The following is a 106,206-nucleotide window of genomic DNA, read 5'->3' on the forward strand; positions in this document are numbered from 1 at the left end:
ATTTCCCACACAGCACCAGAAGCACACAGGGGACAAGCCCAGAGTAGATAAGGCTGTGGGGGGAGCATGACTGTCCAAGCAGATTAGCAGGGGGGCAAGCACCAGGCACGGGAGCAGCTGCGGTGGCCAGGACCAGGCAGCTGGAGTGGGTCAGGGTCCCGACAATAAAACCGAGCCAGGCACCCCGAGGGCCCGGCAGCCAGTGCAGAGGCACCGAAAACTCCAGCCAGCATCCACTGCCTCGTCTGGCCACAGGCTGCGGGGGGGTATCTTTCCAGGCAACACTACACAGTACTGCTCACCTATTGCATTCCCGGGGTCTGTATTTAATTGTTCAACTATAAAGTCTCCTATGATAACTTTTTCCTCTGACTTCACTTTGTGAAGTGAAAAAAAAAAATTTTGAAAAAAATTTTTGAAAAAAATATTTCACACCCATTCATCGTTCTCCTAAACGAAGCCCTGGCTGCTGCTACATGAAAACCCACATACAAGACATTGCACTGCCTCAGAGTCAAAAAACCAAGACAGCTGAACTTCATGTGGTTAAAAGGGATTTGCTGAGCTCGGTCCCAACTCGTTGGGCAGCATTGTGCAGGGCTTTTCTTGGTATCACGGGTGATGGAAACAGTAAGCCTCTTTGTCATTCTTCTGGAAAAAAAAATAAACACAAGCAAAACCAAACAGAAAAACCAGATCTACAGAACAAAGAAGTTATCCCTGCTACAGTGCACCTGGCCATGGGCCACTGGTTCATGATGTCCAAGATGACACAAAATCCCACTACAGCGAGTCTTTTCTGCCTCTGTAACAGGTTTCCAGCCAGAAAGCAGCAGCCTTGTTTGCCCAGGTAGGAAACAGCCCCATCTGCCAAAGCAAAGTGCCTTATGGCAGTGTCCCACATCTGCCAAGTTACACAAACAAATGAGCCCACTGCAGGTTTGTTGTTTTGTTTTGGGTTTTTTGGTTGTTTGTTTGTTTTTTTTTTTATCCCCCACTTGGCTTGTTTGGTTTTGGTATATCATAAACCTTAGGACTGCTCTGCTCCAGGCTGAAACAGGAACCCATAGCAAGGCTGGGGGGCACGGGGTGCTCACCATCATCTTTGCTTCATCCCCCGTTACAGCAGTTTCCATCAAGGAAGGCAAAGTGCAGTGAGAGCTTGGCTCGAGGAGCTGGGCACAAGCAGAATACAAGAGGGGTGAGAAAATATATCCCCTATGTAGACCCAGCCTTCTATTTGCCTCTGGTCGCTGACAAAGATGCCAGTTAATAATTTTATTCAGACCTCTATTTCAGAAGTTCACCAGACCTCTGCAGCATAAAGCCCTCAGTGGAATTTTGTACCAGACCTTAAGTCCAAAAAGACAAAAAAGCCTGAAAAAATAATCTCAGCACCTCCACTACCTTAGTCTTTCAGCTTGTGTTTTTCCAGAGTGAATTTTCCAAAGTTGATATTGTCCACCCCAAGTCCTTTCTTTTCACCTGAAGCATGTAACTGTGGGAGGCCAGACACACCCCAACTCCTCCAGCTGCTACACAAGCTGTACCAATGCTCCCCCTGGGTATCATACGGTCCTTTCCATCTCCCGTGCTTTGTTGCAAACAAGCAATCTGGATCTTCAGCATCCTCATTTTAAGCTTCCCAAACCTGTTTTGGCTGTGTGCATTGCATCAGCAAAAAATGGCAGCTGACAACACACAAAGAAAAAACCTTCAGAGAGTAGCTGGAGGATGGTTGACACCAGCTACACTGGAATTTGCTGGTCAATATTCAACTGGAAATATAAAACATCATTATTCTTTACACCAGTAACCTCAAACACTTGGAACAGTAATCAGGATGAGAGATTATATCCCAAATAATGATATTTTTTCCATTCTCCCATGAGACAAAGACCAAGTGCAAAAAAATTTTCTCTTGACCTACAGTGTCTCATTCCAGATGTATAAGCCAGATGGACCTCACATCTGCTGCTTTAGTTAATACTTTCCTGCCACTCCAAAAACTGACTGCTTTAAGAAATTGCCCAAAGCAGAAGACTATGCTTCCCCAGGAAAAGTATAAACACAATCAGACAGACAGCTTGCTTCAGTGGACACTCATGACTGAGCTACTAAAAAGCACAAGAAATTGCTTGATCTTTAAAGCCATATTTCCTACAAGGGAACTGCCTTTCTGCGCACCTTGACAAAGGCAGGAATTAACATCAAATGTGCAAGTAATGACAGCAGAGCTCAGAAACCCCCTATGAATCCAGCTAAACCCAAATCCCAGTGCCTGGTCTAGAATTTATTTTTATTACAAATAAGAGGCACTTCACTAACTATTAGAATCTGCCTGGGGACTTTTTAAAGAAACACAAGTGCATACATGTCACAACAAGGCACAAATAATTGCGTTCCATCTGGGAAGGACTGATGGAGCCTAAATGGAGCATTTCAAATTCTGACTTATTTATTTGCTGAAAGCTTGCAAGCATCTCCTCCTAATTGCATCATCCACCAAGAAAGCCATTTGGGTAGTACGACAGGAATGGAAACACTGGGAAAGGAGACCACAGGGAAAGAGGAAGCCCTGCTTCCTTCCTTAGAACTTCTGATTAGTTTCCATCAGAAGTCTCTGGTGTGTCTGAAGGTGTTTCCCAAGGACCAGGCTTTATCTGCATAGACTCAAACACTGTAACTGAAGGCACGACTCCACCTTAGGAGCTAGCTCCAGGCCATGCTGGGCCTGCTGATGGGAGCAGCTTAAAAAGCATGTGGCAGTGATGTCGGATGACTACTTGTCCTCCACAGCTCATCACCTGAAGAGGTTCTGCTTCTGCCAGCAGAGCTACTGGAGCAAAAACACATTCCTGGCTTCACTTAAAGCTAGTAGGTCTTTCACCCCTAAATCATTTCATCCCAAGGAAACAGGCCTGGCAAGCTCACCAATAGCTCCAGCAGCACTTTCAGAGGAACAGGGATGACACCAGGAGTGCATGGCAGCGGGCAGGCTGCCGATAACCTCTCCCACCTGCACTTATCTCCACTGATGTCAGAGAGCAAACAGAGACCTTCACTACTCCAGCTCATTTACCATGAAGTGAGTTGCCACATTGCTCATCCAGGAACAGCCTCATCCAGCAGATGAGTGGGACAACCTGCTGGGAGCAGAAGCTTGTCCTGTGGTCACAGCTAGCTACAGAGAGGACATTTATTCATGGCCTTACTTAAGCCAATTAAGAAGAAGGTAAACCAGAACAGGGTACATGGACCCAGTTCAGAAGATGTGGGGGGCTTTGCGCTGAATAACAGCAGAAGGTTCAGATGCCTGGCCAAAACAAGATGACCCCCTCACTGCAAAGCCACGGCTGAGTTCAGACACAAGGAGTCCACCAGCAGCTCCAGGGCAGGCTAATGAAGTGTGGAAGTTTTCATTCATTCCTAAATTAAAGTTTCTGAAAAAACACAGAAACTAGTATTCAGGCAAAGGCGAATTAAAGCCTGAATTAATCTGAATTAACTATATGCAACAAACTCATACTCAAGATACTGAGATTCAATAACAAAATTAAGAATCTTCATTGCAGTCAGAACATAAAGCAGGTGAATCCTTTGTATTTTGTATTAATGAAATTAAAATGGCCAGCCAGACCAGCAGGTTTCCCCACAGAACAAGTGCACTCAGTACCATCCCCAGTCCTTCTACCCACTCATTTAACAGTACTTCAGCAATCACCAGTACTTCTGATGCAGGCTGGAAGATCTCCCTCTGCTCATGTCCCAAAGCTGTTTAATTCAAACAGCCAAAAGCATGCTGCTAAAATGGCAAGTCCAAACTGAAAAGCTTTCTTCTCCATATATAAAATGGCAACAAAGCTGTATTCTTACTAATGCATTTACCTATGAAGAAATAGAAGTATGATACATCCATTTGTGACTTCAAAGAAAGGGTTCATGAATATGAGTATTTATTAAACCTCATGAGGTTGGGAGCCTCATGAGGTTCAACAAGGCCAAGTGCAGGGTCCTGCACCTGGGTCGGGGCCACGCCTGGTATCAGTACAGGCTGGGGGACGAAGGGATGGAGAGCAGAAGGACTTGGGGTACTGGTGGATGAAAAGCTGGACATGAGCTGGCAATGTGCGCTCACAGCCCAGAAGGCCAAACGTCTCCTGGGTTGCCCCCAAAGCCGCGTGGCCAGCAGGGCGAGGGAGGGGATTCTGTCCCTCTGCCCCGCTTTGGTGACACCCCCCTGCAGGGCTGCGTCCAGCTCTGGAGCCCTTGGCACAGAAGAGACATGGACCTGTTGGAGTGGGGCCAGAGGAGGCCACAAACATGCTCAGAGGGCTGGAACAGCTCTGCTGCGAGAACAGGCTGAGAGAGTTGGGGTGGTTCAGCTTGGAGAAGAAAAGGCTCCAGGGAGACCTTACTGCGGCTGGCCAGGACTTAAAGGGGGCTTAGAAGAAAGATGGGGAGAGACTTTTTAGCAGGGCCTGTAGCAGGAGGACACGGGGTAATGGTTTTAAACCAACAGGGCGTGGATTGAGACGAGATACCAAGAAGAAATTTTTCACAATGAGGGTAGTGAACCGCTAGCACAGGTTGCCCAGAGAGATAGTAGATGCTCCATCCCTGGAAACATTCCAGGTCAGCTTGGACAGGGCTCTGAGCAACCTCCTCTAGCTGAAGATGTCCCTGCTCACTGCAGGGGGCTTGGACTAGATGACCTTTACAGGTCCCTTCATTCTATGATTCTAAATTGCACTGCCAGGGGAAAAAAAACCACAATAAAAACAAAACAAACAAACAAACCCCACCCTCATGGGCCAAAAAGCCAGAATCCTACAACAGTTTATGCTTCGTTATCTTTAATTACAGAAGTCATTCCATTAAAGCTGATTGGAATCTTACAGTCCTTCCCACAGACCCTCAGTGATGCTAACAGTTCTTTCTCCATGGCTCTGTGGGAAAAAAACCTGGTCCCTGGTTTACAAAACTTTACCTGGTTGCCAGCAGGCAGGTGCCCCAATCCTATGAAGCCAATCCCAAAACAACAGCAGTATAGATTTAAAAAAAGCCTCAAAGCTCAGACAGAAATATACTGAAATCTGCAGGGTTTTCTTACCCATTAGGCAGTTCACTGCAGGAGTCTCAGTCTCTCCTCCTTTCATCTTTGCACCATGGCACATTACATTTTTCTACAGATCAAGTAAATCACTTGAATGGGAGGCATTTGCCCTTTGTGCCCCGATTCAGTGAACTAGATTCTGCATGTCTTGTTGGCACATTAAACGTGCAAGTCTCTCATGAGATTTTTAGATGCAGATCCAGTAACAGTCAGGCTGAAAGCAGCCTTCTGCATCACAAGGATGACCATAAAATTCTCTTGGTTACAAAACGCACCAGGCCAGTATACTTAGATCTCCCTGTAGCTTATGTGCTCCCAGATACCAAGACATCTGTTTCAGCTAAGGAAACCTGTTGTGAATACAGAAGGCATGTGAACTATCCAACCAAAAACCTGGCTTCAAAGTCTGCATTCCTGTGATCAGCTGTGATCTCAGCATCACTCTAAATAGCCTCCATCCAACTGACAGGAAAGAGCTGTCTCATCAACCCGGCAAACACTGAACTCAAAAGGCACCAAAGAGACAGTCAGTGGGAATACACTGGAAAAATTATGCTGATATCCAGCGCAAGAAGCCCTGTACTTCTCTGCATTGGCTAGCGGAACGATAGCCCCAAATCTATGTGGCTTTGTCAGGTTTTCCCATTTATCCCCTCAAGTGAGCAACCTGCAACCTCACTCCCTGAGCGCCGAGTGCCCTTGGCTGTCACAAGCAGGGAGGAAGAAGCAGCTGCTATGAGCTGCTGCTGCTGCTGGCAGACCAAAAGCATGCTGCTGTGCCAATCATTTTGCTCTGGATGAACTCTACACCCGCTCTCAAATGGATTTGCTATCCCTTCCCAAGACGCTCCTTCTTATGCACCAACTCAAACTGCATTTATGTTGGCGAAGCCAGAAGAAAAAAACAACAACTTCAAATGCAAGAGAAAAAAATTATTCCAAACACCTTGCACTGCCACCGAGGTATGGGCAAAACGCCAGCACAGCCTTCCCTCCTCTGCCCCAGACAAAGAGAATGTGAGAAGCCAGCTGAAATCTGGTGTCCCTGGGGAACGCCAAGCTCACAGGAATGTTAAATCGTTCTGAAAATAATGCTGGCAAAACAGCACTACAGCAACTGGCATCAGCTGCGAGGAGGACAGTGCTTCTGCCAGGCTCTGTACCTTCCTCCCAGCAGAGCCAAACTTCATTCAACCACTTCTGGCCCATGAGCCGAGGCACAGAGCGACCAGGAGGAATCCTCCCTGAATGGAGTTATTCAGAGGAGCCATAAAACCTGTCCGCATTTGTCGGAAGCAGGATGCAGCCTGGGAAACTGGCCTCGCTACCTGGCCCTCCATTTTCACTGCCAACAGGTGATCCTGGCTCCCTACCTGCTCCCAGGTGAGAGCTGAACCCTCTCCTGGTCACCCCTCTCCAGCATTGCCCAGTGCAACAGCCATTCCTGTGCTTGACCGGGAAAACACAATCATTTTGTTAATTGCATTTGTTTTTTTAAGCGAGGGAGAGCAACCTACATGTGCAACCTCCCCCGGAGCCCGCGAGCCTGACCCGGGATGGGCGCAGGCCCGGAAGGTGCCCCTGATCAACCGCTCGGCTTCAGCGACGCGAGGGCACCCGGCAGAGCCCGGCGCGGTTTCCTGGGAGGCCGACGCGGCCAACTGCGCTCCGCCGGACCCCCAAGGCCCAGGCGGCCCGGAAGCTACGGGTCAGGGTCCGGCCCGCTCAGCTCAGTGAAACTCGGGGCCGTCCGCCTCACTCAGAGGCTGCGAACAGCCCGGTCCTGGCTGCGGCCGGCGCGCCCAGCGGGAGCTGGACCTTGCGGGGAGTCGAGCGAGTGCGGGGGTCTCCGCCCGCACACAGGCCAGCACGGGCGGGAGGGCGGCGGCCCCGGGAGCGGCTGCTGGAGAGCAGCTCCTCGCACAAGTCGGCCGCTCGGCTTGGCCTGGCTCTGCCGCCGCCACAGGGCCCGTCCCGGCGCCGGAGGCCCCTCACCCGCCCGGCGGGGCCCGCGGCGCGTCCGGCCCCGCTCCCGCCCCCGGGCAGAGGATACCTCCCGGCCCCAGCCCGCTCCCCGCGCCGGCCCGGCAGGCCCCGAGGGGGCGGCGGTGCCCCCCACCCGCCTCAACAGGTGCGCGGCGGCCGCACTCACCTCTCCGCCATGGCCCGCTCGGCTGCTCTGCCCGCGAGCGGGGCAGGATGTGAAACCCGATCCCGGCTCCGCCCGGGGGCGGTGCGGCCCGGTTGGGACCCCCGGCCGCTCCCCGGGTCCCTCTGCTGGGGGCCGCCGCGCCGAGACGGGACGGGCGGGGCGGGGCGGGGCGGGGCGGGGCGGGGTGGGCAGCGGCACCCGGGGCCGGCGGTACCGACGGGGCCCGCGGGCCGAGGGCAGCCCCTGGCGGCGGTTGCGGCCACTCCGAGGCCCTCCCGAGCCCGCCGAGCCCCTGGCGCCGCGGAGCCCCTGGCCCTGGCTGCCCCGCCCGGCCCGAGGGGTGGAAACGAGGAGGCGAGAGGCGAAGCCGGGACCTCAGTTTTGGAGAAGCTGAAGCATTCCTTGAGCGTCAATGGCCACGGCCAGCTGTCGTGACCAGGTTTGTGAGGAAAATCGTGGTTAGCAACAGAAGCTGTACCATCCACGGGTGGTGTGGGTCTCTTGGGAGGGCAGGCAGGTCGCACACCTGCCTCCTCGTTTTAGGGGCATAAGACCCCGTGGAGACTGTGGTTGGTGCAGGTCCCAGATGTAGCCTGTCCTTGCTCCTGGAACACAGCTGCCCTGGTAAATCGTTTGTCCCTGTGACGTGTGTCCCCGACACTGCATCCCGCTGCACCCGGAGCTGGCAGGGGGTGTCCAAACAGGCAGCTGCCCCCCGCGGCGCACGGTGCTTTAAAGGCTTGGCTCTGCTCTTTATTGTACCTGGCATCCTCCAAGCGCAGGGAAAGCAGGACTTAGGCAAGCGGGACTTGAACCAGCCTGGAGCATCAAGAGAGGAAAATGTCTTCGTCTATGCTGGATGCTGGGCTGTCCCTGCGAGGTCACACAGTGGGATGGCGAGCCTTGGGTCAGCCTGTTTTGTACGGCTGCCACACATCTGGGTTTGCCCAGATGTGGCCTCTTTTTTGCCCTGGCAATTTTGTCTGGGCAGATTTTGGGGACTTCCTGTGTTTGTCTGTGTCCTGAGCACATAGTAGTGTGGTCAAGGCTGCATAGGAAGACCAGGTACGTCCCCCACGCATGAGACCTCAGGAAAAGGTAGAGCCCTGCTCCTCAACCAGCATGAGTAGTCTGAATAAAGCTGTGCACTAAAGGTCAGCCCCGCTAAATCAGCTTCTGTCAGCCACCAGTTTGGAGTATGTCGCTTGGCATGGTGGCACAGCAGAGCCCCTGTTAACTCAGTGACTGCTGCAACGTGGCACTGCTCCCAACAAATTTCATATGGGTCCTGTTATTCCAGAATAGGAACAAACCCATGCGGAGGCAAATCCTGGGGTTTGAGCTGCCTGGATGCCTCAGACCCCTCTAACTGGGGGTGCAAGACTTGGCAGCTGCTCAGTGGATTTTGCCACTAACAGAGGGATTTTTGGCCCGTATCACACCATGCAGCAAATTTCTGCTACAGTCAGAAAGCAGTCTGAATAAGTTCAGCTTATTAATCACCCTGGGCGAGCCAGCGGACAGGGTCCCTGCACAGCAGTGCACTCACGGTGCTCTTTTGCAGACGGCATTTTGGCACTACTGAAGAACTTCATAGTAACTTAATCTGAAGACATTCACATGGAAGTCCCACTGCACTTTTAAATAAGAAATAGAGAGACAGTGAGATCATGACCGCTCCGCTAGCTGGCTGGACGTGCAGCTGCATTGTGCTTACTGGGGGGTCTGTGCAGTGGGAACTGGCGGAGAGCAGAGCCCCCACGGGGACTGCGAAGCTGCTGGAGGTGCCCATGGTGCTGCAGGAGAGTGGGCAGGTGAGGCTGACTTTTGTGGGGCTGCAATGCTTGGGGACTGAGGGATAGGCTAGTGGGGAGGAAAGAAAAGGAAGAGTTAAACCAGGTCTACGTTGAAAACAAAAGTTTGCTGGTGTAGCTCTAATGTGGTTAAATTGGCAGCTTTCCTTGTGGAGATGCAGATATTATTTGCCTTTCCCCATGAAGACTATACCTGTCCTCTGAGGAAAACAGTGATGCTGGGAAAATGCTTATAGCAGCCTGACAGTCTCTGTTCAAGGGCTCTTGTAGATACAGATTTGGTATATAAAAACCTTAACAGCCTGATTCACATTGCTGTGCTAGCAAGAGCCTTTGGACAGACTGAAGATAGAAGCTGGGGAGATGGGAGGTTGCAAGAACCCTAGGTTCAGAGGCCCCCAAAATGAGTGACCCGAGACAGTACACTGGAAGTTGGCTGTGGGAAGGACCAGACAAGCATTCATTTTTTCTGTGATGTTCACATTTTATTGTGCATATTTCAGGGCTTGATAACGTGTAGGCTGTTTTCAACCTCCGCTTCTGGCAGGCTTGCTGGACAACCTGTAACTTCATTGCTTAGCTGCTGTGGCTAAAACTCTTGTGACATGATTCCACGCATAGTTTGCTAAGAGATCCACTCTCTCCTGAGGCGAAAGCAGGCAAGCTGGAGGCACTCAAGGATGCAGAGGACACACTGAGATGACATCTCAGATCAGTCCTACTCATGGGCTAGCAGCCCTGTGCTGTCTTGCACAGTCATGCAGCAGGAGGGCATCAAAATGAAGAGCAAGGAAACCACCATGAAGGCAGAACCTCCCCACCAGAGGATGGCCACATACCTGCTGGCATCAAGGACTCTCTTGGGAGCAGAGATCCATACTGCAGGAAGGGGAAAGCTGGGTGAAAGGAGGTTCAATTAGCAGGCATGATTGATAGATTTCTGTGAGGCTGTGACTTGCACAGAGGTGCAAAGCTGCCAGACCAGGGTCCACCTCTTCGGAGGAGCCAGGGAGTGCTGGTGAACATGAGCTGTGTTGACACCAGTTACTTAAGGGGGAGAGAGAAATCCCAGAGGAGAAAAATTAAGCAGCTAAGGGAAAAGCTTCTTTGTGGGACTTCTGCAGTAACTTTTTCAGAGGCTTTCAGAGCTCAGGCAGTCATGGGCTGAGGAGAACTTTTACTAGTGGTACACAAGGAGGTCCTCGTCCAGAGATACAGGTGGGTCACTGTGTGACACATATATGGGAGATCAAGCCCACCAGTCATGATGCCTGCCATCCGTACACCAAAGATGGCAGCAGGAGGTGTATATGAAGTGTCTGAACAGTCTTTGAGAGCATGGCAAAGACATCACAGTGTCTCTGAGAACAGAGGGTTATAAACCCTGGCTCTTTTGCTAATAACAAAACCACACCATCTACAAGAAGAAACAGCCTTCATGAATGGTGAGGCTGTGAACACTAGATTGCTGTAAGATGAATTATGAGATGGATGATGAGGCCAAAGTATCCCCTTGCTGCCTGTTCTTGGCTGAAGGATATTTCCTACAACTGTCACTGAAGAACTGCAAAAGGAGCCAGCTCCCTGAGATCATGCTCGAATCGTTTCTTCAGATGCTGCTCCCAGATGGAAGAAACTGTCTGGAGCCATACACTCACCCCCCTTTCACGAGGTTGCTCAGCTGGTGGACATTCATACTTGTGCACACACTCCATGTCAGGTAATGGCAGGTGGGGGACCTTGCATCAGAGGCCTTCCTCATCTGTGGGTGTGGAAGAACTGGTGACGCTAAAAGTAAAGAAACCTCAGTACTGCACTGCTGCTGCCCTGCCCGCATGTACTGGGCGGGGGAGATGGGGCAATGCCCAGGCAGATGTGCTACAGCTGTGAGTGCAGCCAGCACAGTGCCCTGGAGGTTTGGGCCCGTGGGCCCTGCCCTTGCTCTGCCTCTGTTAGCAAACTGGACTGCACAGCCTGGAACCAGCCCAGCCCAGTACCAGCCCCATAGTGTCTCCATATTACAACAAGGGGGGAGTAACAGCTACAGTCAGGTGTGAACAAACCCTGTGTTGAGGAGAGAGTGATGATACTGGGAGTAGATGCCTAAAATGCTTAGCAAGGTTTGGGTATCTGGATTTATCGCCAGCACTGACCTGGTGCTGCTGCAACATTGGATCAGCCTTCCAGGGCACCAGCAATGGTGGGAGGATGAGCTGGGAGGTGCTTCATCAGTGGCTCCCTGCTCTGCTTAGGAGCTGCATTTAAGCTCAAGTCCTCACCGTCAGCCCCGACTGACCTATGTCCCAGTGAAGCTTGTGCCAGGCCTGGCACCTTGCTGACCCCAACCCACCAGCTGGGTCAGCAGTCATTCAACCATGGCTGACCCTGGTTATCGTCACCGAACCTGCTCTTCTCTTCTTGCATGGTGGGTATGGCACTGCCATGCTGTCACCTTGTCTCCAGCTCACCTGTCACCTCCTAGTCCCCCTGGCACCATGAGTTCCCATGGCTGGGAGGAGGAGCAGGAGCAGCTCTGGGCACTCTTGTGCTGAAGGAGCTAATAATACCAGAAAACGTTAGGTATTGTGAAAGCCGTATGTTAAATACGTCAAACTACTACCAAGCTAGTACTGTAAGTGCCTACATGTGAGCAAGATTTCTCACCGTGGACAGCTCTTTGTTGCAACAGGAAACAAGATAAGGTGCTATGTTGACCAGGGTGTACAGTTGACCCACATAGGTGATGGGATCTCTGTCCTTTGAGATTTTCAAGATTTGGCTATGCAAAGCCATGGTTGACCAGATCTAGTGTTGTGAGGGTCTTGCTTCAAGCAAAAGTTGGGGCTAATGCCCTCCGAAGGTCCCTTCTGATGAAATCTGTAATTTTATGTCAAGGGACTTGAGGTTTGAGCTGGCCAGGCAGATGTGGTGAATTCTCCATTATTTCAGAGCACAGACATCTTGTATCAAATGTCTCAGATAATTATCGAATGGGACCAGGCTGACCTGGATGCAGGAGATGCTGGCTGAGGTTCTCTGTATTGTCCACTGTAAGAGTCCTCTCCAACAAATGGTGTTAACATGTATGAGGCAAAGAAAAATCATCCCTGTTCTTAATTAACCCTGTCTGTGTTTTGAAGCTGACTGAAGATATCAACTAGCCCAGGACTGTCCTTTGGAAAGAGCTAACTGGAGATATTTGGCCATTTGTAAAAATAACATGTTTTTCAGCAGCAATCAGCAGGTTTTTTATAGTGGGCATGATGTAAATTTATATAACAAGCCAGATGTTCTGCAATGGGGCTTTTTAAAAATCATCCTGTCCCAATTTTTTCCATCTTACCATCTTTAGCTCCCTTGCAAAGTAAGTAGTCATGCTATCACATTACCAATTGGCAATCACAGCAGCTGGCTGTAACCCAACCTTAGCAGCATGGGACATGGAAACAGATGGAGCAGCAAATGCTTTTTGTTTCCTCTCCTGCTTTCTAAAACAGATTGTGACTAAAAACATACATGAGAGGTTTCTGCCATCTTCCCTACTACCATGGTGCTCTGGCTACTGACAAAGCTATGGAATGAGCTCTAGCAGGGGCTGCTGCTCCCCACAGCAAAGAAGAGCTCTGCCTTTTTAGAGGGGAGCTGCAAAGAGGGGAACAGCATCAAATACAGCGATTGCAAGCCCTTAGAGGGGAAAGAAGGGTGCAGTGAGTGAGATGGCTGAACTGAGCCGAGGGCTTCCCATGCATCAAGACCTGATCCTCCTGCTCTCTGAGTCTTGGTTCTGGTGTTCACCTCAGCCTGGGTGAACCATGTCAGTTCATTAAACTGGCACAAAACAGAAGTGAGTGGTGTTTTGCCAGGCCAGTAACCCGAACTGGCTCGATGGATGATCAGGCAAGCACTGGGATGAGGATGAGGAGCAGAGCCACACGCCCTTCTTTCTGGGAGGAGAGAAGAACAGGGGAAGCAGGTGGAGGTGGGAATGTCCCTTGTGAACTAGCAGATGAACTTTGCTGTCCTGGGTAGTCCTTGTCCCAAAGCTAGGCAGACACAGGAAGGGAAGTCCATGCTCCCAGGTCATTTTCTATGAGCCAAACTCTGACTCTGTAGCCAGCCAAGCTGCTGGCTTGTAGGTCAGGAAAATGTCCACAGCAGAGGGTTTGCCTGTCTTGCTTCAAAATTCCTGTGGGATAAAAACTCTCCAAAATAAGGTGCATATGTCCCTGCCACCACATCAGTTACAGCTTCCCAAGGGACTTCTACTCTACCACAGACTCTCGCACCTCTTCGTGTCTGATAAGAACTCTGCTGCTTTCAATCTACATCCTCTAAGGATTCACTGATTGGTCCAAATGCACAAGCAGGAGATGTTGTACACTGGAAAACATGAAACTGTGTGTGGGTCGGCTACACGAGTCCCACCATCAGCTGCCTTGAGCTGGGAGACAGCTGCCCAGAGCAGAGGACACTTGCCGAGAGGCCAATGACACAAGACTGAGCTGGCACTGCCACGTGCACCCAAACAGCAACGGGAGCGGTGGTGACGCAGCTGCCCCATCCCACTGTAACTCCCTGCTCCCTCTCCCACCGGGCTGTACGAGCTGCCTGACCCGTCTGGCTTTGCTGTGGGCTGATGTTTGTGCCAGACAATGTAATATTGTTGTAGGTACTTGCCAAGAATTGAGTTTATTTTTTGGCCACAGACAGAACCTGCAATTCCTCAAGCTAATCCTGCAGTCTGATGTTTTTTTCTTACAAGCCTTAACAAATTAATTGAATCCCCATTTCTGTGAGAAACCTGGAAGGAAAGTCCCACAGTCAGAACTCCAGAGTTAAAGAAAGACAGGGATTCGGGAGGTCACCTACACCATTTCTCACCAGTACAGAGGCTCTTCTGGGGATATTTCTTACTGGCCTTGTTGTCTCCTCGGGCAATCATTCAGACATCTATCTGAGATCCTCTCAGGATATTTTGCTTTATAATCTGCCTAAATTTTCTCAGCTTTAACTCATTATTTCTGTTCTTAACTATCACAAAAAAACATTGCTCCATTTTGTTGTTTATAGATGTCCCCAACTGAAATATCTGCAGGTTGTTATTTCTCACCATACCCTTTCAGTGAAATAATAGAGATTTGATTTTTTAAAACTTCAACTTTTGCCCTCAGATTGTGTCTTGAGTTCTGCTTGTGCACCACCTGCTTACTAATACATACTGATAACAAAAAATCTTATAATGAGTGCAAGAAGTGGTTTATTTACCTTTATCTTTTATCCTTTCTCATACAGCCAAGGGTTTGAGGACTAGCCATGCTCCTCCTGAGATCAGTGGCAATGGCCACAAGTTCTTTGCTCTACCACCTAACTGCAGGGAGAAGTTAAGTTTCTGAACCTGTGGTTGCCAGCGTTGCAACGCCAAATGTCCCTCTTTGCATTTGCTGCACTGACTTTGTCAGGCAACCTCAGTTCCTCTCAGCATCCAGGTATTCAGCTTTAGTGAGACCACTTTGAAAGCTGGTCCTTGCTGGTTTGTGAAACATCATGGATAACTACTAAGCAGATCAACTCAATTAACAGGTCATTGTATTTTAATTTGAGTGCTATGCACGCAGGCTGGGTGCTGAAAACCTGAACGCATGCATCCCGGTCCAAGTACCTCCATGGCTGCTCCTTGTGAACAGCTGTTGTTAGAGGAGAGAGGAACGTGTGGGCTTACACCTGAGCAGCATCTCAGAGGATGACCTGATGCACACCCTGGGTAATCCCCCATGACATCACATCTGTAGGGTGCCATGGTCAGCCCCACCATGCTGGGGTAGTCCTGTGGGGCAGCCTGGAGCCCAGACTGTCGAGCAGCTCGTGGGGTTGAGGCAGATTTGAGGTCAGCCTGGGAAGTCAGTCTGCAAGCAGGGGTCAGGACGGTGACCAGTGACGGCGACCAGTGACGGCCAGTGACATTGACCGGGGTCAGACACAGCCCAGTGATGGCTGTGCAGGTCTGTAGTGACAAGACAGAGCAGAGGCCAGGCAAGGCAATCAGTCTACAGGTCAGGATCAGAGAGACCCAGGACCTGGCACGGCCATGGGCACAGGCATGGGTGCGTCGGTGAGAGCACTGGAGACAAGCACATGTCCAACAAGCTCAGGTTGGAGTGAGGGCCCAGGGCTGATCTGAACTGGGGCTCCTGGGCAGGGCTGGGGTGCAAGCCCCAGATGAGGCTGGCAAGAGCTATAAGGGCTTGTTAGCACCCTTGGGGCCCCGAGGACAGCTTCACGGGCAGGTATGATAACAACATGAGCATGGTCAGTCTAAATGAACCCAAAGGTCTGCCTCCCCCAGCGTCTTGATCTCCAGGAGTGGTCAATAAAGGGAGACCTTCCCCCTTCCCTCATATTTCTGGGCAAGCAGGGGTGGAGGGGTGTAGGTGCTGGCACTGCTGCTACTTCTATTGACACCTCCCCAGAGCTTCTGGAAGGAGAAGGAGTATCATCCCATGCTGAGACTAGAAGAGAAGCTGAGGACAGGCAGGTGGATGCATGGGAGAAGCTCAAATCTTGCCACCAGTGGTGTGAAGCCCCTGGGGAGCAGATTGCCCCTCATGTCACGGAGATGGACTACAATCATCTCTTGCCAAAAAAGCAGGGACCTCTGACTGGCAGCCAGTCCCTCCCCACGTCCTTAGCACTGACCACAGCAACTTTGCACAGGCCAGTGGGCTGCAGCTGGGATCCACATGAGGAAATGGGATCTGCTCAGACCTACCTTATGCAGTTACTGTCAAATCCATTTGACACCTTGGAACCTATTCAGGATCTTCTCTGCTGGCATACAGACATGGTCCGGCTTCACATTTTGAAGGATATTTTATTTTTAATTTAGTATTTCAATAGTTTTCTTTACTGTGCTTTGTAGCCATACCAGTCTATTTTTAGTCGTTTTCCTCCTGGTGGTATAAACTGTTTTGAGACATTTTAGTAATCTTCATGCTTTTTACAAGCATGTTATCCTTTTGGTTTATTCATTTTTTAATAAGCTCTTTTGGGAGGAATTTCTTTGTTGCTGTTGTTCTTTTAATGATACCAAATCAAATACATTATACTCACTCTTATACGTAGCTTTTTTGATAGCATCGTTCTGAATGAGACCCTCACACATCTCAGCACTAAACCCAGTCACTTCTTTTATGTTCTCCAGCCAGCTACTCCAAAAATCAAGCCTTTGTGGTATCTAAAATGTAGCAACTACATCATACGCTCATGTGACATTTACTCACTCAGTGTGGGGGTAATTGGAGACTTTTCATTATGAGGATGTTTTGTACCTCAGCAGCCTCTCTGATGTACTCAATGTATCACTGTCACCACCACTGGTTTTGAAGACCGTTCACTACAGTAGCCCTAATACTCCCCTTTGCCTATTTAGGTGTGAATTTTCTGACTATAGGGGTTCAGTGTTACAGGTTGGAAGATTAAAATCCTTTAAGCAGATTGACTCCGAGGTTTCTGTGGCATCCAGCATCACTCCTCCACAAGCACAATTTAGTTGTTTCTTCCTGTATAATCACACTGCAATGTCCCACTGGTTATCTGCCTTGCACCAATTTCTGATAAGGTTGCTCTCAGTCAAAACTGGGTAGTGGTTGTTCCACCTTATTTCTTGGTTGCTAGAATTTGTACAGAAGCACATTTGTGGCTGTTTCCCAGTTTCTGTGTGTTTTTAGGGCCGGACTTCATTTGTTCATCCTCCCATTTGCCATTTCCGTCTTCTCCAGTTTTGTCAACTCCATCGCCATCTTTCAACTAGGAGAATTTCAGTGACTTAGGGAAGGATGACCCCAAATTTTGTGGGGTTTTGCACACCAGTCTTCCACTTAGTGCAGAAACTCCCTTGTCCCTCGATGAAGTGTGTGCAGCCCGACGTCTTCGCGGGCAGCCCGTGTCCATACTCCCGCGGCCAGCTGCGGGCCTTCTGCCCGGTCGGGCGCTCGCTGCGGGGTCCTCCTGGCCGCCCCGGGCCCGGCGTTAGCTCCGCCGCTCGGGCACGTCTGCGCTGGGAAAAGCGTCCGGGCGCGCGCGGCGCAGCCCCGGGCGCGGCGGCCCGGACCCTGCCGGCGGTGGGGGGCGAGGCCGCGCGGTCGCCCTCCGCGCGCGCCCCCTTGCCGTACCCTCCGCTCCTGCGCCGCGACGGGACAGCGCGAGCAGGCGCGCAGGCAGCAGACGGCGCGGTAAAAACACCAACCATGCGGTCCCACATGGTCTAGCGGTTAGGATTCCTGGTTTTCACCCAGGCGGCCCGGGTTCGACTCCCGGTGTGGGAAAGCATGAACTTTTTTTCCTTCCCTCCCCTCGCCTTTTTATTTGTAAATTCTGCGAGATCCCTTCGGCCATCCGGTGCCCTGGGTAACACGAACGACCCCCACCCCAGACCCTCTACATCACCCCAGGGACATCTGTCAAGTGAACATCCTGGTGCTCGCAGCAGAGTCGTCGATGATGAAGAAATCCCAGTGATGGCTGGCGTTGCCCCCACAGCGCTGTAGGGAGAGCCAGTCTTTCCTCCAGATCAAGCCATCTCATAACTGGGAAAACTTTTGCTAGGAATGTGCTGCTGAGAGCTTCCCCCAGCCTCCCTGTCAGCTCTGGAGGTGAATCCAGCCAAGCGTATAGCGAGCAGCCAGGGCGGCACTACCACACACCAGGGCCAGCACTGGGGCTGGACACAGAGCTTGTGCAGCTGGTTGCCAGCCAAGGTCCCCTGCTAGCCACCCCCACCCAGTCTGTAAGTACCCAGCCCTACGTGTATTGGATTCATCCTTCCTCCCACACCAGCCAAGGATGAGGGGTGTGTTAGTGGAGCAGGCAAAAAAAGACATGCCTGTGGCCTCCTTCCAGAGCCTGGCTCCACAGACACACGATGGGAGGGAAAACTCCACAGGAAATCTGCCAACATGAGGCTAAGCTTGAGTTGAACTGAGGAAACAAGGAGCATGGAGCTGGCTAGGCCTGGCCTTTGGGTGGCTGGCTGGGAGCAGCGCTAAGAACCAGCGAGTGATGGCAGGGGCTGAGGGACAGGCAGCCAGGGTGGTGCTACGGGAACAACCACAAAAAACTAATTTCGACTATGAGAAAATTATTAATTATGATTGCAACCAACCTATACAAAAATCGTTAGGTTGGAATAGACCTATTATAGTCATGCTTTTTTTTGTTATTTTTAACAGCTTGTTTTCCCTAAATGTCCCCAACTCAATTAAGTTGGCCAGTCCAGCTTAGAAAGGCTTGGAAACTATGTGCAAGAGCTTCAGGATCTTTTTAGGCTATTAACATTTCAGGAACTTTGTTAGAAATGACATTAAGTGATGCAGTAGCCTGGAAGTTTCGTGAAAACAGGTTTTCATTTGGAAATCTATGGGTCTGAGTTCTTACATCTTAAGTGGTTGAAGTATTTCTGAATGCAATAGCAAAACTATAATTTCAGGAGGCAAAGTTTGTTTAGAACGTCTCTTTACATTGTTTCAGATTCGTAGGACAAAAAAGAAATGACCTAAACACCTCCAGCCATTATTGCTTATCTTGTGCTGACTTCAGCAGGAAACCCACTCAATGTTATCTGCACTATGTTGAACAATTGGCCAAAACTTACCATTTTGTGTGCTCCTAGGGGAAACAAAACACTGTTAATGAACCCTGTTGAGCCCTCAGCCAAAGGGAGGAAGGTCAGAGCACAGACACTGTTAAATCGTCATGTCAGAAGAACCAATTGTGAAGGAACACAACCAATTTCACCCCCCTGCCCAATCTACAACCTAATCTGCTCTATCTGTTGTACAACAAATAACAACCTTGAAACAGCAAATCTTTAATGCTACCCCAGACCATCATCCATTTGGCCCAAGATAAGAGTATTTCAAGAAGGTAAGCACATACGATGCTTCCTCCTGTGCTCTCAAGCTCCAGCGTCAGCAGCTCAGGGACCTTCTGACCTGGACATGACTTACACTCATTGTGTGTTTGTCACAACAGTTCAGTTCTTTCCACCTGTCGAAAAGGCAACCAGCTTTCCTCCGCTGGCACAAGATTCTCACTTGGCACTGCCACCCAAGAGGTCATGCTTACACTGGAAACATGAGCACAAAGGTCAACTGGGATCTCAAGGAAGTTGTTAGTTTTCTTTTACAGCAAGCGTAAAGTTATTTCATCTAACAGATGTGGGTAGAAATCTGGGCACTGATGTTAAATGGCCTGTCTACACAGAATACACTCTTGTCATTCCAGTAACTGTATAGTGCAATAAACATTTAAAGAGCCAACACAGCTTTTGGAGCGAAGAGACTATAAAAACACTTATGGTTACATGGTGCTCAAGAAGGGGAAAAAAGTAACACATTCTATAGCAAATACACCTAACCTGGACAAAACACCTGTGTATGGCCAGGACAGAGGCTGGGGCATACAACAGAATAAAACCTGGAAAGAGGAGTAGTTGCAACAAGTTTGCTAGAAGGCAAGAGACCGTGACAAGGCTCCCCGCATGTGGGGCTCGGTGCTACAGCTCTAGTCCCCAGGAACACCCCGAAGGATCCAGGTGGTGGCAGTGCCCAAGCCAAAAACAGGAGCGCAAAGCCTACAGGCTTGCCTTACAAGGCCCGCAGGTGCGCTCCTGAACAACCACGCAGGACCGCGCTGCGCTCTCGGGCACAAGACGCGCCCGCTGTCGCACTCCAGCTGTAGGATGGCGCCCGGGTCCCCGCACAGCTCCGCGGAGGCGCCTGGGGGCGGGGGGCCCGGGCGGGGCGGTGGCCGCGGCACTCCAACCCTACCAGGGAATGGGGTCGGAGGCCCGGGGGCGGCGCAGGGTGCCGGCCCCAACAGAGGAGTGGGTAGCTCTGCCCTCAGCGACGGTGGGAGCCGCGAGGCGAAGGTCGAGGTTAGCGCTCACGGGTCACCTTTGACCTTTCCGCCGCGCCCTAGGCGAGCGCGTGCACTCTCGCGAGAGCACGGAGGCGCGTGACGGCCCCGCCCGTCTGCCCAAGTCTCGCGAGCGGTCGAGCCGCCGTTTCCGGGCGTGATGTCTCGCGAGAGGTGGCGGTCGAGGGCGCGCGGGGCCTTGTTTGGCCTTGCCTCTCGCGAGAGCCCCTGCGCCGGGTGCTGGGCGCCCCCGTGCTGTGCGCGGAGCCTGCGAGCAGCAAGACGCGGTGGGCGCCATTTCGGGGAGCAGCCGCCGGTGCCAGAGTCGAAGCCCAGCCCGGGTCCGGGGACCGCCTGCCACGGTCGCGCTGCCCCTCGCCGCCTGCAGCCCTGGAGCTGGCCAAGCGGCGCCGTCCATCTGAGGTTTAGGCGCCTGCAGAGGGCTCCTGAGCCCTCGGGCCCATCCCCCACCGTCAGCGCAGCCAGCGCCGGAGCGAACCGGGAGCCGCCGCCGCTGCCGCCGCTGGACCTCGGGCGCCCGAACGAGGACAGCACCCGCCCGCGGCGCAGGTAACTGCCGGGCGGGGGGCCGGACCCCGCCGCTGGGTGAGCCGCGGCCTGGCCCCCGGAGCGCTGTGGCCCTGGCCTGCGGGTGGCCCGGGAGGCCTGCGCCCCGCCCGCCGCCATGGTCGCCTTTATCCGGCTGGGCGGCTCTATCGCTCGCTCTCGGGGGCCAGGCGGGCCGCCTTCGCCGCCGGGTGTCTGCCTTGCGCCCTTATGGGACCGGAGCGCCCGGCGGGTTGCCCCCGCCCCGAGGCCGCGGCCTGCCCGTGCGGGGCTTGGCTGTTCTGTGGCCACGTAGCGGGCGTATCCGGCTGTCCCCGCCGCGGCGTTGTCCCTCCCCGACTCCCCCCACGATGGCGCTGTGCGGGGCTGCGGCCTTACTGCCACTGTCGCGGCCGGGGCTGGCAGGGCCCGGGCGGAGCGGTGGGGAGCGGCTGCGGGGCTGTTGGCGTTAGGAGACAGAGCGGGGGAGCGCCAGGCCGCCACGGCGGGCAGCTCTCGGAGCTCGGCAGCTGGCGGGGCGGGCGGCGCTTCGCATGGGGCGCGCAGGCACTGAAGGCCTGTGGAGGGCGCGGGTAAGGTGCGGTGCTCGGAGCAAGTCGGGAGCCCCGGCAGAATCGAGCGGGTTGGTTATAGCTCGACGGTGTGTTTGGGAAGCCGAACTCGTTCGATCGCATAGGGAGTATGTGGAGCACTGCGGGTGGGCAGGAACCCGCTGAACAGAGGTGCGTGTACTGCCGAGGGCTGAGCTTCCCTCTCGAAGGAATTCAGTTCTCCTTGAACTTCCCTGATGCTTTTCCAGGAGACTCCTTGCAGAGCAAGAGTGGAGTTGTCATTTCTGGGAATTTCTAAAGGAAGGAATTTTGAGGAGAGGACCATTTAAAACTCCTTTTATGTAATATAACACAGCAAAAAGAGATGGAATCTGCCTTCAAAATGCTGGCTAGATCAGTAGGAGTAAATTTCATGTCCTTTTAGGTTTTGTGTAGACCCACAAAGTATCATATAGTTAATTTCTTACTTATTTTGGTATTTTGAGTTTGTGGTGATGGTGTGGGTTTTTTTTTTTCTCTACAAAGATCGGGCATATGCAGCTTTTTTGAGCAAGCTGAAAGGCATTTATGAGAAATATTTTGAGCTTTTTCAGTGTTTAATGAAAGATACTTGAAAATCTGTCATGATTTTCTACTCGTTTGAAATTAATAATGTGATTTGTTTTTAAAGAATAACTTAGATATAGCATCGTTATAACCATTACATGAATTGCAAAGTCGGTAGTAGGCCTGTGTTTTGTGAACAGAAGATACTCTTATAAAAACATGGTGTTAAACCAATGAAAGTGTTTTGTACAGAGTACAAAGGGCACAAATTGCACGGGGGTGAGACCAAAAGTCCATGTAGCTTGGGGTCTTGTCTATGATAGTGGCCAACAGTAAATGCCTAAGAAAGAAAAGAAACACAGGACAATCATACAGTGGTACATCTCTCTGTGTGCTCTTAGTTGTCAGCTACTTGTGATTCAGGGTCACAAGGCATGTCTTTGTTTAATTAAAAGCTTTTTCTGTAAACTTTTGTGCTTTTTTGTTTTGGGTTTTTTGAACACTGCATGTGTGTTTTTCTTTGTTAGCATCCACAGCGCTCTGTAACAGTGAATTCCATGGCTTAAATGCTGTGTGAATCAGGACCTTTGTTTTGAACCCACTGGATGATAGTTCATTCAACTCTTATTATTTGGGTGAATGCAGTAATGGTCATTCTCTATTCACTTTTCCATGCCACTCATGATTTGGCGGTCCCTATTATGGCCCCTATCCTCCTCTTTGGCCACCCCTCTTCAGGATGAAGAATCCCACCCCAGGTATAGCTGGATATGCTAGCTCAATTACATATATGAAAATATAATTGTGGATGGGAATTTTCTTGTGGAATCCTGGCTTTGGCCTGGTGCTTTTTCATGGTCCTTAATCATACTGATATACTTGTTCATACCAAATACTGGTAGAGCAGTGGTGGATTAAATCATTTGCATGTATGTAGATGACTTGAAAAGCTGAATGTAAATACTCTAGTGAAAAGTAAAGTTAAGCTGTTACACACAAACTATGGATGATTATATTTGTAAATGATAGCACTATAGCCCAAGATTTAATAACTTGAAAATGAGGTTAGTGTGCCGTGTTTAAGTAACTGAGTATGAACTTCCAGTGCGCTGATACTGCTAAAGGATTATGTTTTATTCTTGATTGTTTTAATGGGTGGTAGAGTGACTTGATTCTTACATGTGGTGCAGCGCTGGTGTAATGTTCTCAGTTATGAGTGAACAACTTAAAGGATCTTGAAAAGTTGGAGTGATTTCATTATGCTGGCCAAGTCTCTGGACAGCACAGTTCCTGCAGCAATGCCTATAACCAAGGTGCAAGAATTAACCTGTATGACTAAAAAAATATTTTATGGAACACATGCAGTAATACTTTTACTCATGGGCTGTCTGACTTGGATTTAGAGGCCTGGCCATTTTTGAGCTTAAGAAAGGAAAAGGAGAGAAACTGTTTTATTAAGAGATTTGAGGAACTTGAGTCCCTATACTTTAATGCAGAGAATCTTGAGAGGTTCTTAGTAGCATACGTGCATAGGGAAAGGAAATCAAATGTCAAAGGGACTCAGAATATAATAAACACATAATTATATTATGGGGTTGAAGTTGAAAAATAAGAGGAACAATTGAAAATAAAAAGTTTGTGGTGACTCGTGTTACACGGCATGGTGGATCTTTTTTGTCTGGAATGTGAAGTTCCAGACTGGATGGATCTTGTGTATGCTTTAGTAGCTCTTAATGCTTCAATCATAACTGTTTCTTCTGGGGCCCCCATTATGCAGGAGGCCATATTTCTTAAAGAATTGTAGTGTTTGCTTTAAGTCTTCAGATTAGTAGATTTGAATTAGCAAATACTAGGAAGCTGTGAACGGGTTTGCTTGAATGTTTGTTCTGTGTTCTTTACATGTGTCTCTTGGGTCCTTTGTGCAAGCTTTAGGACTTCTGAAGATGGCCACCAGACCTGTCTTCCTATATCATAAATGATCTGTGCTCTTTGTTTTGAAAGAAATAGGTGGAATGCCTCTGGGGCTTCCACTGCCTAATTGTGTTCAATAGCATTTTGTTGTTCGCAGCTATAATTGGTTTATCTTTATCTCGCTGGGGAAAGCTTGATTCCAGTTCTTGTTGGAAATGTCTTCTGAGACACTGCTCTTTGAATTTGAGCCAATGCAGTGATGGCCTCTTAGGGAAAAGTGTTTTCCCTCTCATGTGGATTTTGCTTCTTTTTTCAGGTGTCCTGAAAAATGGCTGATGATATTGATATTGAAGCAATGCTTGAAGCTCCTTACAAGAAGGTGAGAAAAAATGTGCCAGTGAGGTCCTGTTTACCTTAATTTAGCATTATTCATGAAACTACTGCTGAACTGTAAACTAACATCCCTGGAGCCCTCATGATTTATCTTATTGGAGATGCATTACATGTAACTTACAAGTAAATATATACTGTTAATGTAATTATATTGTGCAGTAGTTTCACTTCAGCGTGATGAATAAATGCCCATCTATCTCTCTTTGTAGACTTGCCTAACGATATCTCACCTCTACTCCCATGAATTCACCTTTGATTCCAGTGTGAACTGTCAATCATAAGGTAGTAATTGAGTGACGTATCGCTGTACCGTGGTCCCCTAGGTTTAAAAAACAAAAACAAACCAACCACCCAAAAACAAACAAACAAAAAATCCAAAACAAAACAAAAAAACAAACCCAAAAACCCAAGAAACCAAAAACCTCTCCTAAAATTGCCAGGTCCAGTTTGGTATAGCAACAAGGTGAATGCAGTGGTTTGGGAAAACAGCAGGGTTCCAAGAATAACCTTTTCACCAGTCCCATGGCAAGTAAATATTTGAACAGTCTGCTCAGTGCAAGAAGAGTGAGACTTGCTTTTAATGCAGAAGACTGGTGGCGGTTAATCTTTTAACAGGGCAGATGGAAATCAATTGCTGAGTGAACGAATTTACAGAAATTCTTGGATCCCTGAATAGAATGTTCTTAGCAAGTAAAAGACAGTATCACAGTCTGCGGTGTCATTCTAAAATAAGCTCTTGTATTCTTCTGTCCTAGTTGTTTAATTAGGAAATGTCAATTTTTATGCAAATTTTTTATCAATTAGCATAGTGATGTCTTTTACCTAAACCAGCAGCAAACGAATACTGTCTTTTTTTGTTTTTCACCAAATGGTGGTGAAGTGTTAACATTATGCATGCTTTAGCACTGGTTTTGCAAGAAATGTATATTAAGTTTAAGTCGCTTAGGAATTGTACTTTTGATGTAACTGATGTGATTAAACTGTAAAACAAGTATATAAATTATACAGCAGCTATTGTTAGTCTATTCTGCAGTGTTTATTACAACCATGTAATGAATTTTGGATGAGCATTTGTAAGTTTTAAATGGTATATTTAGTTTATGTAATATTTAACAGTTACGTTAAAATCTTGAAGAGAAATTTGTAAATTATGTTAAAATTCTTGTGTCCTGGTTTAACATGGATATTTTCCATGTAAACAGGTATGGAAATAGGGAATGTTTAGGCTGGACTGGTGGATTATTGATGACTTTCTTGGGAGTCGACGTTACTAAAGCAGTGTGAATCCCTGTTTGCTTCAGGGCGAGATGTGTGACAGAGGTGACATCAAGCTCTTACAACCCTTCAACGAAAATGAGTGAAGATCTCGGGAATGGCATCGGTCACAGGAAATCCATAGTGGCTGGCTGCTAGCGTAGCCACTGGGGCTTAGGCAGAGATATAGCCTTGGTACTGATCAGAGGGGCACACAAACACAAACCTGAAAATTCCGCTTATTTTATAGAAATAACATTTAACCACTTGAGTGCTGAATTCTACAGGATAACTTGCTCTCTAAACCATGTAAGGAAGTATGTACAATTTAATATACACTTTTAAATGATGTAAGTCTTGTATTTTGTAATTGTATGACTTAAATTTAAGCAGCAAAGTGGTTAAACATGCCTACCTAAATTTTCTAAACCTTTCCACATTAAACTGTAAACAAGTAATTTAGTATTAAAATTTTTGTTTTTTATTTTCTTATTCCTATTCCCATTACCCTTTGACCACTTGAAATATTTCCGCTTCGTCCTCACGATGTTCTTCTATCAACCCTGCTTAGGATGAGAACAAATTGAGCAGTGCCAATGGCCATGAAGAACGCAGCAAGAAGTAAGCATATTCTCAATTTTCTATGTTTGGGGGCAGGCTGCTGATTTTTGAAAACTTGTGAATGCATGTCACTCGTGCTTAGGGAAATAAAATGGAAAAGCTTGCAACTGCAAACAATTATGAAATTGCAACTGCAGCAATTATGAAATTTTCTTTTGTTTACAAATGTAGTAACACCCTTGTCACTGATATCATAAAAGTTGTGAAAATATTTAATGTTAGTATCAGATAAAAATACAGACTGTTGTCAACTTCTGAAATCATGCATGTGAAATGCTGAAGGCATCCAAAGATTTCTTCCCAGGTGTATAAATACTTGCAAAATGAGAGGTCAAGTTCCAACACCAGACTTAGGTCTGGAATGTAATAATCTAAAATAATGTAATAATCTAAAATTCATTATATCTGCATTCTAAACAACACTGTCAACATAATTCTCATGTAAAATACTGAGACACCTAAGACCCCATCAAAAGCAGCTGCTCCCATTATTTTAAGTTCTGAATTTTTATTGCTTTAAAAAATATACATATATATATATATACATGGCATCTAAAACCTTGCTTTTGTTTGGATGGCTAGTCTGAAAATATAAACTGGGATCTGAAAGAAAAGCAGTGGTTTTTAAATTTTAGAATTGGTTCTGATGTGTGTTCATGGTAGGGTCATGAGAGTACTGGAACATATTTTAGCTCATCTCCTCAGTTGCTGTAACCTCTATAAATGACATTTGTTACCTTCCCGCCCATGGCTCTGTTTTCAGGTTGGACCTGTATGCTTTGAGTTTGTGTTTTTAATTTAGAAAAATAGTAAATTTAAGTTTAGAAAAAAATTACATTATTGTAAAATGGAAGGAAGTCAAGGTGTTGTGCTACTGTTACTTGCAATGTTATTTTACTGTGTGGAGTTTCACCTCTTTTTCTGCTTTCCTCATTGTACTCTCGTGTCTGTTCAGACGTCTTGCTTCTGTGATATCTCCCCATTTCAGTTTTCGAGTTAGCAATTGCTAGAAGGTTATTCTTGTACTGCAGTTCTCTGATAGTATGAAGCTTTTTGTCTCAGAATTTTGTTTTGATACAGCTGTTGTTCCCCTAAATCTTTAAAGAACGATCCACACCATTTTGTATGTGACTTGTGACAGTGTACTCTGTTGCTGAAGACTAAGGTGTTTATAGGCTTTACAAGACTTCTTGCTTTGCTTATCAATTAAATTGTTTGAAGTGTCAGTATCTAGAGGATATTCGTTATCTCCTTCAGTTGGACTATACTGAAAAGAAGACTCAACCTGTCAGGGAAACCAAACATCAACTGAAAAATAACATTAGATTCAATGTGCAGCTTTCAATAATTGTCAAATGGTACTAAATTTCTGTTTTAGACATTAGAAGGATTAAGAATCTGTAATTTTACAGTACAGTCTGTACTGTAGTCCAGTTTAGTTACGTTGGAAGGCAGAACATGGATCTTGACTGTTAGGAGTCTTTGCATGCAAAGAGGGTTCAGCTCACAGTTGGGTAGTGAATAGTTGCTATCTTTACTAATGACTAGCTACGGTTATTAGTGACTGGTACTGGCCAGTATATTGAGCTACAAGTAGTATTTTTCAGAGCCATTGTGATAGTGTGCGAGGATTTTAGTTTAGGGAGATACTGGTAAGTGATTGATCCTAGGGGAGAAAGACTATGCATGCCTAATTATCAAAAACTGCATTACAGTAGGAAGTGTGGTTAAATAATGTTGATGCAGACGAATCTGGATTTCTGGGTGGTGTCATCTTATCAGAATTGCCCTCAGACTTGCCTCTTCCTTTCTGTTTTTGTTGTGTTTTGTTTTACTTTGCTATAAAAATATAATTTGCTCTTAGCATCTTGATGGTGTATTTAAAGTATGTTTGAAAGACACATGAAGTACTGATTTAGTATGTACTAGATCTAGTGCAGGAAATATTTTTTCAGTCATTGTACTCTTCCTGGAAGCATTCTTTAGTGATGACAAAAGTTAAAGTAACAAATGTTCATGTTGCTTGTGATGAATTTTAAAAGATTGCTGACTTGCTTAACCACCCATTTAACAAACTAAATTTGTGTAAATACTGATGGATAGAAGCTTCTTCCTGTCAATGTCTGTGACATCAGGTTAGAGGAACTGTGGAATGTGAAGTAAATAATAACACTGAGCTACATGTGTAACCAAATTTGTATTTTTCTTTCTCAGGAGAAAAAAGAGCAAGAGCCGTAGTCGAAGCCATGACAGGAAGAGGAGCAGAAGTAAGGAACGCAAACGGAGCCGAGATCGGGAAAGGAAAAAGAGCAGAAGCCGGGAAAGGAAACGGAGCAGAAGCAAAGAACGCAGACGCAGCCGTTCTAGAAGTAGAGATCGCAGATTCAGAGGCCGCTATAGAAGTCCCTAGTAGGTTATTTATGTACAGTTGCATGTGTGCTGCTTCAGTGTATGATGTGAAAGCTTAAAGTTTCACACTCTGCTTTCTAAATTGGTCACTAATCATCTCAAAAAAAGAAGGTGAGAGGTTAAGGTTGAACAGTTAAAAAGAGGAAGACAATAACATATCCAGCTCCTCCTGCTAGTTTTCGTTCTTTTCTGAACACAGAAAGATGCAAAAGCAAGTGAAAGAATGTGTACAACTGACTGGAAAACAAAGTGTGTCACAAAATTGAAATAATGAGCAAGTTCTCTACATGTCCCAACTATCTGCAGTATATGAGCCTGATTGTTTTAACTGTCAAAAAAATGAATAGTGGTCTATCACTTTTTGGTTACAGGCTCATAAAAACCTTTTGCTTGTTTTTTATTGGGTTGCTGCTCTTAAGTACGGACTGCATGAACACATCCTGTGTTTGTGCATCCCAACTGGAAGCGTCTTGTCTTAGTAATGCCCATGTGTTGCGTATTTGCTCTGCTTTTTCTCAAACTTACTTAGAGGCTGTGGAAGATTCTTCAGTTCCTGTCAGATCTTTGGCTTGATAGAACTTCTGCTATAGGTAGTTCCTGACAGCTGTAAATCATTTCTCAAAAAACAACTTTTTTCATCGGTATTTATTCTGTATTTCTGCTGTTTTGTATTCCTGCTCTCCCCTCTGCTCCCTATCACCTCTTTTTGCCTTCAAAGCAGCAGAAAAGCAGTGCCAACTGGGATGTATGCTTGGCTTTCATTGATTACCTGAGGCTGCTGTTTGTGTCTACTTTTGTCTGGGTCTCATCTCAACTGTTGTCAAATCTCAGAGGCAAGCATTTGAAAAGGATGTGTTTTTTTTTAATCATGGCATATAGTGTCATCCATGATGGAGAAATCTCTCTCACGATGTTTGAGAAGACAATGTCCTTCTCATAAATGGCAGGCTTGTAGAATTTTGTGCACATGAATGTTTTTCTAGGTGGCTGGGTGCCAATCCAGGGAATGCATTCCTTTTGGTACTCGTGGAATGCAAACAAAAAATGCCTGAGGTATTGGGGTTTCATTTTGCACTTAAGTCACCTGCATGTTGGTATTTTCATAATGAAAACATACTGCAACTCCTGTCTCTGCTGAGATGCAGTGACATCGTGTGCTTCTATCAGCCCTGTGTACTTGGGGATTGTAGAGCGTATCAGCCCTGCTTTTACTTTGTCTCAAGTATCGGGCCTGTCAGAGCCTCTGTGAAGCTGCTCTGGGCTTCAGCTCTGAGGATTTCAGCTGTGCACAGTTGACATGTTTTCTAACAGCTCTTTGGCACCTGTGAAGATTATAGTAGCTAGCCGGGTATTGCCCATGCCACCATTGTGGCTCCAGGCTGCCTCATAAACAGAAGACCTTGATCTGCATCACTATCCTTCTGTATGTGCAGCCTGCCAGTTTTCTCACCTCCAGTGTGGTGGTGTGTGGAGAGGATGTCCTTCATCTCATCATTTGGTTGGGAGTTGCTGCGTTCTCCTAGGTGTGTCAGAGGGTGAGAGGGTGTTTTTCCTGTTGTCACTGGGTGAGAAGGTTCTTCACTTGGAGAAATTTAGGAGTTTCATTGTTCTGGTCTTACAAAATAATTTACTCAAGTAAAGGTTGAAAGTATGGGCATTACTACAATAACCCATTCCTGTTTTAACGTATCAAAATATGTTGCACCAGGAAGGTAAATGATTGCAAGGGGTCTTTTTTTGTTGTTCTGATACTCCTCCATAGCTGTTCTGGGCAATTTTTTTCTGGTACTGAGAGACGGTGAAGAAAAAGGTGAGATAATCTAGTATCCCCTGAGGATATGCAGTTGTGTTTATTGGTTTGGCAGTGTTGTGTTCTCTGCTTCAGTTGCTGAATTGTTGCTTTCATTTAAGTAAGTAGAATTTTAGCGTTTAAAATAGTTTAGTGGAAGACTGGTACAAGGCAACCACACGCATCCCAGAGGCATTGGTACTGACTGTTGCATAAGCAGCTGTTGGCTGTCATTCACTTGTAGGTCATGGATGATGCTGTTGAAGTGATATGCATGCTAACATGATTTCAAAGTTCTAGTTTTGGCTCAGAAGGTGTGAAAGAGAAGGATGTCAGAAGATATGAGGGAGGCCCCTCATATCCCATGTTCATTTCCTGTTCAGGACTCTTCAACGCAGAGACTCACTTTTAAAAGCTGTACAACAGGTGCTGACTTTCAGAGAGACACAGGTTCTACAGATGAAGCCTCCTGCATCACCAGCCTCCTTTGGATCTACCAAAAATGGTGCTTCCATATGAAGAAACAGTCTCTATAGCAGTGTTTCAAAAGTAACTACCAGAATGCTCTCACTGGCTGGAGAAACTGAATCTGAAATCTCACCTTGTGGGGCTGTTCAGACAGTTCTGAGATGGTGTTACTGCAGGCAATGTTGTAGCTGACTGCAACATCTAGTTCAAAATGCTTTGTGGCTGTGTTTGGTGGGTTTTTATTTCATTTTTTACTCCTTTTCCTCCTTGTTACCTTTCTTATTTGCATTTTGTAAAGGCCCCTTTTCAAGATGTGTCTGTCTCTAAACTGAGATTTTGCTGCTGGGGGTGATGTGGAAACATATGTGCAGTAGTGAGAAGAGAAAGTCTAGTATAGGTAATTCTGAAGGAAAAGACTGTGCAACAGAGGACCTGCAGATTTTGAATTTGTCATCTTTGAAGCATGAGATAGTGACTAAATGTTTGAATTCTTTTAAATTGGGTGACTGGCTTATATTGCTTAGTGTTCATACAGTTTTTTAATGTTACTCTCCTTGCATATATTGCTCCTTAAATGTTTTACAGTTACATTATTATGTCTCTTTGAGAAAGAACTTGACCAAGTAGTCTTGCTTAGACATCTGTTTGACAAATCCCAGCTATGGCTGACATACAGTAGAAGTCTTAAACTGTCCTGTTGCTATTATGGAACTAAGAATTTGGGCAAACCTGCTGGGAAAACAGGGTTATTGCATGAGGACTGAAAGTTCATCATGATTCTCCTGGATTTTGTTAGCCAAAGCTTGCCTTGTTGGAGTCTTGGATATGACTGAACAGGTGAAAGCTGATATTTTACTATCTTCTGACCTGCTTGTTGTTCTTGGGCCATGTGGCATCATGTAGGTTTAGGAAAATATGTACCTAGCCGTGCTTTGGCTATACGTGGGACTTAGTGTGTTTGGTAACCCCTGGCATACATTGCTTGTGACTCGGTGCTTCCATACATGATACCAGGAACTGGGCAACAATTGTAAAGAGTTCTTGGGCAGTAGGAGGAAAGATTCCCCTGAGATCTACAGCTTTACAAGCAAGTCTCCTTAGAAAAACTGAAAGAAATGCATCCCACAGAATACTGTTGAAAAAGGATCTTCAGAAGTCAGCTTGGGCTATCATGTTGCCCCAGGCAGCTTTCTGCTCAGTCTGTTCCTGTGGTCTGTTATGGCTTTAGTTTGCTGGAGTTTTTAATGGTTCTCCCATGTAGGCATGTAAATAAGATACTACTAATTTGTCAAGAGTGAAAATGGAAGAGAGATTTTTGAAGTTGTGGGGATTTTTTTGGTGTGTGTGTTGTTTTTCTCTTGGAAGTTGTGCATGTATTTGAAAACTGTTGCTGTGTATCTTCTCAGGTTGTTTTATTGTCAGGTTTAGACAAACACTTAAACATTTGTTTCCTTAAAAACTTAGTCTTGATTATTGACCATCATTTAGTTGGTCTGCATGTTAATGTTCTGGGATTACTCTAATTGGTTTGTCTTGCTGCATTTGAATTGAAATGTCCTACATCAGGAGGTGTGAAGACGCACAGTAATCCTTTCTCTGATAAGAAGCCAGCCTCTGGAATTAGTACCAACATCTCCAGATGCAGTGTGCATCTTAGACATTGGAGAACCTGGATGGATGCTCTCAGCAGTCATTTGTCTGAACTTGAGTAGGCAATGCAATAATGTATCCTAGGCAAAAAAAAGTCTGTGTTTGATCAATAGTGATCTCATCCTACTATGTGCCTGCTTTTATGTCTTTTTTTCTTTTACTAAGTAGATATTTTCTCTTGATAAGTAGTTTCTAAACGGTCTTTTTTCTTTTTTTTTTTCCCCCAGTGTTATACAGGGCCATATTTCCCTTGCTTTAACCTGGCCAGCATGGTTTTGGATCTTGGCCCACTACTTCCACCTGTGTCATGACATGTTTAAAAATGGGCATCCTCCTTGTTGTTGTGGATGCTGAGTTTTAACTATAAGCATTACTGCTCCACTGAGTAGCAAGATGATGTTTGTCAGACAAATTGGTTGGCTAAATGGATTTAGTGAAAGACTACTTAATGTCTTCAGACTGCCATGTCTTTCAGGGTATTTTCAAATCAATTTATAGCAACAGCAGAAATAATCAGTTCTGTGCAGATGGAAAGACATACCCCCTAGCATTCAGTCTGTGCAGCAGTGCCTCTGCCGTTTGGTGGATATACAGGAAGAACGTTAACAGGTGGTGTTCTTTGCCTTGTATCTACAAAGAGATCAAGTTCAGGGAGGAGATGATAGGATGAATCTTACTATTCATGTCACAGTTTGTTGCCCTGTGCCACAATAACTAGCAAGAGGTCTGTCCTTAATATGGAAGCAATGGGCAGATTGCCATTTGTTTTAACAGCCTCTGTGAAGCCTGGAAAACTAAAATTAGATTCGGCCAAGAGATTGGATTCCTCCTGTGGTGACATGTCTATATAAGGTTAACTGCTGGCTTAAATGATTCTGTGTTTTGATGTCCATTAAGAACTTTACTTAAAGGAAGCTGCATTTATGTATTCCTAGCACTTCAATGGCTAGAGCTGAGACAACATCAGTGAATCTGTCCCTTGCAGATATCACAGGGGAGCTACTTTGGTTTCCATTTGCACCTTAAATTTAATGAAACTTTCAGTTTTAAAATGTTACACTTGAGCAAATAGTCATGCCAGCACCACTTTGCTCAAAACTCTGAGGCTGAGTTCCAGGCCGTTAATGTACTGCTTTGCAGTCCTCAGTAGGTAGAATATGCATGTGGACAAAAAACACACGTAAAGAGGATTACAACAGTAACTGTAGCTCAGAATATTTTGCACGTACAAGTGTGCCATGTCTGGCTGGCTCATGATTCAGTTCTTCCTTAGAGTTCTGCATACTCTGGGATTTTGCGATGCAGATGAAACTGAGCAGGGAGCATATTTTATGCCTTATGGTTTGGAGTGCTGCATGTAGCTTATGCATTCTATGTGTGTGCTAATGGAAAATGTTTAAGAGTTCAGGTGCAAGGGTGGGTGAGCACTTACAATGTAATGTGAGTACAGACGGGAAATTTTGAATTCAGGTACTCTGCTGAGTAATGTCTGTCTTTGCTTTTGCCGTAGTTCTGGTCCGAAATTCAACAGTGCCATCAGAGGGAAGATTGGTCTGCCTCACAGCATCAAATTAAGGTTTCTGAGTTTTCTCTACTTCTTATTGCATCATTAATAGGTTTTCTTTAAAATCAGACTAGTATATTTGAAGGTGTTCTTAAAATGTTGTTGATCTCTCTTTATAGCAGACGACGCTCCAGAAGCAAAAGTCCCTTCAGAAAAGACAAGAGCCCTGTTAGGTAGGAATTCTTATACACATTTTGGGGTTTGAGGGTTTTTTTTGTCCAATTGAAGCTGGAAAGATAATGGGAGAAGAATGCGTGACTACTTGCTGTCCAGCTTATACTCACAAGTAATGCTGGAATTCATTCAGAAAGCCAATGAGAGGAAAGCATTGAAAATATGTTGCTTTCTCCCCATATCATAAACTTGTCTTCCCCCCGCCCCAATAACAGTTTGGAAAACATGTCTTGCTTTGCTTTTTGTTTTCCTGTATTCTAAATCTTTTTTCGTGTTAATTGTGATTTAAATTAGCTAGCTTTTCTGTTAAATCTTAATAAACTTAAGTACAGAGTAGAGGAGTACTGTACAGATGCTTCTTTTTCTTATTCGGTATGTATTGATGTTAATTGTAGAGAAGCTGGGTACCCTTTGGAATCCAGGGTGTCCTTATCCATTCTTACGCTTCTCATTGAAGGGAATTGGGTTTAGATAGCTGCTAATGAGGTTATTCTCTAAATTAGTGTAGTTAAATTTAACCAATCTTGCTTTGTGTTTTTAATTATTAGCAAACTTTTACTGAGATAATTTAAACTTTTCTTCTGTATTCTCAGTGATTGTTTTGAATCTTTATAAAAATGTAAATATGTATTCCGTGACTGGAAACTCAGTCCAGGATCCAGCATACTAATTCTGTCCTGTACTTAAGTACAAGTCAGATTTTTTTTTTTTAGATTTGAAGCTTTTAACACCTTAAAAGTGACGTATCTAATTTCAGCTAGCGATCAGTACCAAAATAAAAATGATCTAGTGTTTCTGGTCTCAAGTATGAGAGTAATTATTCACTATTCATATATTTTTTTTTTTATGGGTTAACAAGCTGAAACTATGAAATGAGGACTGGAAATTCTGTTTGTACAGATGTCAATATTGTTTATGCAGTGGCTGTAGTGACTCTGAAGTGACTGTGTAGATGTAAGATTTTAGTTTGCAAAGCCACGAAAAAAGTTCGTCCTACTTGTCGGAGAGTTCAGACAGCTAGTCTGTGCTAATTAATCCTGCTTTCCTGTCCTTTCATCTCATCTTTTTGACTGCAAGCTCCCTAGTGGTATTGCTACGTGCTCTGGACGGTAGCAAAATGGCACCTCTGTTTAATTGGAGCTTCTGTACTTCAAATACAATTTTACAGTCATATTTAATGCTTACACTTGAAACAGGATGTTTAGTCATGTTAATACAATAATAATATATGTACTTCTTTAATACTAGGTATTCCCTTCAGTTCTTGACCCTGCTTGTTTTAATACGGCAGGTGTTTTTTTCCTATCAGATTTTGAAGTACTGATTATTTAAAGTTTCATGCATGGTCCAGAGATGAGTTACCTTAATTCAGATTATTTTTTAACTGAACTTACCTTTTTCCAGAGAACCTATTGATAATCTTACACCTGAAGAGAGGGATGCTAGAACAGTATTCTGCATGCAGCTGGCTGCAAGAATTCGACCGAGAGACTTGGAAGAATTTTTCTCTACTGTAGGGAAGGTAATTAATAGGGCGGTTAAAATGATTCTGAATACTTCCTCAAACTGTCCTAGTACAGGATTGATATTCTGCAGAATTGTAAGCAAGCAGCTTTCTGTAGCTTTCTCTGCAGGGGAAAACAGGGATGAATGACCAATAATTCTTAGAGGCTCTGAACATGAAAACGTAATTTATCAGTTCGTTGTTCAGCATGTGATATGAAGCAAAACATGACAATGCAGTTCCGATTCAAGCAGCTTCATTTTTCAGAATTTTCAGTCTTTTGCAGATAGGTCTGCCAGCTATAGTGTAATTTAAAAATTAGTTTATCTTTTCATTTTGAAAAACTGTTTGTTCCATCAGCTATAAGGTTCTGTCTTAAAGCATTACAGTACTGCAAGTATTCTATTGCTTGTGTTCCTGTAGCATTCTACATTTGACTTTGGCAGCTGCTAATACTAGCTTCCCTCTGGGATATGTTTCTTAAGATAACTTCATGCTACTCTAGATTTACAGCATAATTAAAAACCGTTGGCTTGGCAAATAATTGTCTGGTTATTAATGTCTTTCTGAGAAATGGACTGCATTAGTTTTTTTCCTTTATCTCTGACAGCATTTCTATACTTGCCTTTCAGGTTCGTGATGTGCGAATGATTTCAGATAGAAATTCCAGGCGTTCAAAGGGAATTGCTTATGTAGAATTTGTTGATGTTAGTTCAGTGCCTCTGGCCATAGGACTAACTGGACAGAGAGTATTGGGTGTACCGATCATAGTACAAGCATCACAGGTAAGGAGTTGTAAACCTCATTTTTGTTCATGTTGAGTGGTGCCTCTTCTATCTGGTGGGAAAACTTACTGTTTGGAAATTAGGTTACCATTGAACACCTGGAAGAGCTTAACAAGAACAAGAATGATTATTTAAGCTAATTATAAGTGGACCTTTGCTTCCCATAGTTGACAGGCAAATTAAAGAGTTCAAAGTAATATAAATGCATTTTGAAAATACATATGTTAAAGTAGTAATAATGAAACTATAATAGTGTTACTGAATTGTAGTATATGTTATGTATGCTTTGCAGCATATGTAAAAAGTAAAGTGTTAATTTACTAGATGCAAGCCAGAATTCTACATGAAGTTGTAGAATTTGAAGGCTTTTGGAAGCTGTGTCTCTGTGCTTGGTCATGGTCTTGGATTTTGTAGATTTTAAGTTCAAGTCCAATGGATAGTTTACAGATCATAAAGCAGCTTGTATTCTTCGGTGAATCTGCTAGTTTTAGTCTGGTAGATGTATACTGCTTATGTTAGGGTTTTTTCTTAAATTCTTACAGAAGGTGAGCTTTTCTTTTTTCCTTTTCTCAGGCAGAGAAAAACAGAGCAGCAGCAATGGCAAATAATCTGCAGAAGGGCAGTGCTGGTCCTATGAGGCTTTATGTGGGATCATTACACTTCAACATAACTGAAGATATGCTTCGAGGAATTTTTGAGCCATTTGGCAGGGTAAATTTTAATTTGGCATGTTGTGTTGTGGTAGTTTATCTGAAAAACCTAGATTAATTGTAGAGCGCACTCAGCTTCGGGAAATAATTCTGCTTCACACCTGCAAAACATTTGTTTCTTTTTCTCACTTTTCTGTGCCTGTATATCTACAAGGCTTTAGATGCATAGTTAGTATTGGAGAACAAATGAAAACCTTGATTTGTGATGTGGTCCAGTGATTTTGAATGGCAGGTCTTATAAAGGAAAGCTGAGAACTCAGTGAGTACCTAAAATTACAAAACAAAAAAATCCCTATATTATATCCTGCTTCTGCAGCTTGTAAAGATCTTTTTTCCCTCCCTCCCTCCCTCCCACCTCCACCCCCCCCACCTCCACCCCTGGTGACCATGAATAAGGGTCCCCTTTCACAGGTTAAAGCACAGACTTTGGTCTGAGTTCTGTTCACTGTGGATGTAGCAGTTTCATCTGTTTCAGAGGATTTTTGCTTGAGTTCTAGTCCATATTACTACCATGAACTGGTGGTGTGTCGTGTACAGCTCTGACACAGGCTGCTTTTAGCTCCTCATCAGGAGCTCTGACACAGGCCTCAGTTTGCAGCATGGTAGTAGGTTTTTGTAGAGAGGGTTATGGAACTGAGCAAATTGGATCTGAAGTTTCCCATGAAGTCATAAGAAATGTTAGCCCTACTGTGCTAGCTAAGGTATCGTGGGTATATCACTCCTAGATAGGGAAAAAGTAATACACTTAATATGCTGCTTAATGGGAAAAAAACCCCCTAAAAATTATCAAGGTCTGTTTTCATACTGTCTTTGGATATTAACTCTGCCTCATACATACTGTAACAGTGCTTTTCAGATGCTTTATTCAAATTAAGTATGTGTATCGCTTTAATTCTGTTGTGCAAACGCCTGGAAAATTGCAGCAGTTTACTAAATTTCAATCCACGTGGCTGTTCTTGTTTTGTTTTCTCTCAAGATTTGGCAGTAGGATTAATGTAGTTTAGGGGGCTTACATGTAGAGCTGCGGAGGTTTTTCCATCTGATTCCATATACTCCAGACTTAAACTCAGTTCTTCCTCTTCTGTATTGCTGTCTCTTTCCAACACTATTTTATGGCTCATGAATGACTTACTAATATGTTCTAATTTCAGTAACTGTAAACTTCTAGGAGTTCCCATATGCCAATACTTATTTAAAATACGCACCTTTTTCTTAAAGCCCCTGATCAAAGTTATGCAAACTGCTTTTCTTACCTTGTAAAATGAGTTTCTCAGTGTATGAGATACTGTGACTATAATGTTTCAGTTAGGATTTGATGATGTCTGCATGCTCATTTTCTGCTTGAATGTTGCATTAGGATCAAGCCTCTGCCTGGAGGATAAAGGATAAATTGTAAATCAGCTTTATGTTTACCTGCTTGTGTTTTAGTATCAAAGTTATGTATCTAGCTACCTGTACACTAATTCTGACATGAGGAAGGAATGAGGAACTGAATTAAAAAAAAAAAGAAAGGGTTTCACATTCATATATGTATATTTGGCAGGGCTGTATTCAGGTTTTGTTTTGCTATTTTGTGGTTTGTTCCAAAATGTCTGATAATAAATAGCTTTATTCTTTTTAGATTGAAAGTATTCAGCTGATGATGGATAGTGAAACTGGACGCTCAAAAGGATACGGATTTATTACGGTATGACTAGAATTGCCAGATACAGACAATTTGAGTGTAACGTTCCCATGTAGTAGTATAGCTTACTCGGCAATCTCTGAGTCTCATCTTAGAAATGTCATGTTGCAGGACAATGGCGTTTTTCATTGTTTCTGCCAGTTCTCTGTGGGTATTGTGATTGAACACACACATGGTTAGATTGGAATAGTATACTTTGTGGTCAGTGCCTGGTAAAGCAATGCTGTCTTCTGCAGGAAAAGATACTATTAAAGACTGGCATTTTCACAGTGCTGTGAAAATGATTGAATTGGAGCTTTTTTAGGGGAATAAAATTTTAGAGGCTAAAAATTTCAGTTGAGAACATCTTTCCTCTTTCTCCTCAGATACATAATTTTTTGAACCTGGGTTTCTTGACTGACCAGGCAGTTTATCATGGAAAAAAAAGTCTCGGCTGGGACCTCTGGTACTTGGAGACAAATGCAATCAAACTAACTATATAGCTAATATTTGATGGTTTTAATGCTGACAAAATATTTGTGTATTCAATTTGATGTTACATAGCATAAAGCAGAACATCTGTTAGGAATAGCCAGTAAATGCATGGCAGTTACAAGGTTACAAAAGAAGTGACTGTCATTCTTGGAAAGTGTTGAAAGAGAACCACAGCCATGGCTTCTGTTGATTGCAATATCTAGATGCTCTAGCTTCAACAGTAGTATTTAGTAAGAATATATTTAAATATATATGTGAAAGTAAATATCCAAACTTGTGTGTGTTTGGTTTAAATGGAAAATAAGGAACACATTTACGTTGGCTTGTAGCTATTGTTACCTTAAATTTAGTGTTTCTCACTTATGTAACTGGATATTACATACATTACAAGTGTTGCTGAATCCTGTAGGCAGTATTACTGAATTTATTTTTCCAATTTACAGTTCTCAGACTCTGAGTGTGCCAAAAAGGCCTTGGAACAACTCAATGGATTTGAGCTGGCTGGTAGGCCAATGAAAGTTGGACATGTAACTGAGCGCACTGATGCTTCCAGTGCTAGTTCATTTTTGGACAGTGATGAGTTGGAACGGACTGGAATTGACTTGGGAACAACTGGTCGCCTTCAGTTGATGGCAAGACTTGCAGAAGGTATGTGTGATGATTAATAGGAAATGTGTGAAAATACAGAAGTTTGCAGAATTTGAATTAATACACCCCCCAGAATTACTCTAAGTGCATGAAACGGTACTTTTAAGCTTTTGACAACAGTAAGATTTCTGATACTTGCTGCATCCCTAACTGAGTGAAAAGTGCTTGTCACAAGGTACGTTAATATTCTGTTCTAGGTACTGGTTTGCAGATTCCCCCAGCTGCACAGCAGGCTCTGCAGATGAGTGGATCTTTGGCATTTGGAGCTGTGGCAGGTAAGAAATGATGACCTATCTATTTATTCTTCAAAAATACATTACAATTTTGAGATTAAGTACTTAACTACATTTTGTGATCTTTTAAAATGAGAACTTAAGTATTACAGCATGTTTTACAAACTATAAAACATTGCAAATCCATGAACGAATACACAACGATGGTATATGACAGCTTTGATGGGCATGATTCACTTTGCATCATTTTTGGCAAATCTGTTGTAGATCACTTAATTCATCCCAAGTATTCCCTGTACTAATGGGAACTTTTATGTTCTGCAGTGTAAATGTTGACTGTTAAAAATGGCAGGCTCATAATTGGAAGGGGATTGACCCTTCTGAAAAAACAGAGCTGTACCAGGGGCAAGAAGGTTATTAGGACTTCATGGGGGACATTGCAACTAAGATAACGGTAGTGTTATGTGTATACAGTGTATACTTTGTCCTGGTGACGAAGGACACTGTATGTCAGGGAATTTGTGTCTTGCTTGGAATTGGCTATAGTTTGTGTGTTCTGCAAGTCAATATGTTGGAAGCGTTACTGAGACTTTATTTTGTTCTGGGAGGGAAGGAGGCGGAGGATATGATTGCTGCTGCTAGTTCATAGCTGGCCTAAACAACAAACTGTTCAAGAGGGCTTCAGAACTAGAGCTGTGAGTAACCTCCCACAGGAGATTAGGAATTTACAGGTGGAATTTCTTCTTATCATTTTTTATTAAGACAAGAACAAAGGGATGAAACTGTCGTAGCAGTAGAAAAGACTTGAATGTCACAAATAACTAGATGCTGGAATGTGAGAAGTGTCAGGAAATCGGCAAAGAATAGGTGGCATTGTTTGTCTTCCAGCAGAGACTTAAGATACACCTGAGTCATATTACTGAAGTTCAGGTGCAGTTTTGAGAAGAGCATACACGTGAAATCATAGACAGTTGCTAAAAAAAAGATAGCGTCTTTCTGTATATACACCCTTGGAAGGAAAGGGAACTGGCTAGTGAAAGAAGAATGTGGATTGAGGAAAAGTTTTTTTTTTTTTCTATTTGAGAAGAAAAAGATGAAAAAGACAGTGGCAAGGAAAAAGTGTATCTTGTCCAGAAGGAAAAGGAGAGGTAAACAACACTAAAATTAGATCACCTTTAATGTAGGTGATAAAGTGATGCATCAGTCATGCTTGGAAACAGATGTAGTCAATGAGAAATGAGAGAAATATTTTTTAAAAACACCAATCCTTTCCCCAGACCTATATTTGAAACAAACAAGCCAAAGAAATCCAAACTCCCCAAATAAGGAACATGATCAAAAATGTCTGACACAGCTGAACTGTTAGGATAGCATGGAATCATTATGAGGCAACATGCCTGTAGAGGAATAAATGATAAGGCTGAATAAAGGTTTTTAAAGAATGTGCATGTGTAGTAACTGTAGATATAAAAGTGGTAGGAGTAGCGTTGTTTATTCCATTTGTATGTACAAAAGGAATAATGCAGATATGTGTAACATAAATAACTTTGGAAAAAGATAAAGCTTTTTACTACCATAGAGTCATGAGCTATCCCCAAAATGAGATTTGGTTATGGATTAAAGATCTCTTTACTCTTGTTAGAGAAAATTACTACCAGGAATTATGTCATTATGGGAGACTTTAACTTCCCTGATACAGATTGGAGAAGAATTGCTAGTAATAATGGTGGGGCCCAGATATTCCTGGATGTGATATCCGACAAATTTCTTCATCAAACACTCACTGACTCATGAAGAGGGGATGCTATTTTAAACTCAATTTGGTAAGTAATGAAGATGTTATGGATGAGAATAGAAATGACCATTGACTTGAGGGATCATGAGTTGCTCAAGTTTAAATGGAAGGATAAACAAAACAGGTCTGTAGCTAAGCCTTCTGGTTTCAAAAGCAGTGGTTGAAGAAACAAGGAAATAAAGTCATCTGGTCTAAGCAACTTGGGTGTTTGAACAGACAGGATGTAAAAAGTTTCTTCAGTTCCAAATTGCTAATGCTATATTGGATCTGTATTCCACAGAAAGAAGAAACAGTCCTGCTAGAAATGGGCTCCACACTGAACTGGGTGATTAACTACCTTGAAAGAGATAAGGAATAAGCACAGAGCTTATGAAGAGTAGGAAAAAGGAATTATAATAAAACAGTATTTTTAGTTTGGGGAATAGATAAAATGAGAATTACCTGCCAACAGTCAGATTGATTTAGACCTTGTAAAAGACATGAAAGCATAGGTGAAGTTTTACCAACTCTTCAAGAGAACAAAAAGGAAGTGGGGCTGAGGTTGAGTGAAAAAATACTCCCAAGATGTTTCAGACGAATCTCATTGCCTCAGTTTGTAGTGGGGACACTGATCATAAAGTTTGACATTTGAGGAAGGTATGAATTCAAGGAATATGGATTAAAAAAATACGAATTTTAAAAAAGAAAATAAAAATTATTCACAAGGTAGAAGCAACAGTATAAGTAAGAGCTGAATGTATTCAGTTCAGAGTAGTAAGAAAACTCACATCAAATTAGTGAGGGAATAGGTACATGAAATACGAGGTCTGATACCTGGTATTGTCAAGAAATATTTTAAATCTGTGATACAATATATAGCTGGAACATCTAATTCTAAATTACCTATGCTTAAAAGAAAGGAAGAACATCATAGTCTGTCTGTTTTCCAGTTCTGTTACTCTGACTTCACTTCTCTTTGAAAGTCATACTAAAGATGAGTAAACTGGAGAATATTGCATTTAAAGACTGACAATCTTTGATAAAACTGACTTTCTTAGATAGAGGAGCAGTAGTAGAACTCTTCTCTCTGAACTTCTGACTTGTGTTATTTGGAAGTTACTAAACTGTAGAAGTGAGCAGTACCGGAAATACAAGATGTGTAAAGAAGCTGGCTCAAAGAAAGAGGGATTTTTTTTTTTTTTCCAAGTGAAAGCTGGGAAGGTTAGAGGCTGTTGTTGAAACCAAACTTCAGATGTTGGACTAATCTTGTTTAATATTTACATGAATAGCAATGGCCAACAAGAGTAGGAGTGAGGTGAGTAAATACAGCAGTGCTGTCAATAGGGGATTCTTGAGGTGTTGTACACTGTTCACCTGTTCAGGATTGAAACAAATTCTAGTTATATAGCCTGGCAGCTTAGCAGTGAAAGAAGGACAAGGAGGAAAATACCTAAATACTCCAGTTTATCAGTGAGTGAATATGAACTGTCAGCATGCTGCATTTTTCAAAGAGCGACTGTGTTCTTCGTAAAGGTAGCATACTTGAGCATCTGAGATGTAACATACACATTCATGAACAGTTCTGGTCACCCATGTTCAAGAAGGGTTGAATCAAACAAATAGGGAAGCTAAAGAAATAATTTTATGGGAGACCTGAGAACTTCGGTGTTATTCTCATGGAGAAAATTCCAGCAGGAAAAAGAATTGAAGCTAAACAGTTGTAGCTGTTTACTTTCTGTTCTCTAGGAAATTCTGTCTGAAAATCTGAAACTTAAAATAACCACGAGGCTATAGAACATTCTTCTAATGTTTTGTGGGACGAAACATTCCTTACTTTGGGGAAGGAACTATCTGTTATACGAAAAAGATTGAGATCATGTCCTGCAGCAGAGGGACGAATAGGTGTTACCACCCAGAACTTTGATTTGATCTGCTGTTCTAAGTAATTACTTAGAAAACTGGGGAATACTTGGCAGGCTTTTGTTTATTTAATGCTAGCTGTGTTTCAACATAAACACACAACTTCATTTTGTTTTAAGACACAAAATGCTTTGATAAATATTTCTGCTTTCTCTGTACTAAGCATGTACTTCCTGGTCATGCTAAACTGACTACTCTTCCAGTATGTTCTGTATATATAATCTGTAAAAAGTTACTTTGATCTTAACTTGGTAGATGGATTAATTTTAGTTTCCACATACTATTTAAAAATGCATGTAGGGAAGAACAGGAGTTGACTGTGAAGAGTGACAATTTCTAAATTCTGAGTGGATTTAGAAGTGAGAGGAGAGGACTATGCTTCAATGATGAGCAACAAGAACATTCAGTCAGTTGATGAAAGATTCGGTGGACAGGGAGTTAACGTTTCAGAGGTGGTAGATAACTAACCTATGAAACTTGCTGCCACAAGGTACTGTTAGCGGATTTTCCTATGTTTAGAACAGATTTGACTCTTGGGCCTAAACCGACCCTAAACAGAATTTGAACTGTGATCTGTCTGTAGATTTGCCACATTTGGTGCAGGCAGCCTGGAGCTTTTGGCTGCAGAGCCCCAGGCTGAGTGACATTTGGTGAGTTCAGCTGTACCTGGTGTATATGTGCCATTGTGTCAGAATTGCAGAGGGAGAAGTCTCTGTCGTCATCTGACTATAGTGATTTAGGAGATTTGGGGTTCTACTGTTTGTGTTTTTTTAAAAAAACAACACATTTGTTTACAAAAAAGCTTGGGTAGTAATTAACTAGGTAATTAGTTACAGGTTTGGCCAAATGCATAGAGTTCCTGCAGAGAATACAGGCTAAGACAGTCTTCCCCATTATGGTATTTCTCACTCTATAGAGTTCAGGATTTCTTTGTGTTCAGATCCAGGTGGAAAACATGCTAAACATAGACAATTCTTGTTACAGTTCAGCCTTCAGAGCTTGCTCCTTCCATTGTAGTTTTCAGTGTGGTTTCCAGGGTGTGTTCTTCTTTGGAAGTCACTTGGGAGGGCACTTGAGGCAGACTTGTCTTCGAGGCTCTCACTCATTAGTACTTGGAGCAAAAAAAAATGCACTCCTTTTGGTCCCCCAGTGTTGTGGAGGAGGGCTTACTAGAAAGGGAGAAAGTATGTTGATACCTGATGCCTTCAGATATTTCCAAGTAAGCTTGGAAGCTTACTTGGGGTCCATCACTCCATTGCTTTCTAAACAAGTGAATTAAGATGACTAACTTTAGTCTTATGACTCCTTGTATTTGTGTGAATTAAATTGGAACGTAAGTGAAGAGGCTTACGCCTTGCTTGCATTCTGAAGTTTTCTGTTGGTTTAAAAATGTTGAGTATTGGGAGTCACATACTTGGAAATGGCTAGAAAGTCTGCATTTGTTTGTTCCCTTTACTTCAAATTGGGACAGTTATATGTTATTAAAAAAGTCATTAGTGGTTTGTTTTTTTTTTTTTTTAAATTAAATGTTCTGAACAATTGAAAATATTTTGAATTTGAAAAACACCGAAGTAACTTGGTCATTAAGATTTATATGACAGGATAACAGGTGAAATATCATCTTACTGATTAATGAAATTAAATTTAATAACTGCTTTCAGAATGTCACATTTGGATAACTCTGTGCTTAAATGCTTTCTGTTAGTAAAGATGCCAAACTTCTAATGCCTGTAAGAATTGCTGTAATTATTTTCTCATGGAACAAGATACGTCTTGCAAAGAGTTCAAGCACAGCAAAGGCAAGGTGGAAATGATACATTGAATTAAAGGACATGATCATGTCTTTTCTTTTAAGGTATTGTTTCTCTTTGAAATGTGTTTAACTTTGTGGTCATAGAATCTCTATTGTACAGAATATTCCAGCTGAGAAGCTGAAGTTAGTGAAACTACCCACAACTAGAGAGGAACAGTGAGAGTGGGTTGGGTACTTGAACAAGCTCTTAACCACAAAAATACAAGCTAAACAACCTGTCTGGCAGGTAAGGATACAATAATGCTAGCGAGCATACTAATTAATTTATGTGGTTTTGTTTTTTTTTTAGATTTGCAAACGAGACTATCTCAGCAGAATGAAGGTAAACTAGCATTTGATATAACTTGTCACCAGTAGGTTTTGTGGCAGATGTCCTTAAGTGAAATGCTTCTAGTGTAGAGTTTGCCAACAGCCTGAGAAATAGTATTGTATTAGTGTCTGTAGGAATCATGCTATGTCTTGATTATTGACTGAAAATAACAGGATATATGTTAAACACTCAGCCTTTGCTTTGTAACTTTTCCTCAGTGTTGGTAACATTGCCCAGCCATATGTTAGTCCTATAAATTGCATGGGTTTGTTTTTTTTTTTTGTTGGTTTAGGTGTGACTGGGTGTGTGGTTTTTTCCTGCCTTAAAGGTAGGGGCAAGAGGGGTCATTTGAGAATCAGGAGTTTGGGGTTGTTGTCCTTGGATTAGTTATCTTACTCTGCCTGCACAACCCTTAATGTCTGCATATGTAGAGGACATTATTTCAGCTAAATTAACAGTTTACAGCCTGTGGAAAGGGCAGCCTATAGGACAGGACTTATTAGTAAGATGTACTGTGATGATGAGCAACAATAAATGGCAAGTAATAATTTTGTTGTTACTGGGAAAGAGTATAGATCTATTCTAAAGTTAAAATATTTATAATTTTAGTTGCCAAATATTTCTTGTGTGTTTCCAAGGGACAAAAGTATGGATATACTTTTTTGAAGGATAATTCAATGTGCTTAAAATACATTTTGAGAATTCTCAAAAGGTGTCTGTCACTTCCTGTGAGGTCAGATGGGGTGGTGACACTCAATCTCTAGCTGCTGCTTGGCTTCCATTTATGCGAAAAAAAATTAAAGGTGCTACTGGCATACAAATCAGACAGATTTTTTTAGATGTATATGAAGGCACAACAACCCCATGCAATGCTGGATGAGGGGATTGAGTGCTCCCTCAGTAAGTTTGCAGACGACACCAAGTTGGGTGGGAGTGTTGATCTGCTGGAGGGTAGGAGGGCTCTGCAGAGGGATCTGGACATGCTGGATCGATGGGCAGAGGTCAACTGCATGAGGTTTAACAAGGCCAAGGTCCTGCACTTGGGTCACAACAACCCCATGCAATGCTACAGGCTTGGGGAGGAATGGCTGGGGAGCTGCCTGGTGGAAAAGGACCTGGCGGTGCTGGTTGACAGCTCGCAGTGTGCCCAGGTGGCCCAGAAAGCCAACAGCATCCTGGCCTGTATCAGCAATAGTGTGGCTAGCAGGAGCCTGGAAGTGATTGTGCCCCTGTACTTGGCAGTGGAGAGGCCACACCTCGAACACTGTGTTCAGTGTTGGGCCCCTCACTACAAGAAGGATGTTGAGGTGCTCCAGCTTGTCCAAAGAAGGCCAATGAAGCTGGTGAGGGGTCTGGAGAACAAGTCTGATGAGGAGTTGGCTGAGGGAACTGGGGTTGTTCAGTCTGGAGAAGAGGAGGCTGAGGGGAGACCTCATTGCTCTCTACAACTACCTGCAAGGGGGGGGTCCTGTCTTGGCAGAGGGGTTGAACCAGATGATCTTCAGAGGTCCCTTCTCAACCCCTACCATTCTGAGATTCTGTAGTGAGGTGGATGTTGGTCTTTCCTCCCAAGTAACTAGTGATAGACGAGAGGAAATGGCCTCAAGCTGCGCCAGGGGAGGTTTAGACTAGATATTAGGAAACATTTCTTTACTGAGAGAGTGGTCAAGCATTGGAAGAGGCTGCCCAGGGTGGCGGTGGAGTCACCGTCACTGGAAGTGTTCAAAAAACGTGTAGACGTCGCACTTCAGGACATGGTTTAGTGGGCTTGGTGGTGTTGGGTTGATGGTTGGACTTGATGATCTTCAAGGTCTTTTCCAACCTTAATGATTCTATGCATGTATCTGCATTTAAATGTTTAAATGGAAAATATGCCAAAATCAATCCACAGGCTTATCTTTTCACTTTTCAGTTTTAACTGTAGTTCATCTGTGCTATTTTCTATATGGATCAATTTGAAATTTCTCTATCATAGATAGTGTCTAGTTATGAGTTTTACTTTTCCTGCCCTAAATTTGCTGTTCCATTAGAACTGTTGTTGTTATTGCTGAATGTTGAGATTTTAAAGAATAGATAGAAGATACTGATTTAAATTTGAGCCATCCATAGCGGTTTCTTAGATTTGTTACTGTTCTCCATTACAACAGTTCTGGCTGCAGCGGCTTCTGTACAACCACTTGCAACACAGTGCTTCCAACTTTCCAACATGTTCAATCCTCAAACGTAAGTGATTTATCATTGATAAATTATTGATACTGATATTACCATTGTCTGTTTCGGTCTGGCATTTGTTGATGACTTTTAACATCTGAGAAAGGAATCAGAATGTTGCAGAGGTGTGGGTTTTTTATGGGTTTTGTTTTGTCCTATTGATAACAATTGCACCTCTATCCTGTTCTTCCTCTAACCCCTATAGTGAAGAAGAAGCTGGCTGGGATACGGAAATTAAAGATGATGTGATTGAGGAATGTAACAAACATGGAGGAGTTATCCACATCTATGTAGACAAAAACTCAGCTCAGGTATGCCTGGTTCCAAGGAGATGCTGAGATGATTTTCGTTTCGTTGCTTTGTAGTATATAGAGGGAGCATTACAAATACTGGGTTTGGGGTTGTTTTTTACTAAACTGAATCTAAATTTCTTGAAGGTACTTTGCAGTTTTTCTAGAATGTAGGTGGTTCCCTGCTGTTTTGAGTCATTGTGTGTAATTTAAATGCAGGTATGAGAGCAGTTTTCCAGTCTTGCAGTCTGCTCTTACATACTTACGCAGTTGAAGTTAACTGTGGAAATACAGGATGAAGAATAATGACCTCTCTAATTCTGGCATTTGGCTTTTCCCTTAACCTATGCATTTCCCAAAAGCCAGGGACTTCCTGTTTCCTCTTGTTTCTAGAGAATACAGGCTTTAGCACAAAGGACACCCTGCTCCAGCAGACTTGAGATGTGCGGTTAAATGTGCTCCTAATCCCATGGTTGGAAACAGTTGTTTTCACTAATAATGTTAAAGTGTTGCAGTGGGCAAGTAGGAGTGCCTAGAGCTACAACAGGGAGGAAAAGAAAAAGGGCTACTGATGGAGACTTAATTCCAGGTTAATCGCTGTTTGAGGGACTTTGAGCCTGCATCTTAAAAAGGCCAATTTTTCTTTTGTCTTCACTTTTTGTTTACACAATGCCCAGACTGGTTCTCTCTTCCCCTGTATTTCAGCTCTTAAAATATAAACTGTGGAACATCTGTAAAGAGATTTGGCCTTCTGGAACCCCGTTTATATAGAATTCATAGCCCAAACAAGTACAGTTTTCAAACACTTTCATGGTTAGCAACTAATCTGACTCTGGAAGTGTCCCCTGAGTGAACTGGGGTTGTTCAGTCTGGAGAAGAGGAGGCTGAGGGGAGACCTTATTGCTCTCTACAACTACCTTAAAGGAGGTTTTAGTGAAGGGTGTGTCGGTCTCTTCTCCCAAGTAACCTGCAATAGGACGAGAGGAAATGGCCTCAAGTTGTGCCAGGGGAGGTTTAGACTGGATATTAGGAAAAAATTCTGTACAGAGTGGTCAAATATTGGAAGAGGCTGCCCAGGTAGGTGGTGGAGTCACCAGCACTGGAAGTGTTAAAAAAACGTGTAGACATGGCACTTCAGGACATGGTTTAGTGGGCTTGGTGGTGTTGGGTTGATGGTTGGACTCAATGATCTTAAAGGTCTTTTCCAACATTAATGATTCTGTGATTCTGTTTCATTGGGCGAGGCTGAAATCTACACTACTGTCCCTGCCAGGGATTGTTCTGCCCTGGTAATGCACTTGGCACTCGCAAACATTTGTTATCACTGTGCTGCTTCTACAGCAGACTTCGGTCACCTGAAACCCTTTCATGTGATTTACTGAGATTAGAGATGAGTTGCAGTGTAGCATGTAAAACAACAATCTTTCCTAGCATTTTTAGTCTTCAAGATCACTGCTATGTTGGGACTACTGGGGTGATGGGAGGTAGAAGCCTTTCCCACAGTATATTAGTCTATTATTATCATAGAGAAAACAAAGTATCCTTTGACAGATGGGTGGAGAACCATACCAAGAACACTCCAAAAAAAATGCAATGGCCGTCAACATACCTCACATCGGTTCTGAGCACATTGAGCTGCAAATCTGATTCACATTAGCAAGTGGATTTAAAAGAAAAAAACCTGCAGCTCCTTGTCATGAGTTAAGTGTTTGTTACATGAAATCCATTTTGTCACAGTAGCACAGCGATGACCCGGATATAAAATACTCACTGATACTTAAAAATGCCGTATTTGAACACAAGTGTTCACTGTGCTGTTCTGTTTTCCAGGCTTAGACTCTGGTCATGTTATCTTCGAAGTGTTTTCATCTCCCATCTTTTTAGGGCTCTTTCACAGGCAGCCAGACTTCCCAGGCTAAGGGCTGTCAGTAATCAGGTGTGAAGATGTGATTTGTTGTGGGTGAAAAGATTGCAGTCCCAGCTGCACACATGGTCTCATGTATGGCACCAGTCCACATTGTGGTGTGTTAAGGAAAACTAAAGCTTTATGTTGCTGCCTCTCATTTAAAGGCTTAAGCAGTTTGGATGCCTGTGCAGGGGGAGGCTGAGAACAGAAGTGTGGGTGTTAATTGCGTAGTGCTATAAACATCAGCCCCTTATCTCAAGTTTGCCCTGTGAGAAGGAATGAGTTAGATCACAGTGGGAAGAGTTAGTACAGGCTGGCAAAGGCTGCTAAAGGCAAGGCTGGATTCGGTTTCTTAATACATTCTTTTCCTGCAAAATCTGTTTTGGCTAGAACCTGATCTGGTTCAAGAATTGCTGGTAGTATATTTTTAAGCAGGCAGCCAGAAAAATGCATGCATACTACTGTGGGTGTCTGTATGACTTGCACTTGTTGAATGTGAATATTGCAGTACTCTGGATTAGGCTGGTTAAAGTGCTTAATTTGCAGATAGAAATGTCAGGTATCTCTGGCAAAGTTAGAAGATCAGTCTGTCATTCATGTTAGATATCATAGGCTCTTCTTGCCCTGCTGTGATGGGTTTCGCACCTTTATCTTGGTCCTTGTTCAAGTCAAGACAGACAGATGCTGAAGTTCATGTAGGAGAATTTTTACAGCACCGGTCTTCCTTGAAATGCGGGACATCCTTCCTGCCACAGGGAATGGGGAGTGCTTCATCCCTTTGAAAACCAGACTGTGAACTCAGATAGTTACGCAATTGTGGTTGAAGTCGGTGATTTACAGAACTTGATGGCTAGCCTGCAGTAGAGGTAGCCAAACTCCTTGTGCTTTTTTGTTTCACATGATAATTGTAATCAGGAGCCATTAGATACTCTCTCTGAAGGGTTATCATGAGCAAGAAAGGAATCCATTACTTGCTGATTTTAGATCAAGCTCACATTTGGTCTGTTTTGCAAAATCCTATTTAGAAAAGTTTCATGCTAAGGTAACTGCTACAGTGTGGTACTGCATGTTAGTAAAAAATGGTGTGCTAAGCTGTCTTCTCATGCCCATTCTGCATTATCGGTTAATAGCAGCAGGAACATAGCGAGGCAGATTTGCCTCAGTCACAGCCACGCCAAGGAATTGTCCTGAGAATAGATGATGTGGGACGTTTCTCGAGCTTCTAATGGACTGTAACGCTTCTGTATTACAGGGCAACGTGTATGTCAAATGTCCTTCAATTGCTGCTGCCATTGCAGCTGTAAATGCATTGCATGGGAGGTGGTTTGCAGGTGAGTGGATTTCATGTAGAGACCTACATTTATTCATTAATTACAGAAATAACCAAATACTGTTGTTTTTTTTTTTAATCTTCTGATTAGGTAAAATGATTACAGCAGCATATGTACCTCTTCCAACGTATCATAGCCTTTTCCCAGATTCTATGACTGCAACCCAACTACTGGTTCCTGTTCGACGATGAAAATGGATTTAGTCAGTTTTGTACATAGTTATTTTTTGGAGGAAGATTGAGTTATCTTTTATTTAGATAAAACTAAAGGAAAGGATTTAATGTCATTTTGTGTACACTTCCTGCTACCTTTAAAAATAAAATGAAGTAAGCAGAAATGCAGTGTGTTCATTCTCCCTAACTAGCATTTCCACTGTATACAAAGCTGTTGACTTCTTGTTCTGCCTTGTAATTCTTGTACATTTACTAAGGTGATCTGTAGGAACTGAGAAGTAGCTCATAGAAAAAAAAGTTATCTGTAAAAGGCAGATGGGACATAATGACATTTTTAATGTGTCACAAGCCTTTCTTTTAATGCAGCAATTACATTTTACATTTCACTAAATGTAGATGATCTGCTAAAGGTTAATATCGGAGGTAGACTTCATGAAGGGACATATTTAGTGTTTTGTATAAATGGAAAACTCAAAAGGCTACTGAAAGCTGACTCTAGACAGCCACTCAGCTTGCTTTGTGCTGAATAATTGGTAAGAATAGAAGGATTGAAGGGTTTTATTTCTTGATGGTAACTTTTGATTAATGTATCTGTAAAAGTTTCTTTGTAAATACTGTGTGAGGTGTGTCTAAGTTTCCAAACAAAACGATCTCTGCATTTCCAGATAAGTTTCTATGTAGGCAGTGCGGCACAGTTGAAGGATTTCAGCCGAGTCTGAAAATTGGTAGGAAATACAGAAACATGTTTTGTTCTGGTTGCATATAATCTTTGCTCTTTTTAAGCTCTGTGAGCTCTGAAATATATTTTTGGGTTACTTTAGTGTGTTTGACAAGACAGCTTGATATTTCTATCAAACGAAGACTTTCATATTGCAACAATCTTTGTAAGAACCACTCAAATAAAATTCTCTTAAAAAGGCCTTCACGAAGCTTTATTTCTCTGTTCTCTTAAGAACACAGCAGTGCGTGCTGAAGACGGGAGGTGAATGATAGATGCTTTGAAATGGTAGATGTTTGGAATACCACTCCTCGGGGAGGAAATGCAGGAGCTCTGTGTACTGCAGCTGTGGTTAAGGGCCTGTGGGTTTTCTCACTGCCTGGCCAGTGGGCAGCTCTTGCTGCAGCTTCATTCCAGGGATACTGCCCCCACTGCCCGCCTCTGCCTCTGTCTCTCTCAAATGGTTGTGTAGGAGTCACTCATGTTGGCTTCTAGTCTGGTTTCTGTAGGGCAGCCTGCCCCAGCAGATTGCTCTTAGTACCCCTTTCCCACCACTGTGTGATTTTTTTTTTTTTTTTTTTTTAATCACTGGCTAATAAAAGCTGTGTTTGACAAAGGTGTAGGGAGTATGTTCCACCTAGGTGGATGAAAATTGGCCAGGCAGGGATGCTGCCCCTCCTCCAAGAGAGAACATGGTGGTGACCTGGTCTCCAGCCTTCTGGGTGCTTCTGTTCAGGGTGGCTGTAGCTGAGGCTGAGCCTGCAGCATAGCAAGAGAATGTCTCGAGCAGTCCAGGAGAGAGCCATGGGAGGAAATGGGACCAGGTAACTGGAGGCAGTACCAAAGTAAATGTAGAGAGGGGCCAGGAACATACTACAGGAGGAGTGTCTTAGGAGCAGCTGAAGAAAGCCAGGCAAAGCTGTGCTCTGGTTTTGACATTATTTATGGTTTTAGTTGCCACTCTTCATCTAGTGATGCCAGTTGGAGTAAAACCTGAGCTGTTCCAGAGCTGTGTTGCTTGACATGGTTGCCATTGGTACAGTTTCTCTCTGAGATTACTAAGCTGCATGACAGCAGAGCAGGCTTTTGTGGCAGATTTGCATTTCTCCCATAAAAACTGGGGAAAGAGCACTTACATGACATAAAGGTTGTGTAGGTGCTGGTTCAGGTTCTGCTGCTGCTAACCAGTCCTATCCTTAAACAGAAATAAAGGAGGAGCAGAGCTAAGCCTTGTTTCAAAAGGCAAATCTGTGGAGATTGCAACACTAAAGTAAACATTCCATAGCTCAGCTGTGGGCAGTGCTACAGAGGCTGGTGAAGGGCAGGGACTCATACTGTTTTCCCTGGAAAGCCTTGAGCAACTTGTAGGCCTGTTAAGGCAGATTGCAGGGAAAGACTCCATTTCTGGTAGCTCAGCTCCTACAGGTGCAGCCCCTTCCGTTGCCAAGGGAATGAAAAAAGCCACTGGAAGTTCCTGTTGCTGGAGGCAGCCGCAACCACTGCTTCAGCCCTTCCCTTCGTTGGAAGGGCTCTATAGCAGAGTGCCCCTCACCAAGTGTGTAAGGCTGCACCCTCCAGAACCGTGAAAGAGGCAGTGTAGTTGGGCTGTGCTGTTTGGTGCTGGTAACGCAGTAAACCTGCAGCACAGCTACTCCTGAGGGGAAAGCTTTAAGAAAAGCATTGCACAAGACCTGACAAAGAGGTTGCATCTCCCATGTCTGGTGTCAAAATCATCCTTGTGACTCATCACAAAATACCTTCAGCTGTCACGTGGCACAAGCAGTTTTCCATTCTCCAGCAATTTAACGATTTCAAGCTCTAGTAGCATAGCTGTAACTGTTCTGTGCTCTTCCCTGACTGCTTCCAGCAGGCTGGCTGGCAGAAGGTGCCCAAGCTGCTGTAGTTTGCCCTCAGTTACAGAAGGACTTTCTCAAGTCCTGGGGTCCCTCGCTCTCTGCGAGGGCATTTGCCCCATATTACCTGGAACTCTGAAATGGGGCCAGCTTCAACCCACCCAATTTTTGCAAGAAGAGAGAAATTTGATAGTTGATCTGAATTAGCCACAGAGTAACTTTCCTAGACTTGGAAATTCACAAATGCCACAGGAGCAGCTCCCCATCAACACAGTGGGAATGTGAGCTGCCCAAGTACCAAAGGGAGAAATGTGTGCACTGTACTTACGCCTGTGAAATAGGAACTTTAATGTAGCACAAAGCATTATTAATTCTCATTGTCACAGGAGTAAGAGATGGGAGAAAAGTAGAAATTTGGTAAAAAGCACGTTTACAATCAGCAGAACAAGGACAGTGCTGCACCATTTCACGAAGAGCTCTCACTTCCAGGTATCTAAAGATTTTATTATGGTACAGAGAAGAAACGGAGGGGGGCACCCCCGGATAAAACCCAAGCTCCAGGTTAGCAGCGGATTCCCATACCAATAGCCATGAATGTCCCAAACGTCCCACCACTTTGCATCATTGTTTTGCCAACTCCACCCATCAGCTCTCGTCCTCTCATGCCAATCCTGAGATAAAGAAAAACACAGGAATTATATAAAAGCCAAAACCTTACAGGTAACAGACATGCAGCAGAAAACATTCGATACAACCAGCTAATGGTGGTCAAAGCATGCCCAAATCAAACACCACCTCTTCAGTCTAAATTTAAAATGATACTGCCTGCCTCTGCAAGGAAATGGGCTGCGGTGCCCCATGCCTGAGCTACTAGACCTGTTCTCTTTGGAGCATTTGAGTAACCCTCACCAATGGCCCATGTTTTTCCTGCAGCGCTACCAGCTGATACTGTACCCTCCTGCCACACCACTAGCAGGAACAGCATAACCTGCTAGTACCCCCCATACCGTTAATTTGAGCTAAAAAAAATTGTGCTGTCCAAGATTTGACTTGCCAGACAATAAAAAAGGTCTGAGCTGTTGTATTATAATCCTGTCTGGCTGCAGTGGCAGTATTTTTAATACCACCAACTTAAAACCGTGTTGTAAACTAACTTCCTATTTACCACTGGCACCATATTTTTAATAAGAGAGAAACTTGAAAGGCCTAGAAGTGTCCAGAGACATTTCTGTTCTCCAGTTCCCATCTACCTGAGGTCAGACAGAAACAAAAAGAATTGCTCCTTCTCAGGAAGCTCTTGGAATATTTGGCTTTTAAGCACTGCAGTGACTGTAGGGTCTAAGGAATTTCATGCACTTGATTTTTAAAATATGGAGATTTTCTCTCAAAAATGGTACAGCAGAAGTAACATAGCTGTGTCATTCAGGTATGACAGAACCACTGTCACTGCTTCTTCTAAATACCCTAAGTCTGTATTTTCTGCTAGCGTTGTACCACTTACACATACTCTCCAGGATTGGAGAGAAATCAGAAAACTTTTTAAACTCATCAGATTAGACTTACTGGCTTTTCCTCCTTTTAGGTTCACTACTAAATCATCACCCATGTTTAACCACAGATTAAAAAACCTCAAGCAGAGAGAGTTCTGCAAAATATGATAGAGCTTGTTTCAGTAATTCCTTTTCATGGATGATGTGTGCCAAAACCAGTCATGGAACCGCGCAAGAGCTAACTTGGAGCAGCGAGCAAAGTTTGTTTCTGTGCCAGCATGGTGGGGAGCGCCAGGGGAAGGTGGAATATTGTCCCTCTCCAATTCACAACGGGATTGTGCCAGTGCCAGCTACAGCTCTGCCTACACTCTTGCAATTAAGACTCAGGGTCAGTATAGTAATTGCCTCCATGCAAGGGTATGGGACACCCAAAGCAACCATGATGCAGATACCCAAGAGCTTGCAGCGTACCTCAGGAAGCTTTAGAGCAAGGAGAGGGCTGCACATGTATCTGCACAGACACTTCATCCAGCTCCTCCTGGAGCTGATCTTCCACCTCAGCTTCTGGGCACAACCTCCCTTACTAGTGGCAGGAAAAGGTCTGCAAAACTGCAACCTCCTTGTGCACAGCTGACCCAGAGGTGATGCCCCACCATTGCCAGACTTTCCCATTTGAGACCAGGGCTGACAGCAGGCTCTTGAACTGTGGCGAATTCGGAGCCACTGGCAAAGTTTCACCTATGTGGCAACACAGGAACAGCCCCGCACCTCCCTTCCCACTCCCCGAGTGGGAGCATTTCTCTCTGGCTATCACTGTGTCATGACCTGTCCATGGAAGCCATTTCCTCGGCATACCTGAGACAGGAAAATGTGCCGAACAGCGCTCCTGCTGCCATGCCCACTGCAAAGCCCATCATGAAGCCCATCTTTACTCTGTCAAAGCAGCTAGGCTGTGATTGCCCGTATGGGCCGACGGTCACAGGCATCTAGAAAAGAAAGCACAAAACCCCACACGGATTTACTGCTTTGTCTAACAACCAAACTGGGCTGGACAGCAGGTCCACATGTTTCAGAGCTTCTTGTAAGCGTAGTGCTGGAGGCTTTGCAGGCGTTCAAACATGTTTCCTCGCCTGCCAAGTAGGAAAAGACAAGGAGTCTTGATGATGGTCCCGTTTCGCCCTCAGCAAGGCCCTGTGAGCGGTGCTATGTCTCCGAGAGCTGTTTCAGGAGCTCACTCCGTGCTCTTCAGCTCCCAAAGAGCACGGCGTCACCTAGCAAAGCCTCCGCTGCCGGGCCCGAGCTGCCACCGACCTCGGAGGCAGAGAAGCGGGGCAGCGAATCTGCCCTTCAGGAGCCCAAGGCTAAGGCGGGGGCTCACCCCGCCGACCGCCCCGGCGGCTCCCCCGGGAGGGGCGGCCTCCGCCTCCCGCAAGGCCTCACCCCCGGCGCACCAGCACCCGCTTCACCTCGCGGGCGCTTCCAGCGCGCCCCGCCCCCGGGAGACCCGGACCTCCGCCACAGAGCCCGCGGGCGCGCTCGGAGAGGTGACGGCCAGCGCCCCGCCCGTACCTCGCTCCCCCCGGCCGCACCGCGCCCTCCGCCGCTGCCCGCTCTGGCCTCCGCTTCCGGCGCGCGCCGTGACGTTAACGGAAGGGGCGGGAGCCACCCTGCCCCACCCAGCTCCGTGGCCATGGTGGTCTGGCGGAGCCTGGCGGCTCTGCGGGTGGCTTCCGCCTTCCGGCGCCTCTCAGCGGCCGCGCCGCGACCGGCACCGGGTAAGGATAAGGCTAAGCCGCGGTGGGGGAAGAGCTGCTCCCGGGTAGGGGGCGGCGGCGACGGAGCCCGAGCCCGAGGCGCGGGCGGGCCTGGCTGTCGGAGCGCTGTCCCGCCGCTCCCGCTGACACCTGACGGTGGCTCGTCCTTCCTCTCTCTCCCCTCAGGGCGAAGCGGCGATGGAGACGGCGCCCTGCGGCCTCTCTACATGGACGTCCAGGCCACCACCCCGCTGGTAAGGGCCGGGCCTCGCAGGGGCTGCGGTCTTCCCCGCCTTCTCCGGTCGCGGCGTGGGAGCCTCGCGGCTGCCCGCAGTCCTGCAGCCGCCTCCTCGCCCCCCGAACCCGCGGTTTTCCCCTCAGAGAACAGGACGTACATGGGGAAGGGGAGAAATGAACTTTGTTCCTGTTTTTTCCCCCGAGCGCTCGCCTGCCTCCTGGGTTCGAGGCGCGCGCTGCGCTCCCGGGGACGCCGCGCGTGAGGCGGTGCCGCCTGGCGCCCGCTGCGGGGACGAGCGCGTGCCCCTGCCCAGGGCAACCCCGGCCGTCGCGGAACCGCGTTAGAGCTTATACGGGAATCTGCGGGGATGGGTATTGCTTTGAGGAGCAGCAAGAAACTCATTTAACCGAAATACTTACCAGTGTAATTTTCTGACGTTTTAAGACCTTGTATTTCTTCTCTAGAAAATCCCGTTCTTCTGTGATTGACATAGTGCAGATTGAGATTGTGTGTGTGGGCACAGAACAGAATTGCCGGATGCTCCTATTTGCTGGAGGCTGCGTTGTATATAACATGCAATAACCTCAAGTTTTCGTGATCTGACCTGAGCAAAACCTAGGCACTGCAGCAGAAGTGCTGCTAATCCTGGGGCCAGAGGGTGTCTGTAAAGGGGACAGAGGTGCTTTTCCTCCTCTGCCTCTAAGGCTGGGTGGTTTGTGTTGCGCAGGATCCCAGAGTCCTGGACAGCATGCTTCCCTACCTGACGGCCTACTATGGCAACCCCCACTCCCGGACCCATGCCTACGGCTGGGAGAGCGAGGCCGCCATGGAGAGGGCGAGGCGGGTGAGTCTTCGGCTTTCCGCAGTCATAGTGGTTTTCCTGCTGGCGAGGAAATTCAGTGTTGAAAGAAAATCAAAAGCAATGATAAAACTGTTGTACTTAGTTCTTTGTGGCTTGGATTTAGCAGCTTCCTCTTTGCCTAGCTGTACTTTAGCAGATTTATTGCAAGAAAAAATAGTGAGACTAGAGCAACTGAAATGGCAGAAAACAACACTTTAGGCAAAGATGCCTCAGGATTTTTGGTTTCCTGAGGTCACAAGCATGCTGCTGCAATAATTGGGCTAACTTCATATTTTATCATTCTCCTAATCTAAGGTGTGGGTCTTTGTCTTTTTTTTTTTTTTTTGAAGTAATATGTACTGGGTTTTTGTCTACTTAACTTTTATGTTCTTTTATTAGGCTAATGCTTAATACCACTACTGATAACGACTACGAATTCCTTATCTATTTTGTGTTAATACAGATATTTAGACTATTGTACGTGTGGCATAACTTTGTTAGACGCTAGCTGTAATCCTTTTGAGGCTCAAGGGGTTTTTCTTGAAAACATTTTGCATGTGTTTTGCTATGGTGAATTCATTGTATTTTATCTTAAGACATCAAATTTGTATTTCTTTTTAAACAGCAAGTTGCAGATTTAATAGGAGCTGATTCGAGGGAAATTATATTTACCAGTGGTGCAACAGAATCTAATAATATGGCAATTAAGGTAAAAGGTTTACACTGGTAGTAATTCATTACGTTAAAATTATGCTCTTAAGAACTGTATGCATCTTTCATCAGTTTAAATGTTAATATGTTAGCCTAGTTAATATTTGCATTCCTGAATTTACTCCTTGTGGTATTCTGCTGCATACACGGAGGAAATACTGGGACGTTCTGGTGCTTAGGGCATAGTTTTGAGGACAGAGTGTAATACTCGATGTTTTCTTACATGTGCCAAATACAGTCCTTCCGCTTATGTAACTAAAATCTTTATCAAGAAATACAGTGAGCTTATATCAGTTAACATTTTCACAGGCTTTTTGAACAGTGAGATGCTTTGAAAAATGAGTGCTGATGGAAATACGTCATGTGAATTATATGGCAGTACCTTTTAGATTCACGACTTTGGGGGCAAAAGGGAAGATCCAGATGAGTTATATCTAAATAGTAATTTCTCGTTTCTGATCATTTTCTGTAAAGTTTGTTTTCTTCAGTGGTCTAATGACAAATTTCTTGTTCATGGATTGTGCCTGACAGGGTGTTGCAAGGTTCTATAAGTCCAGAAAAAAGCATATCATTACTACACAAACAGAGCACAAGTGCGTGTTGGATTCTTGCCGTTCCTTGGAGACAGAAGGTTTTCGGGTCACATATCTACCTGTTAAAAAAAACGGGCTTATAGATTTGCAGGTAGGTTGTTTTCTGACAGAAAGTGAAAACTGAAGGGGTTTTTGCTTCTAATTGATGCTCAAGAGGACCTTGTGTCTTTATCATCCTCTTGATGATAAAGAGGAAGGATGGTAAATATCACAAGGTGGAATGAGAGTTGCAGTCAAATCTCTGTCACAGTTGAAGAAGGATTTTCTGTTCTGTCTGGTGGTCTAGACTTTTTCTGAACCAAAACATCCATCTCTGATCCCACCATTCACCTGCTGTCATTCATACTCACGCAGGAGGAGCTGTGCCATACCGTATAGAGGGCCTAGTACATGACTAGGATGGAGCTGGCTTTGATACAGGAGTTAAGGGGCTGGTGGCTAAAATTTGCTAGCAAATTAAAGGCGTGCTCAGGAATCTTTTGCTTCTGCTTTTAGTCACAACTCTCTTCCCTTTGAATATTTCACCAGGAGTTGGAGGCTGCATTCCAGCCAGATACCAGTTTGGTTTCTATAATGACTGTGAATAATGAAATAGGAGTAAAGCAGCCAATTCATGACATTGGTAAGTACACCCTGGCTTCCAGAGGCTGGCTAATGTCACTTCTGCTTCGTTTTACTTAACATTTTCGTAGCCAAGTGCTACTGAAGTAAAAGATTAAATGTAGTATGGTTAAGGAATAAATAATAATGCTGTCCCAAATAAAAACATATATTAAAAGGGAAGTGAGAATGAAATTCATTACTTTTACAGTGAGTGTTGCAGCAATTATAGCCTTGTAGTATAAATCAGCTGCAGTGTTTCTATTTTTATACTGAACTGTGTGATGGATGAACAAGTTGCACAGAATAACTGACCAAATTGAGTTTATGTACTCTAATGGTTTACTGAGTGCTTGTAGCGTTTAAGAGGAGAAATGTGCAGAACTGGGGTGAGAGGGGATGGTGAGCACTGCACTTAGACACCCCTTCCCCCCAATATTGCCATATATAGTCATGAACAATTGGTTTGGAGGTCAAAAGGCTGCTGAAGAGTCAGGTTTCTGGAACAGGAGGTGGGGAGAGGGTGAGCCAGGCTCTGGGCAGGCACATGGAGAGACGCGGACCTCAAAGCAGCCTGGTAAAGCAGGTGAAGGGAGAGCTGGAGAACTAGGGTTGTGGGAGCAGTCAGGGTCAGCGGATGGCCCACAGATGTAGCTCCCAGGATCCCACAGTGATTCCTTCTCAATGTTTCCCATGGCAGTGACAAAACACACCCTCCCCTTCATATTCAAGAAGTCCTTTCATAACGTGTTTGATTTTTTTAGGCAGTTTTTAGGCTTTGGCCTCTGCCCTGGGGTTTATACTGCATGGTTCTAGAGAGTATTGTTTTCACAGGCTATGGCAGGCATCTTACCCTGTTGTGCAGCTGCTGCATTTTTTTCTTTATTATGCTCAAAGCAGCATTTTCCCCAAGGCTCTTCAAGGTTATATTTCTTCACTGAGAAGTAATTGACCATCAGTGAGTTGCTTATAGGCCTGAGGACTCTTATTTTCCTCCTCTGCTTATGTTGTCAGGGATGTTACTGTGGTCTCATGCTTAAATGCCAGAGATACCTGGCATCTGGTTCCCGCAGTAAGTTCTCATAAAACCTTGATAACAGGTCTAATGGGCCAGGACTGGGCTCTTGCGGAGTTAACCTAAGCCGCTGTTAGCATGAGGCCTATGGCCTGATATTAGCAGTACCAATGCTGGTCTTGCTGGACTGCGGGAGGACAACTGTTGTGGTGGGTTGACCTTGGCAGGATGCTAGGTGCAACCAAGCTGCTCTATCACTCCCCTCCTTAGCAGAACAGGGGGGAGAAATTAGGATGGAAAAAACCCCATATGGGTCAAGAAAAGGACTCACTAATTGCTGTCATGGGCAAAACAGACTCGACTCGGGGAAAAATTAATTTAATTTATTACCAATGAAATTAATGAGAACTAAAACCAAATCTTAAAACCCCTTCCCCATACCCCTCCTTTCTTCCTGGCTCAATTTCATTCCCAAGTTCTCTCCCTCCTCCCCCCAAGTGGCGCAGGGGAACGGGGAATGGGGGTTGTGGTCAGTCCATCACACGTCTCTGCTGTTCCGTCCTCCTCGAGGGGAGGACCCCTCATACTCTTCCCCTGCTCCAGCGTGGGGCCCTTCCCATGGGAGAAGTCCCACGGACTTCTTCAATGTGAGTCCTTCCCATGGGCTGCCGTTCTTCACGAGCTGCTCCAGCCTGAGTCCCCCACGGGTGCTGTCCTTCAGGAACGAGCTGCTCCAGCCTGAGTCCCCCACGGGTGCCGTCCTTCAGGAACAGGCTGCTCCAGCCTGGCCCCTGCGGGGTCCCAGGTCCTGCCAGCAAACCTGCTCCAGCCGGGGCTCCTCTCTCTCCCCACGGGGCCACAGGCCCTGCCAGGAGCCGGCCCCGGCACGGGCTGCCCATGGGGTCACGGCCTTCTTCGGGCATCCCCCTGCTCTGGCGTGGGGCCCTCCCCGGGTGCGGGTGCAGATCTGCTCCCCCGTGGAGCTCCACGGCCGCAGGGGCACAGCCGGCCTCCCCGTGGGCTTCCCCAGGGGCTGCCGGGGACCCTCTGCTCTGGCGCCTGGAGCCCCTCCTGCCTCTCCTTCTCTGAGCTGGAGGTCTGCAGGGCTGTTCCTCTCACATATTCTCACTCTTTTGGCTACAATTGCCCAGTTTTTCTTCCCCTTCTTAATTCTGTTACCGCAGAGATGCTGCCACCATCGCTGATGGGCTTGGCCTTGGCCAGCACTGGATCTGTCTTGGAGCCAGCTGGCACTGGCTCTCTGGGATGTAGAGGAAGCTCCTACATGTCTTTAGACACTTTATGGTAAACGAAACATGACAGCACCCATTTCTCCTTTTGTCACCTCACAACTGGTCCCTGCTATAAACTGATGCTTTAGATTCAGTGTTGGAATCATTGGAATCATAACGATTAGATGAGATAATGTGGGGGTTTTTTGCTTCTGTGTGTTTATTACAGGTGAGATCTGCCGTGCCCATAAGGTTTTCTTCCACACGGATGCTGCACAAGCAATTGGTAAAATTCCTATGGATGTCAACGACATGAAAATTGATCTTATGAGCATCAGTGGCCATAAAATTTATGGGCCCAAAGGTACTTACCGAAGTGCTATTCTAGAGAATTGTTGCTTCCATACCTACCTTAAGGTAACAGCACAAGGTATGAAGTCAAACCTGTCTGTCATAGTGACTGTTAGTTAAACTGTAGAAAGCTATTCAAAGACTGGTATTGGACTGACTTTCATGAACTTTCTGTTCAGGCATTGCTGACAGACTTAGGGCTGTGGTAAGTGGGTCTTCAGTGCTGATGGATTGTGAGGTGGCTTCACTGAAGGAAGAAACAGTATCTTAGAATGATGGCAGCATTAGGAGTGGCTTTTCAGGAGTCATCTGCTTGGTGTGAAACAGCATGAATGCTGAAACAGTTGAAATGGAATTAACTGGGTTGTAGGGCAAAGTTTAGACCCAAGTGTAAATTGCAACGAAGAGATCAAAAAGTAACTAGAAAGATTAAAGTTGTAGTGATTTTGATTGTCTTCTTCCAACGGCTTCTTCACCCGCAGTCGCATTTGTGCATCTTCTTTGCAGAATGGGGTTCAAAATCCAGCTATGGGTTTTCTAGTTGACTCCCAAATAGTAAAAGTTCAGGTATTATCACTGGCATGGTCCATTTAGTTTGTAACACCAGATGTAGAAAGACGGATATCAGATTTGCTGTATTCTATGTGCTATTCAGAAACAAAATTACTATTTTTTCAATATGCCATCTTTTTCTGTACGAGCTCTCCTGAGAGCTGAAGATACATCTCTGGATGAGGACTAAGTTTTCAACCATTAACTTTGGGCAGCTGACAGACATAAATGTTCACAACTTACTATGACCAGAAGTTGTAACCATTCTTCCTGTGGTGACAGTCAGCCATTAGGTATGCAAGGCACATGAAGACATGGAAATCAAGGTTCCAGGTGAGGAGACTAGAAAGTGAAATTGGCTGGCTGTCAGAAGGGGCTTAACTAATCTACCTGTTGGAAATTGGTGTCACTGATGAGTTGTCCCTAAAGAGAAGAAAGGGAGAGGACTCCTGGGACTGGTGCTGGCCCGGTAATCCAGGGAAAGGAGTTCTAGAGCTTTCAGTTGGAAGTCAGTAATGGAACATTAGTGAATGAAATATCAGTACTTCAGTGCAAAGGGATGAACTTCAGCTGTGCACAGCAATTGTGAGAAGTAAGGGAAGTACTGAGTCCTTACGCGGCTGAAGCATACTGGGGGAAATTGAGCTTCTCCCACAGCTGAAGCTCTGGGAGCCTGAATGAAGAGCAACACGAACAAACACCTTTTCCTAGGAAATACTGTGCTTCTGTATGTGTTCACAGCGTTTTTCTCCAGTGAGGTGTCCAAATATGTGTTTTCTGTGGAAATAAGGAATGTTTCCAAACCTTGGAGTCCCTTTTCATAATTTCAGAACTGTGAGTGTATACTAAAACAGCTTTCCTTGTTTTCAAGGGGTTGGTGCTATCTATGTTCGCCGTCGACCGCGTGTCAGGCTAGAACCCCTGCAAAGTGGAGGAGGCCAGGAGAGAGGACTGCGGTCTGGGACTGTGCCCACTCCTTTAGCAGTAGGCCTGGGGGCAGCATGTGAAGTGGCACAGCAAGAGATGGAGGTATGTGGGAGAAGATATTTGTCTTGGATTACAGAAAATAGTATAACAGGGGTAGTTAGATCTTGGATTGCTTAAGTCTTTTTGGGTCCGTGTGCCTGAATTAAATTTGGTTCTTGTGTTGTAAAATTAAGTAAATGTTTTGAGATCTTCAAGGATGTTTTAGGGTAATTGGAAGTTGATTTTCAGCTTGCTTAAGTTTCTTTTTTCTTGAAGTGGTTTGAGTCATGGTTTTCTACAACACGTTTACAGTTTTAGTGAAATATGGCTTTAAGTGCTTCTATTCATCTCTCCATTCTGCAAACGTGTATTAGCAGCATCTCTGAAATGAAATAAATCATGTTTATGTAATGTATATTGGAAAAAACAAGACTTCCTAGTCCATTATCATACCTATTAAATGTGTATAAGTTCAAGTTTACTGCAGCTTTGCAGCTAATAATTTGATGGGTTTTTTTCCTAGTTTGGACAGTAAAGTTTATTTGCTAGGTCTGGTGTCTAAGCCTCTGTGTGCTGCTATATCTGTTTGTGGACGCCAATGCATTCCTTACAGCTGAAATGTTTTTACATCCTTTAACATAGTGCCAATGGGATCCATAAATGAGGTCTGTGCCCATAGGATTAAGCTTCTTCCTGGGAGGACAGGCAGAGATCTGCCATCTGAGCTGGGTGCTTATGGAAGCCGCCTTAGAGGCTGGAGAGCCTGCAGAGCCTGAATTTTGCATGAGCCTCAGATCTGGATTCTTGTTCTTGCGTAGCAGAGTTTTGGCATTTCTAAACTAAATAATATTTGAGATAGCCTTGTTTTCTTCTAAAGCTTTTTCAAGCTTGTAAACAAGCATGAATTGCATGTGTGTGTCTGGCCTTTTCTGTGCACTGGAGCTGATATCATACCTTACTGCTTTTTTGCACTAAGTGACCTCAATTTTTAGTCTAGAATGAGATGCTGCACATAGGCAGTTCTCATTGCGTAGGTTACGTGTTGTAAAAGCTGAGTTCACAGTAATTTGCAAGTCCATGTCTTTGTGTAGTGTAGTGTGAGAGCTTCTAGGAGAATAAGGAGCACTTACCATAACAGATGCCCTTTCTTAAGTCGCAAAATGCATCATCTTATGTATTACTTAACTTGTCTTTAAACACAAAGAACTCAGTGCTTTTAAGAAAGCCAATTTGGCAGCTTGTATATATAGATCTTTCTGAATGGTTTGGAATATTTTTGAAGGCTGAGGTAGCTAGGACCAAACTGGTAATTCTCTTTTAAAACAGTCTCTAGAGTAGGCAAAGTTTGACAGTTTCTTTTTAAGTTTCAGATGTGTTCTTTCCCTAGTCTAACCAAACCCAGCTACTTCAGTCTGCCTACGGCTGGTGACACAAAGCAATTTGAGTGAGGTCGAACTGTACACTGTTTATTATTTTGGTCTCTTTTCTGGTTTCTTTGTTAGTATGACCACAAGCGAATCTCACAACTGGCAGAACGACTAGTTACAAAAATAATGACTGAGGTTCCTGATGTGGTTATGAATGGAGATAAAGAGCATCGCTATCCAGGTAACATTAGCAAAATCCTGAGCCCCTTAGAACTGTCTAGCTCCTCAGTGTTAATGGCCATGACTGAATAATGCACTCTAGCTACACATTGTGCAAGTACTGCCATATGGGATAGGATTTGCCCTAGGTTTCAGTTGATGCAAGTTTTTTTTTCTATTTCATTTATTTGTATGTAGGATGCATCAATTTATCTTTTGCATATGTGGAAGGAGAGAGTCTTCTGATGGCTCTGAAAGACGTGGCTCTGTCTTCAGGAAGGTAGGTGGAACGTGTGGGAAGGATAGCAGTATGTTTTGGAGAGAATGTAACATCCTGCACCTGGGTCAGGGCAACCCCCGGTATCAGTACAGGCTGGGGCATGAAGAGATGGAGAGCAGCCCTGCCGAGAAGGACTTGGGGTACTGGTGGATGAAAAGCTGGCCATGAGCCAGCAATATGTGCTCACAGCCCAGAAGGCCAACTGCATCCTGGGCTGCACCCAAAGCAGGTGAGACCCCACCTGGAGTACTGCATCCAGCTCTGGAGCCCTCAGCACAGGAAAGGCCTGTTGGAGCGGGTCCAGAGGAGGCCACAAAAATTATAAGAGGGATGGAACACTTGTCTTGTGAGGACAGGCTGAGTTATTCAGTGTGGAGAAGAGAAGGCTCGGGAGAGACAGTACAGCCTTCCAGTACTTAAAGGGGGCCTATAGGAAAGATGGAGGGAGACTTTTTAGCAGGGCCTGTTGTGATAGGACAAGGGATAATGGCTTTAAATTAAAAGAGGGTGGATTGAGACTAGATACAAGGAAGAAATTTTTCCCTGTGAGGGTGGTGAAGCACTGGCACAGGTTGCCCAGAGAGGTGGTAGATGTTCCCATCCCTGGAAATATTCCAGGTCAGGTTGGACAGGGCTCTGCTAGTTTAAGATGTCCCTGCTCATGACAGGGGGGTTGGACTAGATGACCTTTACAGGTCACTTCCAACGCAAAGGTTCTGTGATCTGCTAATGGAGGTACAAACTACGGAGTGGTCTCCTCTGTGCCCTGTATTTGCATGTTTGCTTAATGAGTCACCCTGGCATTGATTGCATTCTAAGACGGTGTTTCTCTGACGTGGCGTATTTCAAATGAAGGTCAAATTTACGTTATGTGAAAGCAAAAAAAAAAAAACAACCACCCCCAAACACCACCACTCCCAACATAACTAGAAAAACCAATCTAGACATTCCTACCTGCCAGCCTTGCAGACTGCGATCTGAGTAGCTTGACTTGTAACTGCTGATGAAACTCATTCTAAAGGCTAACAGCATCTGTGCAGCTTCTGTCCTTCAGCAGGATTTCACACAAGTGGTAGATCATAACTAGAATCTAGCGAGGCTGGACAAATACCTAAATTAAATTAGCTCATAGTCCCTGTGTGTAATGCAAAAGCAGGAAGAAAATTGCAAACACTTTTGTGGAGCTCTGTTGACTCTACAGGAGTGACCAGTAACGTTTCTGTTACTAAGACAAACTTGATGCTTATGAAGTTAATGGAGTGTAAAGATACCCTCCTCTCCTCACCTTTGGAACAAAGCAGTCAGCGTATCTTAATTAGAAATATGTTGGCACTATGAACAGGAAGAGCAAGTCTCAACATGACTGTCTCTGAAGCCGAACACTTCTGTAATTTGAAGATCTCTTCTGAGGCTCTGCTTTGTTCACCAGAGAGCTGTAAACAGTCTCCAGTTTGTGCTGCATGTTGCTACCAGTAAAAATTGAGTAACGACATGTAATGAGTTTTGCCTATTGATTTAAGATGGAAGTTCTTTTTACTGATGACTGACTATTACTAGTTCATCTTGCTCTGGATTCCTCTGTGCACTGTATTACATTGATTTGTTCTGCTGCCAAACAACAGCTTGTGAAGTCTTTTTTTTTTTTTTTCTTTTTTAATGTTCCTGTTGGTATGTTACTTCTCTGGTAGTTCTGTCTTGGTTCCTTTGTCTTTTTTGCACAGCCTTCACTTCAGTTACCTCTTAGCCTGCATTCCTGCTGCTTCTGTTTGGCATTGTGTTTATTCTTACTGTGTTATCTGTGCTCTTTCTTCTTACCTCATGCTTCTAATTTATTACCTTCATTCCCCTCTAATGTCTACTCCTTCCCTTCTTTTTCTTCAGCAGCAGAAATACCACTCTTCTGGCTTGTATTCACTGGTGGCTTACAAGAGGCTAGAGAAGCTGGTACAGGTTGTTGTAAAGAGTCATAGTAATATTAAATGTCTGTAAGTGACCTGTTTTTTATTGGAGGAGACTGGTGAAGTGTTACTTCAGTGTAGCATCTGCACATGAACAAAAGTTTGAAATTTGCCTAACTTCCCTTTCCCCAGCGCTTGCACATCAGCTTCTCTGGAGCCTTCCTATGTTTTGCGGGCAATCGGAACAGATGAAGACTTGGCTCACTCATCTATAAGGTGTGTGGAGTGGCCTTCCCTAATGCTTCCAAATATTTTTCTTTTCTGCTGAAAGTAGGTGGTGGATCTGTTCCATCCCTCTATGCACGTTATTCTAGTCCTTAATGGTTTTCTTTTGGTTTAGATTTGGCATTGGTCGTTTCACTACAGAAGAAGAAGTGGATTATACAGTGCAGAAGTGCATACAGCATGTTAAGAGGCTGAGGGAAATGAGGTGAGCCATCTTCTTATTGAACGTAAAGACCTCTTGGGTATGATAATCAGTTGATGAGGTTGATTTAGTTGAGAGTAATTGCTTCAAAAATCTGGTGGTGTCTCTATATAAGCAAGCAGTGTTGCCAGGGTGGGTAGTGGGCCTGATGTTAACAGTTGTGACAATTTTTCAAGGAAACAAACCTGACAAACCTTCTCCCAGATCCTTTGTTTGGCAGGGAAAGAATATGAGTAGGGCATGCAGGTATGGCAGTACCTAGAAGTTTCTAAGCCAGAGATGGTGTTACTGAGTTTGTTTATTGATAAGTTGTTTTATTTTGGTGAAACTGAATGACTTCTGACTCATCTGGACAGTGTCAAATGTGAGGGCTCAGTCTCTGACAGACACGAATTCTTTATGCGCAAAGTCGGAGCAGGAAATGAGGTGGAGCACCTGCACTCTCACCTCTCTCATTTTGGGCTGAGGTCACAGTTGAGGATTGATCATCTGAAGCTCACTGACCTCCAGAAGGAGAGGATAGGTAGATGGGTATCTCCTAATTTCTTGTGTAGTGATGAAATTGTTTGGTTATTGTTGATGTCATCCTGTGCATTTTAGATAGCTCTCATTTTTCTCCTTTCTTTACAGCCCCCTCTGGGAAATGGTGCAGGATGGAATTGACCTCAAAAGCATTAAATGGACTCAGCACTGAGAAGACATTGCTATCCATGGACTAGATGTGGATTAAAATGCATTTTCTGTACTTTCCTGAACAAATTATGCAGCACTGATGTTTTCTCACACTTGCAATTTGACTGGAAAATTACCCTTTATGATCACAAAGCCAAAAGAAGCCAAAAATTCAACTAGTCTTTATCCTGGAGAAAGGCAGGATGATGTAACACCCATTGCATTTATACTGACACACAGAAATTTATGCTAAAACATAATTTACTTGGAAAGGTATTTTCTAATAAGAAAATGAAATCAGTGTGTTACTCCTGGGCCAGTGGAATCCTGGCGAGAACTTGTTGCTTCTCAGTGTAAAACATCCTGTTCTGTTTGTGGCACAGACCTATTGCCAGGCCTCACGTTCTTTCTGTTTGAGGTAGGCATCCTGCAACAGCAGCTGCTTTTGTGCTGCTCAGGTGCATTGCATTGCAAGAAATTCTCAGATAGGAAGAAGCTTGGCATTTCTGGAGGAAAGGGATGCCTCAGTGTGGCTATGTGCCTTCACAATTAAGTTGTACATGCAGTTAAGAACAATTTTTTCCTGAAACCGAGTATTTTTGCCTCTTTTTCCTTGGTTTTATCTTTTTTTTGATGCATGATGCTTGTACAGACCAATGTGCATTAATCCAAAACATCTTTCTGCATTACAGAACTTAAGATACAATGATGATGCACTTTGCTGTCCCCTCCATTGTGTTTTTTCCATGCAATTTTTTTCTAAGTAAGGAAAGAAAACTTGAATGGCTGGTGAGGGGGTTAGGCACAGGGTATGTCAGCTTCAGTTGCAGTACCAGTTTTAGTTGGAACATGAGTGATGGTGGTGGGGAGAGCAGATAAAGTGCGGTCTTAATGCAGTCTGGGTTTTTTGTTGTTTTGTTTCTTTTTTTCTCCCCTTGTGATTAGTCCTTTGCTGTTACTCAGGGTTCACCTATGGGCCGTTGGCTGCTCTCACTTTAGGGAGTCTTGCGCAGTTGAGCCTGGATGTTTTGTCTGGAGATAAGAACATGTGGCTCTGGAGTTTTCTCTGTGTGACAGACTGTAATTCTGTCTGACTAGAGACTTACATAGGAATCTGTTCCCTGCAAACGCTGGGGGGAAAGTGTCTGTTAAAAAGGGTTTGATGAGATTAATTCCTGTCAGTGTTTCTCCTTTCTTACCTTTGTTGATCTTTCCAGCAGGAAACTTAACCCCGTATTACGAAGTGCCTTTTTTTCAGTTGCATATGCAGACAGCTCTCAAATTAATTTTGTTGATTGATGGATGCTGTATTAGCTGGTGAATTTAATATACCCTATTGATGGTGTGTCTTCTGTTCTGGATGGTACCTACCTCAAGGATGAACCATGTAATGTCAAAGCTGAAGCTAAGTCTCATGAGGTGGATTGTGTTACAGAAGCTTGTTCTGTTTTGTTTTGTTTTGTTACCAAGGACAGATTCAGTTGTTTGTAATGCAAAGCTAATCCTCAGTTGTTCTATTTGAAATTACTAGCTTTAGTAGTTTTAATACTGTAGGGCTGGCACCTTATACTTAATCACAACATTTTTAAAGCTACCATATGCATAAATAGGTTTTAGAGGTGTTGTATGTACTATGTTTTATCCTTGGGCTGTATATGTTTTCTGGATTACGCATGTGATACCACTTTCCCAGCATGTTTTAGAACTATATGTTTATAAAATTGTTCTTTGTGTTTCATAGATGATAAAAAACATAGATAAGACTTAAACTTGGCTACTTTCAGTCCTTTCGGATCCACCTTTCTGGCTGAACTATGCAGCACAATCAGACAGGGCTCTGAGCAACCTGATGTTGTTGAAGAAATCCCTGCTTATTGCGGGGGGGGGGCATGGGGGGGGGTGGACTAGATGACCTTTAAAGGTGCCTTCCAACCCAGACTATTCTATGATTGTATGAAATTGCAGCCTTTCATTAGAGAACAGAGAAAGATAAACTCCCAAGTTTTCTAGGAGCACTGTTAGAAACTCTTTCTGTCATGAAGCTGACATTTTTTTGATGAGTCATTCTTCTGAAGCTCAGTGCCTGATCTGACCTAACTTTTTTTAAACTCAAATAGCTTCAATTGTTATTATTTTGAGAAAAGGGAGCCCCAAATCTTCAAGATTCTGAGCACCTCTTAGATTTAAAATATAAATTCTATATGTAAAGGTTTGGGCAACTCATTCACACTGTTAACAAATGTTTGTCCTATAAGCATTTTCAAACAAGATGAGGACAAATTTATAGTGGAGATACTTTTCCCCATGACAGAAAGAAGTAATGCCAAGGATGAATGTCTATTTGTAGACCACTGAATGCAGTTAAAGCTTTTTGTGTGGGGAGGTAAGTTTCTTTGGGAAGAGAATATTTAAAAACGGAACTGCCTGTAACTTGGAAGTGAAGGAGCCATGGGGTTTTGTGAGGGCTTTTTTGGTGATTAATTGGAGCCATCTGCAGGGCATTAAATTAATAATACAAGGTGATGATACCAGTGAGGTGAAGATTTAGTGTTGCCATTTTGCAAGTGTCATAAAAATTGAACCAATGTGATAAATGGGAATAAAATAAACTTCAGTAGTGCAAGATGGTTAGGTAATACACAAGGGGAGAAAAAAATTCTCCGTGACAGATTTTAGTGTTTCTAAAAGCTGATAGAGCATATCACTTAACTATAAAAATTAGTGAATATTTCTTCAGGAAGGATAATACAGAATTAGACAGTTACCTGTTTGGGACTTGAGGAGATGGAGAGGAAGATGGCCGGTTAACAGGTTTGTTGATAATGTTATATAGCCAGGCATGAACTTATTTGGGATTTTTTTAAAAGTGATAAATTAACATAAACACTATTGCTCCCAACAAAATACCACCTCTTATCGTCAATCTTGTATCTGCCTGATTGGTCGACTTGCTGTTCTCTGTCTGGTGTGACTTCAGTCATGATCCAACTGTCTTCGGTCAGATTGTTTCTGCTAACAACATGTATGTCCTGTGCTTTGAAATGATACAGTTTCCCAAAGCTGAGTGCCAAAAAGTTGGCCTAAGAGATCTCTTCTCTACTAAAGACAGTTTTGATTAAATTTCAGGATGTTGAGTGAATAAGGCCCTGCACTGGAAGAAAGCAAATGCCAGTTTTTAAAATAGACAAGCTGAGAGAACTGAGCACTCTGACAGATGGTGTTCCTCATAACTATCCGAAACAGAGTAATAAAAAGAGGCTGGCACAAGATGCTTTTCTATGAAGAAAAGCTCTTAATAATGAGCAATCAAAGTGGTTTTGTGCTGAGTAGGCATAGTCAAACAAACAAGGTGTTTAGCTTACTTTTGGAAAGTAACTATGCAGGATCACTAAGGCACATCATAGCTGAGTGACAGATTTTAAGTATAGATAGGAATGAGAGTATTTCTGGGAGGCATTGGTGAGGATTATTTCTGTTGACCATTTTTCTAAATGATCTGGATCAATTAACACAGCTGACACAATCAGAATTAATGTAATCAGAAAGGAAAATACAAAGTAGGATGAATCATTTAGTAAACTAGGTTCATTCATCCACATTCTTGGACAGCTGAAGGAATAGGATCAGAGGTCGTGTTTACAGAATGGTATCTCTAGGGTGCTGGAGAAGCAAGGAGCCTGGGATTTGGGATAATGTTTGCAGACTAATGGTGTAGCAGAGGTATAATGCAAGGAGGAAGACATTTTTATTTCAGATGTGGAATCGGCACAATGGATACTGGTTCCCTCAAGCTTAATGTCAAAATGTCCTGTGTGAATTCTTTTTTTTCCCCTAGTTGCGTACCTAACACCCTACTTCAGTTTTGGTTTAGATCGAGGAGACAGATAAATTAGCTCTCTCTCAAATGTTTCCTGGTACCTAATAAAGGCAAATCTCATTCTTCACTAGCACCGTTTTCCTCTGCCTGCCTTCCACCACATGCATGTTACAGGGGACCATACTGGACGTTACTAATGATCCCTGTCTTTTGCCTACCAGTGTTTTGCTTTCCAGAGACACTTTTCACCCTGCTTTTGGTACCTCATTGCATCACGCTGCCAACTCCTCTGGTACCCTTGGTTACTTGGCATGCTCCTAATACTAGTCCCAGTATTAGGACTGGGAGATTTTGTTCACTCTACAAACAAATCTGCTTCTGTTAATCTTGAGTGAACTAAATGTCCCAATGAAAATTGGAGTATGGCTGAGAGGACAGTTGGACACCTGTGGAGGTAATCTGTGTCACAGGTGTCTTTGCTCCAGCTGAGCTGCAGCGCAGACCAGAATGCTTGAGGTTACACATCTACCCATCTGCAGCAGCTGTCCAGGGCATCAGGACTTGGTCTCCAGTGTACCTTTGTTGAGTCAGTACAAACACAGTCTAGAGGCATACTGAGGATTATAGAGTTTGGTACTGAGCTCTTTTTGCTGATCCACACAGTAAAGTCACAAGTCTCACCACCAGACTTTATTTCAGCAACAAAGAGCACCGTGGTGACTCATCACATTGTGCAAAAGCTGAAAAGTCTTAGTTTTCTTCTCACCTGGGCTACTCTAGCACTGCCGTTTGTTATCCTACACCTTCTGCCTGCTGCAGGGTGGCTGGTGCAGCCTGGGAAGTGCTGCAGAGCAAGGGTCTCAGCTGCAGGTGTTCCTGCCACCCCTCCCGTACCTTAGGCAGCAGCTCTTCAGGGGTCTGGCAAGCCCGGCTGTGGATACTTGTGGTGGCTCCAAGCACTTGCTTCCCTCGGCTGTGTTGAGGGGTGCATGCTGACAGCATGGGAGTACAAAGAAGGGATATATAGGGAAGCAAATCATGGAGTGGGGGTTATTGTGGGACTGAGCAGCCCCAGGCCTGATCCCATTGCCTCAGGACAACAAAAACCATCATATGTTTTGGGCCTGGTTCACAGAATTAAGTGGTGAAAAACAGCTAAGTTAACTGAGTTGTTGAACTGGAAAAGTGTTTGGGATGTGAGGTGATGATTTATTCATTTGTTTCTTGCAGCTGACTATGTGGGGTTTTTTTTCCTTGAAAATGGATGCTGCTGAAGTACTCATGTCCACTGAAGCACAGTGACAGAGCATCTCCTGAGAGGTGTCTAGCTGTTCTTCAGCTCAGGACGCTGTTTAGTAATTTGCATTGCATGGGGCAGGTACACTCAAAAGGGCATTGACCCAGGGTACTCTGACTTCCATTTTAATTCTGCAATCTGGTCCTAAGTGAAGAAGTCAGAAGCAACCACTGTCCTCAGGATTCTTTTGTTCACTGGAAGTTCAATGCCTCCTTTCGACTCTGTGTTTCCTCAGCAATAACCCTCAGTTACTATCTATATATATACACACGCCCATCATTAATTTCCAGAAAATGTGTCACACTATCATCATATTACTATTGTACCGGAGACAACTGTACGAATCTTATACTGTGGGTCCAACGTCGCTCTTCTCAATCTTCTAGCTGTGGTGTTGCCTGTGCTAACACGGACGCCAAGGACGCTTTTTCATGACGTAACCCACAGCGTCAGCCTCCCGCGGCGCCTCAACCAGCCTTGAGGCGAAGCGCGACCCGCCGCACAGCGCATGCGCCGTTTGCCCCTGCGCGCGGCCCTGCCCCAGGAGGGGCGGGCGGCAGAAGGCCCTGGCGCGCGCAGGCGGGTCCCGCCTTCCTCGGGCCGCCTGGCCCAGGCCCCGCCCCTCCCTGGCGGCGGGTGGTGGCGCCGCATCGAGGCGGCCATTTTGTGGCGCTGCGCGGTCGGTGGCGCTGGGTTCGGCGCGGAGCGGGGCCCGGGGCGGTTGGGCTCCGTTCTAACCCTTTTTCGCGTACAGATCCCTCGGTAAGAGCGCGGCTGCGCCCGGGCGGGCTGGGCCGCCTGTCCTGCCCCGCGCTGCGGGCCCGCGGCGTGGCGAGGAGGGGAGGCGAGGCGAGGCGAGGGGAGGGAGGCCGGACGCGGCGCGGCTGGCACGCGTCCCTGCGCACAAAGGGCCGGGTCGGGCCGGGCGGTGCCTCCCGCGCTGCAGGCCCGGGGCGCCGAGCGGGGGCCGCTTCCGCCTCGCCGCGGCCTGGGCGTTGGGGCTGAGCGGCCCGGGCCGCGGGCCGGACCCCGCCCTCGCCGGCTCCCGCCCTCCCTCTCGCCCTCTCGCCGCGCCTCTGCCCGCGCCCGGCGGCCCGCGGAGCTGCGCGGCCGGCGCGGGCAGGTGAGTATGTGCGGGCCGAGCGCAGGCGCCGAGGGCTCGGCCGACGAGGGCGGCCAAGTGACCTTGCAGCGGCGATGGGGCCGGAGCCCGAGACGGGGCCGGAGCGCGTGAGCTCTGCCGGCGGCGCCGGGTCTGGGCGGGCGCGGGCGGTGCCGCGGCGGTCTGGGGGTCGCTCAGGCCGGGAGCGGCGCCTGGCGGTCCCCGAGCTGCGGGGGTCCTTGGGGCCGCGGGAGTTGCCCGGCGGCGCGGTCCCGCTGTGGGCGCCTCGCCCCTTTGGCGCGGGGCCTGTCCCGGCGGGGCTTGTCCCGGGGGGCGCGCCGCGGGGCGCCGGCGGCTGCTCCTCGTCCGGCGCCGGGGGACGAAGCGAGGCAAACGCTCTGCACTTTGCGGGGAAGAAGGCCCCTGGTGCCTGCGGCGGTGCCGCCGCTCGTCGGGGTTACCCTGTTCGGGTACTACCCAACGGAACTTGCCGTGCAGTAACGTAATGCTTTTCATCACTAATAAAAATAAGCTCTGTAAAAAAACAACCAACCAATCAAAAAAACCCCAGGCCATCAAAAGCAGCCTAGTGTTGAAGTGGGTCCCAGAAGTACATCACGAGTCTCTGTAAGCTTTCTTTTGAAAAAACTCTTGGTTTTGGTTTTATTTACTTTTAAACTTACCCATTCTTCTTAGTATTTTTCTTACCACCTCGATCTGCTGGAGTTAGACAGAAAAATCGGCAGGTTGTTTCCTCGGTGGACTCTTCTTAAGGTTGTTTCATCGGCTGTTTTGTGTCCAGTGGATGGTGGTTCCTTCTGTATAGCTGATAGGGTGTTGCGGAGAGTCTCTCCCATGAAATCCTGGAGGTATGGTGTCAGCGTTGTGGGGGAGCACCTGTGCTCTAGTTGATGTTTGTTTAGTTAATACGCTCTTGTTCATTGGGTTGATTGGAAAGGATATCTTTACCTATGAGACTGATGGGTGGTTTTCTTATAGTTGAGAGAATTGAGACTTGCAAACAAAAGTAGGTGGTGTTTGGTAGAAAGATTAAACAGTAGAGTGGATTTTTGCACTTTTCTGAAAAATGCTACTTGGTTCTGTTTATGTTGTTTCACATTATAGCATGTTGTCATAGTCCACTGCAAATCTTCAGCTTATTTTCAGTGTTGTGAAAAGGAACATATGCAACGTTGTGGTTGCTATACTGGAAATACATCAAATGATTTGGGTTTTTCTTCCAAATGGAAAGTTCCTTGTGTATGAAAGATTTATCTGCTTCTTGAAGCAGGTGTGTTTTTGCATGAAACTGCTTTTCAGGTGATTACATTCTTTTCCTGCATTGTAAACTACTGTTTGACACTGCTAGATATGAAAGTATATAGTTGAATCCTTCTTATATAGGATTGCTTGTTTCTTTTAAAGGTCTAATTAAAAAAAGGTCGTCTTTTCCTAAATGTATTTGCCATTTTAATATAAGTCTGAAGAGCATAGTTGTATCTTTCTCATTTGTAAGTCTGCTGTTAATGTCCTGGAAGATCTGTAAATATCTGCGTGTGTTTTAATTCCTTCTGTTAGGTAGTTTGTGGATGGTTTGGTAGTACTTCTTTCTCTAAGTTCACTTTGGTAATGTGCTTATAACTTGAAAACAGCTTGTCTGGGTTGTGTGAGGAGGAGGCAGTTATTTGTTCTTAGTGTGATTCATTCCTGGTTAGTTTTCCAGAGAATTACAGTTTCAGTATGAGATGGTCTACTAAGCAATGAAAGATAAAGGGTTTTCCATCCCTTCTTTAAATACAAAATATGTATGTTGCCGCTTAAAATGTTGGTCTCTCTTATTTAGATGTAATCCTGGGAAAACAGTTTTTATACAGGGATGGAAAAAATGGACATTTGATCAGGATATGGATAACGAAATAACAGATTACAACTGAAAATACAGTATCTCAGTGGGGAGTTCTTACTGTGTGCTCTCTAGAGGTGACTGCCTAGAGGTGGCTGTGAAAAGTCGCTTAGTATCACGGGTTTGCGTGACTCCTGAAGAATTCTTCACGTGCAGATATAGGGACGTTTTCTGAGGTGCGGCCTATCTCACTTTGTTCAAGTAAGATGTGCAGTTGAAGGAATGAATATCATTATTGATGGAGCAAGGTTTCTTAAAATTCAGGATTTTCAAGTATTCTTGCTTTTGATTCTTTGCCTTTAAAAGAGTGATTTGCTCACCTATTGGTGATGGGAAAATTTTAAAGATTCTTCAAATGTTTTCTGGTTCTTTTTGTATTCTTTGTGGAAGGTACATTCATGTCTCGAAACCATACAAAAACTGTGCAGTGCAATTACTGACAAGTCATACAGGGGTAAGGTATTAGAAAATACACTCTTACTCTTGTGGTTGTTGTATGTTGCAGTGCCTTGTGGTGGTTGCAGGTTTGAACTTTCTATATATACAGTTCTTTGTGGACTGTTACTGCTGTTGTGTTGCCTGCATTGATTTTTGCCTCCATTTATTCTTTATTGCAGTCTAAAAGTTGGTTTTAATTGGTTGCCCACAGGATTGGCTTGGCTTCTGCTACTTGTTAAGAAAAAAACATCTGTCTTTGCAGGTAAGAGCCTTTGAATTGAAGACTTCTTTATATGCATATTGAGTATATCTTAAGAAATATTTGAAGCTTTTGGAACCTGTGAATTGGTATCAAAACACTTGGGTCAAGTAATCTATAGCTAGTCTCTTTACTTTGACTCCCACTGGTGATGGTGGTTCTGGCAATGTTGTTCTTGTAAACAGAATTTCCTGCCAAACTAATGTTTTGTTGTTTTATCAGCATGTGGTAGTCCGGAACACTCTCCCAGTTATTTTGCACTGTTGGAAAATGTAGCTACTTTGCTGCAGGCCACAGGTCTGCATGTTTCTAACTATTGGAGTTTAGAAGTGTACAGTAATTGGTTCTAATTAGGTTTTTCACCATTTAAAGGGGTCAGATAGTCATCTCTGAGCTAATTCAAACCTATCTTCATCTAACAGGTTGATTTTAGCCTTGGGAAAAAAAAAAAAAAAGCCAAACTGTAGTCTACAGTTCTAGCTTTTGTTAGGCAGTCTCAGCCTGGATACTTAAAATTCTTCCTACAATACCAAGGTTGTTCCAGTTCTTAGTCTTCGTCCAAGAATTGCCAGATATGTTGTGTGTGTATGTACCATGTGGGTATTGTACTTTAATACTTCCCAGGGACTATGCTGAATCTTCTAAACTTTTCATAATTTGAAATATGCATGCATCTTAAGAGGCTAGTCTGGTGTTTTTATCACTTTATGCATATGACCCAAATGGTGCCTATTTTACTGACTAGCCCATAAATGAAAGAACTAGTATTGTCATCCTGTACACCTTTTTCTAGTGTAACATCAGCGTTTTTAAAGGTGTTACTGTTAAGACATATAGGCATGCTGTTAAGTCTCATCAAATGAGTTGAATCAGGTTGATTGTTGGCAGCCCTTCTCTCTGGTTTTGATCTTGACTTGCTAACAGGGATAGCTTGGCCACAGTACAACTTTAGGATTTTGTGCTTCTGGTCTCCCCAAAAGCACACCAAACACACAAAATGACAAAGAAACCTACTTTTGCCTTAAAGTACCTTTTTGTACAGGGTCGAAAACAGGCAGCCTGAGAACACCTCTAACAGCCCAACAAAAAGCTTCCAATGCACACTTAACAGGTGTGTAGCCCATTCTGTGTCTGAAGTTAATGTTGCCTCTGTATGTATGTTGATCTTTACAAGTAAACAGTGAAATATTTGAACAAGCATTGCTTTTTCAATAGTTGGAAAATTTGAGTGGGTGGGTTATTGTCTCCGAAGTGCATTTTGGGAAAAATCGGACTTCTGAGTGTTTAGAAATGTGAAATTTGGCCCTTCTGTTCCTTGTGGTTTCTCTTTAAATCACAGAAGTGAAACTAATACTTTGTTACAACACTGAAAACCTGTAAAATTCAAAGCAGTTAATGTTCTGACAAAATATTTTTTGCCAAAAATATTTGATGGAGTGAAGTCCTTAAAATTCTTTTTATTCATACCATGCTACTGTTAGCTCTTGCTTAATAGCAAGCATTTGCTTAATACCATGCATGGAATTAACCATGCAGAAGTCATTGCAGCTAGTTTTTCTAGCAACTATATGCCTAAGAAGCTGTTTGGGGTTTTTTGTCAATAGTGATTTAGTGGACCTAAATAGAATACTTAGTGACAAAACTTCAAGATACCTCTTAGCATTTATAATGAAGTTTTGAATTTAGTGCAAGATTTAAATGCTTGCATTATCCCAGAAGTTATATAAATGTTCAGATGCTTGAACTCTTTAAGTTGTGACCTTAACTCTTAATTTGTCTTCTGGGCTAGGTTCGTGGAATCATTAGTAAATGCAGTTCTGATAAAGGTGCAGTTCTGATAAAGAACATATGATGTTCTAAACCAGCAGATCTGAGCAGAAAAACCTTCACAAGTTGTCTTTATTCAACTAATGGCCATATGAGGTTGTCATCCCTTTTGTATTAGTAGGGGAGTAACTAAAAGTAATCTCCCATTGACACAGAAACTTCAAATGTTTAACTCCTGATGTGTAAACATTTCTGAAACTCATTTCTTCGTGTAATAGGTAATAAAGAAAATTTAAACCTCGTAGCAAGATTTGCCGTTAGTATTATTTTAGTTTTCAAAGCATAGGTACAAAACCAGGGATGCTTTTATACTGCTTGCTTGCCTCAGGATCATCTGATTCAAAAGCAATCATGTATCATAATGTAGTAAACTTTGGTTTTACAATCCCCTCTAGTATGGCTTCCTTAAAGTAGGCAGAATTTTCATTTTAACTTTAGTTTCAGAGATGCTATCAGTGTTAGGCACATTTGAAATAAAACTATAGAATCATTGAAAAATACTGCTGTTTTAAAACAGTGCGAAAAGTCTTACATGCTTTCTTAGATCTCACTTTGACATGTGTTTTTTCACATGGGCCTGTTGCTGTTGGAAGATGATTGGGCAATGAACTTTACTCTCAAATTAAATGTAAGTGTCGCTATAAGAGATAAATGCAAGATGTTGCTTTTGTTGCCTTGCCATGGAGAAGGAAAAGTTGCTTTTAAAAAGCAACTCCCCTTTCTGTTGCTGTCATCCCTTGGTGGAGTAGGGGTTTTCTTAGCAGTGTGTACAGCTAGACTTTTTTTTTTCTTAGACCTTCTCATGTTCGTCTTGCAAGTTCCAGTCTTTCCTTCAAGATGGTGTAGTAAGGAATTGGACTTTCATTCACAGCAGCTAGAGCAGCAGAGCTGACTTGGTGCCAGTGGGCTTGTCTGCTGTTTCCTTGAGGGAGAAGGGTCTTCCACACTTTTCTGGTGTCAACTGGATGTGGGCCAATGGCCTCTAATACCCCAGTATGTTGCTTGAGTTTATTAGTGTATAGAAGGGGTTAGCTCTGGTTTATTGGGCAACAAACAAAATACTTGAAAGTACCCATTTGAGTAATCTGAAGTTCCATCATGCAAACGGAAGAATTCCTATCCCCCCCACCCCCTGTAGAAGAATTGTTACTCTTGTTTTCAGTAAGTACTGAATTCAGCCTTACCTGGCGTGGTTAAATTGTTGGATAGTGGCTTTACCTAGTAGTTAAGGATGTATTCAAGGCGTGTCTAGTCTAAAGCAGTTGGAAGACCTGGGCAGACAAATGCAGCTGACCTAAAGATTTGACTGTGTGCTGGGATACAATGCTTAGCTGAATGTGAGATGTTGGGAGATAGTTACCGATTGTAGTTGGTCATAGTTTTGGCATACAGCGAAAAGTCTTTGGTGGTGCACTGCCTCCTGGTGTTGCATTGTATCATCTGGTTCATTCTTGATTTCAAATGCCTAGTTAACACCATTTGTATGTGAGTAATGTCAGCCTTAGAAGTCTTCCATACAGATACCGAACTGGCTTGTACTTAGGAAGTCAAGAAGTTTCAGAGGTGAAATGGCTCAGGTGAAACAAGTTGCTACTCCTGTTTAGGATGAGAGGCTGGCCTCTGCACTGGTGAATTGTGCTGGTATTAATATGGTGCTTTGAGCCTTTACTGAAGGCTTGTAAAGAATAAGTGGGAATTGCCTAGTTTCCTGTTTATCTTGAACTTTTGATATGACTTCAGGCTCTTCTGTAGAATGTGTATAAGGTAACTGTCAAGATCTATCTGTTCAAAATCGATCTTAAGCTTCTGCTAACCTCAGCTGCAGAGGTGAAAGTAATTTACTTGTGCCTGAGACAAAAAATGTAATATTAGACAGAACATCTGCAACTATTAAAGAATTATACCTTGGTTTTGGAAGTTGTAAAAGCCAAGTTATCTTGGCTTATCCTATCTACCTAGGTTATGCATAGATGTTAATCTAGTTTAGGTGAGGTCTGTATAGTCACAAAATGTCTCGGGCTAGTTGTAACAGTTAGCTAGCTTCATGGTCACCTAGATCTCTTGCCTTTGCTAGGAGAAAAATAGAAGATCAGTATAATCTGGATGGTCCCTGTCAGGATGTTGTGTGAGTCTCACTGTTGCTAGTTGTCCATGATGGGTTTTTGTTTGTAACCCACTGTTATGTTTCCAGTCGTCTTCATCTGGCAGGAGATAAAATCCCTCCCCAAATGAAAGAGAACTTTTTATTTCCCATAGGTATGCACAATTTTTTGCAGTCACTTTGCCAGGTACAGTGGATACCATATCACTGTATGGTAAATTAATTTTGTTTGCTTGGCTAAAATACTCATTTTGGTTATGTTCCGTTAAATGTTCAATTACTGATATAATAGTTCTGATTTTTGCTGTTCCTTAGTTGTTTTTTTTACTGACACTTGTGGGTCTTAGTTAACAGTTATTCTGGAATTTCTAGTGCAAAATGTATACCAATTGTGTTAGTAAATGCTTAATACTTCAATCTGTGTGAAGGAGACAAACATGAATAAGGAGCTTGGAATATAAACATGCTTAATCTTTGCAAGATGCTGTTAGGTGTATGTAAACAAATATAGTAGATGGTGTCATAAACAGTAGTCTGACATAGCCGTTGCCTTTTCTCATCTGCAGGTGTGTGTTGTTTCAGCGCAGCATGGCTGTGGTCATCCGCTTGCAAGGTCTCCCGATTGTGGCGGGGACCATGGACATTCGCCACTTCTTCTCTGGATTGACCATTCCTGATGGGGGCGTGCATATTGTAGGGGGTGAACTGGGTGAGGCTTTCATCGTTTTTGCCACTGATGAAGATGCAAGGCTTGGTATGATGCGCACAGGTGGTACAATTAAAGGGTCGAAAGTAACACTATTGCTGAGCAGTAAAACTGAAATGCAGAACATGATAGAACTCAGTCGTAGGCGTTTTGAAACTGCCAATCTAGATATGCCACCAGCAAATGCTAGCAGGTCAGGACCACCACCTAGTTCTGGAATGAGTGGAAGGGTTAACTTACCTACTACTGTACCTAACTTTAATAATCCTTCTCCTAGTGTAGTAACTGCTTCTACTACTGTGCATGAAAGCAATAAAAACATATCCACATTTTCTACTGCCAGTATGGGGACTGCACCTCCAAATCTTGGGACTACCTTTGGTAGCCCAACGTTTAGCTCAACTATACCTAGCACAGCATCCCCAATGAACACAGTACCTCCTCCACCAATCCCTCCTATCCCAGCTATGCCATCTTTGCCACCTATGCCTTCTATTCCCCCGATACCTGTTCCACCTCCTGTACCCACACTGCCTCCTGTTCCTCCAGTTCCTCCAATACCCCCTGTGCCCCCCGTACCTCCAATGACACCTATGCCTCCCATATCAGGAATGCCTCCTATGAATCCTCCACCTGTAGCACCTTTACCCACTGGAATGAATGGGTCTGGAGCAGCAGTGAATATGAACAGCAGCTTGAATCCATTGTTTATTGGTCCCATGAATCCTGTAAATCCTATCCAGATGAATTCTCAAAGTAGTGTCAAGCCTATTCCAATCAATCCAGACGATTTGTATGTCAGCGTTCATGGAATGCCCTTTTCTGCAACAGAATCTGATGTGAAAGACTTTTTCCTTGGGCTTCGTGTGGATGCAGTCCATATGCTGAAGGATCATGTAGGTCGAAATAATGGAAATGGACTAGTTAAGTTTTTTTCTCCTCAAGATACATTTGAAGCACTGAAGCGAAACAGAATGCTGATGATTCAGCGCTATGTTGAAGTTAGTCCTGCAACAGAGAGACAGTGGGTGGCTGCTGGAGGCCACATAACTTTCAAGCAAACCATGGGTCCCTCTGGGCAGTCACACCCTCCTCCTCCCCAGGCTCACCCTAGGTCCAAATCTCCTAGCGGACAGAAAAGGTCACGGTCAAGATCTCCCCACGAGCAGGGTTTCTGTGTTTATCTGAAGGGTCTTCCCTTTGAATCGGAGAACAAACATGTGATAGATTTTTTTAAAAAGCTGGATATAGTTGAAGATAGCATTTATATAGCTTATGGACCTAATGGGAAGGCAATTGGAGAGGGTTTTGTTGAGTTCAGGAATGAAGCTGATTATAAGGCAGCTTTGTGTCATCATAAGCAGTACATAGGAAATCGCTTTATTCAAGTTCATCCAATTACTAAAAAGGCAATGTTAGAAAAGATAGATGTGATTCGTAAAAGGTTGCAGAACTTCAACTATGACCAGAGAGAAATCCTTATGAATGCTGAGGGGGAACCAAGCTCGCCAAAATTGTGTGCACATATATCTAATATTCCATACAATATAACAAAAATGGAAATCCTTCAGTTTCTAGAGGGACTGGCAGTAGAAGAAAACTCTGTACAAATTCTTGTTGACAATAATGGGCAAGGTTTAGGACAAGCACTGGTTCAATTTAAAGCTGAAGATGATGCTCGTAAGGCAGAGCGTTTGCACCGTAAAAAACTGAATGGAAGAGATGTTGTTTTGCGTTTGATAACTGTAGAAGAAATGAGAGACATTGAGAGAAACCCACCATCTCAAGGGAAAAAGATACTGAAAATACCGATACAAGGAAACGCAACTGTGCCAGGAGCACAGGGTGCTGGTGGGGATGAGCATGCCTTCTTGGGGGGAAATTCCAAAGATGCCAACAATGGTCCTCCATTTAATTTCCCTGGTAACTTCAGTGGGTCTGGCACATTTGGTCCCCCTCTTCCACCGCCTGGAATAGGTGGCTTTCCTGATTCTAGACCAGGAATACCTACAGTTGCAACTAGTGGTTTACCTGGTGCAGGTATTGAGGTCCCAGGTTTTGCAGGTGGTCCTGGTAGTTTGAGTGGACCGGCAGGTTTTGCAGGGGGTCCTCAGACTTTTGGTAATGGTCCTGGCAATTTAAGTGGACCCCCCGCCTTCGGTGCTGGTCCTCCAGGAATTGCTGGTGGTCTTGGACACTTAAGTGGACCTCCAGGGTTTGGACCTGGACCAGGAAATATACATATTAGTGGACCCCCAGGTTTTGGAACAGGGTCTGGGAAGCCAGGACCAACTGTCATTAAAGTGCAAAATATGCCCTTTACTGTTTCAGTGGATGAAATTTTGGATTTCTTTTATGGTTACCAAGTGATCCCTGGTTCAGTGTGCTTAAAATACAATGAAAAAGGCATGCCCACTGGAGAAGCGATGGTTGCATTTGAGTCTCGTGATGAAGCTATGGCAGCTGTTGTTGATTTAAATGACAGGCCTATAGGCTCCAGAAAAGTAAAACTTGTTTTAGGGTAGCTGTCATTATGAAGTAGTTGTAGAATAGATATTCATAGTGCTGTGATAAATGCATCTGGATTGGTTTTTATAGTATTTCCAGGATAGAACCTGTGGATTGTTTAAATTGTAAAACAGATTGGTTTTGATAAGACAGAGCACTGGGGTAGCCATTACATAAGAAACACTGCAAGGATAGATGCGCAGTGGATTTTCCCGTACAAATTTGTGGAGAAGGTAGACAGATTCTTATTCATCACAGAAGTTTGGTAAACTATACTGGACACAGTGCTTATCAAGGAATCTAGATTGATTTTATGTAGTTTCGGATAAGGGAAATAGATGAAGTCAGTGAAGCTCTTCAGTGGGTGCTCTTGCAAGCCATTGTAAAATAGATAGCTATTTCTAGATTTGGTTAAAAGCTGGCTGAATTTGCTTTGTTTACAGGTCAAAGCTTTGTTTAAAGTCCTTATTTTACTCTGCAACTGAACGAATTCTCAGTGTACACAGATTAATTGTTTTGTGTATGTATCTTTATTTTTTTCCAAGAATCTCACTGTATGAACAGTTGAATTATGCCCATTGCTGATGTGTCTACCAAACTAATTCCTATAAATATGAGCAGAATCATTCTGTAAAATTCAAGCTGTTCTTTGTGGAATAACCTTTAGTTATTTATATATTGCAATTATAACTGTGCAGAATAAGACTTTTGCCACAAGTATAGCTAACCTCAAACATTATCATACGAGTTTTATAGTACACATAAAACATTTGCAGTAGAAGTAACAACTTGAAAATACTCATTACTGTTTAAGTAGCTTGATTTGTTAGGATTACATGAATCAGTTGGGATAGGATCTTTGACACTAGTTGGATATTGATGTTGTATTTCTCATGTGTCTCTTGAACTCCTTACATAGAGTCTCTGCTAAGAGAACCAAAGTGGTGATTATTAGTAGAAGATTGGAGTCCAGCTAAAGTTTTAAATTAGTTTATACATGAAAGAAACTTTTATCTTCAGCAACTCTGTTGTGAATTATTGCTATGGGTGAATTCAGAGATGAAACTTATTTTTCTCCAAAACTTGAAAATACTGAGTTTACTATATATTTTTGCAATAAAGTTGTGCTGTTGTATTCAAAGTTTGTAAAGAGTTGCCATTTTCTTTGCTGTGCAGTAAAACCTTCCATGGAAAACCAGAGAATTGGAAAGGAAGTAATTATACAAGTGAAAAGTAGATTTTTTTTTTTTTTTTTTTTTTTTTTTTTGGCTCATCCTTGCTTGGCTTATGATAAATTTTAAGACTTGGTCATTGCCTGAAAAGTCCTGCTATTCCCTGCAAATCATTGTACTTAAACATAGTAAACTTTAAACCATTTTGTTTTTTTGGACAAAGAAAAACAGTGCCTTTTGGTGTTGCATATCATGGAACACTGAAGTGTATGGTCAGGCAAAACTGAGAGGTGCAAGTGGCAACAGTTTTATTCATGTGGTGTGTAGGAGAGATTTGAAAACCTGTGCAGCGCTGCATCCTGAGAGGATTTCACAGTACAGGAATATGTGGAAGGATTGTATAAAGGTGTACTTCAATAAAGAGGCGGTCGCATTACACAGATGCTTCTGTAATTCATGAGCATAATTTTGTTTTGACAGATTACTAGGTGGTCCCAACTTTGGAAAAGTCATGTGATTTGTATATACTGTTTAAAATTAAGCCTCCTGTTAATAAAACTGTCTGTCTCTGAAGCTTCATGTTATGCGTTTCAACAGTCTTTGGGAGTAATGTTTCAACAGCAGATCTTTGTGTTTTTTTTTTTTCTTTGAAAGTCTGAAAGTACTCTTGCTGATGTCAGAAAGATGTGTGATTAGGAGTCAAGCCTTTCAGTTTATTTTTTAAATTTTGCTCTTTGTTTTTTAAACAACTTTTATTAAAGTTTCATACTATATTGGAGTTATTTGGGTGCTTGTTTCTTCATGTTTCATATTAGAATAAAATTACTGAAAAGGAAAACTTGGCTTCATTGTTCACAGAATTGATTTAAGATATTAGTTTGTTGACGTTTAGAAACTGGTAATAACTGTTTTTTTCAAGTTCAAATAAATCACAACAATGCCTTGTTGTGAAATGTAATTAAACTACAGGTGTCTGGAATTAGATACACAGTTTTGTGTTACTGTCTTTTGATTTCATGTCTCAATCCTCTTGGTAATGGATACAGGGTTATTAGTGTTTGTGTTAGGCATGGCATATGCTGTGAAACATGCTTGTGTGCCTGTTCCTTTGGACTTTTTTTAAAAAGTGCAGGTTTGTTTTGGAAATGTTTCATTTTCTGATTCTTGATTTTTCTGTATGGTCTAAAGAATGTTTAAATGCTTACCTAAAAAAAGTGCAAACCAATACAAAAAAACATCGGTGTTGGGAACATTGACATGGATGGAGTGCTTAAGTAGAGGATCTGGAGTGGGGAAGGGGCACTTCATCTTGACAAGAAGTAGATGCTCCATACCTTTTAGCATAAATTAGTAGTAAATTAGTTGGTAAATATTCCCTCTTCCTTGAGAGTAGGCTCTTGGAAAAGATAGGACGTTGTAGCATGTGTAGAATTTCTGTATGTACTATAAATGATACAGCTGCTGTCCCAAATAGTTACTCTTGATCCTTTAAAGCATAAAGAGAAAAGTTCATTATTGAGTGGAACCTGCAAATATAAGTAGTTTTCTGTGATGACTTGCTTTCATGTTAGAAGCAGCGTTAAATTGCATCTTGTGCTGAATTGAGGGATGCACTTACATGAACAGACTACATAGCTAGATTTGATAAGATTGCTTCCTTTGCACATGTTTATATTTGTGAACAGCCTTAAAAATAAGAGGTAGGACATCTGAGGGCCCGTCTCCAGTCTGGAAGGTATATAACTGCTCTTGCATATACATTTCAAGGCTGGCTGCTAACAAGAGGTAGCAACAGAAGGAATCAGCTAATAGACGCTTGCTCAAATTCGCAGTTGTTTTGGCCTTGATGCTTTGAGTGTCAGGAACTGACATCCTGCTTAACCTCACTGGAACAATATAGTCAGTGACACTGATGTCCCAATTTCTTCAAGTAATGGAAAGAAGGTACTTGTATTTTTATAACTGGCTAAGTTGGTGTTTTCAGCAGTTCCTTAAGTGTTAGTGTCCAAGTCCTACTTTTAAAAAAAAAAAGTTACATTCATGTTGTGTAAATATGCATATTTTTGTTGTTGCATTCATAAGAGAAAGTACGAATATAATTATTCAATGATAAACTTGTGACCTACATGGAAGAACTGCAATAGTTAGATGAAAGTGTGACTTTAAAGTTACCAAGTTTCCAAGCAGTTACATGTAAAATGTCACAGTTGGATTGTTAACACAAGTCAATTCTGTAATATCACAGACAAGATTAAAGCCAGTTCTTTATTGATGAATTGTTGTTGCCACGTTCTAAATGAAGATTGATGAGAGGTTTGAGGTTTTGTAGGTTTAAAGAAAACTGAAGGATACTACTTTTTTTTTATTCTAAGTAGTGTTCCATTCATAGCATTTAATGTTTTCCTTGAATGTCTGTGCTCTGAATTTGTTGTGAGTGGGGAGGAAGATCAATGCAAAAATGAAGACTAGTCATTTGCCAGTTGATGTTGAAAGCCTACCTTCTAAGGAATGTATGTGCTGGTCAGTTCTGCTAAATTGCTCAGTCTGTTCTTGAAGTTGTTGCCTATACTTTGTGAAATTAGCAGCTTGTTTCACTGGTGCTATTTTGGTGCACTGAAGACTGCAGACTCTAGAAAAAAAATAATTTTCCAGTTGCCTAGATACACTAGTCGTGTGTTAACTGTAAATAATGATTTCAGTTTCTGTATCTCGTTCCTCCTCAGTCTTCTGCTGTGGTGGTTCCAAAGCTGCCATTTCCTGCAGCGAATGTTGTCAGTCCTCAGCATGTTGTTCAGCAGTGTGCCCCTCTGAACCCTGCTGGCCTTGATTTGATGAACTCTGCTGACCCTGATCTGCAAAATTGAAACAACTACGTATTATGGACCACTTAAAGCCTCTGGCTGGACAGCGGACCACTCTGAGAGCAGTTGTTTTAGGATGATTATCCAGATATATGGATAAGACCCTGAATCAAAGGATTGCAATTCCTGTTTTATACAGACTCAAGTGCAAGCAAAAGACTAGTTTCTATCTTTGAGATAATTGGTTGAAAGGAAGCAGTTTTGAAACTGGATTTGTATATTAGAAAACATTTTGTTTGATTTGAGACATTAAACAAATAGTTTTATGGCAGTTTGCTCTTTTAGATACTGTGCAGGTCTTGAAAAAGAAAAAAATATGGTAAATTCTGTTGCTCTAAGAGATTTTTCAGAAGCAGTTCCTTGGGCCTGGAAGCATTGTTGCCAAATATATTTGCTCGTCTTTGCCCGTTTGCAGGTTTGCTGATGCTTCTCTTCTGTGGCTGTATGTTCTTTCATGGTTTTGGGAAAACTGAGCTAGAGATTGCATACAAAGCGAATGACTGTTCCTCCTGGTGGAAGAGGAAGTGAAACTGTCTGTTAAATGCTTCTGCAGGAAGAGTAGCCTCAAGGAGTTCTCTTCCTATGTGTGTTTTGGCAGTGCGAACGTGATTGTAGTTGGAAGATTTGTCTTTCCCATGGAATGAAAATCTGTTGGTTGGTAATATGCATTCGACTTCAGGTGTGTGGCTATGTACTGAACTCTGCTACTCTTTCCCTATCTTATGGTCAGGTAGGTATACTGTAGCTTATTTTCTATACAGACGACTTTGTCAGTAATTTTCTTGGAGCTTTGTTGGGTTGGGTGTTGTTTGTGCGGGGAGTGCTTCCCACCTTCCTGCCTTGGATGCTTTTCACTCATGGGTATAAATACCATACGTAAGAAAAGGAGCCCGAAATATGTTCCTTTTCCATAGCTCCAGACTGAACATGGGTATCACCGGTACTCACTTCTATGCAGCTTCCTTTGTTATCATTCTTCTGTTTTTATATATGTATTTGCAGCATGGCAACTTATGAGAGAAGCAACCAGATGAATTCTGACCTGAGTCCCTTTACTGCTTCTGTGGAGTCAAGGCTCACTCCTTTGTGGGTGTTTTTCTCTTGTATGCTCTGATGTCTACAGCCTTAACTTCAATGGTCTTGCCAGTTACTTGCCAAATATATTAAAGTAAGCTTTCAGAAACAGTGACTGTAGTTCCTTTTAATATGTCTGATTTCCACAAAACCAATTTTGTAACTCTGTATTTACTACTCTCACACCAACTTCACTGTTACTCCTCAATTTTTGGGAGGTCTTTTGTTATGACTTATAGTGAATAGACTGTAGTTCCTCATTCAGTTGATAATAGGTCACAGCCAGGATAACTTCCAAGGGGTAGAATGGGGATTGCCTTTACAGTACATATTTGAGGGAGTACAATTTGCCAATGAAGTTTAAAACTGAACATTTAGGACTTGGAAAGCTTGCAGAGGGGAAACGGGAATTGATCCTGCCTAAAACTCTTGGTTGGCATAGTCTGGCTTTCTGGACCTGTCACTGCTTCTGGAAGGCTGGTGACTTTTTGAAATCTCCATATTGTAGTTACGGTATTGTTAACCAAAGAATTAGTAGGGTAGTATCACTCTGATTTCTGACCATCTGCAGGTAGGTGGAACTTGCAGCTAGCTATTGCATAGTTTTGAACAATTAGGTTTGTTTTGACCATTTCCCATTAAATGTGACTATGTGGATGTAGTGTTGCTCTGTGTGACAGTAGAAGGCTTAGAAATGCTTTCTAGTCACTTAAAAATGAAGGCAGATGTTGAGAGGAAAATAGCAATATAGTCAGAACCTAATCTACTTCAAGAATTCCTTTTAGGTAATTTTGAGTGCCTTTTATGATAAAATCATAGGATTGCTGTCACTTACTAAGATTTCAAGCCTCTGTGTAGCACCTATTTGCTTAGTGAACTTGCTGTGGTGGCATTTGCCAGAATGTGCTCCATAATGTGAGCTTTTTACAACATTTCTATTTCCAGCAGTATAACCAAAGCATTGCTGCTTGTTTTGATGGGGGGATGGATATGGAATGTGAGAAATCCTTGCTTGTTTGAACAGGAAGCTCAATTTGAAAGTGAAAATGATGCTTGTTGATACCATTTCATTATTAACCAAATTTTTCTAATAAGAGGGCAGTTCTTGAGGAACATTAATGCAACCAGCTACAGAAGCAGAGTCTAATTAAAGTAAAATTAGGCAGTGGCAGTTCCTTGACTGAACATAGGGGAAACCCCCTCCTTTAAGGAGGGGAGGTGGAGTTGTTAAATATTACTAATTCACTTGCCTTGAATTCCCCCACTACATTCCAGCATTGCTGCAGAGCCAGTCTTCTGAGCTACAGGTCCAGTCTCATATGAATAAATGGAGTGGTTTTTTTATAGGACTCAGAGCTCTCTTCATTTATGGACTTGAATGCTTTTAGGAGGTAAGTGTGTATGCAGGGTGGTGGTGTATGGCTAATTTGTCTCTGAGTAGCCAGTAAGCCAGTGGCAGAATGTTTTCATCCTCGCCTTAAAAGTATATAAGCATTAACATCAGTGAAGTGTTATGAGGGTTGAAGTTGAATCTTAGAGGCCAAAGTTTCACTCTAGCTTTAGTAAAAACAACCAAGTGATGCCCTAATCTAATGAAAAATGTTTGTGGTTTAGAAACTTCACCACTAAGCTTGTATGAAAAAGAACAAATAAAACAGTGAGTAATAGTTAAATTCTTAACTGAATTTAAATTTCAGGTTAGTTTGTTAATGATAGAATGTATGAGATAGTGATCTAAATGGTTTGCTGTTAAACAGTTAAACCTGGACCCTGCACAGTGTTACATATTCTTGGATTGTAAATCAGAATTGATTTTGATGGTCAAATATGTTTTAGGGTTTTTAAGGACAACTGTAGTTGTTATGTAAGTCAGTGATAACCCCTGTGTGTATATAAAAGCATTTTGAGTAAACTGGATGCATCTTTTAAAGAAAAAAAGCCTTTCAAGTATATCTGAAAATGGACATACACAACACTATGACGTACTGCACAAATGTCCTGGAATTTTGAAGGGCTTTTGTCATCTGGATGCTCATTCCTCCCTTTGGGTAACTGACACCATATTTTAAAGACAATAATCCAAATGGCATTTCTTCCTTGCAATGCAAGCTGTATGTTGTGCTATTTCTTTGAGAAGGTAGTATTTGGCTATCCTAATTACTCCAGGAGCAGGAAGGAGAGTATGCAGTGTTTTCCTTCTGCTGGATGGCTTTGTCCTTAGTTGTGCCTGTAAAAATAACTTCAAGCAGAAACAAGAGTTAAGTTTTCTGAAACCAAAAACCAATAGTCAAGGTAATATAAATCCTAATAGGAGTCTGCAGATAGCTGATATTTCATAGAGATATGACTTCATTTTCAGTGTAGTGACTGAAGTATCATCATTTAATTCTGCTACTGTGAAAGGTGAGAGGAATCCCTGTAATCGAGTTCTGCGTCAGCTTTGGTGTGGTGTTGTAATATGTAAACTTCCTCTCTGTCTTGTTTAGTCTTAAAAAGGTAGTCAACCTGTTGTTTTGAATGTTTTTGAGCAGCCAGAGTCTCTTAACATGTATAATGTGAAAACAGATGCTGTTTTAATCTTTCTGTGATCTTCAAATTCCTCTGCTACTGCATTAGGTACACTTGAAAGCCCTGTTGGTGAAGAATCTGCAATAAAAAAGCTGCTAATGTGCCGAGCCTGTCTGATGTTTTGTCCTGGCTGCTGCCTGTCCTGGTTATTCAGTCATTCTCTTACTATGCAGATACTGCTCTGCTGCCCAGAGAACGTGCAGTTTGTAACCCGAGTTTCCAGGTTCCACCTAATGGTGAGAAGTCCAAGTCTCTGTATTTAGACTAAATGTAATTCATTTCATGCTTTTACAGCTGTTAAATTTACTCTGGATTTTTGATCAGAGAGGTTTTTGCTCAGAGAACTTCTCTCTGCCTTAGTTTGGTCATATTTATTAAAAAATGTTGGAACTATTCATTTGACTTAGAGAAAATAAATGCTCACCTGTAGGAGAATCTAAGGCTTACCAGTATTTGGCTGAGGGGGTTTTCAAGTTCTTAACTGGCAGAGGCATGTTTTCTAAAGGGCATGGAACACCTTTGTAGCAAATTCAAACTTAATGACAACAGACTTTTTTTAGGGTACGGGTTGAAAAATAATTGCAGTATATATGCTATGGATAGCAGAGATGGAAGAAACACTTGAGGAAATACCTGTTTGCAGTTGTGGAATCTCTTTCCCCCTTAATGCAGAGAGTTTGTATGTCATTTTGGCCCACTTGGTGCTGAGACAAGTGGAATAGCTTGAATCAGTTGTTGTAATGGGTTTGTGCATTTGGGACAGGAGAAGTTGGATCTGGAGGAGAACAGAAAAGGGACGCAAGGTCAGTGTGGTGGTTTGTGGCCTGTAAATACTTTTGTTGTTAGTCTGGATGGGGGAGAGAAAAAACAACTTAAAACCCCTTGCCAAATCTTTTCCTTTTTTCTACTTTGGTGTCAGGTTTTTGTGGTGGTGGGTTTTTTGGTAGGTTTTTCTGTTTTGAAGCATCATTATTCGGCAACAGATTAGGATGGAGAAGTGATGATGTTTATACTACAGATGGTAATAATTAAGTGGCAGAAAAGTATTATATGGATTTGAATCTCTTTCTTAAAAAGAAGCATATACTCAACAGGAGAAAGAAGAACCGAAAGACAGTGTTGGCATAAGAAAGGCTGAAGTTGCAATGAATAAATTGAAGAAATCAATTTCTTATGAGCACTGCAGAAGCAATATTATAGGATTTTTTCCAGACCATGTTTCATAAGGAGCTAGATTCAAGATTAAAGTCCATAAAGAAGAAAGCCTGAAATTATATGATGTGAGAGAGTGTGATTCTGTAATGTGTGAGAACTTGCAAGGTCTCTTCTGCTTTGTGTCTGTACTCATTTTTTTAGGCAAGAGTTGTCACTGTGCTGTAATGACTCCAGGGCAGCCAAGAATAGTCTATAAGAATTCATCTGGTGAATCTCAACGTTTTTTTGGCGATCGTTCAGCAGTGTGATACAAACAAGAAATGTGGCAAACTTTTCATTAACTAAGTGGCTCTTGATACTATGTGGTCACCAGAATTCTTCAGTAATATGAATTTGTTTGATAAAACAGCAAAGACTGGTAAAATATATTGCTGGCCTATTTCTTTTTAAAGTCTTGTTTTGAAATAATTCTGTTCATACGGTATATAATAGTCTAAACAGATGGACCTTAATGAGTTTCTGCCTTGAAGTCACTTGTGTAATATCATGGCTACGTTTAGGGGAATGGGTAAAATCATGTGGGCTCTAGAGTAAGAACGGGATGGTTTAGATTTCCAGCTGTTGGGAAGGGTAGAGGTTGCTATAGGGATCAGCAGAATGAAAGCCAAGACATCACCTCAAAAATCATGGGTGTGTGTAAGAAAGAAATGGTATGTTGAGGTACATGCAGCTTGCAGTGCAATTGAAGAACCCAAAGAGGAGGAATATGGTGTAGTCTTCAATCTTTAAGGAGTTTGGACTGAGAAGTGGAGGAGCCATATCCAGCTTGATTTGTTTGGGTCATGGGACAGAATTTTTAGCTACTTTGTGTCTGAGATGGAATAGGTGGAGTTTTAAGGGAAAGAATGAGGCCTTGAGAAGAGCAAAGGTTTGCAATGTAAAATGGTGTGTTTGGGGTTGTTACAAAGGTCAGTGTGGTTGAGCTAAGTCTGTTTTTCAAGTTGTTCGTTAATACATATTTGAGAATCACAGGGGAAAAGGAAAGAGGGTGAATAAAAGAATGAAGGGAATGAAAAAAAATCTTATTTGGTGAGAGAAGTCAGTGAGCACTTCTAGGATTGCAATTAATGTTCCAAGCTAAGCCAAATGAATGACTCCAAAGCCCCAACCTGCTTTAAGCTATTTTTTTCAAGGAAATGTTTTTTGATATTCTGCTGCTAAATACTATAAAGAACTTACAAATGTGTTTTCTTTTGTATGAAGAGCTTGGAAAAGAAACTTAGGTTTTGCTTAAGTTCAGGTGTTAATTTGAACTCCCTTATAATTATTACAAATTAATATTTGAAACAATCAGTATTGACCTATCAGTTTGTTTACTTATTTCTCAGAAAAGCAGAGGATATATATCTAGTAGTAAAGGCACTCACAGGGCTTCCTTTAAGCTTGTTAGTTGTGATTAAGGGGGATATTGGTGGTGCACAAGGTAACGATGAACTTGTAGAAGAAGGTGTTGTTTCCCTAGAGTGGGGACTTGGTCTTGTTCATTGTGGGGCGGAAATCTGTGGTAAAGAAGATGAAATGACTGAGGTTCTTTTCTGGTGGAAATTACAATCCCCTTTGTGATTTTTGTGCTTTATTTCATTTTTTTTTTAAACTGTCAAGCTTGTTACTTTTATTTTTGTGGAGCTATTTAATATACTATTGTAGAGATATTTTATTAATGTATAGATGTGGTGCTTAGAGACATGGCTTAGCGGTGGACTTGGCAGTGTCAGGTTAGCTGTTGGATTCTATGATCTTAAAGCTCCTTCCCAACCTAAATGATTCTGTGATTCTGTAAATGGGATCTTTGCCTTCTGAGTCAGTTTCTGTGAATGTCTCGGAGGTTGGGTTACCACAGCGCATGCTCGGCACTTGTACCTGTGGGCTGCCTTCAGATACAAAACCCCCAAATTCTCATGGTGATACTGGAGCTTTAGGGTTTATGTGGAGAGAACTCAGTAAGCAGAACTAGGTCATAACTACCACGTGTATTCAGTAGTGCTTTAAGTGCACAATAGTCCATAACCTCTTTGCATAAGGCTTGTAGTCAAATTCAGAGCTCAAAGGCTTGTCTGAGCTGGTGGCTGTGCTGCTGGCTGTGCTGCTGCTTACCTCTGGTTGTGGCTTGGAGTGGTTCAGTGTCAGCACAGCCTCTATGCTTCATTGCTACACCCTGTTGGAAACACTTGTCAGCTTTCCACTGTGTCTGTCCTCCCTGGGAGCTCTCATCCCTAAAATTAAGTCTATCTGATGGACCGTGGACACTCCTTACCAGGACTGAATCAAGCTGCCAGAGCAGTTTGGTTAGAAGGGTGTTCTTAATAGTATTCAGTATTCTACTTTTTTTTTTAACAATTAGCAGATGCCCTTTGTTTCAGGTTTTATGTCACATTTGTAATAACAGCTAATTAACCCGCTTCCCACAATGTTTTGCTTGATTGGTCAAAATGTGTGGTGACAAATTGGAACACGGTGTAGGGAATACTGATTCATTATCTGCCTGTAGTAATGCTGGTCTTAACTGTCACCGCTCCAAATCCCCAGGGATAATGAAATGGTAGAAGAAGTTGTATCCACTTTTATTCTCTGCAGAACTTTTGGGCTGTGGGATGAGGCTCTGTGGCCCATGGTAGAGCTGGTGTGCTGGAAAGGGGCTGTATTTACTAATAATTTTTGTGGACTGTGGTCTTTCTCATGAGACTCTCTTAATCTCATCCTAAAGAATTTTTTTACTGCATCTAGTGATACAAACCTAGCTTTATGATTTCTTTTAGAGCCTTATGGGGTCCAGGAAAGGAGGATCACAGAAGAATTTTTATTTTGATAATACATTTAGAAAGTGATGCTGACACTATCTTGGCACCAGTATCGGCTTTGTAATACCAAACCCCAAAATGTAACAGGCTGCCCCCTGAAAATTGAACTAGTAATCTGAGAAAGCATTGCTCTGGTCTGCACATTCAGGGATCACAGCAGAAGAAGAGAGAAGCTGTTTTGAAGAAATTAATGTGATAACTCCAAGATGTGGGATTAAACTAAAAAATGGACAAGGAGGGGATTACGTTAGGTTGTTGGGAAGCGCAAGATTTATTAAGTGAGATGGTTTGTTACATGTGTTGGGTGGGTTTCTTGAGTTGTTGGGTAGCAGAAGACCAAATGTTGAAAATTGCAGTTGGTACATACTGCTGACAGAATTGCTGGCATTTCTGTTCTAAGTAGAATGTAAGGCAGAAGCTGTGGTCAGCCCAGTACGTAATAAGCTCATTGGAAATCAGCTGTCCTTAAGCATATGTACTAAAGCCTCAAGCTTGAGTTAACGAAGTTCTTAAAGTGTAGTATTTGGTGTACACTGAAATAGAGCATGTTGGGTATCCTGTACAGAGTGGTGTAGTTGAGAATTAGTGTGATTAACTAGGAACAAACTGTAGGTTTTCTTGTGCTGAATCCTTGTTTATATTCCATCTTACATGGAACAATGAAACCAAGCTGACTGACAAGACCAGGTTCTGTGATAATGCTAACATTTTCTCTCCAGAAGATACCACTCCTGGTACTACTAAAAATATTGCTGGTGGTGTTTGATGCCATGAAGTCATTGGATTTTTTTCTTGTCCTCTGGGTAACTCCGTGGGTTCTGTGAGCTGCCATACTGGGGTGATCTGAGTCACACCCCCTTTCTTTGCCCAGTCCTCCCCAGCCTAAAGGCAAAGGGGAGCCTCTGGCTTTCAGGGTTAGTGTGGTATGGAAGCATATAAAAACAGTTGTAATTCAGCAATTCTCACCTTACGTGGTCCAACACTCAATCCTTAGTTGACTAAATGCATTCCTACTGCAGGCAGATAAGTGTGTTTATGCTTCAGACACCCATATGTGGCATTTTGAAGAAATGCAAGACCCTCTGAAGCTCTGAATTGAGATGGTTAAAATCTTTCAGCACTCTTGTTCTGGAGCTTTCTTCAAGCATAGGTAGACAATGCTTTCCTCCCTTGTATTTGATTTGCTTTGAAGCTTCAGTTAAGCTGGATCACTAGAAGAATAATTATAAATTAATATTAGACTTGTCTATGGAGTTGATTTTGTTTACATTAGAGAATGTTCTTTTCTGTATGAAAGGAAGTTTATTTTTTTTGTAGAATCAGGTTGAAAAGGGTTGGAAGTTCTGAAATGCTTATATAAAACTTCAGAATAGTAGCAGGTAATTCTTTATTCTTCTGAATGTGTAACATGGGTCTCCGATGTGATTTTCCCAGAATGTAGCATTTTTTTTGGTCTCTTGATTATTTAGGACCAACTTCTTCACTGGTGTACTTCAATTCAGTGTAGAACAGCTTTGTTAGAAATACAGGATTTATATTTCCACGTGTATTACACAACTATTGGAGTTCATGCTCTTTACAGGGAAGAGGTAGTATGCATAGTAACAATAATTTTGACTTTTTAAACTGGACTTCAGTTTGGTTGTCTGAGCACCTCTTAAAGCTTAGTCCAGAGCCATTCTGTGTTTTGCTTGAATAACTGGGAATGATGTCTGGTTCAGCAGTGAAAGACTTCTCTAGAGTATGTGCTCAGGATCTTACCGACTTCTGTGGATCATACTTTGCTCTAGAGTTTGTAGGGATAACGTGGGTGATATATTTTTCCTCAAAACGTGGTGTTATATCATGTGCAATTCTAACTAAAGGCAAAAAATATAGGTGCCTGATAGATCTGAAGCTGAATGTTGGAACCTTCCCTTGCGAAAGGAATGTGGAGAATTTGGCTCAAGATGAAACTTCACAGGCGATGCCTCTCAACAGTGAGATCCCCAAGTTGTGAGAGCATTGGATCAGATGTGTGTGGCTATTGTCAATATAAATTGTTGATCATGGGGGTATAACATAAAATCAATTGTGATTTTACAGGCTATTTCTAACAATGGCACTTAGTCGGTGGCTTGATTACATTGCCTCTTCTTCTGAACCCACTATGCTGGGATGCACCCATGGCTCTGTTTTATGTATTTTAAATAGACTTTGAATTTATTGTCATGTTTGGAGTTAATTTTCACTTGACAAACTGAATTTCTGCTGCTAGAATAGTTTTGTGTCTTCCAGACCATGCTGTACGTTCATCTGCCAGTAGTAAGTTGGAGAGATTGCTTGTTAACTTCTTGTTGCAATCTGTTGACAAACCCGTAATCAATTGAATGTGTTTTAATACCTTTATGGAAAGTAGTTTGCTGTAGCTGCCATTTGGATATATCCACTGTCTTCTGTAAACCGGAAGTTTCAAATAATAGGCATCAGTATTAGTTATCAAGGGTGGTCGTGAGAGGGGGAAAATAAGAAATCAATGAATCTTAGAATTTCTGGAACTGCTGGAAAATAGAAAAATTTGTGTTACAACAAATGTAAGTAATACTCTGTCATAGTAAAGATTAATTGTTGCCAGTCTAAAAGCTAAACTGAATTTTGTTTCTATGAATTTATATAAATAGAAATATGCTGTATGAAAACTCAGTGAAACAACATGAAATTTGTTTCTGAAATACTGACTCGAATCTACAAGCTGAGTGAGACTGGTGTTCTTTGAGTGCATGCCAAGGAGAAAAGGAAGGCTATTAATAAAAACGATAAAACCCCAAGTTCTTTCAGCTTAATTATACCAAACTGTATACTGAGCCTGGAATCTGTGTGTGAATCAAAATATATTGAGCTTTTGATCTTTTCAAACTTTTCAGGAGATTTTAAGGTTTCAGGAGATTTGCACTTCTCCCACTAACTGTGCAAGCAGGATAGCTGGGTGAAGGTGCTTACCTAGAGGTTTAAGCAGATCTTCAGGCTTGACTGAAATGAATGTTGTGTCTTTAACAGACCACCTACTCCTTACTCTTGCGGCTGAGATACCCAGACTAGTCTATAATCAGGATTTTCTGTTGCTGTTACTCAAGGAATGGATTGAAACTAGAGAACACCATACAATGTATTTGGAAAGCTGTGAAGTGAAAAAAACTTCATGTAGGCTCTTCAAGGATGTCTGTAGGCAGCAATATATGTAAGCAATTGCTGGCTGAGGAGCTATCCTGCTTTCCATAACGGTTCTGCCTATAGTTGTTAAACCCACTTTCTTGTTATACCCCTGAGTTGGTGAGGAGGGTGTACAGCCAGCCAGTTCCTGCTCAGCTGCTCTGAACAACAGGCCTGGCTGTACTCTGTTGCATCCTGGTTGTCATGTGCATCAGCCAGTGCTCTGCAGTTTCCGATGGAGCAGGAGGATGTAGTGGGAAAGGATCCCTTGGGGTTTGTAACTTTCAGGGCTTCAGCAGAACATCTGGGCTGTATTTCAAGGGGAATCCTATGCCACTGGGTATTAGTGTATTGAAAGATAAATCCTTGAACAGTGGAGTATTTTCATAATTTCATTGCCACTGATCTGGAGAAGTGATTCAGATAGCAGATGGGAGGTGGTTGGGTTGAGGACTTGGCGTCACTTCACCTCCTGGCTTCATTGCGTGGTTTATCAGTTCCCATCTGAAACTTCTAACTTTTCTTTAGCGGTGTGTTTGTAACATGGAATAAATACGTACCTTGAGACTTGTAGTAATGGTTTCCTCCCAGAAAGCGACTGCTGCTGTTTGGGGATGCTAAAGCTTACAGGGAGCTATTTCTTTGAGGTTGACTTTAGTCCTGATCCTTGTGCTCTTGTGGGGAGGAAAGGTGGCTCCTGGCTCTGTCTCCTGTTGGTACAGAAATCTCTGTTGCAGTAGAGGAAAATAGACAAGAAACATTGGCACAGGAGCCAAGGCTGGCTGTCCTGATCTTCCTTGTTGTCAAACAGCTGGTGCCATACAAATGTGTACAGTTGTCTGTAGAACTGTGGTCTGCGCAGATGTGAGACAGTATGAGATGTAAGCTGGTCTGGTGGAATGGTACGTGTTGGTAAAGAAAAGACCTGATACATGTGACTTGTGATTTTTGGAAGGAAAGTACTTATTAAAGGCCACGGTTTCTTCTGTGAATCCTATTTGGGGTTGAAGGCAACTGAAGTGGAAGATGGATGGTTCTAACAAGTAGTTTGAACAGTTGACCAGACTACTTCAAACTATCCTCTTTGAAAATGCTGGCCTTAAAGCAGATGATGACGACGATGACGTTAGTGGAAAGCTGAACTATGATCCTCTTTGCCTAAAGCTTTCCTAATCCGTACTGAGCACCAGTTTTGTCCTGCCACCATCACTGGAGCATCCAAGTGCCATGCAATAGCATATTAAGTGACATTGTTAACATCTGTCTAGGGCTGATTGCAGACTGGGAGGTCTAAGGGATCAAATATTGTCTAATAAAAGCTCATTTCTTCATTGAGATAAATATTTGCACCCTGCGAGTATGAGGAAGCCCTGTGGATTCTTGGATACTAGAAGGAGCAAACAGTGATTTCCTTATTTTCCAAACTCTGAAGGAGCTTCTCCATGAAATATTCATGTTTAAAGCACTTCTTAGAGCTCTCAAGTGGTCCACTCTCTTGAACGTTTTGATGCTTGAAGGCTTATCTTCTAAATTAGTTTTGAGAATTATAGCTGTTTCTTGAACAGAAGTGTCTGCAGTTTGACATGTAATAAAATTTAGTTAGCCCTTGTTACAAGATGACGTTACAGGTTTCTTTTTTTCTGAAGGCAGCACCGCAAAGAAATGGGGCCCCGTAGCTCCCGTGGCCGAGCATGTTCGGAGTGAAGGGAGGGCTTGCAGGCGCGGGGGCGCTTTCGCCGCGTTGGGCAAACTTCAGCCTCTTCGGTTTCGGGCGGCGACCACGGCGCGGCCTGCAGCGGCCGAGAGCCAGGGCTGCCCGTGCAGCGCGAGCGCCCGCGGGCACGCCTGGAGCTCTCGGACGTTGTGTAATCACCGGCTGCCCTCAGGCAGCGGCAGCGTGCGAGAGCTGCTGGAATGCCAGCCTCGGGGAGCGCAGGGCGGTAGGGCGAAGCGCGCGCTGAGGTGGAGGGAAGAGCTCTTTGCCCCGGCGCCTGCCTCCCGCCAGCCCGTCCGTTAGGGATCCGGAGCCGCCGGGAGCTGCGGGCAGAGCCTGGTAAAAGTACATGAATGAAAGGCGGCGGGGCGCGGCGGCGGGCAGTGGTCGGTGCCCGGCCGCGCGGTAGCCGCGCTCCTCCTTCCTGCTGGGGCTGGTGAGCGGACCGGGGGAGGGGGGCGCCGGGCCTCCCGCCGCGGGGCCGCGCTCCCGCCGCTGCCGCCTCTCTGCGTCCCGCGGAGCCCCGCCCCCCTCCCCCCCCGGCCGCGCGCGCCGCCGGGAGTACCTGGGGGGCGGTGCGGCCGGGCTGGCGGCCTGACCCTCTGTGCTCTGCCCGCAGATGGCTGGGTGCGTGTCCAGGGTGGAGCTGTCGGTGTCCTGCCGGAGCCTCCTCGACCGCGACCTGGGCTCCAGGTCGGATCCCCTCTGCGTCTTGCTCCAGGACGTGGGCGGCGGCCAGTGGGCTGAGGTAAGGGCGGCGGCCAGCCCCTGCTTTGCCGTCGGGTGTGAACGCGCTGGGTTTTCCTAACGGGTGATACGTTTAATTCAGATTTGCATTCAGTGAGCAGTCCCCGATGTCCACGCCCAAACTCTGTTTGGAGTTTTAACGCTCATTGGTTTAATGAATTGCTCATACGTTTGCTTAGAGTTGCGTCGGGACATTTGTTTGCCTGTTACGATATAGCTTGTCCTCTTTTCTTTACCCCAGAGCACACAGTCCAGAATACAGTGTGTCACCAGTCTTCTTCCCCTGTAATTTTCAGAATTTTCACATACAGTAACATTTATTACATGGTGCAATTTCCTTTCTTGGTGAGCCGTTGGTCAGCCCTGCGGCAGTGGCCTGGTTCATCGCCGAGCACAAAGCACGGTCGAGGGTGCATAGCCCGGGTGGTGCCTGTGTTCGACCAGCACAGAGGCCTAAGGGTGCAGGTAAAGAGCTGTGTGGGAGAAAGTATGGTTGCTACTCATCATCAACAGCTTTGCGTCCATGTTTGTGCAGCTGGATCGCACGGAAAGGATCAAGAACTGCCAAAACCCTGAATTCTGCAAGAAACTGGTTGTGGATTACTACTTCGAGAAAGTGCAGAAGCTGAAATTTGACATGTATGATATCGATAACAAGTCCTTTGATTTAAATGATGATGACTATATTGGAGGGATCGAATGCACACTGGGACAGGTAAGCATAGAGGCGTGTTAAGTGATCTAAAAAGTAACAGCAAGCTTGGGTTTTTTTAAGAAAAATGGGGTGAAAGACTGCTTTATCGAAGGCTTCATTCAAATTTGACACACTCAAATTTGAACACATCTTGCTGAACAGGTTAGTTTGCATTGCTATTGAACATAGAAAAATCGTTGTTTCAATCACAAGGTGAAGTTTAGAAATAAACATGGTTTGCACTCAATTGCTTTACTTAGGAGGTGCTTGTAACACTAAAGGCAGTTTGGGAGTAAGAAAGACATGGTGCTTGGAGAGCTCTAATGGAGTTTCCTTTGCACAAAGTGATCATCAGGCAGTAAATTTGGGAAAATAAGGCTACTTGAGATTCTGTATTAATTTCCTGAGGCGGGTTTTATATAGCTAGGTAGGAGAAGAAAAGTGGGGTTCATGTTATTAAAGAAAGACTTGATCAATTAAGTCGTCTTTTCTGATTTTTAATAGCTTTTTGGCTACTTGTGATGAACATGCCTCCTGTGTCTACGGGGTAGCAAAAACAGGAGACTAAAGTTAAGTTTGGAGGCATGTTAGTGGGTACTGTTTTGTGGATAGTGAGGGAAGATAATTTTTAGACTGTTCAGCCATTCAGGAGCACAAACTCTGATGGCTTTTGCTGTTGGAAATACATTTAAGTCCTTTTAGGTCTTTTTGGAGAGTTTGAAAATTTTGCTCCAAAAGAGTAATTCTTTGCTCTTTGTCTAACTTGGTATTTATATTATTTATCTTTTAACCTTAGGTTGTGTCCAGCTCGGTGTTCACCCGACCGCTGGAACTGAAGCAGGGAAAACCAGCAGGAAAGGGCACGATTACGGTAAATAAGGCTTTTGTGTGGAAAAAATGGTTTCTCATTCTTTCATATGTTGTCTGGGACAAAGTAACATTTCTGGTTATATATATCTTCAAATGCTACACATATACAGGAAAGATAGATACTTGTAGCTACACTTTATTTCATGGACAAGTATGAGCAAAAATGTGTGGTGTTTCTTGTTTAATTTTTTTTTAAATTTCTGTGGCACAGATTTCAGCAGAGGAGATTAAAGATGCCAGGGTTGTGTACTTGGAAATTGGAGCCCGAAACTTGGACAAAAAGGTACTGATTTTTTAAAATTATAATGCATATTTCTGCAATACTTCCAGTTAGTGCCTTTTGGCCAGGAATCTCTCTGTATTTGCAGGCATTCAACTAAGCTAACTAAGCTAGGTAATCTATATATGAAAAAAGGCTTACTGTGTTTTGTTACTTACGGTGAAGTAAACTGGAGACAGAAAGCCCCTGGACAGAAGTGCAAACCTCATGAGGTTCAGCAAGGCCACGTGCAGGGTTCTGCACCTGGGTCAGGGCCACCCTGGTATCAGTACAGGCTGGGGGATGAAGGGATGGAGAGCAGCCCTGCCCAGAAGGACTTGGAGTACTGGTGGATGAAAAGCTGGACATGAGCTGACAATGTGTGCTCACAGCCCAGAAGGCCAACTGTATACTGGGCTGCACCCAAAGCAGCGTGGCCAGCAGGGTGAGGGAGGGGATTCTGCCCCTCTGCTCTGCTCTGGTGAGACCTCCCTGCTGTTCTGCGTCTAGCTCTGGAGCCCTCAGCACAGAAGAGACATGGACCTGTTGGAGTGGGGCCAGAGGAGGCCACAAAGATGACTGAAGGAATGGAACAGCTCTGCTGTGAGAACAGGCTGAGAGAGTTGGAGTTGCTCAGCCTGGAGAAGAGAAGGCTCCGGGGAGACCTTATTGCAGCCTTTCTGGGCTTAAAGGGGGCTTAGAAGAAAGATGGGGAGAGACTTTTTAGCAGGGCCTGTTGCAGGAGGACAAGGGGTAATGGTTTTAAACCAACAGAGGGTGGGTTGAGACTAGATCTAAGGAAGAAATTTTTGACAGTGAGGGTGGTGAAGCACAGGCACAGGTTGCCCAGAGAGGTGGTGGATGCCCCATCCCTGGAAACATTCCAGGTCAGCTTGGACAGGGCTCTGATCATCCTAGTTGAAGATGTGCCTGCTTGTTGCAGGGGGTTGGACTAGGTGACCTTTAAAGGTCCCTTCCAACCCAAACTATTGTATGATTCTGTAATTTCATGTTGAAAACCATAATATCAAACCAGAAACTCAACTTACAGGTTTAGGGGGTTTATTTCGGCTTTGGAATAGTCTCTATATTAATACAGTTCAATTACATCACTATCTCTGATGAATATTGTAGCTGTGAACTGAGATTTCTGCCATGTTATTAAGAAGAAAAGGTGGTAATTTAGGTATGCTCCCTTGATGTTATTTTAAGACAAAGACCAATCCAGAGATTTAGTGGCCTCACTGCTCAGTCAGCAAAATGGTGTGACTTACAGTAACAAAAATGGTCTGCGGAGGCAGTCTTGGAATTGGAGCTGATAAATTCTGATGACTTAGAAAGTGCAGCAGTTTAGAAGAGAAAAGTAAAATAAAATAGAAGAAAACAAATGTATTGTTTGTTTGACTTTGTGCTTTGTTTGAAGTATTGTATATGGATAGCCAACTCTTCTGTCATCTGAGTAAAATATAGGAAGCTGATTACTTCTGTTGGGTTTTTGTTTGCAGGATTTCTTAGGTAAATCGGATCCATTTTTGGAGGTTTACAAGCAGAGTGATGCTGGAACATGGCAGCTGGTGTACAGATCAGAGGTACT

At 43.6% G+C, this 106,206-nt stretch overlaps 5 protein-coding genes across 8 annotated transcripts in view; 4 read left to right on the forward strand and 1 right to left on the reverse strand.

Moving 5' to 3' along the window:
* Positions 1-23,896: 23,896 nt before the first annotated feature.
* Positions 23,897-51,825, forward strand: RBM39 (RNA binding motif protein 39; the record flags this gene model as incomplete). Of its 3 annotated transcripts, XM_082007428.1 has the most annotated exons (16): positions 23,897-23,947; positions 25,787-25,836; positions 28,051-28,245; positions 33,663-33,728; positions 33,836-33,889; positions 35,295-35,412; positions 36,027-36,179; positions 36,753-36,890; positions 38,511-38,576; positions 39,491-39,695; positions 39,893-39,970; positions 45,725-45,757; positions 47,893-47,968; positions 48,162-48,267; positions 51,405-51,483; positions 51,574-51,825. In XM_082007428.1, 16 exons carry the CDS (start codon positions 23,897-23,899, stop codon positions 51,672-51,674), a joined length of 1,569 nt encoding a protein of 522 aa, XP_081863554.1. In that variant the 3' UTR covers positions 51,675-51,825. The 3 variants fall into 3 exon arrangements, with proteins under 3 accessions (XP_081863554.1, XP_081863556.1, XP_081863555.1); XM_082007430.1 differs by lacking the exon at positions 39,893-39,970; XM_082007429.1 differs by lacking the exon at positions 33,663-33,728.
* A 2,862-nt stretch (positions 51,826-54,687) lies between these two features.
* ROMO1 (reactive oxygen species modulator 1) lies at positions 54,688-56,747 on the reverse strand. The gene is made up of 2 exons (XM_082007060.1): positions 56,573-56,747; positions 54,688-54,898 (listed from the first exon to the last, which is right to left on the reverse strand). Exons 1-2 carry the CDS (start codon positions 56,701-56,703, stop codon positions 54,790-54,792), a joined length of 240 nt encoding a protein of 79 aa, XP_081863186.1. The 5' UTR covers positions 56,704-56,747; the 3' UTR covers positions 54,688-54,789.
* Positions 56,748-57,407: 660 nt separating this feature from the next.
* NFS1 (NFS1 cysteine desulfurase) lies at positions 57,408-69,820 on the forward strand (the record flags this gene model as incomplete). Of its 2 annotated transcripts, none has more annotated exons than XM_082007077.1 (13): positions 57,408-57,514; positions 57,665-57,725; positions 58,437-58,553; positions 59,176-59,259; positions 59,793-59,945; positions 60,383-60,476; positions 62,931-63,065; positions 64,476-64,633; positions 66,073-66,178; positions 66,355-66,436; positions 68,527-68,610; positions 68,735-68,824; positions 69,452-69,820. In XM_082007077.1, 13 exons carry the CDS (start codon positions 57,408-57,410, stop codon positions 69,513-69,515), a joined length of 1,335 nt encoding a protein of 444 aa, XP_081863203.1. In that variant the 3' UTR covers positions 69,516-69,820. The 2 variants fall into 2 exon arrangements, with proteins under 2 accessions (XP_081863203.1, XP_081863204.1); XM_082007078.1 differs by having other exon boundaries at positions 57,408-57,492; positions 57,658-57,725.
* Positions 69,821-82,825: 13,005 nt separating this feature from the next.
* On the forward strand, positions 82,826-85,468 carry RBM12 (RNA binding motif protein 12; the record flags this gene model as incomplete). The annotated part of the gene is made up of 1 exon (XM_082007267.1): positions 82,826-85,468. One exon carries the CDS (start codon positions 82,826-82,828, stop codon positions 85,466-85,468), a length of 2,643 nt encoding a protein of 880 aa, XP_081863393.1.
* Positions 85,469-102,661: 17,193 nt separating this feature from the next.
* The window catches only part of CPNE1 (copine 1), a gene marked incomplete at both ends in the record, with an annotated part of 17,710 nt that continues 14,165 nt past the window's right edge, over positions 102,662-106,206 (forward strand). Inside the window, 5 exons of the mRNA XM_082007467.1 lie at positions 102,662-102,790; positions 103,325-103,504; positions 104,280-104,354; positions 104,565-104,636; positions 106,118-106,201. Coding sequence (XP_081863593.1) covers positions 102,662-102,790; positions 103,325-103,504; positions 104,280-104,354; positions 104,565-104,636; positions 106,118-106,201 — 540 coding nt within the window. The remainder of the gene's footprint in view (positions 102,791-103,324; positions 103,505-104,279; positions 104,355-104,564; positions 104,637-106,117; positions 106,202-106,206) is intronic.

The sequence above is a fragment of the Phaethon aethereus genome (genome assembly GCF_964289735.1).
Source record: "Phaethon aethereus genome assembly, chromosome: 16".
Taxonomy (NCBI): Eukaryota; Metazoa; Chordata; class Aves; order Phaethontiformes; family Phaethontidae; genus Phaethon; species Phaethon aethereus.

Coding starts and splice junctions, on each gene's coding strand:
- ROMO1 (XM_082007060.1), bottom strand. CDS start 56,703: ATGCCTGTGACCGTCGGCCCATACGGGCAATCACAGCCTAGCTGCTTT. Junction 54,899..56,572: donor GGCACATTTTCCTGTCTCAG/GTATGCCGAGGA, acceptor TCTTTATCTCAG/GATTGGCATGAGAGGACGAG.